The sequence below is a fragment of the Haliotis rubra genome, unplaced genomic scaffold (assembly GCF_003918875.1).
Source record: "Haliotis rubra isolate DU_JTF1 unplaced genomic scaffold, ASM391887v1 Scf596, whole genome shotgun sequence".
NCBI lineage: Eukaryota > Metazoa > Mollusca > Gastropoda > Lepetellida > Haliotidae > Haliotis > Haliotis rubra.
This window is the reverse complement of record NW_025767297.1, coordinates 1-127500: the sequence shown is the minus strand read 5'-3', so window position 1 is coordinate 127500 and position 127500 is coordinate 1. Positions and strand designations below refer to the sequence as shown.

At 41.2% G+C, this 127500-nt stretch overlaps 5 protein-coding genes across 6 annotated transcripts; 2 read left to right on the top strand and 3 right to left on the bottom strand.

The window, feature by feature from the left end:
* Positions 1–26373: 26373 nt before the first annotated feature.
* LOC124255166 lies at positions 26374–34982 on the bottom strand. Its single transcript, XM_046689000.1, has 2 exons — positions 34873–34982; positions 26374–26675 (listed from the first exon to the last, which is right to left on the bottom strand). Exons 1-2 carry the CDS (start codon positions 34972–34974, stop codon positions 26427–26429), a joined length of 351 nt encoding a protein of 116 aa, XP_046544956.1. The 5' UTR covers positions 34975–34982; the 3' UTR covers positions 26374–26426.
* LOC124255165 lies at positions 26813–90506 on the bottom strand. Of its 2 annotated transcripts, none has more exons than XM_046688999.1 (2): positions 90473–90506; positions 26813–28043 (listed from the first exon to the last, which is right to left on the bottom strand). In XM_046688999.1, the coding sequence occupies exon 2, from the start codon at positions 27693–27695 to the stop codon at positions 27267–27269; it is 429 nt and encodes a 142-aa protein (XP_046544955.1). In that variant the 5' UTR covers positions 27696–28043; positions 90473–90506; the 3' UTR covers positions 26813–27266. The 2 variants fall into 2 exon arrangements, with proteins under 2 accessions (XP_046544955.1, XP_046544954.1); XM_046688998.1 differs by lacking the exon at positions 90473–90506 and adding an exon at positions 29068–29196.
* Positions 54187–65680, top strand: LOC124255167. Its single transcript, XM_046689001.1, has 6 exons — positions 54187–54294; positions 56128–56189; positions 57115–57185; positions 59604–59837; positions 62514–62636; positions 64245–65680. The coding sequence occupies exons 2-6, from the start codon at positions 56130–56132 to the stop codon at positions 64375–64377; spliced, it is 621 nt and encodes a 206-aa protein (XP_046544957.1). The 5' UTR covers positions 54187–54294; positions 56128–56129; the 3' UTR covers positions 64378–65680.
* On the bottom strand, positions 71139–76108 carry LOC124255171 (proline-rich extensin-like protein EPR1). Its single transcript, XM_046689011.1, has 4 exons — positions 75243–76108; positions 72695–73863; positions 71988–72354; positions 71139–71652 (listed from the first exon to the last, which is right to left on the bottom strand). Exons 1-4 carry the CDS (start codon positions 76106–76108, stop codon positions 71139–71141), a joined length of 2916 nt encoding a protein of 971 aa, XP_046544967.1.
* A 19033-nt stretch (positions 90507–109539) lies between the features above and the next one.
* Positions 109540–121867, top strand: LOC124255164. The gene is made up of 6 exons (XM_046688997.1): positions 109540–109587; positions 110112–110255; positions 113635–113705; positions 116201–116434; positions 119146–119268; positions 120829–121867. Exons 1-6 carry the CDS (start codon positions 109540–109542, stop codon positions 120959–120961), a joined length of 753 nt encoding a protein of 250 aa, XP_046544953.1. The 3' UTR covers positions 120962–121867.
* Positions 121868–127500: the final 5633 nt, after the last annotated feature.

Sequence of the window (127500 nt, the reverse complement as noted above, 5' to 3'; positions counted from 1 at the left end):
GAAAGTAATACAGCGATAAAATGATCAGCAAGAAAGTGATACAGCAATAAAACGATGAAGCAAGAAAGTGACACATCAATAAAATGATGAAGCAAGAAAGTGACACATCAATAAAATGATGAAGCAAGAAAGTGACACATCAATAAAATGATGAAGCAAGAAAGTGATACAGTGATAAAATGATCAGCAAAAAAGTTGTTCAACGATAAAACGATTACCGAGAAGGTAATACAGTGATAAAACAATCAGCAAGGAAATGATACTGTGATAAAACGATCAGAACGTGGTACAGTGATAAAATAATGAAACAAGAAAGTGATACAATAAAACAATCAGTGAAATAGTAGTACAGCCATAAAACGGTGAAGCAAGAAAGTGATACTACGATAAGTCGATCAGCGAGAAAGTGTTACAGCAACAAAACGTTAAAGCGAGAAAGTGATACAGCGATAACACGAGATGAGAAAGCTATATCGTTGTGTCGTCCCGTGCCATCGCTTCCTCGCGAGAATATTATACGGTAGGTCCGTGCTGATAGACAGACAGACAGATAGTTTATTTGAGTCTCACCTCATATATACAGTAAAAGTACACGTCGAATTGGAAACATATAGCAGTATAAGGAATATATGAGCCACTCTATAAGAGTTACGAGAGACTTGCATATATGCTAAAAGTTTACACACACACATACAGAAGTATATACCATCAAAAAATATATAAATAAAAAAAAACAAAAAATAAAACAAATGCATAAACATATCATATGAAAATATATACATACAGAATACTTAAAAGGTAAAACATAGGCATACATAATTAAAACATAATGAATTTATACGATAAAAAGTATACACTCTGAAAGGAGTTTTAAGAATATAGGAGATTACGACGACGCTTAAATATATTTAAACAGGATTGGCACATTTAACCATTAACTGGTTATGACTTAAATCGCTGTGAACTTCATACTCTCTGGCCACAGATGGAAGTCGGTAAAGAAGGAGCTGGCTTGTTGTATCAGATCATATCTTAGATCGTCGTATACAGGACACTGTAGTAGGACGTGTCGCTCGTCTTCGATACAGGGGTTACTGCATAGGGGACATGATATCTACGGTCACCGTGAGGGGACATCACTTTCTTGCTTCATTGTTTCTCGTCTCGTGTAATAGCTTTCTCGCGGCCGTAATGGAATGCAAGAAAGCGATGCCCACTCACGGCTATCGTAGATACCGGCACGGGACCTACCGTATGATATTCTGGATGGAAGCTTATCGAGATGACAATCCAAATTTTCCCAGGAAATGTTAAAAAATAATAATTATTCAGGGCGTTGACAACACTTGTCTGCAGCAAAAAACACGATGATTGTTGCAAGGTGTTTGTAATTTTTAAGGTTCAGAGATCTTTAAAAACAACAACTGTTTTTGGTATTTTTTGCAGCTTAACCTGGTAATTAATATCAAGTCTCTATACGGACTCATAGTCATTAGACATCAATTATTCTCGTTGTCATAATATTTACCCGTAAGTAAAAACGATAAACCCTTTCCTTAAAGGGACACTGATCCAGAGAGATTAATGTTTCGCGCCAACAATCGCCAAGCTGCCAGGTGATCCCTGCCTGCTCCCTCAATTCTGACGGACACGGGGAGTGGGTAACTGCACACCTTTACAGAATTTCTTCAACCTAAACAACGAGGCAGTAACGACGATGGATGCTCATCAGATGCCGTTATTTGAAAATATCCCAGTTGTTCTTGTCTGATTGAAACGAAGTATCCCTGCAGTGTAGGCTTTTTTTCTTTTTTTTCTGCTGCGTGGATGGTATGATGACTGATCCAATTTGACGCCAGCATTTGGAAGCTGGTATGATAAACAGATGCGCCGCATCGATTACATTAAAAAAGTTGTCTATACATAAGAAAACGTTCCTGTTCATCACGACAGTCCGTTTGAGTCGGAAACGGACCGATGAATTGCAAATTTTATCATTGTACAAAATTGCCACATAAATATAAATAGTACACATGTTTATCATTTACCCAACAGCTTTCTTATATTTGAAATTTTCCGGGACTCCACCAAAAAGATCTTTAAGAAACTATCTTTAAAATTTTGACACAGTTCACTATTTGTTACGAGAGAGGAGTGCAGAGAAAGGGACAGCCAGGTGTGCGAGAAGCACGTGCACAATTGCCCACCAAGTTATTGATTCATTAACCTCTGCTGTGCCGTCTCCATCCTTTCTCGCACACCTGGCTGTCAAATATAAGAAAGCGGTTGGGTATTAGTAAATGATAAACATGTGTACTATTTATATTTATGTGGCAATTTTGTACAATGATAAAATTTGCAATTCATCGGTCCGTTTCTGACTCAAACGGACTGTAGTTATAACGACGTATATATTTTTGGCTTATTAGACTGTAAAAAGACACGTGACATCAAACTTTGTCATCTGCAGATGAATGGCATATCGTTTCTGTATGTGGATATTGATGCATGCATTCCTCGAACAAGGCAATGGCCTGACATTATTGCACTAACTTTAGTCGGTTTTAATTTTAATATTTGTATTTTGTTTTTATTCATATGTTGCAGCATCCAACAAAACCATTCCACATTTTCTTCGCCGTGAGGTTCCATGAGACACTCAACATACACAAGGTGGCACTTAAGGCGTGTGTGTGAAATATGATTTACGTGGACAATCTATTAAATGTCAAAATAATGTTCATTAATTCACAACAAACAGATAGATAAAGGTACTTTTTATGAAGTTCCGATATGCATAAAAATATAGTATCCAAAAAAAGGAAACGCATAGACGTTATATATTTTTAAACATCTATTAATTACCTATTGTGTTCAAACAAACGTCAAAATATGTACCAAAAGTGTTGATAACATGATTTTACACAATTGCACTAGTAAAAAATCGACTTTACCTGAAAAAAAGGTTGATTTTGATAAGATTTCTCACAAGTATTAAAAGGCATCGCCACCACACACCAGAAATCACCTTCCAGATGATATTGTGCAGCAAAGAGCATGCGCTGTCTGGCTATAAAAATCAAGATTACTTTCAGAAATCGGCATTCGTTTTGAAGGAGTTTCAAGGTCAAATAACTACGCCACGTCTTGACTCTGCGACACGGAACATCACCATTAAAATAAAGCCAATCTTCTGATTACCAATCGTCTGTTGCCAGGCGTCTCAATGTTCGTCTGAGCTGGATATCACAGCTTACAGCTCGTTACAACCAAACAGGCATAACAAATGACCCTCCCCGTACAGGCAGACATCAGTCACCACTGTAGCCCAAGATCGGTACATCCGGGTACTACATTTGCGTGCTCGTATTGCCACAGGTGAGAGAACAGCAGCCAGAGTGCTTGGATTTCGGAGGATGTCCGGTCTAACTGTACGGAACAGGTTGAAATAGATTCGACTGAGAGTCAGGAGATCCGACGTCGGCCCCGTGCTACGTCGTCACCATCACTCTGGATCAATTCCCATTTAATCATGAAAAAAGCCTTTTCTATTCTCACTTTGTCATAAGTGTATGTTTATGGTCCAATGCGGGGCGGTGGGGTAGCCTAGTGGTAAAAGCGTTCGCTCGTCACGCCGTAGAACCGGGTTTGATTCCCCACATGGGTACAATGTGTGAAACCCCTTGCTGGCGTCCCCCCGCAGCGATATTACTGGAATATTGCTAATAGCGGCGTAAAACCATACTCATGCACTCAATATGATTCGGGATACAATTGGGAGAGAGATAAAGAATGTATGTATATTGCACTGTTATAAACTTGTCAAAAAATGTTTTTTTCTTTCCCAGCATCATTCTCCAACGCGTGGTAACAAAAGAACTACATGCACTTGAACTTAGTCATGTGCAGGCAAATTTCATTAATTCCACCTATCAAACAAACAGATGTTTTATGCAATCAGAGAGCGTAACAATATATGACGGAACACTGTCGCATGAATAAGTGACACTTGCTTCTAAAACACAGTCAATCATATCACAATGTGGAGGGTATTTGATATACTGAACCGCAAAAGAAACGCCACGCCGATACAGGTTTCTTAAAGCACACATTTTAACTTCTCTTATAACAATCAAAACGGAGGATTGAGTTTAAACACATTTTCGGGAATCACATTTAGAGTTCACACAAATAAAACCACCTAAAATGGTACCATTATGATATCTCAAAATCAGTATCATGTGTGGCCTCCATGGGCATCGATGACGCCGTTGCATCATCTGTACATAGAATGAATTAGCCAGTTAATGAAAGTCATAGGCACTTGGGTCCATACTGTGCGAAATGCCTGATCGAGTCCAGTCCCAGTTGTCGGCCTTGGAGGTTATTGGAGGTTATTCAGTCTTCTTTGAATCTCGACCCAAATGTCTTCTATTGGACTTAAATCCGGCCATTTTAGGGTTTGGATGTTATGTTGTCATAAGAAGTCCAGTGTTGCTGTGTACAAAATGTACAATGTGGGCACGAGCGTTGTCTTGCTGGAAGATGTGATTTCTATGACGTCCACAATGTGGTACAAGGTGGTGCCTTATGACTTGGTCAGCGAGCAGCTGTCACGCCATTTCCTCATCCTGGACAAAGATTCTGGAACACCACGGTGTCAACTAACTGGTTCAGACCGATTGCACCCCACACCATGATGCTTGGACCACACGAATCTCTTTCAACAATACACCCATTAGAAAACCGTTCCCCACGCCTTCGCCATACTCTCACTCTGCCATCGGCTGTTGAAACACAATATCAGCTTTTATCAGAAAAAAAGTACAGTCCTCTATTGTTGATAACGCCAATTTCGATGCTGAATTGCAGTTTTGGCGGTGATAAGCGGTGATGAGCGGTGAGGACAGGACCACGATACGGTCTGTGGCAGCAGATGTTTCTTCCACGCAAACGTTGACGCATTGTATCGGCACCAATGGGTCTGTTGAGTCTCAATTGTCTGACGTGCTGTTTTCGTAGCTCTGGTGAGGCGATCCTGCAGATGGTCGGTCTTGACGTGGTGATGTTACTGAAGGTCGTCCACTGCGTGGATAGACTTGGATGCTGTTAGTGGCCTGATACCGCTCCTGCAGTCAGTAGATTGTCCTAACATGAACATGATTGGCTACCCACCCTCCAACTTGCAATAGTCCCTCGGCTTGGTTCTTCTGTTCTCTCAAGTCGTGGAATGCTGATTGTGTCAAAACAAGAATGATTTCAGGCGTGTTTGGGACTCGCTTTCATTGGTAGTGTTGTCACGATATGTACGTACATTTCATTTTCACGAATATCAGACAGAACCTTTTACCACGTCTGCCTGTTTAGGTGTGCCTATGGTCGATATGCTTTGTCATCAGAAAACACATTGATGTTGGTAACAACTGTCTGTCAATTTAATGAAAAACATGTTAACAAAACGGTACAATCATAATAAAAATACATTCGCATGGAAACGTCATCATCAACAAAGGATTCAATTTACAACGATGAAACTTTATAGTTCCCACACAATCTATTCTGGCATCAGGACCTTAGTTCCCACGTGTATGCTTTCGTTTCACGCTGTTTGGCTAGTTTATAGCTTTGATTGTTTGCTAATTAAGAGACTTGCTTGAGTGGCATTTCAGAAGCTGGGAAGTACAATACTGACAAACTTTATGGAAAACTTCTTTTATTTTGTGCGAGCGGAAATTTGCCGTTCGCATCGACACCTTGTCTTTAAATACCTTTTACCTGATGATGGTAATAATGTTGTTTTCTTTGTTACACTCAGTATATATAAATGCCTTCCACTGCATGTTACATTCCTCCTTGACAACAGTACAATAATCTGTACATTACACTCACGGAATATAAGAAGTTGTTATCCATGCAGTTGGTCAATATGTTGTAGATAGCTTGGTCCAAATACAACACGGCCTTGTCGCTGGTGATTGGTCGATGAATTGTGGAAGGCGCAGCTCGAAGAGGAAACTTCTTCGACCAATCGCCAGCGACCAGACCGTGGTGTCTTTAGACCAAGCTCGAGTGATTGGATGAAGTAAGTGCTTTGTACCACGCCCACATTCTGCATTATTTTTTTAAAATCTGCTTGAGGCTGCCGCCATGTCTAGTCGCGAGTCGATTAATACTATAGACGACATTACACTGTCACAAATAGTTGACGAAAGAGAAGGTGCTAAACTCTGGGATGATACAATCGATGACATCACTCTCGAATGGAAACTGAATCTACCGTTCTAGAGATGTTGATCTCTATTATTAATTTCATTAAAAGAGTAAAACAAATGTTGGTTGTCCTTTTAGAAGGTTACATCCATTTGGGACAGACAGTTATGTTTGTTGAACGTAGGAGTTGTTAAATTGCAAAGATACAATCAAAGAGTTGTTGTCGAAGGCAGCTCAAAACCGTTGTGTGACTTCAGTCAGGGTATGGTCCAATCAAAGTCATCTTTTAACACACTGTTGCTTAAAATCATCCTCAGTTTCTTCATGACGTCACAGATGGTTCTCTGTGACCTCATTCCAGCAACAGAATACGGAGGTCTCAACTTTTTTACCAGAAAGCAACTCACTCGTTTTTCTCAGGGCTGAAGACAATTACTCACATTAAAGTAGCAGATTTTTGTTTGGAGTTACTGAGATCATGAAATATTTTTTCCAATACTTACTTCATGGATTATTCTATTATACATGTCTATCCTACCCTGAATGCACGATTGTGGAGCAATTTCCCCACACTAAAAAACGAAATAATTATAAATGTACATGTACAGTGATGTCTTTTTTTGTAACGCCACATTCTGCAGTATTCATGCAATGATAGTGTACTGTAATCTGTTTGTTATTGAACATGAATAATTATGTATTTTGTCTTATTAATGTCATATAATAATTCATTGACAAAACCCTTAAAGAATAAGAAATGTCGTGTTCGACCACCCTCAGCGTTGACACAAGCGATACATTGAAAACCATGGTGATGATGTTCCAGATGTCAACCAAATAATGGCCCAACTAAGACAGCGTTGTTCTGATTCTGGTCCGTCCTCATGCGTCCAGGGCGGTGAGGTAGCCTTGTGGTTAAAGCGTTTGCTCGTCGCGCCGAAGAACCGGGTTCGATTCCCCACAAGGGCACAGTGTGTGAAGCCAATTTCCGGTGTTCCCCGCAGTGATATTGCTGGGATATTGCTGAAAGCGGCATAAAACTATATTCACTCACTCAGATTCTTGTCGTTCCTCATGCGTCCAAACATATTTTGGAAGGAAAGCAGATACAGCCGACCAAACCAGTACAGCAATGGGTTTAGCCTCGAGGGGGCGGGCAAACTGAAAAGGTGTGAGTATGATGCTCCCAGAAAACACACAAACATCCAAACGACATTGACAATTGATGTGCAATTTCTGAATCACGGCCTTTACTACCGGAGATCTCATGAATATTTACTGAAAAATGTATTAATTTAATTTAATTTTACTCAACTTCAGATGAAGCACAGCCGTTTGAATATATCGAAGCAACATCAACAGCTGGTAAAGACGAAGAATGTTATTGAGGAGACAAGACAGACCGCCTCAACTGTTTCATATTTACATCTATGCTTAAAGATTCAGAGTGACAAAAACTCTCCACAAGGCCGTGTGACAATGGGATGATTTCAACTTTCCAATAGCCAACTTCCCTTCTATGTCGAGCACAATTCCAAAAGCTCCAGCCTTTTGTGTTTACATTTCGGAACTTTTGAGGTACGATCGAGCGTGCTCTTTTTATCAGGATTTCAAAGAGCGTCAAGCCACTTTTGCTCAGAAGTTGTTTGATCAAGGTTACAACATGCAAGGCCTCAGTATAACTTTGAAGTTTTATGGTAGACATGTGGAGAACATTTCCAAATTTGATGCATTAGTGACAAAAATGATGTCCGATGCAATTCCCTATTTTGACTTACCATACGTTCCCGTATTACTTCAGGTGAACAGCTGACTAGACTTAGTATATGTTTATGACGGGTGCCACCGGTGGGGCGGGATACGCTCACCTTTTCGCGAACACCTGGTATCATCACTATTTCATAGTGATTCATAAACACATGCTCTGTCATCGTATCGCATTTGACAGTCACTGGATTGTCTGGTCCAGACTAGATTTATTTACAAACAACATCTTATAGCTGTACATATACTGCTGACACAAATATATTCTCAGATATTGTGACAGCTGTACAATCAACTCTGCTTTTAGCAGAGACTTCCTGTGGATGTGGAAAGGGTTTTCTCGCTTCTATTTCACTTGTAGTAAACACCTTGATGCATTTTATCCCGATTATTATAACGAACTTGTCATGTTTGTGCTCATTGGCTATAACCGAAATAAAATACTATACCTTGCTTTCTTACTTATATATTCTTTGGCTTCCCATTGTCTGTTCACAAAGTAATGGTAAACCTGGCTTCAGGTTGATAAACAGCTCATGCCTGAGCTATAATTACTTTCACCGACTGTGACGGTTCTGGTTTTGCACTTGCTTCTACCAAAGTCGCCTGATTTGAGACGCGTCATAAATCCAATGAAAATCCATATTTGCACGAACAGCTGTACACATGAACGTGACTCGCCCTTAGTTACATCAGTACAAGATCATAGCTCATATTCCACTTGGGATAGAGAAGTTTGGTCGTTCATTCAACACAGCATCAGTGAGTATTGCTTACCATTTTGGCGGACACCAGGTGTCGTCACTGATTTTCAAAGGTGTTTGCTTTCTCTTTACACCAAGCACAAGTTGTCATCACTGATTTTCAAAGGTGTTTGCTTTCTCTTTACACCAAGCACAACTTGTCATTACTGATTTTCAAAGGTGTTTGCTTTCTCTTTACACCAAGCACAACTTGTCATCACTGATTTTCAAAGGTGTTTGCTTTCTCTTTACACCAAGCACAACTTGTCATCACTGATTTTCAAAGGTGATTGCTTTCTCTTTACACCAAGCACAACTTGTCATCACTGATTTTCAAAGGTGTTTGCTTTCTCTTTACACCAAACACAACTTGTCATCACTGATTTTCAAAGGTGTTTGCTTTCTCTTTACACCAAACATAATTTGTCATCACTGATTTTCAAGAATTCATTCATATAATTTTCAAAGGTGTTTTTCCCTTTACACTAAACAGAATTCGTTTCTCAGGATACTAAAGACACTGGTCATCCTTTTGCACTGACGCTCTCTATATATTAGACATCGTGTGTCTGGACTCTGAGTTACACATATTCTCTTTGTAGAAACGAAAACTAACGCTATATCATCATCAATGAGCCAGGGGTAGTTCATAACATAAAATGAGGTATGTGTCTCCCGCCGTGATATTGCTACAACATTGCTAAAAGCAGTGTAAGACCACAATCACTAGACCGTTTAACTGATGGCGATTGGAAACATTCCATACATCCTGTTCTTAATCTAAGACAGGGGTGCAGTGAGTGAGTGAGTGGGTTAAGAGTTAACGTCACATTAGCAATTTTTCAGCCATATCGTGACGAGAATAAATTGGACATTTATAAACAACATGTATATATTATAAAATCTGTCGTCAAAGTACAGTAAAACAACTAGACTATCACAGACCCAAAAAATAAAACTAGTATCTATCTCTAAAACTGGATTTCTAAGTAGGACACTACAATTAAAAACGGGCTATAGATCGCCAACAACTGAAGGTAGGTCACCATACTAGGGACCATGGGGACTTGCATTACTTTGGCTACCTGCATGGACCCTAGTTGGATTGACACCATCCCTTCCGCCTCTGGTGATTGTATTCAAATTTATCCGAAATTAAAAATAACAAAAAAACTACGTTATAAAAAATTGGTAAGTTTATATTTTACTTTGAAAGTTTTCGGACTTACGTACCCTCTCAGGAGGACAATAAATTTACGATACTTTAACCCCCTTTGAGGATACACCCATTACAATCGCAGATGCTAATTTATACTACCATTGATAAGATGACATTTGTCTATGTACAAAACATATTTTTCAAAATGTATCCAATAATTCTATTTCTTTTAGAAACATAAGTATTAAAAGATAATTTACAGTATAAAAAAGATCCTTCAGTGTTTTCACAAGGGATACAGAATGGAGGATCTTCACTTTTCAATAAATATTTATGTGTATATTTTGCATGGCCAATGCGATCGTCGCATGATGACCTCTTCAAACCTGGACTGACAACCCAAGTAGGTGTATCCGATAGTTGGTTTACTTTCGTGTAATTTATTGATACCTACTTGAGTGTCCCACTTCTTTTGGATTAGATCTCGGATGTATGATCTAATCACGGCTTTTTAATCAGAATATGGAATAAGAAGTGGTGTCACAGATTTAAGAATAATTGAATAATAATAATATTTGATTCGCATTCCTGCCTGAAAACGCAGACTGCCCGAATGGACTTTACTGCCACCTTTAGCTGACACAAAATCTTCACTTACAAATGACAACCGACTTAAATAACTGGGAGAACAATCTCCTTCGTGATCAGACTTTAATTATTTCCCACACATATCATGAACGTATTCATATGCCTCGAAAACTACAACCTTAACAAGCGATAGGACAAGGCAATTCCTGATCTTTTCCCCTAAACTTTGCCACAAACTTCATTGTTCTTTAGTTTCCTTCTCGGCTTCAAAGTTTAGTTTTTCTTTTTCTTTCTTCGCGTCAATTTTTTTTTATCTCTTTCTCAGATATAGTCAATTTTAAATGTAATTCCAGTCTGTCCTTATCTCCCTTTCCATACGCATGCTTTCTCTTTTAAATTCTAATTTCTGAAAGCTAAACTATCATTTATTCAATTCACGCGAAAGAATCATATCATCCGATATGTCTTCCTAAATCAAGTGATTGGTCAAAACCTACTAGTACCGGGCTTAAGCATACTTGGTTTGGTGTCACGTTTGTAATAATTGCCAGATGTCAATGAGGATGGACTCTTGCTCTGTGAAAGGTTGGCAAACAGTTTGAACATTGAACACAATCATGAGTAGTTTATGCACTCCCTGTAAGAGAATACAATGCAAATCCAAAAGGATTACAGTTAATTTTGTGATATATAAACATGACCTAGAAATCCATACAAAAAAGAATTCAGTATGAAGCAAACAAGACGCATACACACCATATATATTAACGATTGTATAATAAAATTTGCCAAGTAATTGCAATGTCAGCTCTCAAATAAGTGGCACATTTCAAAGGCAGTAAAGAAAACGCTGAGGTGTTACAAAAAAGTCAGTGATGATAACAATGACCAAGCAGCAAGTGTGGAAATGAACTGGTGAACAAGTGAACCGGATATCCAGAGTGAAAATACCAATCTTTGAATAACTGCTCTTTTCGATGTAATGCAGATGAAAGAGGCGTGCGCTTGACCAACGACATATACTCGCCACAAAAAGAAACAGCATTGTTAAAATTCTGTCTCAATTTCAGAATAGAAACTGTCCATAAAATCCTTAATTGGTGGTTACAGAGATAAGACAGCGGAACAGCACGTTTAATGACGATGACATTGCCCTTACGAATCCTAGTGTATCGCCGGGGTCAGGCAACAACGTCACAAAATTGGGTATGACCACCGTCAGCAGTAAAAACGGCACCGCATCACTCTAGTCTATCAAATGGGCTTGCTATGCTTTTGGAAAAGCTTGAATCGTTCATATATGGCTGAAATATAACAGATGCGTCGTTAAATTGTGTTTAGGTTGCTTGTTCACGATGCTCTTGATGTCAATCACAGGATTTTCTGGTCTAGCTTAGATTATTTATAGACCGCCGCTTCGATCTGGAGTATTTGCGATTCCGCCTTTACAAAAAAATACCATACTGTAGATGCGCAGAATAGTTTACCTTTGCTTGCTTATCATATGAAGAAACCATGGGTGCATGGAACTGAAATTCATAACCCATCCTTAGTCATATAACGAGCAAGAAAAGATTAACTATTTCGCATCTGCGAGTTCGCACTTTAATGCATCCATGCTTCGTTATACCATGTGCCAAATTTTTTGCATATCTAAAATATATTTTGTCATTTGAACAGGCAATTACCCTTCAATCCTGAAAACTACGGCAGACATGATATCAGTTGCAACGACGAAAACGGTCAAAGTTTCTTTGTGGGTGTATGTTCTCTTTCTTGTTGTAAGTAACCGTAAAAAGAATTGGAACAGTTATTGGTTCAAATGGCAGCTGTATAATGGCTCTCCCTGACTAATCGTATCTAGACTAATTACACAAGTGACTATACCCATTAGCAACTACTTGCGTCATCCTGGATGAAATTGGAAAATCAGTGTTTAGCCAAGACCAGAGTCGATTGTACGATTTCGACTTTATCATGAGCCTGTGTTTATGAATCACTTTCACTGACTGACTGACTGAGTTTAGTTTTACGCCGCTTTTAGCAATATTCCAGCAATATCACGGCGGGGAACACCAGAAATGGGCTTAACACATTGTGCCCATGTGGGGAATCCTGAATCACTTTCAAATTGTGATGATAACACGTGTAATAGTCGAAATGCTGTTTAACATTTGAGTTATAATGTCTCAGTTGGTTAAGTATAAGATCTAGTATAATACAAGTATTTCCACCGCTTGTCATTTTCATATTACAACAGTATTATACAATATTGAGTAGTTGTAATGGTTATGAGGTTTATTACTATTTTATAGTTTTGAATGCTATATTTCATTTTTGATGAGTTGCCAATTTTATGTCAACCTTAATAAGAAACGAGATAACTACTAACTGGTGTGTTCAAATCACATGTTGGTGCCAGAGAAAACTAAAGTAATGGTTAGGCAAATTTATTCACTTACTTGACATATCATTAAAATGAATACTTCGTGTTTGTAAATGCATTTTCTTAATTTGTATCATACATAATAACATACGTTTTTCATAATTTACGTTTTATGCATGTTTATAAAGATTTGGCTTATGGAATTTGACTAAGAATTAAAATTTTGTATACAAGTCTTCTTTTGTCCTAATGGTGGTATAAAAGATATCTGAAATATTAAGTTTAATGTTCATTTAGTGCAATGAAGGTATTCGTTTTGCATATTTTATGCTGCAATTTACATTGTCAAATGTACATGCCATGATGTAGTAAATGTGTAAATTTAAAGAAAGTGAAAACCATATTCTTTCCAAGTGATAGCCAAGTTCTTTCTATATATTACAGTCATTATAAAGTGTGAACCTTAAAACACAAGAATGCGAAAATGAATCAGGATGTTTTAAAATATATTTTTGTTTTCACCAGGGTATCTTTGGTAGTGCCTTGGGACCAACTTTGCTCGATCTCAAGGATTCCTACCACGCCAGTCTTTTAGGAACGTCAGACATATTCCTTGTATTTGGTATCACTGAAGGAGCTGGATGTCTGGGTTCGATGCTTGTGTTGAAGTTTCTGGATTCAAACCTTGTGCTCATGGTCTGCATGCTACTCCTGGGGACAAGTGTTTCTCTGTTTGCAATGACGCCATATATCAGTGCAGCTTTTGTGGCTGTCGGGGTCATAGGGCTAGTGACAGCATGCTCCCTGAATTGTAAGTATACCCTTTGATTGTCACATGTGCGTTGCACAGAAGGTAAAAATGAGACGTGACAGTGATACAAAGCAATAAGTACTCCGATAGCTAGTTCTCAAGAGGATTCTCAGAATGAATAAAACATTCTCAATGCTCTGTTATCAACTGAGAAATTCTCGAGTGGCTGATTTTAACACCTTTTGACCATGTTGTGAGGAAACACAACAAAGTAACAAGCAACGACATATTGAAGGAAAGCATGTTATGCAGATATTTCTCTAACTTTGTACAGTTTACAAACAGGAACTTCTATTAAACATGAGGAGAAACTCATATGCTCATGAGTCAGGTTGTTCAAAGCACTCAACTTATCACAGGGCCTCCAAACAATTTCACCATACACGTGCAGTCCTATATCACTTTGGGCAAACACGTGACTATTCTTCCAGAAGCATTACCATGAGTTATAACAATTTTCAGACCAGCCTCATAGGTGGAATGTTGCTGAGTATGTCGTGATGATTTCCACTGCAACTCGAAATGAACTGTAGAAGCAGCTCGTGCTGTGAGTCATTCTTCGCTTTCGTACTGCTACATTTGCCAATACCTGATAGATTAGACTTAAGAAATGTCTTAATTTTACTGTTCGTTTATTCATACTATTGCTTTGTTTCAGGTGTTGTCCACCAGTGTAACATAACATTCCCAGGAAACTCAGCCATTATGCATTTCGTGTTCGTATCCTCGTCTGTTGGAGGCATCGTTGGTCCTCTTATTGCAGAGCCTTTCCTTGAAGGTCGAAGAAGCACAAATCTGGATTTGCCTGAGAACGAAACATTTCAGGACGGTGCATTCTCAAATCAAAGCATACATGACTCTATTGCTGGCACAACTAACCTCTCTACTCTGTCGCCATGGGACAATGAACTGTATCGGGAGTTCTCACTTACTACATCGAAATATGTTTTAACAAATTCAAGCATGAATGCTGAAGAATCGCATGTCTACATTGTCTACATAATAATAGGCTCGTTTCATCTGTTAGCGTTTCTTGGATACATCATATTATTCATTTCTGAGAGATACAGTGATTTATATCAAACTAATGAAGCAGCTAGGAGACAGAATTATAGTAACATAGAAGTGGGACAAGAATCGAATGGTCGACTGAAAACTATCATGTTTTACGTATGTTTAGTTTCTGCATATATTCCTTTCAGTGGCTTACCGTTTGCTTATAGTGGGTATCTATCTGTATATGGTGTTGAAGGTAGCCTTCATCTCAGCATCCAGAGGATGGCTATCATGATATCTGTATTCTGGATGCTGTTCGCACTTGGCAGGATTCTAGGAAGTGTCCTCAGCCTGTATATAAAACAATCAATATTGATTTACATCTGTCTAATTGGGGTGCTGGTGACGTCGGTGTTAGTGCTGTTTCTGAACGAGCTTGATGAAGTTTGGCTATGGATTGGATCAATGGCAATAGGTCTCTTTAGCGGTCCTCTTTTTGGCTGCGTCTCTGGCTTGGTGCAAGACCTGCGTCGCCTTGACGCCAGGTGTGATTGGGATATGCACTTTAGGAGACGTATCCGGAATATACCTTCTGCAGTACTTTACAGGCCAAGTCATAGGTCACTGTGGGTTATATTGGTACTTGTATTTCATTACGTTTCTGTCTCTCTTTGAACTGGTGATGTTTGTAATTCTCACAGTACTGGGGTATTACATAACATAAGTCACAATGTGTTTAAATAGAGAATATAAGCCGAGTGATCTGAAACAGTTTATATTAGACAAACGTTGCATAAGCGAATCTGTAGCTCGCTTGTCATTTGACCGTTTTATAATTATAGATATTTTAAAAAAAATAGAATGTTGCTGACATCAGCCTTATTATCGTATCGTAACAAAATGATTGCAACCATGTGTGTGCGCAGAGACATCTCCACCCCTGAAACACCGTAAGGGATATGCCCTATGATATATAAGGTTGTAAAGCAATAATCGACATTTTGATGACCTCATTTGTGTATGTGGGATATAATTTGATTTGAAACAATAAAATGAAAACAAAGTTGTTTCTAAAATTGGAAATGTAAGTTCGCTCAGGTCTAATTCTTTGTGAAGCAAACACACAAATATTCATTTCTGAACGTGTGCGTGTAGATCGAACATTCTGAGTAACCTTTTCTGTAATTGTATTTTTCTTAAATTCAGATTTGAATCAACAGTATAATTTCAAGGTCTATTTGTAATAGTGATCTGGAACGTCAGTATGACAGACTACAAGACACGTGTACGTGTTGTTGTTTTGCTAACATTTGTGTGAACCATGTCACATTTTGGTCTACTTTATTATATAATTCCCCGCAACATGTCTGTTGCTCAGTTTTAGTTGTTTTTAAAACTGAAACCTGCCTCTTGCTTGGAAGTTCACGGCTATCACGGGGGGTGCCGAGGTGCCAGTTCGTTAAATGAGTTACCGCGCCGGCGACCATGTGGTCTGAATAGGCCACAGAGTGTAACTGATTGAGCTCTTGATGTGTTGCCGTCTGCATGACATTTTGATTAAATGCACGAACGGTGTACAGCAACAACACAAAGCAGATAAATGCCTGAATTCCACCACTTGTTCAGGAAAAACGAGAACCAATATTACAGGCCCAAATCTTTCCCGGTAGAGCCTCACAGTGAAATAAACATAACGTTTGCGGTGATGATTCCTCGCTCACGGATGCTCGTTGTTCTATTATGGGGGTAGCATTACTCAAGCATTTTCAGAAGGTATAACCAGTAAATTACACCCCTGACACACATTTACATACACTCACTCCAGTATTTTTCACTCACAAAAAAGGATTATTAGCAAATAATTTATGATTGACTACGCCAATGCCTAGCGTCCGAGCAGTAGGGTACCGTCATAGTTCGACTGATTCAAATTTAAGTGTTTTGAGAAGTGCTAATTTTGACATTTTACAAAAAAACGTCAGTTTGCCTCTACCTGTAATGTCAATAGCATCAACTTAGTTTTCCACACTCCATATAAGGAAGAGTATGAAATCCATCACGGTGGCATGGCTGTCTCTCCAGCACAAAGGCCGCTGAATCATTGCATTGATGTTCTATTATATCATCTAACATGAATCACAATACCTAAACGTTCTATTCACGACGTTGTATACAATAACGGGATTGGTGCATCATTTGATGGACAACATTACCTCTCTACTTGTATATAGTGTTGCATGTACAGTGGTCGAGGTAGGTATCTTTGGTATGGGTTGATGCCAAAATTAAACGGAGAAGAATAATCCAGAAACCAGTATCTCCAGAAACAACAATCACAAATGAGCCATGAAAAATCAATTCCATTAAAACTTACACGATTTGGTCTACAGCAAACACGTGAACGTGGGTCAAATTATGACGCAGCAGCAAGATATATATCAGGGCGAATTACACAAGTCAGTGCACTCACGAAATGCACTAAACCGTAGGGCCATGTAGCGTTCTTGTATACAGGAATCAGTGATTTCCCATAGGTACCCTGTCCTCACTAGACAAGTACAGAAGAGGAGAGTCAAGTCGTACAAATTACGTAGCGAATAGTAATTGAGTGAGTTTAGCTTTACGCTGTTTTTAGCAATATTCCAGCAATAACACGGCGGGGTACACCATAAATGGGCTTCACACATTGTACCCATGTGGGGAATCGAACCCGGCTCTTCGGCGTGACGAGCGAACGCTTTAACCACTACGCCTACCCTCGTCATATGTGTGGGTACATCCATCAAGAAGCAGTAACCACGCAAAGTTTCCAGACTGATGTTCATTCCTCACTATCTCGTGTTTATACTTGGAAAGGCCGAAGAGCGACTCGTGATTTCATATGTTCTCCTATGAACATCAGGGCCCACTTGTATTCAATTCAATTTGTTATTTTCAGGGTGCTGAAGAGGCCACAGGCCTATAGTACAATTTAGTGTGTACAGTCACATGGTATTTAAAAACAAATCTTCTACTGTTGAACCCATGAAAGATGTACATTGATAGATTTTTAACAATTTGTAGATTTGATGCTTTCAACAATAACCTTAATTTATATTGACAGTGATTGATGCGGTAAAACGGGGGTACATATAACATTCTTAAATTGTGAAAATACGAACAGACTAATATAAAATGATACTCATCTTCTATCACCCCTAAATTGCATAACACACACAGTCTATTTTCTCATGGAACATTATGATATCTGCCCTTTTCTATATTTAATGCATGGGATGTACACCTTAGTCGTGCAATAGCTGTCCTAAACTTTTTAATGTTAACATCAAGGAGGTAATGCTCTGCTATAAGATCTGATTTAAAAGTGCTATATAATGAGGTTTGGGGTGATAGAGTTAGCGAGGCAGTCCAGAGTGTCAAGTACATATCTTTTAACGTTTGTGTTACAGATTTAATAAAAACATTTTGGAAGCTAATCCAATCAAGTTTAAAAGCATATGCGAATCCACATGTTTCAAGCATATTTTTCACATTTGTTACCCAATTTATCTTACCATTTCTATCATACATACACATCATATTGTAACATTTTTTGGGATAACGTGACTGCGCCACATTTACTAACCTTATCCAATATCTTAAAATGTGCTGATATGCTTCAATATATAAGGGGTAACGTCCACATTCTCCATAAACCATGCAATAAGAAGTACTGACCTTAGCACCTAAAAATATTTTGCATAAAATGAACCCTTTCTAAAACATTACAATGTGTAAAACCCCAAACCTTGAGCCATATAACAGAATAGGTTTAATTTTGAAGTCGAATACTTTAAAGAATGTATTATAATTTACTTCACCAGCCTTCGTCAAATTATGAAATATTCCCATAAGTATTTTCTTACCCTGTAGGGACGCATTGTTTACATGTATGTTCCATGATAAAGTTTTTGAAAAATATACACCTAAATATTTATAACCCTTGGCTACTTCTAAATAATTGTCATTTAATGTCCATTTCTCAAACTGGGATAATTTTCCACCATTCTTAAAAACCACTATCTTAGTCTTATCTCTATTTATTTTTAACTTAAACTTGTCACAATAATCTTCTAAAACAGTAATTTGACGTTGTAAGCCTTTAACAGTGCTAGAAAACATGATAATATCATCGGCAAACAATAGGAGGAATAACTTAACAATGTCAGGATGTAGTTGTATACCATCATTACAATTCTGATGAACAGCGGTCGCTTGTTCATTTATAAAGAATGAAAACAAGAATGGGCTCAGAATACACCCTTGGCGAACACCAATATTACAATCAAAAGTTGCTGACAAAACCCCTTTACTTCTAATACACCCTTTAACATTGTTACATATGATTAGTAACATGTTCCTCATTTTATTACTCAAACCATGTGCTGTTAATAGCATCCATAATTTATTTCTATTAACAGAATCAAAGGCTTTAGAAAAATCAACAAAAAGGACATAAAACTTCGAACCTTTACAAGAAAGATATCGCTGTATGAGGCTGTTTAGGATAAATACATTGTCAATGGTTAAATAGCCTTCTCTAAAACCTTCCCGATCTTCATTAATCTTATTTGTAGCATTGGCCTACTTGTACAAAGCGATCTTAGCGCTACAACTATCTTAGCCTATGTTGGAGAATCATTGTAGCGCTAAGATCGCTTTTTGCAAGTCAGTCCAGAAACATTCGTCACGACTCGTCCCTTTCTGTATACTCGTCCCCCGATCAATGAATGTTATGCGCAAAAATACGACGAACCAATCAGAAAGCGTGGAAGGATAGAGATACTTTAATGAAATAATACCGAGAACATAAATCGGATATGGCATCATGTAATTGTATAGAAAATCGTGAAAAATAAACATAGTGATTCTGATATTACAAGAAAAAAATAGCTAACAGAATTGCGTTACCTAATTCGAAGTTTTTAAGGAGGATAGGGCTGTGAACTGTTGCCAGTTCAGTGTTTTCTCTGTCGATCTTGTGGGCAGGCTTTGGGGATTATATGTGCGTTGTCCGACAGTTTTAAGCTATTTTCGAGTGATTCGGTAATGCTATCAAACCACAAAATGTGTTTTCGTTCTATTTCTTGTGTTCACATTCCAATATGAAATCCTTCCGGAGGGGCACGAGCGGGTCACGAATTGATGAGTGAGTGTTTATAATCGCACCAGGATCTCAGCAATTTTGTCACTGAAACGGGTTATACGTTCATTCATGTGACAAAACATAGAGTTTAGTTTTACGCCACACTCAGCAATTTTCCAGCTATAGGGAGGCGGTCTGAAAAAAAATCGAGTTTGGCCCAGACAAGCCTGTGATCAACAGGGATGCGATGACATGTGTCAAGCAAGTCAGCGAGCCTGATCACCCCCATCCCGTTAATCGCCCCTTACGACAAGCATGGGTTACTGAAGATCAATTCTAACCCGGATCTTCACGTGTCTGTGACAATATAAGATATAAATTGATACATATTTGGACACTATAAAACCAAAAGAACAACCATGTCAACAAAAGACATATACTCACTACAAACTCGTATGTAAGTAGTAAAATATGAACACAACATAAAATTGGCCACAGTTGGCCTCCACACAACGCACTATGGGTACTTGCCTCCCGTGTGCGCTCGCATCGGCCCTGAACGGACGCGAGCGCTTGGTTACATTAAACCATTCGTGACCAAATCGTGTTATTCCGGGACAAGCCGAATAGCTTCTTGTCTTGTTGGAGGTTACGGAAAGGGGCGAGTGGTGACGAATGGCATTAAACATGGTCGACATCTTGGTTCGCTTGGCGAGGCAGCTCTGAGGATGGTTCGCGTGCGCGCGCGGGCGCTCGAACGGGCACAGGCGTTCAGGGTCGAGCGCTCGCTAGCGTTCGCCGGCACTCGCGGTTCTGAACACGCCTCAGGCTGGGAGTTCTCTCGGTCCTTCCTTTTCTGGCGTCTCCGTTCTTTGTCCCTGATTCGTCTCTATTGAAAAACATACACAACGGAACTCACAAAGGAGCGCCAGACGGCACGGTCTCTACCCAGGTGGAATGGGGAATGTCACAATGCTTGAGAGACTACTCCAGCGTGTCTTTATAGCATTTTTTTGGTCTTAGGGTTGTCCCTTGAAGCAAGCTGCTCAGTTGCCTGAAGATGTGTAAGTGAAAATCTCCTTTAGGTCATCTTTCGAACAGTAGCTTCAGTTGGTAGTTGGTCAATGGATGTTTTGCCACACAATTCTGCCACTTCTTTTATGACCTTTGGCACTTTCTCTGAAGCTACATTGTGACTGAGTGGTCCATAAACAAACAACCCTGCTTCACTGTTGTAGCTCTTATTCTGCTGGTCATATAAGTACACATTTGAGCTCTGATTATCTTTCAGCATAGGTTCCACATACTCTTTATGTCATTCAAGCATCTCTTGCTTCTTTTGGTACTCTTTTTACAGTATCAACTTTCTCCTTCACTTGTTTAGTGAGGTCAGTAACAGTTGGTCAAGGACCTTTAAGAGCCTGGTCATGAATAAGCTTTTCCTTTAATTTTTGCTCCAATTCATATATTTTCAGTAGCTCCTTAGTTTCCTCTTCCTTCTTTCGTTTAATAGGATTCTTCACTATTGTATATAGAAAATAAGTAAATGAAAGGAACATTTTCAATTACCACCAAACAATAGCAAATTGTTTTCTTTAAGACCAAATGTCGTCAGCTCATGCTTGTCGTAAGAGGCGACTATCGGGATCAGGCTCGCTGACTTGGTTGACTCATGTCACCGTATCCCAATTGCGTAGATCGGTGCTCTTGCTGTTGATCACTGGATTGTCTGGTCCAGACTCGATTATTTACAGACCGCCGCCGTATAGCCGGAATATTGGTGAGTGCAGCGTTAAACAACAAACAAACAAATCAAATATGCGATGTCGAGAGATAAAAAGCATCGAGTGATCAAATGTATATTCGTGTATTCAAGCACTCGACGGTGCAGTAGCAGAAACGGCATTACATGGATTACATAATTCCTCTACCTTACGATTAATTCTCATATTCGGTCACTCACTCAGTCACTCACTCACATACCCATCATTCCATCCACTGACTCAGTCACTAACCTGACCCCCATCCTTGTATACACGCACACACGCACACACACAAAAACACATTCACGTGGGTATATGTATTCAGATAACGCATATGTTTTCAGGATGAGAAAACCCCTTAAATCTGTTCTGATTCACAAATCATTATGTCTGTTGGTGTTAAATATTGTTGCTTTGAAACAAATGTCGCTATTTCTCAGTTGTCCTTACATAACAATTTTAAACATGTCGTACACGCATTCACACCAGATGTATGAATATAGAGCTGTTTGCAGGTTTGATATTTTATATTTCATCATGAAAAGAATGGTTGCGCTCCGATCACACACAAAGGTAAATGTGTTCACACTCTCGTTGATAATATTCCTGTAAATATCCCGATGGCATCTTCAGTTACCCATGCTTTTCGTAAGAGGCGACTGACATGTTTGGGTGGTTATACTCGCTGACGTGGATGATGCATGTCATCTAATGCCATTTACGTAGATCGATGCTCATGACGTTAGTCACTGGATTGTTTGGTCCAATTTCTCGACTTTTGACTGCGAAGTAGGTGACTGCCCCTTCAAATCGACAGGAGTTGCTTCCCTTATACTATTTCGCGTAGTAACGGTAGGAAATAGTTGCCTCCATTCGTGACCAACTCGTGTTATTCCGGGACAAGCCGAATAGTGAGGTTACGGAAATGGGCGAGTGGTGACGAATGTCTTGGAGGTTACGGAATGGGGCGAGTGGTGACGAATGAGTTGCCTCGTGACCCTGGTATGCCATTCGTCACCACTCGCCCCTTTCCGTAACCTCCAAGAAACCTCGTCCCCCCTCTCGATGCTTGTTATGTGCGAATATACGACAAACCAATCAGAACGCGCGTAATGGTTGCCGTGCTTTGATAAAAATAATCCCGACTACTCAAATCGTTTATGGAATTATGTTATTGTTTAAAAAATCATGAAACATATCTGTCGTCATATTGAAAGTACTAAGAACGTAGCTAACAGATATTGTGCTGTCTAATGTGACGTTTTTGATAAGAATCATGCGATTGACGGTGAGAGATTCAAATACACGCACGTGCCTTTGTTGACATAACGGCTCTCACTGGTCCAACTGAGTGTATTTCTGACGATCTTGCGGGCTTGACTCGGTGATTGTACGTGCGCTTCCAACAGTGTTAGGAAATGTAATTATCAATCGCTACGAGTTTCAAAACAATGATATTATATCTCTATGTAACTAATCAATATAATCTTTAATATTGGGCATATATTTCACATCTCTGGAAATATTTTCGTCTGGCTTTTTTTTTGGTCATTCATATATTTTTCAGCGAATTCACTCAAAATTCCACCTGGGGTATGAAAGCAAGGTAACACGTGTGTAGTTATTTTTTAGTTTCTGCACTGGGATATAATGCAGCTGTGTATTTTTACAAAATCTATTTGCATATTCAATAAAACAAATCCCATTTGTGATTATTAAACACTTTTCAGAAATATAATTGGAAATATAAGGTGAACATCTGGTAATAATTACGTCAGAATATGTCTTTAAGAAATATGTTTTTCTCCTTCTTTTACATGTATCAAGGCGGTTTAATTCTTTAAAATAATTAAGCAAAAACAAAAACAGCAATACAATGTATGAGTACTTCGGTGATATTAAGTACCATTTGAATCAAACAGGAATAGAGTTATCGTTCCTATTTGAAGTAGTTCTGATGTTCATACGCCAATATGAAATCCTTCCACAAGGGCACGAGTCGCTATTCGGCTTGTCCTGGAATAACACGATTTGGTCACGAATGCCTGGTATGCATTCGTTACCACTCGCCTCTTTCCGTAACCTCCAAGAAGCCTCGTCCCCCTATCGATGAATGTTGAAATAATGTGCGAAAATACGACAAACCAAACAGAAGGCGCGTTAGACTCGGGGTACTTTGATAAAAATAACCCCCAATGCTTAAATCGGTCACACCATTGTGTGCTTGTTTAAAAAAATCATGATAATTATATATATCGGCACTTTGACATTATAAAGAACATACCTAACAGAATTGCGTTACCTAAATTGAATTTCTTAATAAGGATAGGGTTATGAACAGCGACAGATATAAATACACGCATGCGCGTTCTAACATAAGGGCTCTCATGTGTCCAATTGAGTATATTCTTGGACAATCTAGCGGACTTGCTTTAAAGATTTTACGTGCGGTTGGCAAGGGTTTGCGGTAATGTTGTGTAAAGCTACGAATTTCAAAACAGTATATTTATATGTAACTAATCAACTTGGAACTTAAACTCTGTGCTTACATTTCACTTCACTGGGGATAATTTGGTCTGACGTTTCTGAGGTCCTTCATATTTCCTCAGCGTATTCAGTTTAAAATCATTTGTGAGTATCTTGGGACTGATTACAGATGAAATAAAACAACATTTGGGATTCTTTAAAAACACGTTTTTAGAAATACACATTTGTGATTTGGGTAAAGGTGAGAATTCTCCTTACTGGTGCATGCGTCTGACAGGTGAAACATATCCAAATTGTTCACACAATCATGAAAAAATATAGCGTTTTCTTTATTCTATATACCTGAAATATTCCATATGGAGACAGAAACATATTTTCTAGTGATCATAGAGATCGGGGGTGCGTTTAGTCGAGCTCCTCCGCGTTCCTATCGTCTTTGGCCGTTCCTTTTAAAACGGACGGTTTCAATGTAGCATGCTCGGACCAAGACGATGGAAGGGATTCGGTAATTTGGTGGTTATTGAACGCTATCAGATGAATGATACACCTGAAGGGTAGGTTATACACCTTGGCCAAATGTCCATGTCTACACTTTTCCAATCCTTGCACAAATTCCGATTCATATGAACAAAGAGGCAGCTGAGCAAAAAGGGGCACAACCTACTGGGTGTCAACTTACCCCCAAATTGTACACAGATGTTGTCGATCATGTCATCTCGTTTTCTACGTAAACTCCAGATGTCATTTACTTTCATTTCAAACTTTCCCCGATCCCCTGAAGGTATATATGTTAACTGTATCTATTTTCACCAGGTGTTGTAAAACAAAAAACATGTGCCAAGGAATGAATAATTCCTAATGTCCTTCGTGTGGGATAGTAGTCGAAAATGTTCAAATATAAGATGGTTTGACTCAAGTGATGTTGGTTTATTTCTTAGATTAAGCTCAAACAGATCCTTTACATTCTCAGCTACTGTAAATATTGAAAAGGTGTGTCAGTATTCAAAAGTAGGGTTGATCTTCCAGGGATTTGCGGCATTAATGGGTACAACAAGGACTGGTCGGCACGGAGTCAGTATAATGCGTCGGAGTGGGGTATTCATGCTTCACTGCGGCATGGTATCTCAGTGGGCTAGCACTATAAAACCAGCTTAAGTCTGGGCTAGTACAAGCAGCCGCACATACACATACACACGCATGCACGTCGTCATATGAGCGAAATATTCTCAAGCACGACGTTAAACCCAATTTAACCTCACCTCACCTCACCTCGTGGGACATTTGTCGGACCCAGCAATATATATCCTTCTACAAAATATTGAACATACGATGACTCGTCTTCAAGTGTAAGAGTCAAGCTGAAAATAATATTATGATGGACATACACAATGGTTATGTTTAGGCTGTCAGTGGGAACAACTACACCGTTTCCACGGAGGGCACCCAGACATTGGACGGCAGCTGGCTCGGACAGAATACGTTTTTCACAGTATTGTTTCCTCTTATTCAGTGAGTGTTTTATACCAGTGACAACTGACTAGCTTAATCCACTGTATGACAGACAGACAACAGTTTCAAGACTTTTTTGATAAATGATTTCACAGTATCTACAGTCGACCACCGTTGTGTCGAACTCTGATAACTCGATATCTCGGTTGTCTCAATAAAACATCTCGGTCCCGGCAAAATCCTTCATAATTTATCATTATTCAAGCTCTTTTAACTCGATACGGATGTCTCGCTATTTCGGATATCTCGATATAATTTCATGGTCCCAACAAGCAAAATTACCCTTTAACTCGATATTTGCAAAGAATCTCGATATTCACCAACCTTTCATGGGCAAGTATCCCTCTGAACTGAGATTGTTTCACATGTTTACACATGGTGCAGCATGAATCAAAGGGATGCGGTAGTGTTAACTAATCAGGGCTAATTGAGTTGAAGGTGTCACATGTTTGTTATTTAATTAGGATTAATTAAGAAGGAACTAATTAGGAAGTACTCACTGTTACGACTAAACACTACTGATAACGGATTATAGTTTTGAATCAAAACATACTGAGAAGCGTTTTGTTTTCTTTCATAGTGATATGTGATGATATGCCCTGCTCAGATGTCTGGAAGTTAAGATAGCTCGATATGTTTTCTTGGTCCCATGAATATCGAGACAACGGTGTTCGACTGTATACAATCAGATACAGCACTATTTTGTAAACAGGCAGCCTCCACTGAACATCTGTCATTTATTGAGAAGTATTTAAAAGAGCAGATTTCATTCAATCGCCAAAACGTCTCTAACATCCGAATGGCCCTACACAAAGAACACATCAATATGATATAAACCCAATAGTTGTTTATTGGGACAGTACTTATACAGTCAGTATGAAACATTCAGAGTCTTGTGAGGTACATGTAGTCAGTGAGGAACTTGACTATTGCTCTGCCCGACCCATCAAGCACATGCTTCTCCGCATCCACAGTTGCCAGATCTCGGACGGCTTGGGGAAGAGTTTCCGCTAGTTGTGCTGCTCTTTCCACATAGCCAGTCCTGGAATGGAAGGTTACCAGTCCTGCTGACACGTAAGCTGCATGCAGAGACTTATCGTAGGGACGAGGAACCAGACGAATGGCCGATTTCACCTCAGCATTTCCCATTTTCCCATGTTTCTCCGAGAGTCGTGCACCAGTGTCAGCCAATCAATCAGATTATCGAGGTCAAGGTTATGACGTAGCATATTGTCGTGTTCAACATGATACTGAAACCATGCTACCAAGATACAACTTATAGAGTTTGGCGTCATCAATTATTTCTTTGTTTACTGGATCAATGCCCGCTTTGGCTCCTGTGAGACTGTCTTCTACATCCCTGGAAACTACCCTCATTAGATTCTGAGGATTGGAGACAAGCAGGCCGTCGTTACTGTCAACCTTAGCCGACAAACTTCTGATCTTATGTTCCAGGCTGTCATCTACATCTCTGGAAACTGCCTTCATGAGATTCTGAGGATTGGAGACAAGCAGGCCGTCGTTACTGTTAATCTTAGCCGACAAACTTCTGATCTTATGTTCCAGGCTGTCCTCTACATCTCTGGAAACTGCCTTCATGAGATTCTGAGGATTTCAGACAAGCAGGCCGTCGTTACTATCAACCTTAGCCGACAAACTTCTGATCTTATGTTCCAGACTGTCCTCTACATCTCCGGAAACTGCCTTCATGAGATTCTGAGGATTTCAGACACGTAGGCCGTCGTTACTGTCAACCTTAGCCGACAAACTTCTGATCTTATGTTCCAGACTGTCCTCTACATCTCTGGAAACTGCCTTCATGAGATTCTGAGGATTGGAGACAAGCAGGCCATCGTTACTGTCAACCTTAGCCGACAAACTTCTGATCTTATGTTCCAGACTGTCCTCTACATCTCTGGAAACTGCCTTCATGAGATTCTGAGGATTGGAGACAAGCAGGCCGTCGTTACTGTCAACCTTAGCCGACAAACTTCTGATCTTATGTTCCAGACTGTCCTCTACATCTCTGGAAACTGCCTTCATGAGATTCTGAGGATTGGAGACAAGCAGGCCGTCGTTACTGTCAACCTTAGACGACAAACTTCTGATCTTATGTTCCAGACTGTCCTCTACATCTCTGGAAACTGCCTTCATGAGATTCTGAGGATTGGAGACAAGCAGCCCGTCGTTACTGTCAACCGTAGCCGACAAACCTCTTATTTTGTGTCCAAGTTGATCTTCAATGTCTCTGGAAACTTCAACCCCTCAGCCCCCTCCTTGTCATCCGTACTAGTAATAAGCTGCAGACTGTCCTCGAGGTGTTTCAACAGCTTCAGTTTAGCTTCATCGGGTTGTGTGTTAACATAAGGCACATAGTATTGGATGACATAGCCCTTGGCATAGGATTTCATGTTTTCCTTTATCTCCTCGACAGTACTCTGTGTAATGCAACAGGTCGTGAGCATCAGCAGGAGGTACATCGGAGTCAGCATGGTGATGCTTCTGTTGACAAAATATGTAAAGTTCTGTTATTTTGAAATCAATTCAGTTAAGGGTATTTTTGCAACTACATCAACATAATCCACATCTTAAGACACTGAACGCAACATAAAATCGTTCACATTTCAAATAGCTGTCTTCAACGGTTCAAGTTATTTATATTCAGATAACAGACATACTTTTTAGTTAAAGAGTGTGCTCTTAAAAGACGGCGGTAGGGCTTCGTCTGTCTTAAACCTGTCTTATACAATTGTGTGTGAAAGATGATGTGGTAGCAAAGTGATTGAAGCGTTTGTGTGACAACGACGGCCAGGTTCGATATCCCAGTGTGAGTTTCTGGTCTCCCCCGCGGTGATTATGTTAGAATACTCCAAAATTCCCTGTATAAGACAGTACGAAACTTCAGCAAATATAATATATTAGATAAGGGGAGAAATATTGTATTATAGCAATTATCCCGATAGCCATCAAAATCAAAATCTAAAAAGGACCAGTGAAAGACTGGCGGAATGCACCGGCGATGACATTGTTATTCAGCTCAAGCATCATAACTTGCCGATCCTATATTTTCTACAAGCAGGTCTTTCCATAAGCAGGCATAATCCAACTGTAGACTATCCCAACGATACATGCATAAGTGAGGTTGCTTTTAATGTTCGGAACGGTTCTTCAGAATTTTGTCAGTTTGGTGCGGAGTAAGTGAGTATGGTTTTACTCCGCTTTTAGCAATATTCCAGCAATATCACGACGTGGAACATCAGAAATGGGCTTCACACATCGTACCTATGTAGAAAATCGAACCGGGGTCTGACGAACGAACTCTTTAAGCACTAGGATAGGCTACCGCCCCAGTTTGGTGTGGAAGGAATGCCCGACATAATTTTGGTTTTCACTTAAGTGAACCCAATCCCAAAGGCTGCACACAGTGTACCCATGTTGGGAATCGAACCCAGGTCCACGGCGTGTCAAGCCTACAGGATAGAACATGGTTTCATAGCGAGTTGAGAATAGTATTGTCACAACTTACCTGGTCTTGTTATGTGTTGAGCTGAATAGGTGTTGGAGTGTGGTATGAAGGGCTCCTTGCACAAGTCATATTTATACTGTGTTGACGACGGTAAACGACAGAGTAGATCCTGTTTATCCTCATCATATGCATGATTCCCACCACGAGGAGTAAACAGAAACTGCGCCATTCAAGTGTTTTCTGGAAATAATCTAACAGCAGATAACATAATTTAGGTCACATGAAACGACAGTGTATCTTTTACACATACCTGATTGTGCGTAGACTGAACAAATGCCGGGTTCATTGTGCCAGCTAACCATGATATGACCATACAGTTAAACATGAATACCCTTCCGAACCACATGCTCCTGACTTTGGGCGGACCAGGTCTTGTTTTATCCAACTCATGTCTTCCCACAGGCATCAAGAACTCTCTTTTACCGCTTGCTGGTAAAATGCCAGGGATCGACCTCTCTCTGGGCATATGCTTACAATATGGTTACAATGTTAGCTAATCAGTGAAAGATATATGACCCAGGTCAAAATTGGATCAGTAAAACCCACCAGCAATGGTATGGTATACATCTGTAGCAGTTCTTTTTTCCAAAAGATAATGACGTACCAAATCCGTTTTTATGACATTTTTTTCCTATAATATTAAAATAAAAATAGCTCCAGTTAATGAGGTTGGGGACAAATTAATGATCATCTCAGAAGAAAGACGGGATTTGAACTTACGATATGCTGATCTGGGCACGGCTGTGACACAACTCAGTGAACAGTGATAATAGTTCCTGGGTCCGAAGAGCGGCTCTTATAAATTATGTCCTCGGTTGTGCTGAATGCTGAATTTTCTACAGTGTACGTGGTCTGTTGGGATGCATCCGAATGCATCAACAGATGCAGTCTGTTGTGTATCGTTATACACCGACACTTTATCGTTGCTCATAATATTAATCACTAGTTTGCCTCGACCATCCAGGACTTCGTACATTTTGGTTGACCATTGCTGGAGGCGTAATCCAATATATTCTTACCCACTTCGTCATTGTACTTTTGTAACACTGTTTTCAAGGAGACGATATACAAATATCCAGCAGTATGTTCCTGGTGATGTCAAAAAGTGTTTTTGTCGTAATCGAACACAATATATTTATTTAACCAATTTTTTTCATCATTGCAGTTTGTATTTCATCCATGGGTTGTAAGTCCATTTCCATTTACCTCGTGTTACGTTAACGGTTTTTTGTTTCCGAAGAAAAAGATGAATTTTACTGTGATCAGATTACACAATGTTTTGGAGGACATGATCATAACAAATATTTGAAAGACCGTCATTGCGAGGTACATTATGTCATGCGCATTTTTAGATGCCGTGTTACTATATCGTTATCAATCAAAACACAGGTGCGTGAAATCTCATGACATCTGTAAACACAATGTTGTTATTGTTGCCTAAACACTTTTGCAGATTATGGCTGTGTTGTGCCTCCACTCATCGAGTGTTCACTGACAGTGACACTGACAATACAAACCAAGAAATGTCCACAGACGTAGTGAGTGATCACAAGTACTGTTGCTGTTTTCAGGTTAATGTAAGGGTTGAGTTTATGGTTAATGTAGTGGGGATATAACGTTACCTGGAGTAGTGGGGGCGTGACTTTATCCAGTAACCTGCTGTATTAGGACTGACTGACTGACTGAGTTTAGTTTTACGCCGCTTTTAGCAATATTCCAGCAATATCACGGCGGGGGACACCAGAAATGGGCTTAACACATTGTGCCCATGTGGGTGCTGTATTAGGAACTCAACGCAACGTAGAATAGTAAGGGCTCGAGATTATCCAGTAGCCTGCTGTATTTGGAACATAACGCAACCTAGAGTAGTGGGGTGCGTGTCATTATCCAGTAGCCTGCTGTATTTGGAACATAACGCTACCTAGATTAGTGTGGGCGTGACATTACCCAGTAGCCTGCAGTAATAGGAACATAACGTTACCTAGAGTAGTGGGGGCGTGACAATTTCCAGTAACCTGCTATATTATGAACTTATCGCAACCTAGAATAGAGGGGGGCGTGACGTTATCCAGTAACCTGGTGTATTAGGAACATAACGCTACCTAGAGCAGTGGGGGCGTGACATTATCCAGTAGTCTGCTGTAATAGGAACATAACGTTACCTAGAGTAGTGGGGGCGTGACCTTATCCAGTAACCTGCTGTAATAGGAACATAACGCTACCTAGAGTAGTGGGGACGTGATATTATCCAGTAGCCTGCAGTAATAGGAACATAACGTTACCTAGAGTAATGGGGGCGTGTCATTGTCCAGTAACCTACTGTATTGGGGATAAAACGCTACCTAGGGTAGCAGAGACGTGCCATTATCCAGTAACCTACTGTATTGGGGATAAAAGGCTACCTAGAGTAAAAGAGACGTGCCATAATCCAGTCACCTACTGTATTGGGGATTAAACGCTACCTAGGGTAGCAGAGACGTGCCATTATCCAGTAACCTACTGTATTGGGGATTAAACGCTACCTAGGGTAGCAGAGACGTGACATTATCCAGTAACCTACTGTATTGGGGATAAAAGGCTACCTAGAGTAAAAGAGACGTGCCATAATCCAGTAACCTACTGTGTTGGGGATAAAACGCTACCAAGAGTAACAGAGACGTGCCATTATCCAGTAACCTACTGTATTGGGGATTAAACGCTACCTAGGGTAGCAGAGACGTGCCATTATCCAGTAACCTACTGTATTGGGGATAAAAGGCTACCTAGAGTAAAAGAGACGTGCCATAATCCAGTCACCTACTGTGTTGGGGATAAAACGCTACCTAGAGTAGCAGAGACGTGACATTATCCAGTCACCTACTGTATTGGGGATAAAAGGCTACCTAGAATAACAGAGACGTGCCATTATCCAGTAACCTACTGTATTGGGGATAAAACGCTACAAAGAGTAGCAGAGACGTGACATTATCCAGTAACCTACTGTATTGGGGATATAACGCTACCTAGAGTAACATTACCTAGTCGTTACATTATCCAATAAACTTCTGTATTATGGCTCTCACGTTATGATGTGATGCCATCCAGTAACCTGCAATAATAAGCGAGAACATTCGATCCCCCACCTTAACTTAGTGTAAGTTTAATTATATCGGGAATATGGGAGGTGTCACAATACCGACCACAAGGTATATGTCAGGCGTTAAATTACCGAGTATGTCAGAGGCGTTTATGTTACCCATTATATTGGGTGTTGAACGTAACCCAGTTCAGATGGTCTGGAATTACCCGGTACAACGAAAGTGAAACATTACAAGTATATTGAAGGTTTGACGTCGGCCAATATGTAGACAGTCATTTGCGAGTGACGAGGAACGACGTATTTTCTGTGAAGAATGAATTCAGTTTGGAAGTCACGAGTCTTGGCGACTGACATATTAATTTACTTCACGAGGGACAGATAATAAGTTCCTTCCTCACGAGTAGTTTATGTTCATATTTTCCATCGTCAATTTTGAACGTGACAACCTGAGAAGATCCTTATATTAATTCTTGTTATGTGAGAGGCGAATTATCATTCACTACACCTGTGGAACGACACCAATAATGATCCCAGAATAGTTAAAGAGTTCGATTGAAACGCATCTGTTTCTAGGAAGATGATACAAAATATACCAAAAGTAACCATCAAGAATATTTTTTGTTAGATTCATTCTGAAAATTATTTCAAAGTAAATGATACAGTACATCTGTCAGGTATTCAGAGACGTGCGGTTTAATTCAAACCGTTCGCCATCCAGTATAGCGGTCGTTGAACGTATACTGAACCATAAACACCCACTCATTCTTTTGTCATGTTGAAGGTGTAGCATTAACTAATCTTTTGAGTCCTCCTGACAAGGTACGTAAGTCCCAAAACTTCCAATTTTTTAAACCTAGTATTTTTGTTATTTTCAATTTCGGCTAAATTTTCCTGCAGTTACCAGCGGCTGAAGTGATGGTGTAAATCCAGCTAGGGTCCATGCAGGGAGCAGCAGCAAGTCCCCATGGTCCCACAGTATGGTGATCTACCATCGGTTGTTGGCGACCTTTAGCCTGTTTTCATCTTGTATTGCCTTCGTAATTAAAATAGTTTTAGATTTACGTGCTAGTTTTAGACACCATCTGTGATACTCTAGTTATTTTACAGTCCTTCGATGACTGATTATTTAACAATTTAAAATTATTGTGTATGCCAAACATTTCTAGTCACTATATGGCTGAAACATTGCCGCGGTGACGTTTAATTTTAACTCACTCATTCTAATCTTTCGAAGGTGTAACATTAGCTGGTTCATTCGAGCCCCACCTTAACACTTGTTGTTTGTGTACATGTGCAGGACACTTTCAACAATTGGGGAAAGATTGACCATTATTATTATTTGGACTATTACATGAAGTAATAGTTTCAGCTACTTACCTTTACATTTCCTCTTTTAAAACACATGGCATTGTCTCCCAGTGGATGTTAATATTTTGTGTTCAAAGAACTTCAGCTGGAAAACAGAACGATGAGGAACTGACTTGGAATGGTGACTGATTATTGTAGGAACAGTTCATGAAAGTTTAGGATGTAAGATAAAAACAGATTTCTTGTGTTATAATGCTGTTCTAGACAGTCTTTACCACAACTCAAGCAGTGCATCAGATTTTACATTAAACAGCAGGTGCAACCTGTTTTTGTTTGGTGCAACAAGGTGATTGCCTTAGGTTGCAATGGGTGCAAGTAGGTATCATTTCATTAAATAGACCCCTGGTTATACTTGTTCAATACGAATGATGCGAACTGGGTGCAGGTAAAGTCAAACGTACACACTTTCCAGGTTTCTTCCTGGCCACTAATAGGCAGATGCCTCTCACGGTTAGTCCATTGTCCACAACCCCGTACACCTGATGTACTCGTTGGCAATTATGATTTTTACAAAACCCGAATGACATTACTTGTTCAAGAATCATTTTCAAATCATCTATCAACTCGTAATTTCTTAAAAGGTTTAACTGACCACGGTAGCTCCTTGTTTGACGTGATGTGAGTCGCTCCGAACTTCAATGCTCCTGTACTTCTCTAATACTTCCAAATACATATAGCTCTCTTAATCAGTGTGTGGTCATCCTTTGTATGCACATTGTCTATCTTGTATATCACGTCCTCGTTCACTGTCACCCACTCCCCGTGAATACAGGTTCCATGGTGATTGTAAAATCACTGGCCAGTTCATAACTAGGGAATAGGCCACCCGGCTACTGTTTCCTTGGAGGGACTGAATATCAACGTGCAGTGGAACACTATTCCATTTGTGGGTATTTGATAAGAATGAAAGGCTGCTGAGATGTCACTGACTAGTGTGCTTGTGGGTATTTACTATCATCTAGTACAGAGAGAGAAGTGAATATATGGCATGCACTGACAAATATCAACAACACACCATTCTTAAACTCATTTTGGTAAAGCTTTACAATAAATCAGTATAAAACCCATGATTGTTTATTGGACAGTACTTATACAGTCAGTATGAAACATTCAGAGTCTTGTGAGGTACATGTAGTCAGTGAGGAACTTGACTATTGCTCTGCCCGACCCATCAAGCACATGCTTCTCCGCATCCACAGTTGCCAGATCTCGGACGGCTTGGGAAGAGTTTCCGCTAGTTGTGCTGCTCTTTCCACATAGCCAGTCCTGGAATGAAAGGTTACCAGTCCTGCTGACACGTAAGCTGCATGCAGAGACTTATCGTAGGGACGAGGAACCAGACGAATGGCCGACTTCACCTCAGCTTTTCCCAGGGCGGATTTATCGTTGTACGTTCCATGGACAAATTCTGCATAGTTGAGTGCGTTGTGGGTGAACTCGTGGACTATCTGCTCAGCCATGAAGGAACACTCCATTCCCTTCCAACACTTGGGTCCATCCAAACATACCAAGGGCTGAACGAACTCCTCCAGCTAAGTTAATTTTGTGTTCCTGTTTATAAAAGCAATGCAGGATATCATCTGAGTCATTGAGTCATAGAGTTCTGGGTGAGTGTTATTGATCATTCTGAAAGCTGCATGTGCAGTGGTCGATATCTTCCTTTGTTCTTCCCCTGTGAATATGTATTTCTTTGAAGTCATGTAGGACGGTGAAAGGGACATAACTCCTGTGACGTTCAACCAATTTGCAATGTCCTCATCATTAAAGACGAGTACAATCTCATCCTCCTTCACAGGGAGATGAATGGGTTGAATTTGTTGGATGTCCTGAAAGAACGCTTTCTTGGCTTCGCTCTCAGAAACCTCTGTGCCCCTGAAACCTTTGACTGCTAATATCTGGTTCATTAGGTTGATATCTCGACGGAAAGGCCAGTACAGGTTCATGAAGCTATCAGTCAAACCCATCAGGGAAAGGGATACATTTGTTGAAAATGGTTTCAACGGATCAAGGGACAAGAAAAGATCACTCAAGATGGGCAGCGATGTGTTCCAGTCTTGGTAAAAGGAATCGGCTCCTTTGCTGATGTTTCTCCGAGAGTCATGCACCAGTGTCAACCAATTAATCAGATTATTGAGGTCAAGGTTATGAAGCGGCATATTGTCGTGTTTAACATTATATTGTATCCAGGCTAACAATTCTTTTTTCAACACTTTATAGAGTTTGGCATCATCAGTTACTTCTTTATGTTCATGATCAATGATCGCTTTGATGTCTGTGAGACTGTCCTCTACATCCCTGGAAACTGCCCTCATTAGATTCTGAGGATTGAAGACAAGCAATCCATCGTTACTGTCAACCTTATTCGACAAACGTCTGACCTTGTGCTTCAGACTGTCCACTACATCCCTGGAAACTGCCTTCATTAGATTCTGAGCATCGATGACAAGCAGGCCGTCGTTACTGTCAACCTTATTCGACAAACGTCTGACCTTTTGATCCAGACTGTCCTCTACATCTCTGGAAACTGCCTTCATTAGATTCTGAGCATCGATGACAAGCAGGCCGTCGTTACTCTCAACCTAATTCGACAAACTTCTAACCTTTTGATCCAGACTGCCCTCTACATCTCTGGAAACAGCCTTCATTAGATTCTGAGCATCGATGACAAGCAGGCCGTCGTTACTTTCAACCTTATTGGACAAACCTCTGATCTTGTGTCCAAGTTGATCTTCAATGTCTTTGGAAACTTTACTTAGACTTTTTTGGCAGCGTGGCCATCCCTCAGCCCCTCCTTGTCATTCGTACTAGTAATAAGCTGCAGACTGTCCTCGAGGTGTTTCAACAGCTTCAGCTTAGCTTCATCGGGTTGTGTGCTAACATAAGGCACATAGTATTGGATAACATAGTCCTTGGCATAGCATTTCATATTTTCCTTTATCTGCTCAACATTACTCTGAGTGAGGCAACAGGTCGTGAACATCAAGAGGAGGTACATCAGAGTCCACATGTTGATGTTTCTGTTGACAAAATGTTTGATGTTCTATTATTTTGACATGAATTCAGTGAAGCGTATTTTCTACCACACTAGATAGCAGAACCCACTTCTTAAGAAACAGAACGCAACATAAAATCGTTCACATTTCAAATACCTGTCTTAGAAACAGTTCAAGTTATTAATATTCAGATAACAGACAGTCATTAACATGAAATATAATTCTATGTGTAAGGTGATGCTGTAGCCAAGTGATTATACGTTTGTTTGACAACGACGGGTGGGTCCGATATCCTATATGGGTACAGAGTGTGCATTTCTTGTGTCCCCCGCGATGATTATGTTAGAATACTGCAAAAGCAGCATAAAACATATCCACTCACTCATTCCAAACAAACTGCATACAACATAGCGACACTTCAGCAAATATAATGTACTAGTTATTGGGGTAAATACAGTACATGTATTATGATACTTATCCCGACAGCCGTTAAAATCAAAATCTAATCAGGACCAGTCAAAGACTGGCGGAATGCACCGGCAACGTGTTCCACGATGACAGTGTTATCCAGCTCACGCATCACAACTTCCCGATCCTATAATTTCTACAAGCAGGTCTTTCCACAAGCAGGCATGATCCAACTGGAGACTATCCCAACGATACATGCAAAATTGAGGTTTTTTTCAGAATTGTGTCAGTTTGTTGTGGAAGGAATGCCCGACATAACATTGGTTTCTGACGTTTACCACTTGGGTCTAATCTGGGATACAAACCTACGAGTGAGTGAGTGAATGAGTCTAAATTCACGCTGCGTTTAGCAAAACCACGACAGAGGGCACCAGATATGGGCTTCACACAGTGTACCCATGTTTGGAATCGAACCCGGGTCCCGGTATGCTTTGATAGCCGGTTGAGAGGAGTACGAGGGCCGGCCAGAAGGTAGTCAGCCTAACTATATTCTCGGTGCTCAATGTTTCCATTGTATTTTGAAGAAATCATTAGCAAAGCCAAATCCAAAATTTCACATATGTGGGTAATGTGGTTAACGAGATATTCATCACATTCCCGTCATAGTCAACAGTCAAATATTTGGATTGCTTGATTTATATTTAGACGGGGTTGTTTTAAGGACACCCTATTTTATTCTTTTAAAAACATTGTGTCCAGACATTCAAGCTGGCACTGTTCACAATATACGGAGTGCTCACACAAAATTTAAAAAATAAAATAAAACAAACAAAAACAAAACTTAACAAAGACAAAAGTTTCTTAATAGTGCTCTTGATTCTCACTTGTTGTACTTGTTATTACAATTTCTCGCGTTCTCTGGACTTTAAACTTGTGGCAGCGACTGAGAGGAAGGTAAACACATTCTTTTAATGATAAACTCACCCTAAATATCTTAGATAACACCTGTTAATCTATTAATAAAATATTAAATAATGAAATCTTTGTAGATCAATCGATATCAAGAGGGAGAGAGAAAGAGAGAGAGAAAGAGAGAGGGAGAGAGAGGGGGGGGTGAGAGAGGGAGAGAGATTGTTACACTAAGGTTGCCACCGGTTCATTATACAAGTAGTACAACATGTATGCACCATGTATAGAGGGTGCCATTCATATTCGTCTTTACAATTGCAACTGATTATTTCTTATTCATGGCAAGAAATACATACTTTGCTAAACGATTAATAACATCTGGGTTTTGGGATGATAATAGCTGATAAAATGTACGATATGTTGGATATACAATGTTATATTCAGGTAACAATTTTATCAAATCTGTCAAAAAGGAAATAATTATTAACCATAAGTGGTACTTTGTTTCAATACAGGAAATAATGCATAAATGACAAAATCGTTGATCTTTAGCAATATGAAGTTTTCTATCTTCCTCTATCATCAATCTGTGATTTGAACACCTCAAGTTGGTAAGGGCTATTCTATATGAAGTAAAATTCACAACTGACAAATATTCTTCACAACATTATTCCTTTTTTAGACATTTGACATACAATACTACGTTTGGGAAACGAACATATTAATTCAAACAATGTCTGTTGATCTATTGACATATACCTTTGTTTAAAATAATAAGAACTTCTTTAAACAACTTACATCCTGATTGTGCCACGTATAACTAAAACCATATTTATTTAACAATTGTTTTACATTATGGGCTCAACATTGTCTACCAGCTTCTGCTAATTTATATTGATAACAGTATGTGTGGTATAATATTTAATTATCCTTTTGGTGTAATAACCGTGTCCAATATTTTACAATTGTTATATATTGTCTAGTTTTGAAAGATAAACATCCTTTAAGCTCGGTGCATTTCTACCAAGAAAAAGAATTTGCTGTAAGAAAGTATTGTAAACTCTGACTGCATTTAGTGCGGGATGAAATCCCCATATTTCTGAAACAAAAACTGAAGTTGGTAATACCTGTGGGTAAAAACTGTTGAAAAGAACAGATAAAATTAATTTTCTGAAATTTGATAGTTGGAACGTAAAATATTTAACACTTTCTGGATATGACACGTTTTTTTGCGTTATATGCCATGACCCACTACATAAGAAAAGAACACTCAAATACGTGTAAGAAGACACAATTTCCAGTTGGGTATCAATAAAATAATGGTTCTCGTATTTCGTTAATCTACCACCTTGCCTGAAAACCATAGATTTAGTTTTACTAATATTGACGGTTAAAGTCCACTTTTAACAATATATTGCAGGGTTATTCAATGATTTTGTAAACCTCCTACAGTGCTGGCAAAAGTAACATATCATCGGGGAAGAGTAACATGAAAAGTTGACAGACACCAATGTCAATGCATCTATCTTCTTAAACACCAAGAGATTCAGTAATAGCATTAACATATAATGAAAATAGCAGTGGTGATAGTTGGCAACCCTGTTTTATTCCGCTCACACAGTCAAACAGTTGTGTGTAGCCACCTTGCAGTGATTTACATGATTGAACATTGGTGTACATATTTCTAATTAATCTAAAAAGAAATACCTTTGACATTGCCAGTCCAAGGTTAATACATCAAATTTGTTATATTGCTGAAATCAAATGTAGCTTTAAGATCAACGAAACAGCAGTATAGTCTGCCCTTACATAAAGACAAATATTAGAGACCAGTGTATCTAACACAAATATATTGTACTTGAATGAGTTTATGGAGTTCATAAATTTTAAAAGGTTATAAAATCAAGATGACACTACGAAGGTGATACTTACAAATTAGACCAGATGTTTGTTTTCGTTTGCTATGCAAGTAGAAGACATCATGGTCGATCAGTTGTCAAGGGTCATAAATTTGTTTGTGTGGTAACATTTTATATGACGAGTTGGTACGTTCTAGGTTCGAGTCGGCGGTATTGGAATGAAAAAAAAGTTGTTTTTTATTTTTGGTTGGCAATAAAATTAGGGTCGGTTGGGCGATAAAAGACACAAAAAATAACAATTCTGCCCTAAGTGAGAATTCCCGATCTAAGCATCCCCAAATTAGCCAACTATCACGACTGTCAACAGCTGTGGCAGATGGTTGTACACTTGGTCCGCTCTAGTAAAGTCATATTTGACGGTCGTAATTTGGAACCAGAACTGGTTCTAGAATATACGCTTGTCAACGGAAATCTGGTGTCGGACTTAAGCTGGGCCCCGTCTTGCACATCGCAAGTTTGTGCGCGCAAAGGGAGCCGGGAACCAGCTTAATACCGGAAGTAGCGCTTCGCAAGACTTACAGGACCTATAAGGCGTACATACTTATTCACCCCTTCCCAGTTTTATCCCTTCTTTAAAAAGTCAATGACCAACTTGTTCATGATGTACGCAACAATAACACTCTCACGTTTCGTGTGTCATCTCTAGCGCATATATACTCATATACATATTCAAAATTCAGGATTATGTTATGTTATTACATGAGTATTTTCATCAAAACAGTAAAGGACCTTTTTAGTAAAGTTAATGTTCATTTAATCATTGATTTTTTAAAAGACTTTTAGACTTGTTAAATGAATTTTGATATATGTTTTGTAAATAGATAAGGTTTTATAATTGGTAGTTCAGATTTTCAACTTAGATTGTTAGTGGCTGTATCCTCAAAGGGTGTTGAAGTAGCGTCAAATTATTGTTCTCCTGAGAGGGTACGTAAGTCCCCAAAACTTTCAAAGTAATATTTTCACGTACCAAGTTTTTAAACGTAGTATTTTTGTTCTTTTAAATTTCGGCTAAACTGTCCTACAATCGCCAGCGGCTGAAGGGATGGTGTAAATCCAGCTAGGCTCCATGCAGGTACCAAAAGTAATGTAAGTCCCCAATATTAGTCATATTAACCCGAAGCAATCTGTAGTGGCCCATGGCTAAATTGTTAATATTTACTTTTGGAAACTGAAAGCCATGTTCAGCTGACTGAACCCACATGAAACTGAAGCCAATCAATATCGATGCTAATTACCCATATGGGAAGGAGGACACAAGGTAGTATTTTTCCTGTAAGTCCCAAGGGAGGTTACACCTTTTGGTGAACGTTGATTGGCTGTTTCAAAAAATGGACGATTTTATTGGTTAATAACAATGTGCCGGAACTACTTCATTCAGATGCTCAGTTCATTCACTGTTTTACACTCAAACTCTCTTGTACACGAGAATAAGAAACACAGTTACTCAATAACCTTCCATTTTGTTATTTATAATACATCACTATTCAACGTAAACATTTGGAAATGAAAGTTGCAGAAAAACAAAAAATACAATGTTGCAAAAGGTAATACGTCTGCTGCTGCGTTGTCATTGTAAACAAACATGGCGTCATCCCAATCTCCGATAAAAGTGAATTACAAAATGAAGGTTGATAACAACATATTGGGAAGAGTTGTAAATATTGTTAAACCACTGAACACGTTCAATGTATGTGTTGTGAGTATTGAACAAGGCGAGATGCACGTTCTCAGGCTTCGCATCCGTGTTGTGCCTGAGACTGTCACAAGTGCGCCACCAACCGACCTCCTAGATCTTCATCTTGGTATACCCGAATCTGTCAATGATGTGATGGAAGATGACGTTTGGACGGCCCTTCAATTGCATCTGTAAATTAAAGATATCCTTATGTTCATGACGATGACATTGACTCTTTTCTGTCCCAAAATGAAAACGAAAACACTTTGAAAAAAACTTTTCTAAATCTCAAAGTTGTCACATCATTCCTCACAAATAAACTGAATGAGCATCGTGCAGTCGAATATAGCCCCTCTTCAGAACTTAACCAAATATTGTGTAAATGTTTCATTGGTGTGAGGAAGGTAAATTTCTGTGAACACGAGCCAAGTTCATTAGTCGGATTCAGGGGGAGCCTTGAGCGACATCTGTGACGAAAGTTTACTGGTAGTCACTCACGTCATCAATCGAATTTAGAAAGCTTAGGGATGTAATCAAATCAAAAACGAAATCCTTTAAGAAACAAGGAAAGGGAAACCTACCATTTCGTGTAGAGCCATTAACCAACGACGAAGTAAGGATGCTCCAAGAATCTGGTCAAGTAGGTATCCATTCGCCTGAGGTAAGTTTGATTCCTCTCTGTTGGAACACCACCATTTATTTTGGTCTTCGTTCGATCACCCCACACCGACGAATGACATGGGGAGATATCACACGAAAGCGTGATTCCACCGACACTAAGTATCTTGAGTACAGTGAACGTCAGTCCAAGACTCACACAGGTGTCGATCCCACAGGTGTCGATCCCACAGGTGTCCGTGTTGTCACACCCAGAACTTGGGCTCAGCCGAATGATCCGTCATGCTGTCCCGTTGTCGTTTAAAAAAAATACGCACCCCTTCGACCAAGCAACTTCTGCAATCTAATGATCCATTATATCTGGCCACAAACACCAGGGGAATCCCCACTCAAGGTGAGACATAGTTCGAAAGGCAACCAGTAGGTATAAAGAAGATAGGTTCCCTCACGAAAAACATGGCTATGCATGAAAGCAAATTTGTCGTCTGACAAAAGAATCAAAATCACAGTGCCTGAAAGCATATGGTCCAAAGCTTGACAAGCAATGTCCCAGCCAACCATATTATGCAAGTTTCTGGTCATAAAAACTTTCAATCCATAAACACGTACTCGAGAATCACAGAGGAGCAACACTGTGACAAGTCAAACACTCTGTCGTCTAACACCACTTCAAACGCACTCACTCCAGTAATCCCATCTGTTGTTCCTGAATACACTAAACGCCAAAAGAAACGTTACCCTCCTTCCTTAATGCATTTCTTAAAATCTACTCAGGTGAGGATGAAACTTTCTGCTGCATGGATGCATGGACGTCCACTTATTGGGCTGCTACGGTGACCCCAGTTTGTCTGTAGCGCTGATTAAGTCTCATAACCGTGATACTGAGGCATTTCTAGTACTTTTGTATCATATCATGCATTCTAGGCTCTCTTTATACCTTATGGAATCATTCTACAAGTGAAATTGATGCAAATACTGTTTGAGTATTGCTACGTTTTGGTGATTGATATTGCTATGTGTAAACAGAAAATGGGAAAATGTTACTTGGCAAGCAAAATTGTTAACAAAGACAATTTTAGGTGTTCCTAAACTCTTTTTTCGGAATATCAAAGACATGTTTTACTTGTTTTTACGAATGCACATCAGCAGAAAATGTTTTAAAAGCCTGAAATCATAGGAATGATTCTTTTACAATATTACACACTCTACAACAGTTATTTCTTGTTGTAATGGTTGAATAATGGCGACTTTAAATGGCTTATCTTTCTCTCACAGCAGAATTGTATTTCAAAGTTGCTTTTGGACATCTAAATCACTGTTATTGGTTTATTTCGGCATGGTCGAAAATAGGACAATTTAACTCTTTAGAAAGATATGCATTTCACCTAAATATGTATGTATTTGAGAATTGTTTTTCGCGAACTGCATAAAGCTGTGGCGTTAATTTTTCTTGTAAACTAATACCTTCTAACATATCTTTGATAGTTTTTAAGTAATTCATAAAGGTAGGAGGGTAACGTATCTTTTGGCGTTAGTGTATATTTATTATGTTTCTCCGTCCTTCAAATGAAAGTATGCGTCCTTAACTGGCATCAAACACCCTGTCTTCCCAAAAGCACGACATTGACACAAGTGTGATTCAGACAATTTTCGCTGGGCTAATATATGGCGGTGTCTTCAATATCACAAACTAGTTTGACATTGTCAACTTCTCTTCATATTTACATTTATGCTATTTCCTGTCGATTTGACTTAACTTGAAATTCAAATGCTCGCGGTTTCTTCAAACTTGTCATTTCTTTTACTGACGATAACAAATTTGACAATCCAATAAAACCAATTTCTGAGTTGACTTGGAAACTTTGAAGGAGATTATGCCTACATGATCACGTTGTCCAGCCCTACGTTTCTGTCCGGATGAGTTCGCCAGGCCCTGCGAATGACACATAACGTCTTGGCTTCAAACACACAAATTATGATGAAATACGTTTTTGTTTGCAATGATTAGTACAAAATTCAAGCATTCAAGAACAGAAAACACATATGTATTACTATTTAACAAACTCTACAGTTACGGTAGTTGAGAAAACCACGTTTGTCTATGAGACTATTTAGTCTCGCGTAATACACCTGTTTAAGATAGAGGTAATGAGATGCTTAAAAATGAATCCGCATCACACGCGTAGGGATATGGAGATTCCCCGTCCTTAGAGAGAAACTGTGTTTTCATTTTAGCATTTTCTTAGATCGAAAACTGATATGGGTAATAGAAACAATAACCAACTCCTGACTGACAGATTATCTTTCCCCGTCACTCGTTAGTTGACTGTAGCTTGAAATATTTAACCTGCCTAGTGAGCTCTATGTCACATCGTCGGAACCGTAGCCTTCTTTCAAGAGCATTCAGACATTTTGGTGAATCTGGGATTCGAGCGACCATGAGATCATGGCTACTCTGCCATCCGGGCATGTTAAAGACTATGAAGAGTCTATATACAGGTCGACTGAAACTGAGACATGTGTTGTATCCCTGGCACATGGAGGCAGTGAATGGAAGATGGATGTAACTGATGGGCCTATCACTGCGTACTGTGAAGGTGTGGATGTCATGGTGGGACTGTGGCCATACAGTTAACGCGTCTGATGGGATTGGGTGGTCAGGCTCGCTGACTTGCACATGTCATCGGTTCCCAATTACGTAGATCGATTATTTACAGACAAACCCCTACTTTTGAGAATGCGAGAACACTTCCGAAAAAGCTACAAAACACTGTCCATAATTATTGAATAATTATCTGCCAAAAACATTGTCCATTGTAAATACTGTTTATGACACCGAGTGTTCGTGAAAATGTGAGCATATCTTGATACTGATTGTCAATATCCACGGGGTGAACATAGCTTTCGGCAGTGAGGTACACAAAGTCCGCAGCCTATAGCTAGACTACCACTTGTCCGACTTTCATTTTTGTGTCAGTCGCGGTGGCAGACCGGGTAAGGCGGTTGACTTTGTGTGCTATCTTGCGATTAGGTGCCTGACTCTGAGAGTGTGGGTTCGAATCACGGATGGGACTCAACCCCAAAAAGTACTAGAATCTGGCCTTTACTGAGAAAGTGTAATCCCAAATATAACACGTGTTACAGGTTGTAAGATTACAAAACTTATACCACATACGCGCAACGTTGACCCACTTTGACTGGATAATCATGGTCACGTCACTAGAACATGTCCATCCAGAATTACTTTTTTATTCATAGTAATTCATTTATATTCTCATTGTGTGAACGTATACTACTCTGATATTGTTTGTAACACGTCTCACTGAGTGAGTGAGTGAGTTTAGTTTTATGCCTGTTTTAGCAATATTCCAGCAATATCACGGCGGGGGACATCAGAAATTGGCTTCACACATTGTACCCATGTGAGGAATCGAACCCGGGTCTTCGGCGTGACAAGCTAACGCTTTAACCACTAGGCTACCCCACCGCCCCCAACAATGAACAATGGCCAGGGCGAGGGTGTAAACTCCCATGCCGTCCTACAGGCCTCAAGTCTGTCTCTCTGTCTAGATTTTAGCCGTTAGAATAACCGTCATCACCTGTATTAACCAATTAGACATATATTGTCTACATCTGTACACTGAACATTCCGACAGTCAATGCTATTTTACAAGAGGCAAATGCATATTAAACACAATAATAACAACATTTGAACAAGCTAAGAATAATATCCTGTCACGTGACATAAATGATCATTTTTGATAGCGGGAAAAACGGAAACAAACAAGAATGGTTACAATGTTGTAGTTGATACCTGTTTTCTGGGCGATTTGAGCCAGTATATTGTTTTGAAGGTGTGAACCAGTGTACCGGAGTTATGACGTGACCCAGTGCAACTGAGTTGTGACGTGACCCAGTACATCTGAGTTGTGACGTGACCTTGTACACCTGAGTTGTGACGTGACCCAGTACATCTGAGCTGTGACGTGACCTTGTACACCTGAGTTGTGACGTAGCGGAGTAACCTGAGTTGTGACGTGACCTAGTACACATGAGTTGTGACGTGACCTTGTACACCTGAGTTGTGACGTGACACAGGACACTTGAGTTGTGACGTGACCTAGTACACCTGTGCTGTGACGTGACCCAGTACACCTGGGTTGTGACGTAGACGAGTGCACCTGAGTTGTGACGTGACCTAGTACACATGAGTTGTGACGTGACCTTGTACACATGAGTTGTGACGTGACACAGGACGCCTGAGTTGTGACGTGACCTAGTACACCTGTGCTGTGACGTGACCCAGTACACCTGGGGTGTGACGTGAACTTGTACACCTGAGTTATGACGTAGCCGAGTGCACCTGAGTTGTGACGTGACCTAGTACACATGAGTTGTGACGTGACCCAGGACACCTGAGTTGTGACGTGACCTAGTACACCTGTGCTGTGACGTGACACAGTACACCTGAGTTGTGACATAGCCGAGTACACCTGAGTTGTGACGTGACTTAGTACGCCTGTGTTGTGACGTGACCCAGTACACCTGGGTTGTGCGTGACGTAACAAAGTAGACCTGAGTTGTGACGTTACCAAGTACACCTGAGTTGTGACGTGACCTAGTACACCTGTGTTGTGACTTGACCTTGTACACCTAAGTTGTGACGTTACCAAGTAGACCTGAGTCATGACGTTACCAAGTACACCTGAGTTGTGACGTGACCCAGTACATCTGAGCTGTGACGTGACCTTGTACACCTGAGTTGTGACGTAGCGGAGTAACCTGAGTTGTGACGTGACCTAGTACACCTGAGTTGTGACGTGACCATGTACACATGAGTTGTGACGTGACACAGGACACTTGAGTTGTGACGTGACCTAGTACACCTGTGCTGTGACGTGACCCAGTACACCTGGGGTGTGACGTGAACTTGTACACCTGAGTTATGACGTGACCTAGTACACATGAGTTGTGACGTGACCTAGTACACCTGTGCTATGACGTGACACAGTACACCTGGGTTGTGACATAGCCGAGTACACCTGAGTTGTGACGTGACCCAGTGCACCTGAGTTGTGACGTGACTTAGTACGCCTGTGTTGTGACGTGACCCAGTACACCTGGGTTGTGCGTGACGTAACAAAGTAGACCTGAGTTGTGACGTTACCAAGTACACCTGAGTTGTGACGTGACCTAGTACACCTGAGTTGTGACGTGACCCAGTGCAACTGAGTTGTGACGTGACCTTGTACACCTAAGTTGTGACGTTACCAAGTACACCTGAGTTGTGACGTTACCAAGTACACCTGAATTGTGACGTTACCCAGTACACCTGGGTTTGACACGTAGCCGAGTACACCTGAGTTGTGACGTGACCCAGTGCACCTGTGTTGTGACGTGACTTAGTACGCCTGTGTTGTGACGTGACCCAGTACACCTGGGTTGTGTGTGACGTAACAAAGTAGACCTGAGTTGTGACGTGACCTTGTACACCTGGATTGTGACGTGACCTTGTACACCTGAGTTGTGACGTTACCCAGTACACATCGGCTGTGACCTAGCCGAGTACATCTGAATTGTGACGTGACCTTGTTCACCTAAGTTGTGACGTTACCAAGTAGACCAGAGTCATGACATTACCAAGTACACATGAGTTGTGACGTGACACAGTACACCTGAGTTGTGACGTGACCCAGTACACCTGAGTTGTGACGTGACTTAGTACGCCTGTGTTGTGACGTGACCCAGTACACCTGGGTTGTGTGTGACGTAACAAAGTAGACCTGAGTTGTGACGTTACCAAGTACGCCTGAGTTGTGACGTGACCAAGTGCACCTGGGTTGTGACGTGACTTAGTACGCCTGTGTTGTGACGTGACCCAGTACACCTGGGTTGTGCGTGACGTAACAAAGTAGACCTGAGTTGTGACGTTACCAAGTACACCTGAGTTGTGACGTGACCTAGTACACCTGTGTTGTGACTTGACCTTGTACACCTAAGTTGTGACGTTACCAAGTAGACCTGAGTCATGACGTTACCAAGTACACCTGAGTTGTGACGTGACCCAGTACATCTGAGCTGTGACGTGACCTTGTACACCTGAGTTGTGACGTAGCGGAGTAACCTGAGTTGTGACGTGACCTAGTACACCTGAGTTGTGACGTGACCTTGTACACATGAGTTGTGACGTGACACAGGACACTTGAGTTGTGACGTGACCTAGGACACTTGAGTTGTGACGTGACCTGTGCTGTGTGACCCAGTACACCTGGGTTGTGACGTAGACGAGTGCACCTGAGTTGTGACGTGACCTAGTACACATGAGTTGTGACGTGACCTTGTACACATGAGTTGTGACGTGACACAGGACACCTGAGTTGTGACGTGACCTAGTACACCTGTGCTGTGTCGTGACCCAGTACACCTGGGGTGTGACGTGAACTTGTACACCTGAGTTATGACGTAGCCGAGTGCACCTGAGTTGTGACGTGACCTAGTACACATGAGTTGTGACGTGACCCAGGACACCTGAGTTGTGACGTGACCTAGTACACCTGTGCTGTGACGTGACACAGTACACCTGGGTTGTGACATAGCCGAGTACACCTGAGTTGTGACGTGACCCAGTGCACCTGAGTTGTGACGTGACCCAGTACACCTGGGTTGTGACGCGACTTAGTACGCCTGTATTGTGACGTGACCCAGTACACCTGGGTTGTGCGTGACGTAACAAAGTAGACCTGACTTGTGACGCTACCAAGTACACCTGAGTTGTGACGTGACCTAGTACACCTGAGTTGTGACGTGACCCAGTGCAACTGAGTTGTGACGTGACCCAGTACACATCGGTTGTGACGTAGCCGGGTACATCTGAGTTGTGACGTGACCTTGTACGCCTAAGTTGCGACGTTACCAAGTAGACCTGAGTTGTGACGTTACCAAGTACACCTGAATTGTGACGTGTCCAAGTACACCTGAGTTGTGACGTGGCACAGTACACCTGACTTGTAACGTGACCCAGTACACCTGGGTTTGAGACGTAGCCGAGTACACCTGAGTTGTGACGTGACCCAGTGCACCTGTGTTGTGACGTGACTTAGTACGCCTGTGTTGTGACGTGACCCAGTACACCTGGGTTGTGCGTGACGTAACAAAGTAGACCTGAGTTGTAACGTTACCAAGTCCACCTGAGTTGTGACGTGACCTTGTACACCTGGATTGTGACGTGACCTTGTACACCTGAGTTGTGACGTGACCTAGTACACCTGTGTTGTGACGTGACCCAGTACACATCGGTTGTGACGTAGCCGAGTACATCTGAGTTGTGACGTGACCTTGTACACCTAAGTTGTGACGTTACCAAGTAGACCTGAGTTGTGACGTGTCCAAGTACACATGAGTTGTGACATTACCAAGTACACCTGAGTTGTGACGTGACCCAGTACACATGAGTTGTGACATTACCAAGTACACCTGAGTTGTGACGTGTCCAAGTACACATGAGTTGTGACATTACCAAGTACACCTGAGTTGTGACGTGACCCAGTACACATGAGTTGTGACATTACCAAGTACACCTGAGTTGTGACGTGTCCAAGTACATCAGTAGACCTCGTATTAACATTAGTTTAATCATTTACAAAGGCTCACCTTTTGACAGGAAAGCCGCATGTTACTGTATTACCTACTATTGTTCCGACCGCCTCCGTTGTGTAGTGGTTAGAGCGTCCGCCCGGAGAGCAGAAGGTCGCGGGTTCGATCCCCGACCGCGTCATACCAAAAGACGTTAAAATATGCTACTTGTTGGTCCCTGTCTGGCGCTCGGCATTAATGGGTACAACAAGGACTGGTCGGCTCGGAGTCAGTATAATGTGTCTGAGTGGGGTATTCATGCTTCACTGCCACATGGTATCTCAGTGGGCTAGCACTATAAAACCAGTTTAAGTCTGGGCTAGTACAAGCAGCCACCCATACACATACACACGCATGCACGTCGTCATATGAGCGAAATATTCTCAAACACGACGTTAAACCCCATATCACCTCACCTCACCACTAATGTTCCAACGTTTTCCAACTGTCGCGCTTTGTATGTCACGTTATTTCTATCCTGTGTTATATATCTGCACATTTTGTGCTGTCTGTATAAAAGGCGTTTAATATTTGTCCGCTTTATTCCAGTCAAGAAAATATGTTTCCCTCACGCTCCAGATAGGAAGAAAATGTTGAACCCGGATGTCGAATAACTCGGTGAGTGAGCAGAAAACAGCTCCAGCAACATTCCTAAAGTATCACGTGGTACACGTTGGTTGTCAAATTAGCACACCTCCTCACTTTAACAGAATGACAGTTCATGATACATTGCTGTAGCTCTTTCAACACAGCGTGACTGCCATGTATAGTGCATGAACGACAGTCTATCCTGGGGAAATGACCCGAGACTCGTACTTGACATGAGGTCGGGGGTCCTGGGGAGGTGTAGTTAGTCATGGCCCTGGGGCTAATTCCACGAACGAGAGTTGTTCTCATAACTTTGTTGTGTTTAAATACATTACAGGATTTATTCGATATTGGTTTAGATATTACGTGAACATGTACAGGCAGATAGTTTGCATACATTTCGTTTGACTGTTGCCAAAGAAGTTAAAGAATATCTCAGCTATACAATGGAGACCTGTAAATAATCGAGTATGCAAGCTAGTGGTCGATAGCATGACTACACAAAATCTTATCCTCATTTTAGTGGAATGGTAATAGGACAACTTGCGGGGGTAGTTGTGTAGCTGGCTGGGTAGCGGAGCACCTTGCAGGGTGGCGGAGTAGCTGGATTGGTAGTGGAATAATTGGTTAGGTAGTGGAGTAGCAGGCGGGATAGTGGAGTAGATAACAGAGTGGTGGAGTAGGTGGCAGAGTGGTGGAGTAGCTGGCTACATGTAGGTAGTGGAGTCGCTGGCGGGGAAGTGTATTTCCTGGCTGGGTAGTGGAATAACTGGTTAGGTAGTGGAGTAGCAGGCGGGATAGTGGAGTAGATAACAGAGTGGTGGAGTAAGTGGCAGAGAGGGGGAGTAGCTGGCTACATGTAGGTAGTGGAGTAGCTGGCGGGGAAGTGAAGTACCTGGCTGGGTAGTGGAGTAGCTGGATGGGTAGTGGAGTAGCTGGCAGAGTGGTTGAGTAGGTGGCAGAGTGGGGGAGTAGCTGGGTACATGTATGTAGTGGAGCAGCTGGCGGGGCAGTGGAGCAGCGGGCAGGGTAGTGGAGCAGTTAACAGAGTGGTGGGTAGGTGGCAGTGGTGGAGCAGCTGGCTACATGTAGGTAGTGGAGTAGCTGGCGGGGAAGTGTAGTACCTGGCTGGGTAGTGGAATAACTGGTTAGGTAGTGGAGTACCTTGCGGGGTAGTGGGGTAGCGGACTGGGTAGTGGAGTAGCTGGCAGAGTGGTTGAGTAGCTGGCAGAGTTGGGGAGTAGCTGGCTACATGTAGGTAGTGGAGTAGCTGGCGGGGTAGTGGAGTAGCGGGCAGGGTAGTGGAGTAGTTAACAGAGGGGTGGAGTAGGTGGTAGAGTGGTGAAGTAGCTGGCTACATGTAGGTAGTGGAGTAGCTGGAGGGGTAGTGGAGTAGCTGGAGGGCTAGTGGAGTAGCAGGCAGGGTAGTGGAGTAGTTAACAGAGTGGTGGAGTAGATGGCGGGGTAGTGTAGTAGCTGGCTGGGTAGTGGAATAACTGGTTAGGTAGTGGAGTACCTTGCGGGGTAGTGGGGTAGCGGACTGGGTAGTGGAGTAGATGGCAGAGTGGTTGAGTAGGTGGCAGAGTGGGGGAGTAGCTGGCTACATGTATATAGTGGTGCCGCTGGTGGGGTAATGGAATAACTGGTGAGGTAGTGGAGTAGTGGGCTGGGTAGTTGAGTAGCTGGCTAGGTAGTTGAGTAGCTGGCTGGGCAGTGGAATAACTGGTTAGGTAGTGGAGTAGCTGGCAGAGTGATGGAGTAGCTGGCCAGGTAGTCAAAGTCAAGTCAAAGATGTTTATTGTACAAAAGGCCTCCGGCCCATATACATTGGAGTTATACATAAACATTATACATATGGTGCAATAAGTAGTACTTAGTGATCCAAACAGCAAATCATGATACAGGCAGTAAATCACGTACAAGTAGTGAAATACGATGGACCTACATAACTTTTTATCAGATTGTTACGTTTAATAAGAGCATAATTGATATAGTACGACAGCTTGATTATTACATGCTGGTCAGTTGATGAAAGAAGTAGTTTAAATGCTAATGTAGGTGGCTTACATAGATAATATTCAGCTATATATTTCGTACGCAAATCTTTATGCAAAGGACATACAAGTAAAAATGGATTTCATTTTCCACATCTATATTACACAGTGGGCACATTCTCTTGCATCGTTCAATATAAAAAACGTCTTCCTTCGTTTACCATTATGTTGATCAAACCTAACCTAAAACGTATAAATGGATATCTTAATTCCTTTGATGTTAGAAACGACAGATATTTCTCCGGCTGGAGTAGTGATTTGTATATTCTATAAGAGTCGTACCGTGAACTATTATGTATTACTGAATACCATTCTTGATTAAACATATTAAGACTTCTTTCTCGAAACTGAGTTAAAAACAAACTTGGATCACCAACTGACTGACTTAACCATACAAAACCATAACCATGTGAAAACAGAAGTTTTCTTACATAAGTCACTTTACCAATGTTGTCCAAATGAACAAGCATGTTATAAGCCTTTTTGGGTAATCTATTTTCTTGCATACACAATATCTTAAACCAGAATTTTATACATCGAATATGAGCATTTATATACAGGGATACCTCCCACATTCACCGTACACCATACAATTCGGTGTAGGGGTCCTACATTTAAAATTTCTTACAGGCCATCAGATGTATTTTTCTATGCATTCATATCTCTGGAATCCCCAAATCTCGGATCCATACAAAAGAAAAAAGAATAGGCTGAATTTGACAATCAAATAGTTTAAAGTAACTACTGGAGTGGCTGGCTGTGTAGTGAGGTAGCTGGCTAGCTAGTGGAGTAGCTGGACCAGACAATCCAGTGATCAATAGTATGAAAATCAATCTACTCATATGGGACACGATGGCTTGTGTCAACCAAGTCAGCGAGCCTGACCAGCTGGTCCCGTTAGTTGCCCCTTACAACAAGCATGTGTCACTGAAGACCAACCCTAATCCGGATCTTCACGGGTAGGGTTAAAGAAGTAATTGGCTTGAACCTAATGTTGTAGTGAGTACACAAACAACCATTGAAGTGAGAACTTCTTTCTCATTTTTATGTCCTTTTCCTAAAGGTCAATGGGTGTCCTTATTCTACCTAAATCCGGTTTCAGAATAATGTAGACATGCATTCTTAGTAACCAAAAAACAATTCGTGAAAAATATTGAATCGTATAAACAGCAGAATGACGTCATAGATGTGATTCAATATATCACAATGAGTATACAACACGCGATTCTGTTATAGTTGATTGTCTAGCTGAACAATGTGTGGGTGTGTGTTGTTGTTGGTGAGTGAGTGAGTGAGTTTAGTTTTACGCCGCACTCAGCAATAGTCCAGCTATATGGCGGCGGTCTGTAAATAATCGAGTCTGGTCCAATCAAGTGATCAACAGCATGAGCATCGAGCTGCGCAATTTGGAACCGATGCCATGTGTCAACCAAGTCAGCGAGCCTGCCCACCCGATCCCGTTAGACGCCTCTTCCGACAAGCATGGGTTACTGAAGATCAATATTCTATCCCGGACCTTCACGGGTTTCGTGTTGGTGGGTATGTAGGTGTTGGTGGTGTTGATGGGTCTGGGTGTCACCTTTAAAATATCCGGCATTTCTTTGAGGGATTGAAGCATTGATATTACAACACGGTCGGGGAGTCTTTGAAAAAACATACGCCTTCCATTTAGAATCGCAGACAAAAGGAAAGGAATTCTTATGACTATCCGGGTCGTTCTGGGCATCGGGTTAATGTTTTTCGTTCGTACATGTGTGTGGGTGTTTCCCAGGTAGAGGGCGAATATAGGGTTTATATCCTGGCTGTATCCGGGTTTAGTGAGTATAATAAGCGTCACATTCTCACTCAAACGTGTCTTTAGTCTGACTCACACACGGCCACCGCACAGAGCGGGTTTGTGTTGCATACATTGTTGTGTGGATTGATGGTTCTACATTGTACAACCTATCGCTGTGGATAGCCTGGTCTCACCAGTGGATACAAGGTATTGTCCCTATGTCTACCCATACAACTTGTACATTGTGATTTTCCATCAAACACAAGAGTAGATATTCAAAGACTTCCGTCAATAGCTGTGTACTTACATTGATATAAATGCACAAATGTTCATCGCCTGATATTTATTCAAGTATCGGTTGTTGGGTAGCCTGGTGGTTAAAGCGTTCGCTCGTCACACCGAAGACCCGGGTTCGATGCCCCAAATGGATACAATGTGTGAAGTACATTTCTGGTGTCCCCTGTGGTGATATCGCTGGAATATTGCTAAAAGCGGTATAAAACAATACTATGTCATTATTCAAGTATCAAAAATATATTTTGCATTGAAAAATATTTAACTTTATTGAAATCTGCAAGAAGATGCAAGGCGTGGAGTAACAGTGTTACGAATCGGTGCACTTCCAATATATATAAATACCGGTAGATTTGATGGCACCAACGACTTTGTAATATATGTAATGATAACTCTGTAGAAAATGACTTTCCTTTTCTATTTGAATGTAAAGTTTGTCATGATTTGCGCTCAAGTATTTTAAAGCATTGCTATATTACTTTGATCGGCAATATTTTTTAACACATTATCATGTACCAATTTTTCAACAACAACAAATTGTTCTAATTTCTTCTAGGTAGCATTGTCATTGTGTTCTTTATACATATCAATGTGTTATTTTGTATTGTACGTGGGCCTAAGGCTTTGTCACAAAACATACAAGATTGATTGATACTTACATTTCTAATTGACGGATTTCTGGCATTGTGAACCCCATGTCTATTGCAAAGCCTACGGACGCAAAATAATCTGTCATACAAAGCATTGAATTTTAAAAAATTACATCGTATGACTTTAGGGATGTTAGGAGAACTAACAGTTGATAACATCACTAGACATGAGAGAGAGAGAGAGGGAGGAGAGAGAGAGAGAGGGAAGAGAGAGTCTTTATTTACCATGGAGTGTTAGCAACATCTCGTCTTCAAACAGATCAAAATTTACAACATCTAGTAGATAAATAAGAGAGGGATAAAAAGGTAGTATGGTAGTAATGTCGTAACGGGAGATTGATCGGATGGTGATTGACGCAAACGCATACATACATACATACATACATACATACACATACATACACACATACATACACACACACATACATACATACATACATACATACATACATACATACATACATACATACATACATACACACACATACATACATACATACATACATACATACATACATACATACATACACACATATACATACATACATACACACACACATACATACATACATACACATACATACATACATACATACATACACACATACATACATACATACATACACACATACATACATACATACATACATACATACATACATACATACATACATACATACATACATACATACATACATACATACATACATACATACATACATACACACATTCATACATACATACATACATACATACATACATACATACATACATACACATACATACATACATACATACATACATACATACACATACACACACACATACATACATACACACACATTCATACATACATACACACACACACACATACATACATACATACATACATACATACATACATACATATTAACACTCTATACACACATACACATTTGGACGCACACACTCACAACACACACTCACAACACGCACACTCGTAGACACACACGCAGACACACATATATACAGACATGCACACACACATGCACTCTGACACACACACAGACATGTGATGCAGTAGATGACCTTCAATACAGGAAACAATTCTTTTCAGGAATGGAACAAATGCAAGTGGAGGAAAAGAAAATGAGCCCAGCAAACAGACAATGGATTTTAGTAAGTCCTCTCATTGACATATACAAGGACATATGGCTGATTTTAGCAAGTCCTCTCATTGACTATATACAAGGACATATGGCTGATTTTAGGAAAAAAAACCTTCCCTCTAATACATCGATAACCCACCCTTGTCCCGTCACCCGTGAGGATCTGGATTATAATTGATCTACAGTAACCAATGCCTGTCGTAAGAGTCCACTAACGGGATCGGGTGGTCAGGCTCGCTGACTTGGTTGACACATGTCATTGTGTCCTAATTGTGTAGATCATTCTGTTGATCACTTGATTGTCTTATCCAGACTCGATTATATACAAACTGCCTCCATATAGCTGGAATATTGCTGAGTGCGGCGTAAAACTAAACTCACTCACTCATGTTGTCCTGCCCTCATCCCAAAATAATTCCCGTTCAAATTCCCTTATATACCTTACAACCCATGTCATATCCCTCACTCACCCCAACTAAATAGGCCCAAAGCCGTAAATTACGTCCGGCTTCCATTTTCGATCCGTGCGTCCAGTCCTTAAAGTTTCAAAACAATTGCAGGGTAAATTCCCTACTTTTTTCAGTGAGTGAGTTAATATTAAGTGTCACATCGGCAATATTGCAGTCATATCCTGACGAGAACAGTTTAGGTATCAAAATTCAAATCAATAAATTTAGAACGTAAAAACCTGTCATCGAAGGAGAGTAAACATACTAGATTATCATAGCTCTTAATTTAAAACTAGTACGCTATCATAAAAATAAATCACTAGAGACAACAGTACAATATAAACACGGGCTATAGATCACTGAAGGTAGATCAACATACTTGGGACCATTTGGACTTACAGTAGAATTGCTACCTACATGGACTCTGGCTGGATTGACTTCATCCCAGTTTTTTCAATGTCTAACCAAGCGTGTCCTATGTTCCAGGTACTCCTCTCTGTTGTTTTACTCCTCATCGTCATAGCACTGACGTCCGTGGTCGTACACCGCTCCGCCACGTAAGTACCTAACGTATTAAATACATGACTGATGTGTTCATTGATGTGTAGCTTTCATAGTCAACGATACTATAATGAAATCTCGGAGAAGTACACTCTTAAAAAATTAAACGTTTAGGCCAACTTTGAAACAATTGTTACTGTCTTCAAGTAAATTGATAGATTTAGTTTAAGTTGATTGATATATGCAAGGATGAAAATTAGCATGGTGATATTTAGGAGATAAACATCATGTCTTGGCAGATTTCCGGGTGTTATTGAGTATTTGAAGCATGGGAATTCATTTGGAACCGACGGCGTTAGCCACTGCTGACGACGCAACAATACAATTGTGCGCGATATTTGTACGTATCAATACGCATCGAATAGTCTTGCAACACAGTGACGTTTGGTTTACAATTTTGATGGCATAACGACAATAATGATTGTCCCGTCACGAGACACGTACGTCCGCCTTGGGGTCGTGTGGCTCATTAGTTTGGTGAATCTACTTCATGGAAACATGAAACGAGATATATGGTTCAGGTGTAGTTAGAATGACGTAAAATTGGGGGCAGGGATCTCCATCTACAAGACGTCCTGGTGCGGTGGGGTAGCCTATTGGGTACAGCGTTCGCTCGTCATGCTGAAGGCCCTGTGTTCGATTCCCCGCATGGGAACAATGTGTGAAGCTCATTTCTTGTGTCCCCTGCTGTGATATTGCTGCATTATTGCTAAGACAGGTGTAAAACCATAACCACTCACTCACTCAAGACGTCCTGTTGCGATGTTGCGATTTACCCACTAAGAATGAGTGACAAATGTATGACAAATAATCAGTGACGGTTTGACCTGTTGTAGTCATTGTCACCGTATGCTTCTAATTTCCTTTTAATGACATTTTCGTTCAGTCTTGTACAAACTTCTACAGAAAGCTATGCACGAGTAAAACGTTTGCGTTGTGAGTGAGTGAGTTTTTTGTTTTACGCCGTTTTTAGCAATATTCCAGCAATATCACGGCGGGGACGCCAGAAATTTGCTTCACACACTGTTCCCATGTGGGGAATCGAACCCGGGTCTTCGGCGTGACGAGCGAACGCTTTAACCCCACCGCCCCCCGTTTGCGTTGTGAACTACACCAGTTAATCCGCATGTGTCATACTGCATCTGTATCTGAGTGTTTCATCCCTACCGAAAATAACTCGTGTTTCTGCTATGAGCAGTTGTGGAGCAAAGTACATGTTCTTAATACCTCATTTTGTGAGGCATTTGTCTGAGAAAACTAACATTGTGGGTGAAAAGGAGTTCAGATGGGTGACCTCATTTGATTTGAGTGTCTGTTGTAGGGCCTGGAGTCATGCCTCAGTTTACATCCTTCGAAATCATATACCCACTCCACATCGACACACAACCATAAGTGTTATATCCTCATAAGTGCTGTTTGTAGTCTGTCAGCGGTTAATGTCAAAATGGAGGCGGTGGGGTAGCCTAGTGGTTCAAGCATTAGCTCGTCACGACTAAAACCCGGGCTCGATTCCCCACAAGAGGTATAATGTGTGAAGCCCATTCCTGGTGATTTCGCCGTATTATTGCTGGAATATTGCTAAAAGCGGCGTAAAACCAAACTCACTCACTAATGTCAAAATTGTGATGAACCACAAGAGACGTCTTCCATATCGTAAATTGATTTTTGCTATTGTACTGGTACAATTTTCGCCCCTGTCTCAATACGGGTGAGTGAGTTGAGTTTACGCCGCACTCAGCAATATTCCAGCTATATGGCGGCGGTGTCTTAATACGGACTCATCCACAGTACCCTGTGCTGGGAGACCACCTCCGTGGTGTAGTGGTTAGAGCGTCCGCCCGGAGAGCGGAAGGTCACGGGTTCGATCCCCGACCGCGTCATACCAAAAGACGTTAAAATATGCTACTTGTTGGTCCCTGCCTGGCGCTCGGCATTAATGGGTACAACAAGGACTGGTCGGCTCGGAGTCAGTATAATGTGTCTGAGTGGGGTATTCATGCTTCACTGCGGCATGGTATCTCAGTGGGCTAGCACTATAAAACCAGCTTAAGTCTGGGCTAGTACAAGTAGCCGCACATACCCATACAGACGCATGCACGTCGTCATATGAGCCAAATATTCTCAAGCACGACGTAAAACCCAATTTCACCTCACCTCACCTGGGCGTATGAGATGTGTCGTCATACCTTAATGGTTTGGATAGTAGCTCACAATACGAGTTCCACGACTGTCTAGTCAAGACTCTTTTTATATAGCTGTGACATAGCTGTACATTAAATATCAAAATAAACTGACGTTTTGATAACTTTGTATTTTTTGTCAAATCCGATTATTTGTTGTATAGGTTTTTTGTATATTCACAAGCCAGTCCGCTAAGATCCCATGTGATGAATCACTATATTATTTCCTCCTAGAACACAATTACGAGCCATCAAGGAACCAACTTTAAGAGAACGTTTCCCTGGCTACTTCCGGTATCCGGAGGAACAGACAGCTTTCGAGAAGCTTGATCGTCCTTCAACCCCAGTGACGTCATTTCCTAATGTGACCCTGAGCAGCGTGTCCCAGCAGTGTTCAGCTCTTCTCCCCTCACCTTCTGTGCCGATTAACCCAGCGAGGGAAATAGAACATAACGCCTGTTGCACAACGTGAGCATATGAGACTTAATACTTGAATCCCAGTAAACTGAATTTTATGATATGATTGAGTATATAAATCAGAAACAATATTTTAATAATAATAATAATTCATTTATATAGCGCCTCGTATTCATCTGACCAGTTGCTGTAATCAGAATCTGATTATTATTTCCCCGAATAACCCAAACTCCCTGTGGGGACACTAGAAGGTTAATAGTCACATGACTTATCTCATCGGGTACCCATTTTCTGCTGGGTGAACAGAGGCAATTTTGAACAAACTTAACTTGCCTAACGTGGGACCATATTTATCCTGTGTCGATCGTTGTTGGGCAGGACTGAAATCCTACAAACTCTCAGGAGTCAAGCTGCCAAACACGGTCAACCATCCAAAGACTCTCCGCGATCAACGGTGCTTATAGTCCGTTTGGCTCAAAAGCGGACTGATGAATTGCGATCTAACTCGAAAACTGATAAACATGTAATACTCAATGAAACGCTTATCATAATAAAACATTAGACCAACTCTGTGAGTTTTAAGCAGAATTTATGTCCTAAAAATCAAAAAGTTGTTTAACAAACAATCATTAAAGTATTTACACAGTTCACTATTTGGTACGATGGAGGAATGCAGAGAGAGGCACAGCCAGGTGTGCGAGAAAGGATGGATACGGTACAGCTCAGGTAAATGAATCAATAGCTTTCTCGGCACTTGTGCAGGTGCTTCGCGTACACCTGGCTGTTCCAGTCTTTGCACTCCTCCCTCGTAACAAATAGTGAACTGTGTCAAAATGTTAATGATAGTTTGTTAAACGACTTTTTATTTTCAGGACATAAATTCTGCGTTTTACTGAGTATAACATGTTTATCAGTTTTCGAGTTAGATTGCAATTCATAGGTCCGCTTTTGAGCCAAACGGACTATAACTTCAACTGATTTGTGACCTGATCTCTATGCATAGGACCACACACCACCATATTTCGCTCAACTGACTCAAAAAGTCAAACACATGATATTTCATGGAAAATTGTTAAGAGATAGACGATTGAATAGAACACACATACACACTAAATGTGTAACGCTCAGTCGAAACATCGACGTACCCCATTCATGTGTAAGAATGACTGGATTTCTCAACAAGACAAATCCTTAAGATACAAACTGTACATTGTACCTTGGGTTGTATAAGTGTAGGTATAAGTGGTAAAGTAGGAAAATCTATTACCTAACACGTTTATGTTTAGGATACTGAGTCCACGTTGGCCATCGAGAATCTCTACAAATTGTTGGAAGAATAATTCACCGTTCAATAGAGAAGTCGTGCTTGTTTCAGATTGATGGGAATGAAGATAGGGTGAATGTGGTTTGATAAATTGATATTGCTTTCAGCGTTATTCTATTAAGGAAATCGAACCCGGTCCTGCATTCTGGCTAACGAACATTTTAAACACGAGGTTAAACTCCTCTGACTATGAAGGACAAATTGACTGACATCTCAGGATGCAACCTCAAATCTTGCGAATTCCATATGCCACCAATTGTCAAAATTATCATAATACCATCCTTAGTTACTGACAATCATCGTCTGAAAACAAGTTTCAATTTGAACTATTTTGACTCTAGTTTCTGTCCGACTGCCAGATCATTAACCAAATACATTAATGTACATGTTCCAGGAAAACTTTCAACCTTTTCAATGGATTGTCTGGTCCAGACTCGGTGTGCTTACAAACAACATCGTACAGCTCTTATACTGCTGAAAACATATATATACTCATGATATAGTCACAATTGTACAATCGATTCTGATTTTAGCAGAGATTTCGTATGGGTGTGGAAAGGGTTTTGTCGCTTTTATTTAGTACAATGGTTACTCCTATTTAGCGTGTTATTTCTAATAATTACATATATTGGGTTATACTTCGTAATACGTTGTTAACCATCATACAACCCACACAATTGTTGAACTCACTTAAAACCATACAAGCAGACATTACTTACTTATTTACTTAATCCTCTTCGTGCTCTTGGCACATAAGGCCGTTACTAGAGTTTTCCAACGCTGTCTATCCTGGGCCCATTGCTGCACCTGTCAGGTCCAACCTGCGTCCTTCATCTCTGCCTCCACAGATCTTCAAATTCTCAATGTCTCCTTTGGACGTCCTCTGTTTCTTTTCCTGTTGCTGTCCGTCGCATAGCAACCCTGGTATGGAATCTGGGTGCATCTTGCAGATATTGCTTTCGTGGTTTGCGATCATGTCGACTGATGCAAGGGGGTTTAGGCTGGAGACAGTATCATATCAGTAGGTGTTTTGTCAAGAAGCGTTGCCCGTCGTCAGTAGTCCAGTCTCCGTTGAGCTGAAACTCTCCGTCAAATGACGCCATCTATCATCTCCCACAGTGATAATATGAAAGCCGAGGTCCATACTGAAAATATTTTTGGATGCCTCACATTTCGGTTTGTGAAAGAGTATATTTCTTGAATGAGCACTGAAACATACTATTTTGTGCCTTGAGAGCTTTTTGTTTTGTTTGGGGTTGTTGTTTTGAAATAGCCCAATGCTGCCTCTTACGCACATTATTATTTATCTCTAAACTCAAATATATTTTAATTCTATCTTGAAATTTGTTCCTACGATTTTCGTATATTCTCTCCTTATCTTAACACCTATATGTATCTTGCAGGGAGGCCTCCTACATCTCGCCCCAGTACTGGGTGGATATAGGCAATATTAACAGGACAATGGCTGTCTTTGAGGATGAAGTAGGCGTAGAAGCGAAGCAGTTCTTCCGTACAGAATCATGCAAGTATGTACAATACAGTAAGAGAAGGGCCAAATTGTTCCTCTTGTCTGAATATCAGCACGCTTGAGTAAGTTAGCCCAGTGAACACGCTCTGATGGATTCAGGTTAATGCTTCGTGAAGACAATATCCTCCAATATTTAACATCTATAAAGGGAAGTACAGACGATGTATTCAACACCCGTAACGTACTGACGATGTATTTAACACCCGTGACGTACGGACTATGTATTCAACACCCGTGACGTAGTGACGATGTATTCAACACCCGTAAAGTACTGACGATGTATTCAACACCTGTGATGTACAGACTATGTATTCAACACCCGTGACGTAGTGACGATGTATTCAACACCCGTTAAGTACAGACGATGTATTTAACACGCGTAAAGAAATGGACGATGTATTCAACACCCGTAAAGTACAGACGATGTGTTCAACACCCGTGACGTACTGACGATGTGTTCAACTACCGTGATGTACGTATGGGATATTTAACACCCAAAAAGTACAGACGATGTATTCAAAACCGTAGTGACGTGACGTAGTGACGATGTATTCAACACCAATGACGTAGTGACGTGTTTTAACACCCGTACAGACGATGTATTCAACACCCGTGGTGTACGGATAACGTATTCAACACCCATACAGTACAGACGCAAAAACACCCGTGACGTAGTGACGATTTATTTATCACCCGTAAAGTAGGGACAATGTATTTAACACCCGTGATGTAGTGACGATGTATTCAACACCCATTAAGAAACAGACGATGTATTCAACACTCGTAAAGTACAGACGACGTGTTCAACACCTGTGACGTACAGAGGATGTATTCAACACCCGTGAAATACTGAAGATTTAATTAAAACCCGTAAATAACGGACGATGTATTCAACACCCGTGAAGTACGGACGATATATTCCATGATGAATTCTGGGGTATTTGGAATCGTAGCGTGTACACAAGAGAAGTACTGGCGAAATATTTTACACCCTTGAAATATTGAGAATGTCTTTACAGGTGATTATTGTGGGATATTAGGAATCGTAGGGTTACACACCACTGTATGTCAGTGAGTGAGTATGGTTTTAACCCGCTTTTAGCAATATTCCAGCAATATCACGGCAGGGGACACCAGAAATGGGCTTCACACATTGTACCCATGTGGGGTCGATCCCGGGCCTTCGGTGTGACGAGCAAACGGTTTAACCACTAGGCTACACCACCGCCTCTCCACTGCAGGTCACACAATGGTAGCACGTGTAATGGAGGAAGGTATTAAACACCCTTTAAAAGCTCATGATCCCACTTACAATTCATTAGTTCTGATGTCAACGCATGGACATAAGAAGTTCCAATAACATCTGATGTCCTCTAACTGTCATGTGATGCCTTCAACAAAACTAGGGGCGGTGGGGTAGCCTAGTGGTTGAAGCATTCGCTCGTCACACCGAAGACCCGGGTTCGATTGCCCACATGGGTACAATGTGTGAAGCCCATTTTTGGTATCCCCGCCGTGATATTGCTGGAATATTGCTAAAAGCAGCGTAAAACAAAAACTCACTCACTCATTCTACAAAACTAAATCATGACCCATCCTGTTACAGACAAACCGATGGATGCGACTTCTGCACGTGCTCAGTAAAAACAACTTACGTGACTGGAGTGTGGATGACCGGAACGGAATACGGGGTGTCCTGGTTCGCAATTGACGGGTGCTGCAAGTGTTTAAACACTTGACGTGGTGATGAACAGAACGATTGCCATGCTACTCATCATTACTCAGAATGTACCTGAAACATTTACCAGAAACCATTTACCATTTCATTTCATTACAATCTACGATTTGTTTTTATTTGTTTGATATCGTACACAGGAAAACTTGAAGGTAAAAGCAGCAAGATTTTCTAATGGTTTCACAATGTATCCACCGTGAAAGGGGCATTATTTTCCCTCCATGATCAACTCTGCCTTAGTAATATTATGGTAAATATCCTCATAAGAAAAGTATAATACTTTATAGATAACAACTTATGGATATAACAATAGCTTTCGATATAGCTTTCGTTATAGCTTTGAAGCTATACCGAAATGTCGCATCATAATAACATAAAGACGTTATTATCCATAAAGTAATATACTTTTCTTATTATTCATGAACTTCTAAAATGCCAATTAAACAGGTAAATATCCTCGACTAATTACCGTCATACCTTAGACATTTAGAAAGTGACTTCACCAACGAAATCTGTCTCTTAGCACAGTATATCGATTGCTTCAGGGAATAGTGTTATATGGGCGTTGGTCTGGTGTCGATGCTTTTGAATCAGGCTCAAACCGGAACGATTTTGGCTAAAGGGGCAAGGGTATTTATACACACAAAGAACTTAATTAAGCACCCCCTATAATTTTGCAATGACAGGTTTTCAACACTTATATAAAACTTCTCGTGGTGACCACGATGGAAATACAATGCAGTTTTTCCGACTCGTATGATCCTTTGACTCATAAAAAACGACAAAATAATTGGATTTTATGATGATAATTGCTCATTTTAAAAATAAACAATGATTTTCATGCAAAAACATGTCTGTAGAGGTAAGGTCCTGGGATGTTTAATGTTGAATTTATTGGTCTAGGGTATTAATAGTTATATCTGAAAAATATAAATAATGTAAGGGGTTGCAATCTAACTCGAAAACTACTAAGCATATAATACTCAATGAAACACAGATCATAATCAAAACGACAGACCAACTCTGTGATATTTTTACAGAATTTATGTCCTAAAAATAGAAAAGCTGTTTAACAAGCTGTCATTAAAATAAGTACACAGTTTACATAGAATAAAGAAGTTGTATATCCATAAAAATATTTCTGATTGTCCATAGAAATATCAATATTTTTACGATTTGGGTGTCATAGGTAACTTACAACTATGCCGAAGAGCATTGTCTTGATGAATTTATTAGAGAGATTCAATTTGGGTGAGATTCGATCAAGAAACTGTGAACAGTTGAACAAATAAATGACGTTACCTTAATATTTGTTTGTTCTTTGTGACGATCGTCTGACCACCAGATTCCGTTAGTTGCCTCTAATATGCATGGCATGCTGAAGACCAAACTCGTTAATCAAGATTCACTCACTCACTCACTCACTCACTCACTCACTCACTCACTCACTCACTCACTCACTCACTCACTCACTCACTCACTCACTCACTCACTCACTCACTCACTCACTCACTCACTCACTCCTCACTCACTCATTGAAACAAGGAAGGCATCTTGCAAACTGTGTAATGTGGCCGTGGAACAATGTTGAGATTGGTTTACATTGTTTCCGTTCAGATCGAGTATAAGTTATTATGTGTCGATCTTCAACATCTTCAAAAGAGTTCAGTGTGAAACCAAAGTTTTTCTTTGTAGGCAACACACCAGCAATGCAGTTGTAACCCAGATTTGAATGTATCCTCACTGACGTTGCCAGAGCAATATGTTACAAGTTATCTGCTTCAGTTGCGTGTTGATTCTCAACCTGACACTAAATAGTTTACATAGGGCTGGTACTCTGTTAATAATGATGCAAACATAGTCAAAATGCATCTACACGAACAGGAGAATATGGGAATCTAAGAATTAATTTACATATCGGATAAGGCCATCCAAATCGCTATTACGTGTTTTCTCGTGTAGTACGTTGTCATCTTTTCTTATAAATTGTGAAACTACCAAAACGTATCCGCTCACACTGGGAAATTTTGTATTGGAATATTTTGGTTCATGGTGAACAAAACATAACGAAAATGTGGCGTTCGTATTCACAACAAATTCTCTCCAAGTGATCTGAGTAACATTGACCTAGTGTTAAGCATAGCGGAGTTATACCCCCTTATCTTTATACGTGTATGACCGCTCTGTCGTCGGTTGATGTCATTTTTAAGATTGAGCGTATAACGTTATGCATAAGCACACAATCCCGTGTCATATATACTTATGTCGTTCAGATATCATACTGTATTTTCTTTGCTCACACTTTTCGTAAAGACGCCAAATTAAAAAAATCGTAGCACAGTGCTTTTTCGGTGCAAGATAAATAAGCGGAGAAATTAACGCATAATAAAATTTTGGAGAACATTTAGCAGTGTCCATTTCTCAAACCGCGGATGTATTTACACTTATATTTATACCAACGGATAGGAAATTTAATATTCTACATTTCTGAGTAATTTTAGAGCCGCACGCAGATCCAGGACCACGCGAGGGCAATTCTCGCACAACGTACACTTTTCAAAGCTTATGAAAATGTGCGCCTGAAAAAAACCCTCGGCATCCAGGGAATTATGCGTGAAACCAACAACAAAGAAATGTGCAAGAATTAACAATTGTATTCCACAATAAACTAAGTTTACAAATCAATACACATTAATACAAGGGTAGCACTGTGGCAGAAGAAAATAGAGTATCATTCAAGTTCAGAGGCTGCATGACACAAGACCAGTGATCAAGGCTACATGGGCAATGATGCTAATATGCACCTCTAAGTAACAGTAATCTAGTCTGCAACTATGGTTTGTTGTTCAGAAATACTCCTGCTATATGGCAGAGGTCTGTAAATAATCGAGTCTGGACCAGACAATCCAGTGATCAACAGTAAGAGCATCGATCTACGCAGTTGGGATACGATGACAGGTGTCAACCAAGTCAGCGAGCCTGACCACCCGATCCCGTTACTCGCCTCTTACGACATGTATGGGTTACTGAAGATCAATTCTAATCCGGATCTTCACGGGGACAACTTGCAACTCAGGTAAGCCAGGGTACATGATGATCACACACAATGTTGGGCTTCTGGGCTTCTGGTAACGCTGGAGGCAATAGCTTGCTCCCCTCCTATAAACAAAAATATGTTGCTAGATACTCCATATCCGTCTGAACACAGCACACCACTGCCCGTCACTTACTCTACAGGTACACTGTACAATAGGTGCAACATTGTTGCACAACGTAAAGCACTGCCTCATTACTACTGGCCGTCATTGTCTCTACAGGTACACTGGACAATAGGTGCAACATTGTTGCACAACGTATAACTGCCTTATATTGACCATATCTTCAAGGTCACCACGCCACTTTGACCACTTTTCAAACTCTCGTTAACGCGATATCTCATGAACTGTTGTACCCTGTCCCTAATGTCTTCAAATTTGACGACAGCCGACATTGGGGAATTACGCAGACACAATCGATCTACGCAATTGGGATATGATGAATAGTCGCCTCTTACGACAGGCATGGGTTACTGAAGACCAGTTCTAACCCGGATCTTCACGGGGATGAGGACGAGCCTCCTATGTGATGAATGGCTCACTGTCAAGCAAACCTGAAGTAAACCTGAAAGATCTGTTAGTCCATCTGACCTGTCATCTGATAATTAACTTGTCTGTATCGTAAACTATATATATATATATATGTGTGTGTGTGTGTGTGTGTGTGTGTGTGAGAGAGAGAGAGAGAGAGAGTGTGTGTGTGTGTGTGTCTCTGTGTGTCTAAATATGGGCTTTTGGCCCGTGATCTCGATTGTGAATAGTAATGATGTAGCCCTTTCTTTCAAATTGTAAACAGTGTTGTTAGTGTGTATAAACAAACTTGCTTTTGAGTGTGACTTTAATTATGGACGTATCTATGTGTAAATTTGGTCTCCCTGCTATAGGGCTGAAATAATACCAATGCGACGTAAAGACGTAACTCACTCACACTCCCTCACTGCCTATTATCATTCTCAACATACCTGTGAGTGATATCGATATTCACTATCTAGCAGGGCAAGACTTGGGTGATGAGCATTGTCACTGTCTGTGGTAACTATGTAATGGTGACCTTGTGACGTAAACCACTGATGCGCACAATCCAGCGAAGCTGCACGTTCAGATAATGTTTGTCAGATATCAGCTCGCAAAATCCACGAAGGACACAATAAGAGAAGGTATCTTTTATAGTCAGCTTGCCAAGACTAGCTGCATAGAATGCTCAATCTTAATGAGGGAAATCCCCAAACGCACGACTGTACCCGTTGTGTATGATGTGTTCCTTTACCAAGAATATTATTGTTATTACGTTGTAAAGACATGTCATACGTTAACTGACAATGCAGCTCTTTTAAGAGGCATGTGCAAGAAACCGTGAATAATGTTCCGACGTCAGTTTATCTCGGGAAGTCACGAACAGTATTCACTATCGGGGTATCTGGGTGGAAGTCCCAGGGAGTATGCGAGTAGCTGAGTATTTTGTTAGGGTAGGAGCAGCACGGTGGGGGGTAGGGAGGTAGTGGTATCTGTTTAATGGAGTACCACGGTAGTGTGATAGCGCAATAGTGGAGTAGCGGTACAGCAGTGTAGCCTTGTATCTTGGTAGCAATGTACCAGGGTGGCAGAGTACCCGACCAACAGGCCGAGAATCTTGAGTGAGTGAATGAGTGAAGCTTTATAGTCACATCGGCAATATTTCAGCCATATCGTGACTTTAACAAATTACACATTCATAATAAATGCAATCAAATCATAAAAGAACCTGTCGACGATGGACAGTAAAAAAATAGATTATCACAGACAAAGAATTAAAACTAGCATGTAAATGTAAAATTAAACAAATTTTATGAACAATGCAACATATTAAAACGGGCTAGAGATCACCAGCAACTGAAGGTAGATCACCATGCTAGGGACCATGGGGACTTACAGTACATTTGCTACCTGCATCAACCCTAGTTGGATTTACACCATCCCTTCAGCCACTGGCGATTGTAGGAAATTTAGCCTAATTTTCAAATAACAGAAATTCTACATTTAAAATGTGGTAAGTGCCGAGAATCTTGGTATTGGGTAGGAGAAGCACATGGAGCATGAGCACTGTACTGTAGAAGCAAGTGGGCTAGGGCGTATCCGGATAGTTAAGTGAGTGAGTGAGTGAGTTTAGTTTTACGCCGCACTCAGCAATAGTCCAGCTATATGGCGGCGGTCTGTAAATAATCGAGTCTGGACCAGACAATCCAGTGATCAACAGCATGCGTATCGATCTACGCAATTGGGAACCGATGATATGTGTCAACCAAGCCAGCGAGCCTGACCAGCCGATCCCGTTAGTCGCCTCTTACGACAAGCATGGGTTACTGAAGGTTCATGGTAAGTACCATGCTGGGTAGTGTAGTGGTAAAAGAGCAGAGTAACTTGGTAACAGAGAGGTGGGGTGTCAGAGTAGTTTAATAAAAAACCATTCAATTAATTCTATTTCTTTTTAAAATGTCATACGTAAGTTGGTGTTGTAATGGGTCCCAAACATGATATTGTTCAATTGAATACAGTCTTTCTCTCATTCACATCTGAAATTGGATTTGACTACAAACGTCATGGTAACATTACTGTGCTAGAAACATCCAACAAAACACAAATGTTTTACCAGTATCAGATATATCTTCTACGAATAACAATTTTGCTTCATTTCAGCCACCTTGAAACAAAGGCGTATCATTTATTTTGCCCTGCATTTTGAATATATTCTCTTGACCAGAAAGACCACCTTCATACCTTAGTTTGGTTTGGTTGTTGCTAACGCCGCACTCAGCAATATTCCAGCTACATGGCGGCGGTTACCTGGATTTAAAATAATGATTACATGAATTATTCTTGACAACCAAATGTTGTTCCGAGATGATTGTTCGGATTGTTTACTGAGAGGGGTAGCGTTAAAAATGTTTGTTGTTTTTTCATCCATTAAGATATCAGATGTTTCTATAAGCAGTTTGGGTCATATTATGGCGACACATCCGGATTCCTTGGAAACAGATACTTGTCTGTTTTATGTAAGGGTTAACATGGACAATACGTTTGGGTTAGATCGTGAGTATTGGACAATGATGATTCTGTGATTGTTTTGCTTGGGAAAGAAAGAAAGAACAAAGTATGGTTGTTCAAAGCTGGTTTGAATCCGGTTTCAATATAACGTCCTCGTTCCAAATATAGTTAGTCTAACACGATGGCCAATCTTGTCTGTTTTATGTAAGGGTTAACATGGACAATACGTTTGGGTTAGATCGTGAGTATTGGACAATGATGATTCTGTGATTGTTTTGCTTGGGAAAGAAAGAAAGAACAAAGTATGGTTGTTCAAAGCTGGTTTGAATCCGGTTTCAATATAACTTCCTCGTTCCAAATATAGTTAGTCTAACACGATGGCCAATCAAAAGAAAGGCTCAATGTCACATCTTCCTTGTTTGATCCAATAAATACGGATGGTTCCACAAGCAGTCCTTGAGCAGCGCGGTAACACCATTCAGGTAATGTTTCTTCTTTCAATCTACATCTGTCTTGTGCGTGTCTACCCAGCACTTGAGTTGTTTTGAGGCAGTATTATACCCTGTGCTACAATGATTTAACTGTAACACACTGTTCCTGTACATTCAGTCGGGGGTACTTGTACGCTATATTTAGAAGTGTTCTAGATTTAGGCAGAGCGATTGGGTAGCAGGTGAGGTGGAGGGGCAGCTGGGATGGTGGAGTAGCTGGTAGGGTGGTGGGGTTGCTGGTGGGGTGGTGGAGTAGCTGGTAGGGTGGTGAAGTAGATGCTGGGATGGTTGAGTAGATGGTGGGGTGGTGGAGTACCTGGTGGGGTGGTGGAGTAACTGGTAGGGTGGTGGAGTAGATGGTGGGGTACAGGAGTAGCTGGTGGGGTGGAGTAGCTGTGGGGTGGTGGAGTAGATGCTGGGGTGGTTGAGTAGCTTGTGGGGTAGTGGAGTAACTGGTAGGGTGGTGGAGTAGCTGGTGGGGTGGTGGAGTAGCTGATGCGGTGGTGGAGTAGCTGGGTGGGTGGTGGAGTAGATGGTGGGGTGATGGAGTAGCTGGCAGAGTGGTGGAGTAGATGGTGGGGTGGTGGAGTAGTTGGTGGGGTTGCGGAGTAGCTGGTGTAGTGGTGGAGTAGCTGGTGGGGTGGTGAAGCAGCTGGTAGGGTGGTGAAGTAGCTGGTAGGGTGGTGGAGTTGCTGGTAGGTTGGTTGAATAGCTGGTGGGGTGGTGGAGTACTTGGTGGGGTGGTGGTGTAGCTGGTGGGGTGGTGGGGTTGTGGAATAGCTGATGGGGTGGTGGAATAGCTGGTGGGGTTGTGGAGTAGCTGGTGGGGTAGTGGAGTAGATGGTAGGGTGGTGGAGTAGATGGTAGGGTGGTGGAGTAGATGGTAGGGTGGTGGAGTAGCTGTTGGGGTTGTGGAGCAGCTGGTGGGGTAGTGGAGTAGCTAAAGGGGTGGTGCAGTAGCTGGATGGGTGTCGGAGTAGATGGTTGGGTGATAGACTAGCTGGCACATTAGTGGTGTAGCTAGTGGGCTGGTTGAGTAGCTGGTGGGGTAGTATTGTAGCTGGAGGGGTGATGGAGTAGATGGAGGGGTGGTGGTGTGGTGGTGGAGTAGCTTGTGGGGTTGTGGAGTAGCTGGTGGGGTGGTGGAGTAGCTGGCGGTGTCGTGGAGTAGCTCCTGTAGTGGTGGAGTAGCTGGTAGGGTGGTGGAGTAGTTGTAGGGGTCGTGGAGTAGCTGCTGTAGTGGTGGAGTAGGTGGTAGGGTGGTGGTGGAGTAGCTGTTGGGGTTGTGGAGCAGCTGGTGGGGTAGTGGAGTAGCTAACGGGGTGGTGCAGTAGCTGGATGGATGGTGGAGTAGATGGTTGGGTGATAGAGTAGCTGGCACAGGAATGGAGTAGCTATTGGGCTGGTTGAGAAGCTGGTCGGGTAGTGGTGTAGCTGGTGGGGTGGTGGAGTAGATGGAGGGGTGGTGGGGTGGTGGTGGAGTAGCTTGTGGGGTTGTGGAGTAGCTGTTTGGGTGGTGGAGTAGCTGGTGGGGTGGTGGAGTAGCTGCTGTAGTGGTGGAGTAGCTGGTGGGGTGGTGGAGTAGCTGGTAGGGTGGTGGAGTAGATGGTAGGTTGGTTGAATAGCTGGTTGGGTGGTGGAGTAGCTGGTGGGGTGGTGGAGTACTTGATGGGGTGGTGGTGTAGCTGGTGGGGTGGTGGGGTTATGGAATAGCTGGTGTGGTTCTTGAGTAGCTGGTGGGTTGGTGGAGAAGCTGGTGGGTGGTAGTGGTGCTGGAAGTAGCTGGCTGGTAGGGGTGTAGTAGAGTAGATAGATGAGGGTGGTGGTGTGGTGGTGGAGTAGCTTGTCGGGTTGTGGAGTAGCTGGTGGGGTAGTGGGGTAGATGTTTGCGTTGTTGAGTAGCTGGTGGAGTGGTGGAGTAGCTGGTGGGGTAGTGGAGTAGCTGGTTGGGTGGTGGAGCAGCTGGTAGGATGGTTGAATAGCTGGTGGGGTGGTGGAGTAGCTGGTGGGGTGGTGGAGTAGCTGGTAGGGTGGTGGGGTTGTTGTGGGCTTGTGGAATAGCTGATGGGGTTGTGGAGTAGCTGATGGGGTTGTGGAGTAGCTGGTGGGGTAGTGGAGTAGCTGGTAGGGTGATGGAGTAGCTGGTGGGGTGATGGAGTAGCTGGTGGGGTGGTGGAGTAGTTGGTAGGGTGGTGGTGTAGCTGGTGGGGTGGTGGGGTAGCTGGTGGGGTTGTGGTGGGCTTGTGGAATAGCTGATGGGGTTGTGGAATAGCTGATGGGGTTGTGGAGTAGCTGGTGGGGTAGTGGAGTAGCTGGTTGGGTGTTGGAGTAGCTGGCAGAGTGTTGGAGTAGCTGGCGGGTTGGTGGAGTAGCTGGATGGGTGGTGGCGTAGATGGTGGGTTTATGGAGTAGCTGGCGGGGTGGTGAAGTAGCTGGTGGGGTGGTGGAGTAGCTGGTGGGGTAGTGGGGTAGCTGGTGGGTTGGTGGAGTGGCTGGTGGGGTGGTGAAGTAGCTGGTGGGGTGGTGGAGTAGCTGGTTGGGTGATAGAGTAGCTGGCACAGTAATGGAGTAGCTAGTGGTCTGGTTGAGTAGCTGGTAGGGTAGTGGTGTAGCTGGTGGGGTGGTGGAGTAGATGGAGGGTGGTGGGGTGGTGGTGGAAGTAGCTTGTGGGGTGGTGGAGTAGCTGGTGGGAGTGGTGGAGTAGCTGGCTGAGGGTGAGTGGAGTAGCTGCTGTAGTGGTGGAAGTAGCTGGTTGGGTGGTGGAGTTGCTGGTAGAGCTGGTTGAATAGCTGGTTGGGGTGGTGGAAGTAGCTGGTGGGGTGGTGGAAGTACTTGATAGGGTGGTGGTGTAGCTGGTGGGAGTGGTGGAAGTTATGGAAGAAACTGATAGGAATTGCTTGGAATAGCTATTGTGGTTCTGAAAGTAGCTAAGTGGGTTGGTGGAAGTAGCTGGTTGGGTAGTAAAAGTAGATGGTAGAGAGTGCTGGAGTAGCTGGTGGGGTAGTTGTGTAGTTGGTGGGGTGGTACAGTAGATGGAGAGGTGGTGAGTAGTGAGTGGAAGTAGCTTGTCAGGTTGTGGAGTAGCTGATAGGAGTAGTAGGAGTGAATGTTTAGGTTGTTAGTAGCTAGTAGCTGGTAGTAGTGGAGTAGCTAGTAGAGGTAGATGTTTGGGGTTGTTAGAAGTAGCTGGTAGAAAGTGGAGTAGATGGTATAGTGCTGGAGTAGCTTGTGGAAGTAAAGTAGGGTGTAGCTGAGTGGGGTGGTAGAAGTAGTAGAAGGAGTGGTGGGTTAGCTTGTGGAAGTAGCTAGTCGGGTTGTGGAAGTAACTAGTGGGAGTAGTAGTAGAATTGGATGTTTGGGTTAGTTGAGTAGCTGGTGGTAGAGGTGAATAAGTAGCTTGTAGGAGTAGTAGAGTAGCTGGTTAGGTGGTGGAGTAGCTAGTAGCATATAGTTGAATAGCTAGTAGGCTGAGTGGAGTAGCTTGAGTAGGAGTGGTGGAGTAGCTGGTAGGGTGATGGAGTAGCTGGTGGGGTGGTGGAGTAGCTGGTGGGGTGGTGGAATAGTTGGTAGGGTGGTGGTGTAGCTGGTGGGGTGGTGGGGTAGCTGGTGGGGTTGTGGTGGGCTTGTGGAATAGCTGATGGGGTTGTGGAATAGCTGATGGGGTACTGGAGTAGCTGGTGGGGTGGTTGAGTAGCTGGTGGGGTGGTGGAGTAGCTGGCGGGGTCGTGGAGTAGCTGCTGTAGTGGTGGAGTAGCTGGTTGGGTGGTGGAGTAGCTGGTAGGTTGGTTGAATAGCTGGTTGGGTGGTGGAGTAGCTGGTGGGGTGGTGGAGTACTTGATGGGGTGGTGGTGTAGCTGGTGGGGTGGTGGGGTTATCAGAAAGAGCTGATGGGGTGTTGCGGAATAATAGCTGTTGTGGTTCTTGAGTAGCTGGTGGGTTGGTGGAGTAGCTAGTTGGATAGTGGAGTAGATAGTAGTAGGGTGCTGGAGTAGCTGGTGGGAAGTAGTGGTGTAGCTGGTGGGGTGGTAGAGTAGATGGAGGGTGGTGGGGTGGGGGTGGAGTAGCTTGTCAGGTTGTGGAAGTAGCTGGTGGGAGTAGATGTTTGGGTTGTGGAAGTAGCTGGTGGGGGGAATTAGAGTAGATGGTATATAGTGCTGGAGTAGCTGGTGGGAAGTAGTGGTGTAGCTGGTGGGGTGGTAGTAAGTAGATGGAGAGAGGTGGTAGGGTGGGAATGGAAGTAGCTGTCAGGTTGTGGAAGTAACTGGTGGGAGTAGTAGGGTGGATGTTTGGGTTGTTGAGTAGCTGGTGGGGTGGTGGAAGTAGCTTGTAGGAGTAGTAGAGTAGCTGGTTGGGTGGTGTAGTAGCTAGTAGCATATGGTTGAATAGCTGGTGGAAGTGTGGTGGAAGTAGCTGGTGGGGTGGTGGAATAGTTGGTAGGGTGGAGTAGGAGTAGCTGGTGGTGTAGGGTGTGGTGGGAGTAGCTGGTGGGGTTGTGGTGGAGCTTGTGGAATAGCTGATAGGGTTTTGGAATAGCTGATAGGGGTACTGGAGTAGCTGGTAGGAGGTGGTGGAGTAGCTGGTGGGGTGGTGGAGTAGCTGGTGGGGGTGGAGTACTTGGTGGGGTGGTGGTGTAGCTGGTGGGGTGGTGGGGTTGTGGAATAGCTGATGGGGTGGTGGAATAGCTGGTGGGGTTGTGGAGTAGCTGGTGGGGTAGTGGAGTAGATGGTAGGGTGGTGGAGTACATGGTAGGGTGGTGGACTAGATGGTTGGGTGATAGACTAGCTGGCACAGTAGTGGAGTAGCTAGTGAGCTGGTTGAGTAGCTGGTGGGGTAGTGGTGTAGCTGGTGGGTTAGTGGAGTAGATGGAGGGGTGGTGGATGGAGGGGTGGTGGTGTGGTGGTGGAGTAGCTTGTGGGGTTGTGGAGTAGCTGGAGGGGTGGTGGAGTAGCTGCCGGGGTGGTGGAGTAGCTGGCGGTGTCGTGGAGTAGCTCCTGTAGTGGTGGAGTAGCTGGTGGGGTGGTGGAGTAGCTGGTAGGGTGGTGGAGTAGTTGGTGGGGTCGTGGAGTAGCTGCTGTAGTGGTGGAGTAGATGGTATGGTGGTGGAGTAGCTGTTGGGGTTGTGGTGCATCTGGTGGGGTAGTGAAGTAGCTAACGGGGTGGTGCAGTAGCTGGATGGGTGGTGGAGTAGATGGTTGGGTGATAGAGTAGCTGGCACAGTAATGGAGTAGCTAGTGGTCTGGTTGAGTAGCTGGTCGGGTAGTGGTGTAGCTGGTGGGGTGGTGGAGTAGATGGAGGGGTGGTGGGGTGGTGGTGGAGTAGCTTGTGGGGTGGTGGAGTAGCTGGTGGGGTGGTGGAGTAGCTGGCGGGGTCGTGGAGTAGCTGCTGTAGTGGTGGAGTAGCTGGTTGGGTGGTGGAGTAGCTAGTAGGTTGGTTGAACAGCTGGTTGGGTGGTGGAGTAGCTGGTGGGGTGGTGGAGTACTTGATGGGGTGGTGGTGTAGCTGGTGGGGTGGTGGGGTTATGGAAGAGCTGATGGGGTGGCGGAATAGCTGTTGTGGTTGCGAGGTAGCTGGTGGGTTGGTGGAGTAGCTGGTTGGGTAGTGGAGTAGATGGTAGGGTGCTGGAGTAGCTGGTGGGGTAGTTGTGTAGCTGGTGGGGTGGTACAGTAGATGGAGGGGTGGTGAGGTGGTGGTGGAGTAGCTTGTCGGGTTGTGGAGTAGCTGGTGGGGTAGATGTTTGGGTTGTTGAGTAGCTGGTGGGGGAGTGGAGTAGATGGTATGGTGCTGGAGTAGCTGGTGGGGTAGTGGTGTAGCTGGTGGGGTGGTAGAGTAGATGGAGGGTGGTGGGGTGGGGGGGTGGAGTAGCTTGTCGGGTTGTGGAGTAACTGGTGGGGTAGTGGGGTGGATGTTTGGGTTGTTGAGTAGCTGGTGGGGTGGTGGAGTAGCTTGTGGGGTAGTAGAGTAGCTGGTTGGGTGGTGTAGTAGCTGGTAGCATGGTTGAATAGCTGGTGGGCTGGTGGAGTAGCTGGTGGGGTGGTGGAGTAGCTGATCTGGGGGGTGGTGGAATAGTGTTTTTTTTTGTTTTTTTTTGTTGTTTTTTTCAAGTCAAAGTCTTTTTATTGTCTATAGGCCACAGGCCGTATACAACATATATACAATTTTCACTTACATTTACACATGTATACAATAACAAAGGTTGAGTTTACAACAAATATATATGATGTCATAGTACATGGGGAAATCCTACAAAATATATCTTACTGAATTGGGGGTATTATGATGCATGGTATAAATATGTGCATAATTTTCTAGAAGTGTTTAAGTTATTAGTAGTTTTTGTTTTGGGGTTTTTTGGGGTGTTTTTTCCATCATAAGTTGTATATAATGTCATATCTGATATATCATAAGTATATAGTATTACATCCCATATGTCAAATTGTAAATAGCATCATATATGAACATATCATATTGTTTATAGCACCACATCTGACATATCAAGCTGTATATTGTGTCACATTCAACATATTTTGTTGTATCTGGCGCCATATCTGACATACCATCTGACATATCATACTGTATATAGTGCAACACCGACATAGCATATTGTAGTGTCACACGACCACTCTATCGTGTTGTACATCTATCGTGTTGTACATAATGTATTATCTGATATACATTGTAAATATGTCTTATCTAACATGTGTTGTATATAGTGCCACAATTATTCTGACATGTCATGCTGTGTCTTGTGTCACATCAATGTGTTGTGTTATATATTAGCAAACATCCGGCTTATTGTGTTGTATATTGTGTCTTATATCCAACCTATAATATGTGTTCCCAAAAGTTACACCAGTGCCATTAACTAACTAGTCAATACATAACTAAAACAATGATAATTTTTTCAAAGGGAAACAGATCAAGATTTTACAAAAAGAAGGTTGCTGCATACACAGGTCAGGTTTGAAATACTGGGAATAATGGATGCCATTTATTAGCAAATTTCTTCATTTTGTTCTTCCTTTTGGCAATGAAGCTTTCAACAGAAAAAATATCTTTTAAAGTCTTTATAAAGTTATCGCATTTTGGAATATTGTTTTTCAAAGAAGAGACATAGATCTGTCTTTTTGCTGAAATGATTATATGATTAAGTAATGGGTTTTTACTTAAGGAGCCAAAATACACCAGATATTTTGTCAAATTGACTTTTTGTATCAAATAAGTGTTAATCCAAATTTGAAGATCCTTCCAAAACTTCTTAGTTTCACTACATTCCCAGTAAACATGGCACAAGTTTTCATCTTCATCTTTACAAAAGCTGCATAAGGCTCTGGATAAGGTTCATTTTAAAAGTTCCTTTTGGTATAGATAATACCATGTAAAATTTATATTGGAACTCTAAGAGTTTTACATCATTAATGTCTTGTCTGTAAGACTTGAAAATCATTGGCCAATCAAAGTCAGTATCTTCAAACACATTCTCCCATTTATGACACATATGAGGGTTATTATTGTTAAATAACAATATATCATAAAATAATCTTGATCCTTGTAATGATTTCATAAAATTCTTTTTGATAGGAGTTAAGATTCATGTCATAGTTATTTATACACCTGTGATTTGTTATTGTATTTTTCCATGATTCAGGTATATTATTTAGAACATATCTATGATCTAATTCTGTCCCTTTATTGCATATTTACTTTTTAAAGATTCAAAAGACATCAAACCTTCTTCATCACACATGTCTTTGATGGTTAATAGTCCTTTATTTGCCCAATGACTGATATAATGATTTTGGTATTTAAAATTATGATTAACCCATAATGGCTGTGCTAAAATTTCATCATTGTTGTTTTCCTCTATGGTAATGTTAGTACAATAGATGTTCCATGCTTTTAAAACATCTTTCCAATATGGATTATGAATATCAGCAATATAATAGAAGTTAGCACCAAATTTCATGATATCATGTAATTGAAAATTGCATGGATTACATATTGATGATTTTCTTAAATAAAGTCTCAAAGTGGATAGTTTCAAGGCATTAATAAAGGTTTTTATGTCGATCATTCTTAAACCCCCATGTATATAATCTTTTTCAAGGTACTTCTCTTAATTTTGTCAGTTTTGTCAGTCCAGATGAATTTGAAAAATATTTTATTAAGGGAGGTAACAAAATCTTGGGGTGGGTTTGGTAAAGTACTGAAAATATGAACTAATTTTGACATAGCTAGTGTCTTGATAACAGTGATTTTGCCGATTAATGTTAAATGTCTTTTCTCCACACTGCCAATAATCTGTTAATTTCCTCTAGTTTTTCTTTGTATTGATGATCCATAGATCCTTCAGTTCAGCATTAAGTATAATTCCCAGAACAACAAATTCATTTTTTTAGCCATTCAATATTCAAATCCTGACATAGTTTATCACCACAACCTGCTTTAGATCCAATCCAGATAGCTTTAGTCTTATCAATATTTATTTTTAGTCCTGACATCCTATAGAAAGTATTAATTGCATCAACAGCAGAATATAGACATTTTTCTGTACCATCTAAAACAACTCAGTATCATATGCATATTGTCCTAATTTATACTCTGTATCATCAATTACTATACCTTTGATATTTTCATTTTGTCTTATCATGCATCCAAGGATTTCAGCTACAAAAGGAAAAGATATGGTGATAACGGATCCCCTTGTCTACAGCCCGTTCATTTGAAAAGAATTCTGAGAGATGTCCATTTTGAATAACACAAGAAGTTGTATTATAGGTTAGGATATTTATCCACCTAGTAATTTGGGGACCAAACCCAAACTTTTTTTAATACCAAATTTATAAAATCTTTAGAGACAGTATCAAAAGCCTTTTCAAAATCGATCAAAATTAATAAACCTGGGATGTCTCTTCTTTTTGTCTCAAACATAATGTCATAGAGTAATCTTGTGTTTTCACTTATATTTCTACCAGGTATAAAACCAGTCTGATTTTCATGTATAAGAGAGTACAGGGTTGTTTTTAACGATTAGAAATACAAGTACTTACTATTTTATACAGTGAATTCAATAAAGTTATTGGTCTCCAGTTTTTTAAAAGGGTTCTGTTTTTATCTGGCTTGGGTATACATGTAATAACACCTCTTTTCATTGTGAAAGACATTTGATTCTTATTAAAAATTTCTTTAATAAATCTATAGATCCAATATTTAAGGTCTTTCCAAAAATATTTAAAGAAATCTATTGGAAATCCATCTACACCAGGGCTTTTGTTATTTTTCATATGTTTAACAGCCAATGTTATTTCTTCCATGTCAATATCTTTTTCTAATTTGTTTCTAAGATGGCCAGTTAAAGTGGGAGTTACAACATCTTGTAAACAAGTTTCATCCTCATATTTCCTGCCAGAAGAATAAAGTTGTTTGTAAAATGTTTTTACTTCATTTAAGATAGAAAAGCTGTCAGTAATTTCATCATTGTTATCCGTGTGACAATCTTATTAATTGATTTGCTGACATAATTTCTATTTTCTAGTTTGCAAAAATACTTGGTTGGCTTTTCCCCCTCTTCATACCATAAAATTCTGTTTCTGAGCTGTATACCCCTTATTTCATCTTCTTTAATTTGTTGTAGTTCAAATTTATATTTTGCAAGTTCAGATAATAAATTTTCATCTATAGTTTGAAAGTCCTTTCTTATTGATTCTTCATAGTCTTTAATTTTAGTTTCTAATTCTGTGGTTTTATCAATGGTTTTCCTTTTTAGAAAGGTTGAAAAAGAAATTGATTTTCCCCTAACATTCATAAGGAAGGTTTCTAAAAATAAACTATCATCAATCTTAAGTTTTATATTAAGGTCATTAGCATTTTCATCATATACATCAATATCTGAATATTCTTCAACTGTGTCCTTTAATATGGATCTAACAAGTTAAGCTATACTCAGGTTGTAACAATAAAGGCGTATTAAATTTCCAATATCCCGCCCTCTTTCTTGGTTAATAGTATTTGAAAAGAGTAGGTAATAGCTGAGTGGTCCGTTTTATAGCCTGGTAGAATATCGGAATCAAGCGTGGGTTCAGCAAATCTTGTGAGATTAAAACAAAATCCAGTCTGGCTTGTTGTCTTGGATGTTTTTTCCACCATGTAAATTTTTTCAGATTATCATTCGAATCACGCCAAATATCCCAAGATCATAAGCTGCAATTGTGTCTAAAACTACTTTTCTGGCCTTGGGATTGTTGATATTTTTGTAATTTTCTAAATCAATGGAAGGATCAAGAACCAGATTCCAATCTCCTACCATAACCAGAGATTCATTCTCAAAATTGGATAAACTTTCGAAAAGCTTTACATAAAATAGTGGGTCATCAATATTTGGTCCATAAAGGTTTGTGAGGGTAAATCTTTTATCTTCTACAGTTATGTCTGCAATAATAAAATTTCCACCTTCATCTTCCAGAGTTTTATGTATAGTGAGATCAATATTATTATTGAAAAGTATTGCAACACCTCTTGAATTGGACTTGAAAGGTGCAATTATACTCTGCAATCCCCATTCATTTCTCATTTTATTAACATCTTCTTTGGCTATATGGATATCTTGTAAGCAAATTATTGAGTATGATTTCTTTCTATAGAGATTCATAACTTCTTTCCTTTTATTTTTATTTGCCAGACCCTACAGTTAGCAGAAATCATCCTTATTTTTTTATATTATCCATCTGATAACCATGTTAGAATCAAAGTATTTTTAAGTATTGAGATATTATTGAAATCTCTAGGATTACGCTTGAGGTTTGTAACATGATATATGCATATATGCTGTATTTCAAGACATGTTAGATCATTTGATATAAATGGTTGAGAACAATATCTTAATATTTGGAAGACTACTAAAAATATGATGTAGTAAACATAAGCACTGAGAGCTGTTGAAAAGGAAGATCTGAAAGAAGCTGTACTTGATTCTAGAAAAAAAGATGATATAAAAGAAACTATGTACAAACATAAAAACAAAGAAAGAGGCATTTGTGCTATATCCTCTCAACCCGTGAACGTGAATATAGTCTGAACTGCATCGAATGTGTCTACCAAACACGACATAAACATAACCTTGACCTTAAAGGTCGAGGTCGGAATTAATATATCACTTAAATCAGTTCGGTTTACCTGAAGTCTACTGGAACTTACGAAATTTTGATTTAATAACAAATTCAAAAGTTATAAATCCTCTAATAAAGGATCAATGGTTATTCGTGACATAGTCATGTATAAACTGTATAACCTATCATCTTAAAACAGAAAAATGTAACATAACTCACGTGTGAAACTGTAAACAAGATTCAACTTCCGGTCTAGTAGTTCCGAAGTGAATAACATTACTAAAAATAGAAAAGCACGTGGCAATGTTTATAAACAAAGAGTTACGAGAGTTCAGTTGTTCATAAATGGTAGTTTTACTACTGATCTGAGTACTTACTTACTCATAGACACATTTGAGCAGAGTCTTAGAAATGTCCATTAAAGTGTGTGATCCGTCCAAACAGTGTTGCACAAATTTGAAGAGAGAAAAAGTAAACAAAAACGTCGTAGTTAGCTCCATGCATTTTGATGTTGTGGTGTTCGTATTACGGTGTTTGATCAACGTCGATTGTTCTCCATTCGTCTCGTGAACTTTTTCTGGTTTGAAGGCTGATGTCTATTCCTCTCTCCAGAATTCGAGTTTGCACATTGTATTTTTTTCTGAGCTCAAACGCTCGGTTAGCCAGGCGACCTCTTTGTTTCTTCAGGGGCACTGGGAGGTCAGTGCGGACTGTAACTTTCTTCTCCTTTAGAGACGCCCATCCTTTGATTGACGCATTGAATATTCTTTGTTTGTCCTCTGCCTTGACGAATTTCACTATGATGGGTTTTGGCATTGATGCTCGATAATTGGCTGGATCGGTACTTTTTCGGGGAAGTCTATGCACATTTACAAACTGTATCTCACTCGCATCCTTGAGGCCTAATAATGTAATTACCTCCCTCACTGCAGGCGCTGGCTCATTATCTTCTGGTACTCCATAGATAAGAAGATTGTTTTTCCTTGAATACAACTCTTGGATTAGAAAACGTTTTTCAAAATCATTCTTCATCTCGTTCATCTCTGTTTTGAGTCGGTCTATTTCACTTGAGTTGATCTGGATTTGTTCGGCGTTATACTGAACAGATTCGAGGATACTGGATGTCTCATTATGGAGTTCCTTTATTTCTGTATTCATGTTGTCCATTTTACTCACAAGTTGAGCTGTTTGGTCCTGAAGAGCCGAAGCTATGAACTGCTTGAGGTCGGACTTGTCCACGTAGTCAGTAATGGCGGTCTGCCTCGCTGACGTGTTCGTAGTAGTGGGTGATACCTGTGGCACTGTACGAGCTTCGGTGTGTAATATTTCGTCTGATTTATCTCCGGTAGTGTTCGTGGGTTGTTCACTGATAGTCTTACCCCGATTACTTCTTCTGGAGTTGGACATATTTGTTAAATTTCGGGTTGAGAGCGAGAGAGAAAATTCAACGTGCTACCATTAGCACAGCGCCACCTACCTCCGGGTGGTGGAATAGTTGGTAGGGTGGTGGTGTAGCTGGTGGGGTGGTGGGGTAGCTGGTGGGGTTGTGGTGGGCTTGTGGAATAGCTGATGGGGTTGTGGAATAGCTGATGGGGTACTGGAGTAGCTGGTGGGGTGGTAGAGTTGCTGGTCGGGTGGTGGAGTACTTGATGGGAAGGTTGTGTAGCTGGTGGGGTGGTGGAGTATCTGGTGGGTTTGTGGAATAACTGAAGGGGTTGTGGAATAGCTGATGGGGTTGTGGAGTAGCTGGTGGGGTGGTGGAGTAGTTTTTGGGGTTGTGATTATTGCCCTGCCCGACCCATCAAGCACATGCTTCTCCGCATCCACAGTTGCCAGATCTCGGACGGCTTGGGGAAGAGTTTCCGCTAGTTGTGCTGCTCTTTCCACATAGCCAGTCCTGGAATGGAAGGTTACCAGTCCTGCTGACACGTAAGCTGCATGCAGAGACTTATCGTAGGGACGAGGAACCAGACGAATGGCCGATTTCACCTCAGCTTTTCCCAGGGCGGATTTATCGTTGTACGTTCCATGGACAAATTCTGCATAGTTGAGTGCGTTGTGGGCTGAACTCATGGACTATCTGCTCAGCCATCTGCTCAGCTCCATTCCCTTCCAACACTTGGGTCCATCCAGAACATGCCAAGGGCTGAACGAACTCCTCCAGCTAAGTTAATTTTGTCTTCCTGTTTATAAAAAGCAATGCAGGATATCATCTGAGTCATTGAGTCATAGAGTTCTGGGTGAGTGTTATTGATCATTCTGAATGCTGTATGTACAGTGGTCGATATCTTCCTTTGTTCTTCCCCTGTGAATATGTATTTCTTTGAAGTCATGTAGGATGGTGACAGGGACAGAACTCCTGTGACGTTAAACCAATCTGCAATGTCCTCATCATTAAAGACGAGTACAATCTCATCCTCCTTCACAGGGAGATGAATGGGTTGAATTTGTTGGATGTCCTGAAAGAACGCTTTCTTGGCTTCGCTCTCAGACACCTCTGTGCCCCTGAAACCTTTGACTGCTAATCTCTGGTTCATTAGGTTGATATCTCGACGGAAAGGCCAGTACAGGTTCATGAAACTATTAGTCAAACCCATCAGGGAAAGGGATACATTTGTTGACAATGGTTTCAATAGATCAAGGGACAAGAAAAGATCACTCAAGATGGGCAGGGATGTGTTCCAGTCTTGGTAAAAGGAATCGGCTCCTTTGCTGATGTTTCTCCGAGAGTCATGCACCAGTGTCAACCAATTAATCAGATTATCGAGGTCAAGGTTATGAAGCGGCATATTATCGTGTTTAATATGATATTGTATCCATGCTAACAATTCTTTTTTCAACACTTTATAGTGTTTGGCATCATCAGTTACTTCTTTATGTACATGATCAATGATCGCTTTGATGTCTGTGAGACTGTCCTCTACATCCCTGGAAACTGCCCTAATTAGATTCTGAGGATTGAAGACAAGCAATCCATCGTTACTGTCAACCTTATTCGACAAACGTCTGACCTTTTGATCCACACTGTCCTCTACATCTCTGGAAACTGCCTTCATTAGATTCTGAGGATTGGAGACAAGCAGGCCGTCGTTACTCTCAACCTTATTCGACAAACTTCTGACCTTTTGATCCAGATTGTCCTCTACATCTCTGGAAACAGCCCTCATTAGATTCTGAGCATCGATGACAAGCAGGCCGTCGTTACTTTCAACCTTATTGGACAAACCTCTGATCTTGTGTCCAAGTTTATCTTCGTCTGCAGTCACTTTACCTAGGCCTTTTGGCAGCGTGTCCATCCCCTCAGCCCCCTCCCTGTCATCCATACCAGTTATTAGGAGCAGGTTGTCCTCGAGGTGTTTCAACAGCTTCAGTTTAGCTTCATCGGCTTGTGTGTTAACATAAGGCACATAGTATGGATAACATAGCCCTTGGCATAGCATTTCATGTTTTCCTTTATCGCTCAACAGTACTCTGAGTGAGGCAACAGGTCGTGAACATCAAGAGGAGGTACATCAGAGTCCACATGGTCATGTTTCTGTTGACGAAATATTTGAAGTTCTATTATTTTGACATGAATTCAGTGAAGCGTATTTTCTACCACAATAGATCACCAGAACCCACTTCTTAAGAAACAGAACGCAACATAAATCGTTCACATTTCAAATACCTGCCTTAGAAACAGTTCAAGTTATTAATATTCAGATAACGGACAGTCATTAACGTATGATATAATTCTATGTGTAAGATGATGCTGTAGCCAAGTGATTATACGTTTGTTTGACAACGACGGCTGGGTTCGATATCCTATATGGGTACAAAGTGTGCATGTGTTGTGTCCCCCGCGATGGTTATGTTAGAATACTGCAAAAGCAGCATAAAACATATCCACTCACTCATTCCAAACAAACTGCATACAACATAGCGACACTTCAGCAAATATAAGGTATTAGTTATTGGGGTAAATACAGTACATGTATTATAATACTTATCCCGACAGTCGTTAAAATCAAAATCTAATCAGGACCAGTGAAAGACTGGCGAAATACATCAGCAACGTGTTTCACGATGACGTTGTTATCCAGCTCAAGCATCACAACTTCCCGATCCTATAATTTCCACAAGCAGGTCTTTCAATAAGCAGGCATGATCCAACTGGAGACTATCCCAACGTTATACCACTAGGGTATGTTATGTCCATTGTTCTGGCAGGTTGATTTTCTGTGTATCAACCTTCTATCTGCACGTGCAGAGGTTGATATGTGGATAACAACCTTGGCGGTGCAGGAAACGCACGTGCAACAAGCAATGTACGAGTCCATTCGGCGCCCACGTGGTATAAGTAGGTTAGAGCGTTGAAATCCATATCACCCTTGAGGAGGGTGCTAACGTATACATACATGCAAAAGTGAGGGTTTTTTTCAGAATTGTGTCAGTTTGTTGAGGAAGGAATGCCCGACATAATATTGGTTTCAGGCGTTTACCACTTTAGTGAATCCCAATAGCAAACAATAAAACATCTTGGGTCTTGGAAGGTGATCACATTATTTTAATGATAAACCCACCCTAAATATCTTAGATAACACCTGTTAATCTATTAATAAAATATTAAATAATGAAATCTTTGTAGATCAATCGATATCAAAAGAGAGAGAGAGAGGGAGAGAGATTGTTACACTAAGGTGGCCACCGGTTCATTATACAAGTAGTACAACATGTATGCACCATGTTTAAGAGGGTGCCATTCATATTCGTCTTACAATTGCAACTGATTATTTCTTATTCATGGCAAGAAATACATACTTTGCTAAACAATTAATAACGTCTGGATTTTGGGATGATAATAGCTGATAAAATGTACGATATGTTGGATTTACAATGTAATATTTAGGTAACAATTTTATCAAATCTGTCAAAAAAAGAACATAATTATTAACCAGAAATGGTACTCTGTTTCAATACAGGGAGCAATCGTTGATCTTTAGCAATATGAAGTTTTCTATCGTCCTCTATCATCAATCTGTGATTTGAACACCTCAATTTGGTAAGGGCTATTCTATATGAAGTAAAATTCACAACTGACAAATATTCTTCACAACATTATTCCTTCTTTAGACATTGACATACAATACTACGTTTGGGAACGAACATATTAATTCAAACAATGTCTGTTTATATATTTAGGAGATAAACGTACTGTGTTTGAAAATTAGATTAATGTTAGACCGAATTGATAGTCTCCAAATTTCATTTGAAACCGAACGCGTAGCGTGATTTATTTTATTTAGAGACTATCATTTCGGTCTAACATTCATCTAATTTCCAAACACAGTATGTTTATCTCCATTCTACCATAACCGATTTAACATCGAACTTCCTCGTGCTGCGGAAGACACTGCGTAATCTGGCATGGGACGAGAGGAGAATGGAACTCGTCTGTGAAGGGAGTGGTAGGTGCCATTCGTGTTTTTTTTAACATTGCAACATATAAAATATTCTGTCCAAACAAAACAAACTACTGTTTATTCAATGCAATAATGTAACACCTAATAGCTTGGTTTGTATAAGCATAACTCCACACGACCAAAACCAGCTTATTGTTTTGTGTTCCGTGTTACTGTACCCCCTGGCCACACTATAATGGAATCGTCTGACCTACTTATTTTCTTGGAAGTAGACAGTTACGCAACAGTTTGAAATGGCGGACGAGCCAGTGTTTACATTTTGCGAAAGGTTGAAATTCGAAGTGACAGTGGAAAATATTTGACTGATTGTCGAACCTGAGCCCTGTAGAATCGAAGAATACATCCTTTTCTGACCGACCTATGACCTGTAACTCATCAAAGACTGTTGATTTTTATGACCGGCGAGTGTCAATCATGATTTCACGTACGTGCCTCCAACCCGGCATGCGACGAAGGAGTGACAGGGCTGCTTTGTGTACATGCGACCAACTTGGGATTCCTTGGAACATTGTTCTCATCATTTGGGACTGGATTGTGGCCAAGCTTTTCAAAGTGTACGAACATAGCAGTGACAGCCTTGCGGGGAAGGTGGCAGAGAACGGAATTCTCGTGGTTCAATTTTTGACATTTTGAACGATGCACGGGACATGATGGAGTATGAGTGGCATAAATTTTGTGTTTCGCCTGACCGTTATCTTGCGAAGTTCCCATTCTAAACGGAAACAAATATACCATTTACCAGGTGGGTAAATGTTTACGAACGTTTTGCCGCACAAATAGGGATAGATAGGAATGTCTTTTTACAAGGTTTTCTGATTTATATGTTAGATATTGTTTGTTTATGTTTGGGGCTGTGTATTGTAACTGAGTTTGAATATTTTTTTAATAGAAGGTAATAATTATAATAGTGAGGTTCCCTTATTATTGTGGAGGAGAAATCGTATAATTGTATTTTTCGAGTTTTAATAAATGTTTCATCAGCATTTCCATCACGTCTGTTGTGTTGATATCATGTTGGTGGCCAAGCTGAAGTAGTGCGGCAGTGTTGTATACGTGCGCAGTGAAGCGCCGTGAAATCAGACGCAATCAATCCAAATTGATACCGTCTGATTTTATTGATTAACCAATCAAATTCGAGCATTTCACGGAGCCATGGTAGAATGACATATACCTTTGTTTAAAATCAAATAAGAACTTATTTAAACAACGTACATCCTGATTGTGCCACATATAACTAAAACCATATTTATTTAACAATTGTTTTACATTATGGGCTCAACATTGTCTACCAGCTTCTGCTAATTTATATTGATAACAGTATGTGTGGTATAATATTTAATTATCCTTTTGGTATGATAACCATGTCCAATATTTTACAATTGTTGTATATTGTCTAGTTTTGAAAGATAAACATCCATAACGATCGGTGCATTTCTACCAAGAAAAAGAATTTGCTTTAAGAAATTATTGTATACTCTGTCTGCATCCAGTGAGGGATGAAATCCACATATTTCTGAAACAAAAACTAAAGTGGTAAAAACTGTTGAGGAGAATAGATAAAATTAATTTTCTGAAATTTGATAGTTGGAACATAAAATATTTAACACTTTCTGGATATGACAATTTTTTTTGCGTTATATGCCATGACCCGCTACAAAAGAAAAGAACACTCAAATACGTGTAAGAAGACACAATTTCCAGTTGGGTATCAATAAAATAATGGTTCTCGTATTTCGTTAATCTACCACCTTGCCTGAAAACCATAAATTTAGTTTTACTAATATTGACGGTTAAGGACCACTTTTCACAATATATTGCAGGATTGTTCAATGTTTTTTGTAAACCTCGGATAGTGCTATCAGACAGTAACATATCATCGGGGAAGAGTAACATGAAAAGTTGACAGACACCAATGTCAATGCATCTATCTTCTTAAACACCAAGAGATTCAGTAATAGCATTAACATATAATGAAAATAGCAGTGGTGATAGTTGGCAACCCTGTTTTATTCCGCTCACACAGTCAAACAGTTGTGTGTAGCCACCTTGCAGTGATATACATGATTGAACATTGTACATATTTCTAATTAATCTAAAAAGAAATACCTTTGACATTGCCAGTCCAAAGTTAATACATCACATTTGTTATATTGATGAAATCAAATGTAGCTTTAAGATCAACGAAACAACAGTATAGTCTGCCCTTATATGAAGACAAATATTAGAGACCAGTGTATCTAACACAAATATATTGTGCTTGAATGAGTTTATGGAGTTCATAAATTTTAAAAGGTTATGAAATCAAGATGACACTACGAAGGTGATACTTCAAATTAGACTAGATGTTTGTTTTCGTTTGGTATGCGAGTAGCAGACATCATGGTCGATCGGTTGTCAAGGGTAATAAATTTGTTTGTATTGGAATGAAAGAAAAGTTGTTTGTAATTTTTGGGTGGCAATAAAATTAGGGTCGGTCGGGCGATGAGAGACACAAAAAATAAAAATTCTGCCCTTAGTGAATACGTTGTCCTTATGATAACATGTACGTCATCTAAAAAGGGGCGGCTAATGTCTCCAAAACAAACTCATTCAGTAAACATGAATGGGGAGTCATTTTAACAAGCGAATGTAGTTTCAAATTGCTTTTTTTATACACTTTAATATCTAAGCTTGATTCTAGCAGACTTCTGCCCATCCCAAGCACATAAAATGTTTCTTGCATGTTTTATTTCCTGAAGTTTGTGATGCATTTATTGCGCAGATTTTGCGTTTAAGGGGAGCACCAGGATAAAAAGTCAAACAAACTGGAGATCGAGAGGCTGGAACATAGCAAAACCAAGGTTGACAGATAATATGCAGAAACATAAAATATAACAACAGCTGCATATATATCATTTTTTAGGTGAGGCCAACTACTATTTTACTTACCTGGTCTTGTTATGTGTTTAGCTGAATAGATGTTAGAGTGTGGCATGAGGGCTCCTTGCGCAAGTTATATTTATACTGTGTTGAAGACGGTAAACAACAGATAGATCCTTTCCTGAAGGAATGTTTGAACAGATAAGATAGTTTAGGTCAAATGAACCGACGTTGTATGTTTCATGTGTCACCGGTTCAAGGGGTTCGTTATGGTTATTTTGGAACAGATAAGACATTACAGCAGCTGGGCGTCTTTCGCGTGACCTCGAATTAATCATGAAGACGCCAAATGTTGGAGTAAATGAACGATTTCACTTAAACACAGCACTTTATTGTTGATCTGTTTGTCACGACGTAATGCTAAAGGACGATTGTTCTTTCATTGGGTTGGGCAGAGGTAAGGTGAGAAAATATTCCTGTTGGTGTTGGGGGATTGGGAGTAATGATAATAATAATTATGGATACTTTTATTATTATTTAACTCCACACCAAAGAGTGCTCAAAGCACTAACAGAGCTCCATAGTTCATTATTGCCCCGGATGACCCAAGCTGCCTGTGAAACGCTAGAAAGTTATAGTTACATGACTTATCCCACCGGCTACCGGTTGCTGGGTTAACAGAGGCATTTTGAACAAACTCACTTGCCTAAGGTGAGTCCACATGTTTCATATGGGCTTCGTTGTGAAGCAGGACTTAAGTCCTAGACACTGTCAGGAGTCAAGCTGCCAAACACGGTCACCCATCCCAGATCCCTCTGCGTCCAACTTGCTTAACTTCAACTGATTTGTGGCGTGAGCTATATGCTCAGGAGCACACACCACCAGGTAGTGAGGTAAGGTGGGATGAGATTAGGTGGGTTGCGGCTGGGTGGATTTGTCGGGAGGTGAGATTAGGTTAGGTGAGATTTGGATTTGTTGGGGTGAGGTGAGGAGACATTACGTGGGATGGGGTTCGATTTGAGATTTGAGACTCAGTGAGGTGAGGTGAAATTAGGTGGGATGGGGTGAGGTGAGATGAGGTTATGTAGGGTGAGCGTTGTCTTCGGGAGGAAAATTAGTTTAATTGGTTGTATGCACCAATGCAAATAGCTGAAACACAAGACTGTTTCAAGCTCTGTAACCCGGTTCTCGTAAATATTGATGCTTGGACAGTGTAGACGTAGACGTGACTAAAGCCTACATGTTGGTACACTGGTACACTGGTACTTACATGGCTTAGATTGCCTACAACGTAAAACAGAGTGCACTTAAATATCCGTCATATTATTAGCAAGTCACATATATTCCGTAAAACTATATTTATAACACACCTGATCACGAGTATCATATTTCTTCAGTCGTGATATGTTATGTTCTAAATCCTAAACTCATCAAAACACATTCAGATACCTACAGTTGAATAATTGAGTCAAAGGTGTACGTCCCTTCGGCCATATTGTTGGCATTCGTAGAAACGTGGACGTCCAGAATCTACTAACCTCTTTTCTGTCAACGGTACCTGTTTCTTACGCAAGAGGGCCCGTAAGTAGGTCACGGCACTACGCGAGACCTTGGAAACTTTTCATATCTTTACGAATGGTCTCATGGTTGTCACTGGACAGTAAGGAATCGATAATCCTTGCAGGAATAACAAATTCCCGATCTAAGCATCCCTCTGATTAGCCAACTTTTTAAGGGTCAATATTAGTCATATTAACCCGATGCAATCTGTAGTGGCCCATGGCTAAATTGTAAATATTTACTTATGGACACTGAAAGCCATGTTCAGCTGACTGAACCCACATGAAACTGAAGCCAATCAATATCGATGCTAATTACCCATGTGGGAAGGAGGACACAAGGTAGTATTTTTCCTGTAAGTGCGCCACCAACTGACCTCCTAGATCTTCATCTTGGCATACCGAATCTGTCAATGATGTGATGGAAGATGACTTTTGGACGGCCCTTCAATTGCATCTGTAAATTAAAGATTTCCTTATGTTCATGACGATGACATTGACTCTTTTCTGGTCCAAAATGAAAACGAAAACACTTTGAAAAAAACTTTTCTAAATCTCAAAGTTGTCACTTCATTCCTCACAGATTAACTGAATGAGCATCGTGCAGTCGAATATAGCCCCCCTTCAGAACTCAACCAAATATTGTATACATTTTTCATTGGTGTGAGGAAGGTAAATTGTTGTGAACACGAGCCAGGTTCATTAGTCAGATTCAGGGGGAGCCTCGAGCGACATCTGTGACGAAAGAATTACCGGTATTCACTCACGTCATCAATCGAATTTACAAAGCTTAGGGATGTAATCAAATCAAACACGAAATCCTTTAAGAAACAAGGGAAGGGAAACCTACCATTTCGTGTAGAGCCATTAACCAACGACGAAGTAAGGATGCTCCAAGAATCTGGTCAAGTAGGTATCCATTTGCCTGAGGTAAGATTGATTCCTCTTTGTTGGAACACCACCATTTATTTTGATCTTCGTTCGATCACCCCACACCGACGAATGACATGGGGAGATATCACACGAAAGCGTGATTCCACCGACACTGAGTATCTTGAGTACAGAGAACGTCAGTCCAAGACTCACACAGGTGTCCGTGTTGTCACACCCAGAGCTTGGGCTCAGCCGAATGATCCGTCATGCTGTCCCGTTGTCGTTTTAAAGAAATACGCATCCCTTCGACCAAGCAACTTCTGCAAACCGAATGATCCATTATATCTGGCCACAAACACCAGGGGAATCCCCACTCAAGGTGAGACATAGTTCGAAAGGCAACCAGTAGGTATAAATAAGATAGGTTCCCTCATGAAAAACATGGCTATGAATGAAGGCAAATTTGTCGTCTGACAAAAGAATCAAAATCACAGTGCCTGAAAGCATATGATCCAAACCTTGACAAGCAATGTCCCAGCCAACCATATTATGCAAGTTTCTGGTCATAAAAACTTTCAATCCATAAACACGTACTCGAGAATCACAGAGGAGCAACACTGTGACAAGTGAAATACTCTGTCGTCTAACACCACTTCAAACGCACTCACTCCAGTAATCCCATCTGTTGTTCCTGTATACACTAAACGCCAAAAGAAACGTTACCCTCCTTCCTTAATGCATTTCTTAAAATCTACTCAGGTGAGGATGAAACTTTCTGCTGCATTGTGATGCGTGGACGTCCACTTATTGGGCTGCTACGGTGACCCCAGTTTGTCTGTAGCGCTGAATAAGTCTCATAACCGTGATACTGAGGCATCCGAGGGCGTTGCCAACAGCACTGTATGTTGACCCGATCTGCTCTTTCTCTCTCTTCAGCTGTTAATCGTGGCATATTTCTCGTACTTTTGTATCAATTCATGCATTCTAGGCTCTCTTTATACCTTATGGAATCATTCTACAAGTGAAATTGATGCAAATACTATTTGAATATTGCTACGTTTTGGTGATTGATATTGCTATGTGTAAACAGAAAATGGGAAAATGTTACTTGGCAAGCAAAATTGTTAACAAAGATAATTTTAAGTGTTCCTAAACACTTTCTTCGCAATATCAAAGACATGTTTTACTTGTTTTTACGAAAAAATGTTTTAAAAGCCTGAAATCATAGGAATGATTCTTTTACGATTTTACACACTCTACAACAGTTGTTTCTTGTTGTAATGGTTGAAAAATGGCGACTTTAAATGGTTTATCTTTGTCTCACAGCAGAATTGTATTTCAAAGTTGCTTTTGGACATCTAAATCACTGTTATTGGTTTATTTCGGCATGGTCGAAAATAGGACAATTTAACTCTTTAGAAAGAGATGCATTTCACCTAAATATGAATGTATTTGAGAATTGTTTTTCGTGAACTGCATAAAGCTGTGTTGTTAAGTTTTCTTGTAAACTTATACCTTCTAACATATCTTTGATAGTTTTTAAGTAATTCATAAAGGTAGGAGGGCAACGTATCTTTTGGCGTTAGTGTATAGGTTTCTCCGCCCTTCAAATGAAAGTATGCGTCCTTAAAACATACCCCCTTCACACTTGAGGCGGAATGAGCCGGAATGCCGTCGGAATGAAAATTCCTGGAGATTCCTGGAAATTCGAACTGCATTCTAAAACTTCTTACTCCTTTCCGAATGCACTCCAACTATTCGTGTCAATTCTTGTAACATGCCCGAATGTATTGAACATGTTCAAAACTCTCGAGGTACATTCGAAGTGGAAAAATATCGAACAGCATTTGAAGTGCGTTCTAACTGCATTCTAAGTATTCTTACTGCATTCTAACTGCATTCTAAGTATTCTTACTGCTTTCTAACTGCATTCTAAGTATTCTGAACGTATTTGAGGGAGAATAAAAAAAGCAAGCCACTTCAAATCCTTCAAGAATGTCCCGAATGCGCCTCGAATGTACTTTGATTGCTGGTGGAATACTCCTCAAACGTATCGGAATATTTCGATTGCACTTGGAATACAGATCGAATGTACATCGAATGCACCTCGAATACAGTCCGAACGTCTCGAATGCTCTTCAGATGATCCCGGGAGTCATCAGAACACCGCCGAATCCCTTAAAAACGTCACTGAAACTTCAGACATCATTCACACCTTCAAGCTGCGTGAGTTGTCTCCAGCCTCCTGGCACCACGTTGTGCTGCTCATCTTCCTCATCCACCATACCATTGTGGAGATTAGGATAACGAGTCCTCATCAAGTTGTGCAGGCAGACACAGCATTCAATGATGTCCTTCACAACGGAAGGCCTTGGCAGCATGGTGGTGAGGAGGATTTGCCAAATGTGGGCCTTGATTCCAAATGCATTTCCACTACCCGTCGGACCCGACTGATCCTGTAGTTGTTGATTCTCTCGTCTTTCTGGAGACTCATATGACCATACGGTTTCATCAAGAAGTCTCTTAATCCAAAGGCATCATCTCCCAGAATAAAGCATGGCATACGCTAGTCATCTGGTGGTAAGGCGAACGGATCAGGAAATCCTGTGCTCCCGTCTTCAAGACAATCCTTGAGCTCGCACTTGTTGGAGATCTGAGCATCAGACATACTTCCGTAAGCACCGACGTCCGCCCACAAGGGCCATTTGGACCACAGAAAAGAAGCCCTTATAGTTGTGGTACAATGAGCTGCCCTTGGCAGGTTTCCTAATGGCCACATGTTTGCCATCTAAAGCTCCTACGACATGAGGTATATTCCACCTGTTTCTGAATACCTCTTCAATGGGTGTCCATTCTTCTGGAGTGGTAGGGCAGATGATAACCTCATCCTTGTATTCCCCCAAATGACCTTACATAATTCTGAGATGATCAGGTTGATTGTGTTCCTTGCCGCGCAGAAGCTGTACATGAGGCTGTGGTATCACCTGAAGCCAGGAACCTCAATGTGATGGCTAGCTTCAAGCCTGGAGGTAGCACCTTTCTCATATATGTATCCTGCTTCTGTATTCTTGGTCCCACTTTCTACACCAACTCATCAAACATGGCAGGCTCCATCCTAAGGTAGTTGAAGAATGACTGCGTGTCCCCAACTCTGAGCTCTTCCATCAGTCTTGTGTAATGTCAAACAGCCTCCTCCTTTCCTATGTCAGCCATGGTCTGGTCTGGAATCTCCTGGGTCTTTTGTTTTTTCCACATCTCTTTCAATCTGGGATTGCTGGAGGACAGCAATCGGAAGCACCGCAACATGGTCCAGGTGGTCGAAACTCTATGGGAGTTGGGCAGTGACTGATGAATAGTCCAGATTCAACCGGTTTTTATACCCCATCGTGGAAAATTCCGGCAGCATTCTTGATGCATACCGGACATTCGTGTTACATTCTAAGTGCATTTGAAGGACATTTGAAATATTCGAGCTGCATTCTGTTTTAATTCTTTAATATTCGACCCATATTCGGGGTCCATTCCAAGAAGGTTCTGAATGCATTCTATGTAAATTCCTGCAGCATTCGAGGTACGTTCCAACTGAAATTCGAGTGCTATTCACGCAGCAATCGAACCGGACTCGTACTGCAGTCGAAATTAATTTTAAGTATTCTTAGTGTATTCTAACGGCGTTCTCGTTATTCCTACTGTATTCCGATTCATTCGAACTGCATTCGTGATCTAGTACATTTGGAATGATTAAAAATAATTCGAGGCAGGTTCGAAGTATTCCAACTGCATTCTTACAAAGCTTGAAAAAAAGTGTTTATTTAGACATTCTCTCCCGAATGCGGTTCGAATTTTTGAAAAAAAATAATTCTGGCTGATTCTCCTTGATTCCTGTCAATTCGAAATAAGTGTGATGTAAACACCCTGTCTTCCCAAAAGCACGGCTTTGACACAAGTGTGATTCAGACAATTTTCGCTGGGCTAATATATGGCGGTGTCTTCAATATCACAAACTAGTTTGACATTGTCAACTTCTATTCATATTTACATTATGCTATTTCCTGTCGATTTGACTTAACTTAAAATTCAAATGCTCGCGGTTTCTTCAAACTTGTCATTTCTTTTACTGACGATAAAAAATTTGACAATCCAATAAAACCAATTTCTGAGTTGACTTGGAAACTTTGAAGTAGATTATGCCTGCATGATTACGTTGTCCAGCCCTACGTTTCTGTCCGGATGAGTTCGCCATGCCATGCGAATGACACATAACGTCTCGGCTTCAAACACACAAATTATGATGAAATACGTTTTTGTTTGCAATAATAAGTACAAAATTCAAGCATTCAAGAACAGAAAACACATATGTATTACTATTTAACAAACTCTACAGTTACGTTATTTGAGAAAACCACATTTGTCTATGAGACTATTTAGTCTCGCGTAATACACCCGTTTAAGATAGAGGTAATGCGATGCTTGGAAATGAATCGGCATCACACGCGTAGGGATATGGAGACTCCCCATCCTTAGAGAGAAACTGTGTTTTCATTTTAGCGTTTTCTTAGATCGAAAACTGATATGGGTAATAAAAAAAAATAACCAACTCCTGACGGGGAATGACAGATTATCTTTCCCCGTCACTCGTTAGTTCACTGTAGCTTGAAATATTTAATCTGCCTAGTGAGCTCTATGTTACATCGTTGGAACCGTAGCCTTCTTTCAAGAGCATTCAGACATTTTGGTGAATCTAGGATTCGAGCGACCATTAGATCATGGCTACTCTGCCATCCGGGCATGTTGAAGACTATGAAGAGTCTATACACAGGTCGACTGAAACTGAGACATGTGTTGTATCCCTGGCACATGGAGGCAGTGAATGGAAGATGGATGTAACTGATGGGCCTACTGCGAAGGTGTGGATGTCATGGTGGGACTGTGGCCATACAGTTAACGCGTCTGATGGGATCGGGTGGTCAGGCTCGCTGACTTGCACATGTCATCGGTTCCCAATTACGTGACCGAGTACACATGAGTTGTGACGTGACCCAGTACACCTCGGTTGTGACGTAGCCGAGTACACATGAGTTGTGACATGACCTTGTACACCTGAGTTGTGACGTAGCCGAGTACACCTGAGTTGTGACATGACCTAGTACACATGAGTTGTGACGTGACCCAGTACACCTGAGTTGTGACGTGACCCAGTGTACCTGGGTTATGACGTGACCTAGTACACCTGTGTTGTGACGTGACCCAGTACACCTGGGTTGTGACGTAGCCGATTACACGAGTTGTGAAGTGACCCAGTACACCTGAGTTGTGACGTAGCCGAGTACACCTGAGTTGTGACGTAGCCGAGTACACCTGAGTTGTGACGTAGCCGAGTACACCTGAGTTGTGACGTGACCTTGTACACCTAAGTTGTGACGTTACCAAATATACCTGAATTGTGACGTGTCTAAGTACACATGAGTTGTGACGTGATACAGTACACCTGACTTGTGACGTGACGCAGTACACCTTGGTTGTGACGTAGCCGAGTACACCTGAGTTGTGACGTGACCCAGTACACCTGGGTTGTGACATGACCTAGTACACATGAGTTGTGACGTGACCCAGTACACCTGAGTTGTGACGTGACCCAGTGTACCTGGGTTGTGACGTGAATTAGTACACCTGTGTTGTGTTGTGACGTGACCCAGTACACCTGGATTGTGCGTGACGTAACAAAGTAGACCTGAGTTGTGACGTTACCAAGTACACCTGAGTTGTGACGTTACCAAGTACACCTGAGTTGTGACGTGACCTTGTACACCTGAGTTGTGACGTGACCGAGTACACATGAGTTGTGACGTGACCGAGTACACCTCGGTTGTGACGTAGCCGAGTACACATGGGTTGTGACATGACCTTGTACACCTGAGGTGTGACGTAGCCGAGTACACCTGAGTTGTGACATGACCTAGTACACATGAGTTGTGACGTGACCCAGTACACCTGAGTTGTGACGTGACCCAGTGTACCTGGGTTGTGACGTGACCTAGTACACCTGTGTTGTGACGTGACCCAGTACACCTGGATTGTGCGTGACGTAACAAAGTAGACCTGAGTTGTGACGTTACCAAGTACACCTGACTTGTGACGTAGCCCAGTACACCTGAGTTGTGACGTGACCTTGTACACTAAGTAGTGACGTTACCAAATAGACCTCAATTGTGACGTGTCCAAGTACACATGAGTTGTTACGTGATACAGTACACCTGACTTGTGACGTGACGCAGTACACCTGGGTTGTGACGTAGCCGAGTACACCTGTGTTGTGACGTGACCCAGTACACCTGGGTTGTGCGTGACGTAACAAAGTAAACCTGAGTTGTGACGTTACCAAGTACACCTGAATTGTGACGTTACCAAGTACACCTGAGTTGTGACGTGACCCAGTACACCTGAGTTGTGACGTGACCCAGTACACATGAGTTGTGACGTTACCAAGTACACCTGAGTTGTGACGTTTCCAAGTACATCAGTAGACCTCGTATTAACATTAGTTTAATCATTTACAAAGGCTCACCTTTTGACAGCAAAGCCGTATGTTACTGTATTACCTACTAATGTTCCAACCGCCTCCGTGGTGTAGTGGTTATAGCGTCCGCCCGGAGAGCGGAAGGTCGCGGGTTCGATCCCCGACCACGTCATACCAAAAGACGTTAAAATATGGTACTTGTTGGTCCCTGCCTGGCGCTCGGCATTTATGGGTACAACAAGGACTGGTTGGCTCGGAGTCAGTATAATGTGTCTGAGTGGGGTATTCATGCTTCACTGCAGCATGGTATCTCAGTGGGCTAGCACTATAAAACCAGCTTCAATCTGGGCTAGTACAAGCAGCCACCCATACACATACACACGCATGCACGTCGTCATATGAGCGAAATATTCTCAAGCACGACGTTAAACCCCATATCACCTCACCTCACCACTAATGTTCCAACGTTTTCCAACTTTCGCGCTTTGTATGTCACGTTATTTCTTTCCTGTGTTATATATCTGCACATTTTGTGCTGTCTGTATAAAGGGCGTTTAATATTAGTCATCTTTACCCAGTCATTAAATTACATTTGTGACGTCATTCCATTGTTTGCCTCGCTCCATTACTTTTCGGGAATGGAGCGATGTGTACCAGTTTCAAATTAAAGCCTTCATTTTGTCATTTTGATATTTAATTTTGATAACAGAAATTTCCCCAGTTCTTTGAATGTAATTTAAGCAGGGTAATATCCTCGTTACTCGGACATTACCGTCTACATAAAATATGTTTCCCTCACGCTCCAGATAGGAAGTAAATGTTGAACCCGGATGTCGAATAACTCGGAGAGATAGCAGAAAACACCTCCAGCAACATTCCTAAAGTATCACGTGGTACAAGTTGGTTGTCAAATTAACAAACCTCCTCACTTCCACAGAATGACAGTTCATGATACATTGCTGTAGCTCTTTCAACAAAACGTGACTGCCACGTATAGTGCATGAACGACAGTATCCTGGGGAAATGACCCGACACTCGTACTTGACATGAAGTCGGGGTCCTGGGGAGGAGTAGTTAGTCATGGCCCTCAGGCTAATTCCACGAACGAGAGTTGTTCTCATAACTTTGTTGTGTTTACATACATTACCGGATTTATTCGAGATTGGTTTAGATATTAAGTGAACATGTACAGGCAGATAGTTTGCATACATTTCGTTTGACTGTTGCCAAAGAAGTTAAAGAATATCTCAGCTATACAATGGAGACCTGTAAATAATCGAGTATGCAAGCTAGTGGTCGATAGCATGACTACACAAAATCCTATCCTCATTTTAGTGGAATGGTAATAGGACAACTTGCGGGGGTAGTTGTGTAGCTGGCTGGGTAGCGGAGCACCTTTCAGGGTGGCGGAATAGCTGGATGGGTAGTGGAATAACTGGTTAGGTAGTGGATTAGCTGGCGGGGTAGTGGAGTACCTGGCTGGGTAGTGGAATAACTGGTTAGGTAGTGGAGTAGCAGGCGGGATAGTGGAGTAACTGGATGGGTAGCGGAGTAGCTGGCAGAGTGGTTGAGTAGCTGGCAGAGTGGGGAAGTAGCTGGCTACATGTAGGTAGTGGAGTAGCTGGCGGGGTAGTGGAGTAGCTGGTAAGGTAGTGGAGTAGCTGGCGGGGTAGTGGAGTAGCGGGCAGGGTAGTGGAGTAGTTAACAGAGTGGTGGAGTAGCTGGCAGAGTGGGGGAGTACCTGGCTACATGTAGGTAGTGGAGTAGCTGGAGGGGCAGTGGAGTAGCAGGCAGGGTATTGGAGTAGTTAACAGAGCAGTGGAGTAGCTGGGGGGGGGGGGGTAGTGTAGTAGCTGGCTCAGTAGTGGAATAACTGGTTAGGTAGTGGAGTAGCTGGCGGGGTAGTGGAATAACTGGTTAGGTAGTGGAGTAGCTGGCGGGGTAGTGGGGTACCTGGCTGGGTAGTGGAATAACTGGTTAGGTAGTGGACTAGCAGGCGGGATAGTGGAGTAACTGGATGGGTAGTGGAATAACTGGTTAGGTAGTGGAGTAGCTGGCGGGGTAGTGGAGTACCTGGCTGGGTAGTGGAATAACTGGTTAGGTAGTGGAGTAGCAGGCGGGATAGTGGAGTAACTGGATGGGTAGCGGAGTAGCTGGCAGAGTGGTTGAGTAGCTGGCAGAGTGGGGAAATAGCTGGCTACATGTAGGTAGTGGAGTAGCTGGCGGGGTAGTTGAGTAGCTGGTGAGGTAGTGGAGTAGCTGGCGGGGTAGTGGAGTACCTGGCTGGGTAGTGGAATAACTGGTTAGGTAGTGGAGTAGCTGGCGGGGTAGTGGAGTACCTGGCTGGGTAGTGGAATAACTGGTTAGGTAGTGGAGTAGCAGGCGGGATAGTGGAGTAACTGGATGGGTAGCGGAGTAGCTGGCAGAGTGGTTGAGTAGCTGGCAGAGTGGGGAAATAGCTGGCTACATGTAGGTAGTGGAGTAGCTGGCGGGGTAGTTGAGTAGCTGGTGAGGTAGTGGAGTAGCTGGCGGGGTAGTGGAGTAGCGGGCAGGGTAGTGGAGTAGTTAACAGAGTGGTGGAGTAGCTGGCAGAGTGGGAGAGTACCTGGCTACATGTAGGTAGTGGAGTAGCTGGAGGGGTAGTGGAGTAGCAGGCAGGGTATTGGAGTAGTTAGCAGAGCGGTGGAGTAGCTGGGGGGGGGGGGGGTAGTGTAGTAGCTGGCTCGGTAGTGGAATAACTGGTTAGGTAGTGGAGTACCTTGCGGGGTAGTGGAGTAGCTGGCGGGGTAGTGGAATAACTGGTTAGGTAGTGGAGTAGCTGGCGGGTAGTGGAATAACTGGTTAGGTAGTGGAGTAGCTGGCGGGGTAGTGGAATAGCGGACTGGGTAGTGGAGTAGTTAGCAGAGCGGTGGAGTAGCTGGGGGGGGGTAGTGTAGTAGCTGGCTCGGTAGTGGAATAACTGGTTAGGTAGGGGAGTAGCTGGCGGGGTAGTGGAATAACTGGTTAGGTAGTGGAGTAGCTGGCGGGGTAGTGGAATAGCGGACTGGGTAGTGGAGTAGATGGCAGAGTGGTTGAGTAGGTGGCAGAGTGGTGGAGTAGCTGGCTACATGTATGTAGTGGTGCCGCTGGTGGGGTAATGGAATAACTGGTGCGGTAGTGGAGTAGCTGGCGGGGTAGTGGAGTAGTGGGCTGGGTAGTGGAGTAGCTGGCTAGGTAGTGGAGTAGCTGGCTGGGCAGTCGAATAACTGGTTAGGTAGTGGAGTAGCTGGCAGAGTGATGGAGTAGCTGGCCAGGTAGTCAAAGTCAAGTCGAAGATGTTTATTGTACAAAAGGCCTTCCGCCCATATACATTGGAGTTATACATATACATTATACATATGGTGCAATAAGTAGTAATTAGTGATCCAAACAGCAAATCATGTACAAGTAGTGAAATACGATGGACCTACATAACTTTTTATCAGATTGTTACGTATAATAAGAGCATAATTGATATAGTAAGACAGTTTTATTATTACATGCTGGTCAGTTGATGAAAGAAGTAGTTTAAATGTTAATGTAGGTGGCTTACATAGATAATATTCAGCTATATATTTCGTACGCAAATCTTTATACAAAGGACATAAGTAAAAATGGATTTCATTTCCACATCTATATTACACAGTGGGCACATTCTCTTGCATCGTTCAATATAAAAACGTCTTTCTCCGTTTACCATTATGTTGATCAAACGTAACCTAAAACGTATAAATGGATATCTTAATTTCTTTGATGTTAAAAACGACAGATATTTCTCCGGCTGGAGTAGTGATTTGTATATTCTATAAGAGGCGTACTGTGAACTATTATGTATTACTGAATACCATTCTTGATTAAACATATTAAGACTTCTTTCTCGAAACTGAGTTAAAAACAAACTTGGATCACCAACTGACTGACGTAACCATACAAAACCATAACCATGTGAAAACAGAAGATTTTTTACGTCACTTTACCAATATTGTCCAAATGAACAAGCATGCTATAAGCCTTTTTGGGTAATCTATTTTCTTGCATACACAATATCTTAAACCAGAATTTTATACATCGAATATGAGCATTTATATACAGGGGATACCTCCCACATTCACCGTACACCATACAATTCGGTGTTGAGGGTCCTACATTTAAAATTTCTTACAGGCCATCAGATGTATTTTTTCTATGCATTCATATCTCTGGAATCCCCAAATCTCGGATCCATACAAAAGAATAGGCTGAATTTGACAATTAAATAGTTTAAAGTAAATACTGGGCGTCAACACACCAATTTTACACAAGGCAGATAAAAGACTTATCAATGCTTTCTTAGCTGATGTTTTCCAGTTCAAAGCAGATGTAAACTTAATACCAAGATAAGTGTAATAATCAGAGACAATTACAGGTTGGTCATTAAAGGAGCACCTTTCTTTAGAAGATATCCGGCCACCTTTTCTAAATATAACAATATTAGTTTTATTGGAATAACTGGTTAGGTAGTGGAGTAGCTGGTTAGGTAGTGGAGTAGCTGGCAGAGTGATGGAGTAGCTGGGGATTGGGGGGGGGGGGATTAGTGAAGTACCTTGCGGAGTAGTGGAGTATGGAGTAGATGGCAGAGTGATGGAGTAGCTGGCAGAGTTGTGAAAAAACTGGCGAGGTAGTGGAGTCGCTGGCCAGTTAGTGGAGTAGCTGGCAGAGCGATTGAGTAGCTTAGGATTGGGTGGGGGTGGGGTGGGGGTGGTAGTGGAGTGGCTGGCTGTGTAGTGAGGTAGCCTGCTAGCTGGTGGAGTAGCTGGACCAGACAATCCAGTGATCAATAGTATGAAAATCAATCTACTCATATGGGACACGATGGCTTGTGTCAACCAAGTCAGCTAGCCTGACCAGCTGGTCCCGTTAGTTGCCCCTTACAACAAGCATGTGTCACTGAAGACCAGCCCTAATCCGGATCTTCACGGGTAGGGTTAAAGAAGTAATTGGCTTTGAACGTAGTGCTGTAGTGAGTACACAAACGACCATTGAAGTGAGAACTTCTTTCTCATTTTTATGTCCATTTCCTAAAGGTCAATGGGTGTCCTTATTCTACCTAAATCCGGTTTCAGAATAATGTAGACATGCATTCTTAGTAACCAAATATCAATTCGTGAAAAATATTGAATCGTATAAACAGCAGAGTGACGTCATAGATGCGATTCAATATATCACGATGAGTATACAACACGTGATTCTGTTATAGTTGATTGTCTAGCTGAACAATGTGTGGGTGTGTGTTGTTGTTGGTGAGTGAGTGAGTTTAGTTTTACACCGCACTCAGCAATAGTCCAGCTATATGGCGGCGGTCTGTAAATAATCGAGTCTGGTCCAATCAAGTGATCAACAGCATGAGCATCGATCTGCGCAATTTGGAACCGATGCCATGTGTCAACCAAGTCAGCGAGCCTGACCACCCGATCCCGTTAGACGCCTCTTCCGACAAGCATGGGTTACTGAAGATCAATATTCTATCCCGGACCTTCACAGGTTTCGTGTTGGTGTGTATGTAGATGTTGGTGGTGTTGATGGGTCTAGGTGTCACCTTTAAAATATCCGGCATTTCTTTGAGGGATTAAAGCATTGATATTACAGCACGGTCGGGAGTCTTTGAAAAAAAATACGCCTTCCATTTAGAATCGCAGACAAAGAGGAACGGAATTCTTATGACCATCCGGGTCGATTCTGGGCATCGGGTTAATGTTTTTCGTTCGTACATGTGTGTGCTTGTTTCCCAGGTAGAGGGCGAATATAGGGTTTATATCCTGGCTGTATCCGGGTTTAGTGAGTATAATAAGCGTCACATTCTCACTCAAACGTGACTCACACACGGCCACCGCACAGAGCGGGTTTGTGTTGCATGCATTGTTGTGTGGATTGATGGTTCTACATTGTACAACCTGTCGCTGTGGATAGCCTGGTCTCGCCAGCGGATAACAGGTATTGTCGCTATGTCTACCCATACAACCTGTACATTGTGATTTTCCATCAAACACAAGAGTAGATATTCAAAGACTTCCGTCAATAGCTGTGTACTTACATTGATATAAATGCACAAATGTTCATCGCCTGATATTTATTCAAGTATCGGTTGTTGGGTAGCCTGGTGGTTAAAGCGTTCGCTCGTCACACCAAAGACCCGGGTTCGATGCCCCAAATGGATACAATGTGTGAAGGACATTTCTGGTGTTCCCTGCGGGGATATTGCTGGAATATTGCTAAAAGCGGTATAAAACAATACTATGTCATTATTCAAGTATCAAAAATATATTTTGCATTGAACAATATTTACCTTTATTGAAATCTGCAAGAAGATGCAAGGCGTGGAGTAACAGTGTTACGAATCGGTGCACTTCCAATATATAAAAATACCGGTAGATTTGATGGCACCAAAGACTTTGTAATATATGTAATGATAACTCTGTAGAAAATGACTTTCTTTTTCTATTTGAATGTAAAGTTTGTCATGATTTGCGCTCAAGTATTTTAAAGCATTACTATATTACTTTGATCAGCAATATTTTTTAACACATTATCATGTACCAATTTCTCAACAACAACAAATTGTTCTAATTACTTCCAGGTAGCATTGTCATTGTGTTCTTTATACATATCAATGTGTTTATTTTGTATTGTACGTGGGCCTAAGGATTTGTCACAAAACATACAAGATTGATTGATACTTACATTTCTAATTGTCGGATTTCTGGCATTGTGAATCCCATGTCTATTGCAAAGCCTACGGAGGCAAAATAATCTGTCATACAAAGCATTGCATTTTTCAGGAATTAGGCACAGTCAAAAATTACATCGTATGACTTAAGGGATGTAAGGAGAACTCACAGCTGATAACATCACTAGACATGAGAGAGAGAGAGAGAGAGAGAGAGAGAGAGGGGGGTAGGGAAGAGAGAGTCTTTATTTAACATGGAGTGTTAGCAACATCTCGTCGTCTTCAAACAGATCAAAACATACATACATACATACATACATACATACATACATACATACATACATACATACATACATACATACATACATACATACATACATACATACATACATACATACATACATACATACATACATACATACATACATACATACATATATACATATACATACATACATACATACATACATACACGGACACACATGCATACATACATACACACACACCTACATACATACATACATACACACATACATATATACATACCTTTTTTATCTTTCTTTTTCTGTCCATTTTTTTTTTTTTGTATTTTTTTATTTTTATACATATTTTTATTTTTGTACATGCATGCATTTTTTTGTGCATGCATGTTCCTGTCTGTGTCTGTCTGTGCTGTGTGCAGTGTGTGTGTGTCTGTGTCTGTCTGTGTCTGTCTGTGTCTGTGTGTGTGTCTGTGTGTCTGTCTGTCTGTCTGTGTCTGTGTCTGTGTCTGTGTTGTGTGTGTGTGTGTGTGTGTGTCTGTCTGTCTGTGTGCATGCATGTGTGTGTGTGTGTCTGTCTGTGTGTCTGTCTGTGTGTCTGTCTGTCTGTCTGTCTGTCTGTCTGTCTGTCTGTCTATGTCTATGGATCATTTTGTGTGCTGTGTGTGTGTCTGTGTCTGTCTGTCTGTGTGTGTGTGTCTTCCTGTGTCATATTATGCCATGCATTATGCATGCTGTCTATTTTTATTACATGTGTCTGTGTCCATGTGTGTGTGTGTGGGGTTTGGGGGTTGAACAGAATATCCTCCATTTTCTTTTTATGACGTAACATAGGTATGACCTTTGTGTGACCTAATCGATTGTTGAACCCCACCCTCCCCTTTCCGGCCCAGGTGTGTGTGTCACCTTCAGGTTCACCTTAGTGGTCTGTGATTATTATTCAATTATCTTATGAGTGGTATGAGTTTGCCGACTCGAGTGTTCACACAGCTTAGACTAATGCTTAGTCTCTGAATATATATAATTTTGATAGTAACCAACAAGTCCGTTTAAAATGAAAAGGATCCCTTAGGACCCCAGAGATTCAGAACCTGAGGAAATCTAGACTTGTTATATTTAGGGTTTTAGCACTGCAGAGAGGGCATGTGGCAGTAGGGAAAATAATGTGGTTCAGGGACAGTGAGGGTGTCGAAGCATACGTGTTCAACGTAGAATTAATATCACACAATGAGGGGGGAATTTAGCTGCGATTTATAAGGTCAAAATATCACAGCGCATTTTGTTAAATCACTGGCCAGTTTAAAATACGCTGTCACACAAGGAACAAGTATTTTACATATCTGTCAACAATAAACGGTTGTAGCTTTTAAATTTCATGTGGGCCTGTATATGCGTGAATGGGGCCCTGTCTATAGGCATTAATACATAACACTATGCTATTCTGCATAGCAGCATCGCTTGCTCACTGAGCCGTCACTGAAGAGACATGTGACAGCTGTGATTGGATGAAATAGTGTAAGGTGTTATGTTTGTTAAAAGCACCAGCATCCAGTCATTAAAACTGACCACCATTTTTAAATATTTATTGCTGTCATTTGTATCAATTATGCTTATGCGTGTACAAATTATGTTCAAGTAGGTGACAGTTGGTGCGGACCTGGGAGGGTTGATGTGTTTAGCTTCCTGTGTGTGGCTTCCTGTGCTCGCAAAGTTATCCGGTTCAAGTTGACCAGAAATTGTTTTATTGTAAGTTAAAGGTCAGACTGTAATCATGTGTACATGGTTGGTGATAATTTTCAGCGTGGTCACAAACGGTCAGCTTCCGCTGTTTAAAGGTCAGACTGTAATCATGAGTACATGGCATGGATAATTTTCGATGTGATGTTGAATGTATGCTGACAAGTGGTCAGCTTCCGTTATGTAAGGAGACAAGTGTCTGACCGGAATTAAGGACAGGAAATAGTAAGCAGTTGAGGACCGATGGTCACTGAATATCTCAAGTAGTTTGGTTGTTCAGTGATGAAATGATTTAGCATTTGTCATATATATTACTGAATAAGAAATATGTGTTCTCCTGTAAAACTTTCACTTTTACTCAACATTTTAAAACTTTTACTCTCAAATTGCAAACATAAAAAACACCCATCTTATGTCCATGTTGATGACACTTATTTGACATCATGTGACACATAGGTTACTCACATGCCGTTAGTAGTTAGATATACAGATTTCATTGTTTATTAGCTCCGTTTCAAATGAGTAGGCTTTAGGATAGGAGCTCTCCCAAATGTCTACTTTACATGTTGTGCTAATTGTATTATTGCCCTTCCTCAACATCCGGCCCTTCACTCTCTACATCAGATGTCATGTCTTCATAATTATCATCAATTAAGTCTTCTACCCAAGATATATATTGGTACAGTTTGGAAAACACGTCATGATACATATTATTTGTGTCTTTTACTCGTTTCAGTATTCCTTGTGTCTTTGGTCCATACTGCATATGGTACAGATAAGTAATAAATCGGGCATACGTCTCTTTAAACGTGTTCCAGATGAATTTCTTCAGTTTGGCTTGAATCATGTCTTCATTTAAACCTCTTTTCATGTACAGCTGTCGTTTCTCATCCAAAAAGTCTTTATTCAGCTCACGCGTCCGTGAATACATTTGTCTTATACCTTGCTCCTCGAGATCAACTATGTTAGTTTTCCTGTTGCCATGTGTGACATCGTTTAACGATTCATCATCCTCATCAGTTTCCATTTCAGGACATTGTTTATCATGTAAATGTCTTTGTAAGTTGTGGTTATTGCTAAACACTTGACCACAATAGTCACAATCTGACAGAGGACGTGGTCTCTTCACAGGAGAGAAGTTGTCGTCTTCCTCCCACTTCCTTTTCACTTGGGGTATTCCAGGTGGACCCACTGAAGACTTTTCGGGACACCAGTTTCTTCTGTGTTTTTGCAAATCATGCACGTCTTGAAACACGAGTCCACAGTCATCACAAGATGGCATTGTTGGGAGGTTTTCTTCACACGTCTGCTCACTCTGAACGTCTAACTCGGACTGAATTGTCCTAGCTTGGAGGCCTCCTTTTAAACTGAATACGTTGGGACAAAGTCGCAAATGGGGAGGTGTTTGGGGTTTTAGATCAACCAACAAGTATCCATAAGGTTTCTGGGTGGCCCTTTGAAATGGCTCCATGAAGTGGTCTGTGTTCCCTGGAAACATTTGCCTCGCCAAAGTCATGGTGGGTTGTTGGTCAATAGGGTTGTTGAACAGAAGCAGATAATGACAGTTTCTTCATTGTGTGGGATCCTTACTGTAATACAAATTCTGGTTCAAGGATATCACTGAGAGATTACGATGATGACTTCCTTCGGTAAAAAGATCTGTAATGCGTGGATCTTTGCTGGCAGTAGACATTAAGTCATCGAGGATAACCACGTTCACAACACTTGGGTCCAGAAATGCATCCTTTTCGAGATCAGAAGGAATGCCTTGATGAAATTCCACATAGGGATAAACATGGGTTTGAATGGCATTATACAAGGGCTGCCATTGTTTGTAGAGCCATATAATACGTTCAGGATAAGGTTTAATGTTCATCCTTTCTAGAAGCTGTTCCACTAAGTAGGTTTTCCCATAGGAGGTGGGCCCTGAGGCGATCATGGTGAATGGATGTTGCAGCCTTAATTCTTCCAATGACTGGGTAGTACTTTCTGATGAATGTGGTTGCACTGGTTGCTGCTGCTGCTGCTGCTGCTGCTGTAGTTGCTGATGCTGATGATGATGTTGCCAAGTTTGCAAGAGGAGGTCCATGAGGTGGTGGTGATGCTTGTGGATGTGGTGATGGTGGTTGAGGAGGAGGAGAGAGTTATTGATGTGGTTGTGGAGGAGAAGGAGGGAGTTGTTGATGTTTCTGTCTTCTATGTCTCAACATATTGTCTGTCCTGGAAAAAGTCTGGTAGCACACGGGACACGTTGTTGACTGCATTGTGGTCCGAGTCTAAATGGCAGGGAACCGTGTCTACTGACTGCTTTTATCTAAAAAGTCGTCTTCCGTTTCTTCATGGGAATCTGGGAGGAACTTCCAACTTTAGATCCCCCTTTCTTCTGCATCTGAATAAGAGCCTTGGCTTGTTCAACCACTTGTTGAGTAGGGGTAACAAAATTAATCTTAGGTTGTTCTGAGTTTTCTTTTGGTTTATCTTTCTTCCACTCTTGGTCATACAGTTCCAAATATCGATCGCCAGACATCATGGCAGATTTGTCTCCTCCACGCATTATAGAATGATAAGGATCTCCTTTTCCTTCAGCCCTGAGCATGTAAAATCGTGTCCATTTTTCGGCATCGGGTACGAAGAGTTTGTATTGTGGATTATTCATGATGAAAACGGGAGTGGCTTGAGGTGATGCGTCACTGTCACTGGTCCACGGCTAAATGAAGTTAGATAGCCCTTGTGGCCTGTTATATAGATATCTTCATTGACCTTGGGCTTGGTGTAGTTTTCAACATCGCTGCCAGGATGGTCATACATGCTCTTTCCCCGGATTGACAAACCTAAGACGGGTGTACCAGATGTACTAAGCCAATGCTCTATCAAACAACCAGGCATTTTGAATGGCCTCATCTCTAAGTGCATTGACAAACTGTGGTTTCAAAACAAATGCTACGATTGGCATGTTACTGGCAAAAAGACTCTTCCACATACTGTCTGTCGTCCAAAGGGGGTGAACTAATCTTCGTAACAAAGCTAGGTAGTTATTTTTCTATCATTTTTCCTCAGGAAACGACGCCTTTTATATCGAGTCACTGGTAACCTTCCCTTTAATAACCTATTAATAATACCATTGACGGCAAGAATCTGTTTGCTGTTCATTTCTAAGATGTCTTGTCGAATCTCCTCAATGTCTTGAAACATTAACATGAACCTTAAAAATTCGTAATGTTTCAAAACGTACCTAGCCATAATAATTCTAGCAAACAAGCTCTTATCGTGGTTGGGATATCAATGAGATTAGTATTTGAGTAAACCTCTATTTATACATCGACAAAAGACTATACATAGACAACCAATGCATATATATACTCTTAACATTGATTTATTTCTAATATTCACACATTTTACATTACACTCTTGGTTGCAAATCCACATGACTACCCCAGCGGGCCATATTTTTCTGAGGTACTCCCACCAGGGCCAAATACGGACAGTCTGGAGACCAGTTTTCATGTTCGACCCAGGGATCGTCTTCTACTACCCAGTTCTTGAGAACGAGACCACATTGAAAACACTTGCAAGTGTCCCCTCTGATTTAGTACACAAATCCTGCCTGGGCCATGCGACTAGGACTCTGTTTCATCTGCACTGGCCAGTCCTTAAACGAATCAAGTCTTTTCTGGAATGAAGCCCATTCAGTACTGATTGCACAGCAATCGAGTGTCTTGTCGATTGGGTAATGTCCACACACATCCATGATATCCCAGAGCAGTGGTAACACGTCCGCACAGTACAGTGTCTAAACCAAGAATGGCTTTACACCCAACGACTGTAGTCACTAGGGTTACAGAAGGAACACATTCTTGTCGTAAGAGGCGACTAACGGCATGTGAGTAACCTATGTGTCACATGATGTCAAATAAGTGTCATAAACATGGACATAAGATGGGTGTTTTTTATGTTTGCAATTTGAGAGTAAAAGTTTTAAAATGTTGAGTAAAAGTGAAAGTTTTACAGGAGAACACATATTTCTTATTCAGTAATATATATGACAAATGCTAAATCATTTCATCGCTGTACAACCAAACTACTTGAGATATTCGGTGACCATCGGTCCTCAACTGCTTACTATTTCCTGTCCTTAATTCCGGTCAGACACTTGTCTCCTTACATAACAGAAAGCTGACCACTTGTCAGCATACATTCAACATCACATTGAAAATTATCCATGCCATGTACTCATGATTACAGTCTGACCTTTAAACAGCGGAAAGCTGACCGTTTGTGACCACGCTGAAAATTATCACCAACCATGTACACATGATTACAGTCTGACCTTTAACCTACAATAAAACAATTTCTGGTCAACTTGAACCGGATAACTTTGCGAGCACAGGAAGTCACACACAGGAAGCTAAACACATCAACCCTCCCAGGTCCGCACCAACTGTCACCTACTTGAACATAATTTGTACACGCATAAGCATAATTGATACAAATGACAGCATTAAATACTTAAAAATGGTGGTCAGTTTTAATGACTGGATGCTGGTGCTTTTAACAAACATAACACCTTACACTATTTCATCCAATCACAGCTGTCACATGTCTCTTCAGTGACGGCTCAGTGAGCAAGCGATGCTGCTATGCAGAATAGCATAGTGTTATGTATTAATGCCTATAGACAGGGCCCCATTCACGCATATACAGGCCCACATGAAATTTAAAAGCTACAACCGTTTATTGTTGACAGATATGTAAAATACTTGTTCCTTGTGTGACAGCGTATTTTAAACTGGCCAGTGATTTAACAAAATGCGCTGTGATATTTTGACCTTATAAATCGCAGCTAAATTCCCCCCTCATTGTGTGATATTAATTCTACGTTGAACACGTATGCTTAGTCTGTCTCACTGTCCCTGAACCACATTATTTTCCCTACTGCCACATGCCCTCTCTGCAGTGCTAAAACCCTAAATAAAACAAGTCTAGATTTCCTCAGGTTCTGAATCTCTGGGGTCCTAAGGGATCCTTTTCAATTTAAATGGGCTTGTTGGTTACTATCAAAATTATATATATTCAGAGACTAAGCATTAGTCTAAGCTGTGTGAACACTCGAGTCGGCAAACTCATACCACTCATAAGATAATTGAATAATAATCACAGACCACTAAGGTGAACCTGAAGGTGACACACACACCTGGGCCGGAAAGGGGAGGGTGGGGTTCAACAATCGATTAGGTCACACAAAGGTCATACCTATGTTACGTCATAAAAAGAAAATGGAGGATATTCTGTTCAACCCCCCAAACCCCCAAACCCCCAACCCCTATACAAGGACAGTAAACATACTAGATTATCATAGCTCTTAATTTCAAACTAGTACGCTATCATAAAAATAAATCACTAGAGACAACAGTACAATATAAAAGCGGGCTATAGATCACTGAAGGTTGATCACAATACTTGGGACCATTTGGACTTACAGTAGAATTGCTACCTACATGGACTCTGGCTGGATTGACATCATCCCAGTTTTTTCAATGTCTAACCAAGCGTGTCCTATGTTCCAGGTACTCCTCTCTGTTGTTTTACTCCTCATCGTCATAGCACTGACGTCCGTGGTCGTACACCGCTCCGCCACGTAAGTACCTAGCGTACTAAATACATGACTGATGTGTTCATTGATGTGTAGCTTTCAAAGTCAACGATACGGCTGAAATACATTCACTATAATGAAATCTCGGAGAAGTACACTCTTAAAAAATTAAACGTTAAGGCCAACTTTGAAACAATTGTTACTGTCTTCAAGTAAATTGACAGATTTAGTTTAAGTTGATTGATACAAGGATGAAAATTAGCATGGTGATATTTAGGAGATAAACATCATGTATTCGCAGATTTCCGGGTGTTATTAAGTATTTGAAGCATGGGAATTCATTTGGAACCGACGGCGTTAGCCACTGCTGACGACGCAACAATACACTTGTGCGCGATATTTGTACGTATCAATACGCATCGAATAGTCTTGCAACAAAGTAACGTTTGGTTTACAATTCTGTTGTCATAACAACAATAATGATTGTCCCGTCACGAGACACGTACGTCCGACTTGGGGTCGTGTGACTCATTAGTTAGGTGAATCTACTTCATGGAAACATCTATCTTGAGTTGAATTAATCCAATCCTGAAACGAGATATATCGTTCAGGTGTAGTTAGAATGACGTACAATTGGGGGCAGGGATCTCCATCTACAAGACGTCCTGGTGAGGTGGGGCAGCCTATTGGGTACAGCGTTCGCTCGTCACGCTGAAGGCCCTGTGTTCGATTCCCCGCATGGGAACAATGTGTGAAGCTCATTTCTGGTGTCCCCTGCTGTGATATTGCTGAATTATTGCTAAGACAGCTGTAAAACCATAATCACTCACTCACTCAAGACGTCCTGTCGCGCTGTTGCGATAGGCAGTATTGAGTGACAAATGTATGAGAAATGTTCAGTGACGGTTTGACCTGTTGTAGTCATTGTCACCGCATGTGACTGTCACAACATGCACGTGCGTTCTGCTTCTAATTTCCTTTAAATGACATTTTCGTGCAGTCTTGTACAAACTTCTATAGAAAGCTATGCACGAGTAAAACGTTTGCGTTGTGAGTGAGTGAGTTTTAGTTTTACGCCGTTTATTAGCAATATTCCAGCAATATCATGGCGGGGACACCAGAAATTGGCTTTACACACTGTTCCCATGTGGGGAATCGAACCCGGGTCTTCGGCATGACGAGCGAACGCTTTAACCGCTAGGCTACCCCACCGCCCCCGTTTGCGTTATGAACTACACCAGTTAATCCGCATGTGTAATACTGCATCTGTATCTTAGTGTTTCATCCATACCGAAAATAACTCGTGTTTCTGCTATGAGCATTTGTGGAGCAAAGTACATTTTCTTAATACCTCATTTTGTGAGGCATTTGTCTGAGAAAACTAACATTGTGGGTGAAAAGGAGTTCAGATGGTTGACCTCATTTGATTAGCCTTTTGTGTCTGTTGTAGGGCCTGGAGTCATGCCTCAGTTTACATCCTTCGAAATCAAATACCCACTCCACATCGACACACAACCATAAGTGTTATATCCTCATAAGTGCTGTTTGTAGTCTGTCAGCAGTTAATGTCAAAATGGAGGCGGTGGGGTAGCCTAGTGGTTAAAGCATTAGCTCGTCACGACTAAAACCCGGGTTCGATTCCCCACATGGGTACAATGCGTGAAGCCCATTCCTGGGGACCTCGCCGTGATATTGCTTGAATATTGCTAAAAGCGGCGTAAAACCAAACTCACTCACTAATCTCAAAATTGTGATGAACCACAAGAGACGTCTTCCATATCGTAAATTGATTTTTGCTATTTTACTGGTACAATTTTCGCCCCTGTCTCAATACGGGTGAGTGAGTTGAGTTTACGCTGCACTCAGCAATATTCCAGCTATACGGCGGCGGTGTCTTAATACGGACTGATCCACAGTACCCTGTGCTGGGAGACCGCCTCCGTGGTGTAGTTGTTAGAGTGTCCGCCCGGAGAGCGGAAGGTCGCGGGTTCGATCCCCGACCCCGTCATACCAAAAGACGTTAAAATATGCTACTTGTTGGTCCCTGCCTGGCGCTCGGCATTAATGGGTACAACAAGGACTGATCGGCTCGGAGGCAGTATAATGTGTCTGAGTGGGGTATTCATGCTTCACTGCGGCATGGTATCTCAGGGGGCTAGCACTATAAAACCAGATTAAGTCTGGGCTAGTACAAGTAGCCGCACATACCCATACAGACGCATGCACGTCGTCATATGAGCGAAATATTCTCAAGCACGACGTAAAACCCAATTTCACCTCACCTCACCTATGCTGGGCGTATGAGATGTGTCGTCATACCTTAATGGCTTGGATAGTAGCTCACAATACGAGTTCCACGACTGTCTAGTCAAGACTCTTTTTGTATAGCTGTTACATAGCTGTATATTAAATATCAAAATAACCTGACGTTTTGATAACTTTGTATTTTTGGTAAAATCCGATTGTATAGGTTTTTTGTATATTCACAAGCCAGTCCGCTAAGATCCCATGTGATGAATCACTATATTATTTCCTCCTAGAACACAATTACGAGCAATCAAGGAACCAACTTTAAGAGAACGTTTCCCTGGCTACTTCCGGTATCCGGAGGAACAGACCGCTTTCGAGAAGCTTGATCGTCCATCAACCCAAGTGACGTCATTTCCTAATGTGACCCTGAGCAGTGTGTCCCAGCAGTGTTCTGCTCTTCTCCCCTCCCCTCCTGTGCCGATTAGCCCAGCGGAGGAAATAGAACACAACGCCTGTTGCACAACGTGAGCATATGAGACTTAATACTTGAATCCCAGTAAACTAAATTTTATGATATGATTGAGTATATAAATCAGAAACAATATTTTAATAATAAAAATAATTCATTTATATAGCGCCTCGTATCCATCTGACCAGTTGCTGTAATCAGAATCTGATTATTATTTCCCCGAATAACCCAAGCTCCCTGTGGGGACACTAGAAGGTTAATAGTCACATGACTCATCTCATCGGGTACCCATTTTCTGCTGGGTGAACAGAGGCAATTTTGAACAAACTTACTTGCCTAACGTGGGACCATATTTATCCTGTGTCGATCGTTGTTGGGCAGGACTGAAATCCTACAAACTCTCAGGAGTCAAGCTGCCAAACACGGTCACCCATCCAAAGACTCTCCGCGATCAACGTTGCTTATAGTCCGTTTGGCTCAAAAGCGGACTGATGAATTGCGATCTACTCGAAAACTGATAAACATATAATACTCAATGAAACGCTTATCATAATAAAAACATTAGACCAACTCTGTGAGTTTTAAGCAGAATTTATGTCCTAAAAATCAAAACGTTATTTAACAAAATATCATTAAAGTATTTACACAGTTCACTATTTGGTACGACGGAGGAATGCAGAGAGAGGCACAGCCAGGTGTGCGAGAAAGGATGGATACGGTACAGCTCAGGTAAATGAATCGATAGCTTTCTCGGCACTTGTGCACGTGCTTCGCGTACACCTGGCTGTTCCTGTCTTTGCACTCCTCCCTCGTAACAAATAGTGAACTGTGTCAAAATGTTAAAGACTTTTTTATTTTCAGGACATAAATTCTGCGTTTTACTGAGTATAATATGTTTATCAGTTTTCGAGTTAGATTGCAATTCATAGGTCCGCTTTTGAGCCAAACGGACTATAACTTCAACTGATTTGTGACCTGAGCTCTATGCACAGGACCACACACCTCCATATTTCGCTCAACTAACTCTAAAGTCAAACACGTGATATTTCATGGAAAATTGTTAAGAGATAGACGATTGAATAGAACACACATACACACTAAATGTGTAACGCTCAGTCGAAACATCGACGTACCGCATTCATGTGTAAGAATGACTGGATTTCTCAACACGACAAAGCCTTAAGATACAAACTGTACATTGTACCTTGGGTTGTATACGTGTAGGTATAAGTGCTTAAGTAGGAAAATCTATTACCGAACACGTTTATGTTTAGGATACTGAGTCAACGTTGGCCATCGAGAATCTCTACAAATTGCTGGAAGAATAATTCACCGTTCAATAGAGAAGTCGTGCTTGTTTCAGATTGATGGGACTGAAGATAGGGTGAATGTGGTTTGATAAATTGATATTGAAATCAGCGTCATTTTATTAAGGGAATCGAACCCGGTCCTGCATTCTGGCTAACGAACATTTTAAACACGAGGTTAAACTCCTCTGGTTGAAGGACGAATTGACTGACATCTCAGGATGCAACCTCAAATCTTGCGAATTCCATATGCCAGTGTCCCAACAGCAAAAGACATTGATCACAGTAGACAATTGTTATATCGTTTACCACTGTCAAAATTGTCAGAATACCAACCTTAGTTACTGACAATCATTGTCTGAAATCAAGTTTCAATTGGAACTATTTTGACCGTAGTTTCTGTCCGACTGCCAGATCATTAACCAAATACATTAATGTACACGTTCCAGGAAAACTTTCAACCTTTTCAATGGATTGTCTGGTCCAGACTCGGTGTGTTTACAAACAACATCGTACAGCTCTTATACTGCTGAAAAACATATACATACTCATGATATAGTCACAATTATACAATCGATTCCTGATTTTAGCAGAGATTTCTTATGGGTGTGGAAAGGGTTTTGTCGCTTCTATTTAGTACAATGGTTACTCCTATTTAGCGTGTTATTTCAATAATTACTAATATAGGGTTATACTTCGTAATCCGTTGTCAACCATCATACAACCCACACAATTGTTCAACTCACTTAAAACCATACAAGCAGACATTACTTACTTATTTACTTAATCCTCTTCGTGTTCTTGGCACATAAGGCCGTTACTAGAGTTTTCCAACGCTGTCTATCCTGGGCCCATTGCTGCACCTGTCAGGTCCACCCTGCGTCCTTTATCTCTGCCTCCACAGATCTTCGAATTCTCCATGTCTCCTTTGGACGTCCTCTGTTTCTTTTCCTGTTGCTGTCCATCGCATAGCAACCCTTGGTATGGAATCTGGGTGCATCCTGCAGACATCACCGCTTCAACGCCATTTTCTCTTGCAGATATTGCTTTCGTGTAATGGTTTGCGAATAATGTCGACTGATGCAAGGGGTTGTCGGCTGGAGACAGTATCATATCAGCAGAGGTTTTGTCAAGAAGTGTTGCCCGTCGTCAGTAGTTCAGTCTCCGTTGAGCTGAAACTCTCAGTCAAATGATGCCAGCTATCATCTACCACAGTAAAGCCGAGGTCCATACTGAAAATATTTTTGAATGAATTTGTGAAAGAGTATCACATACTATTTTGTGCCTTGAGAGTTTTTTGTTTTGTTTGGGGTTGTTGTTTTTAAATAGCCCAATGCTGCCTCTTACGCACATTATTATTTATCTCTAAATTCAAATATATTTTAATTCTATCTTGAAATTTGTTCCTACGATTTCCGTATATTCTCTCCTTATCTTAACACCTATATGTATCTTGCAGGAAGGCCTCCTACATCTCGCCCCAGTACTGGGTGGATATAGCCAATATTAACAGGACAATGGCTGTCTTTCAGGATGAAGTACGCGTAGAAGCGAAGCAGTTCTTCCGTACAGAATCATGCAAGTATGTACAATACAGTAAGAGAAGGGCCGAAATGTTCCTCTTGTCTGAATATCAGCACGCTTGAGTAAGTTAGCCCAGTGAACACGCTCTGATGGATTCAAGTTAATGCTTTCTGACGACAATATCCTGCAATATTTAACATCTATAAAGAGAAGTACAGACGATGTATTCAACACCCGTAAAGTACTGACGATGTATTCAACACCCGTGACGTAGTGACGATGTATTCAACACCCGTAAAGTACAGACGATGTATTTAACACGCGTAAAGAAATGGACGATGTATTCAACACCCGTAAAGTACAGACGATGTGTTCAACACCCGTGACGTACTGACGATGTGTTCAACTACCGTGATGTACGTATGGGATATTTAACACCCAAAAAGTACAGACGATGTATTCAAAACCCATGACGTAGTGACGATGTATTTAACACCCGTGAAGTACAGACGATGTATTCAACACCCGTAAAGTACAGACGATGTACAGACGATGTATTCAACACCCATGACGTAGTGACGATGGTTTAACACCCGTAAAGTACAGACGATGTATTCAACACCCGTGATGTACGGATGACGTATTCAACACCCATACAGTACAGACACAAAAACACCCGTGACGTAGTTACGATTTATTTATCACCCGTAGAGTAGGGACAATGTATTTAACACCCGTGATGTAGTGACGATGTATTCAACACCCATTAAGAAACAGACGATGTATTCAACACCCGTAAAGTACAGACGACGTGTTCAACACCTGTGACGTACAGACGATGTGTTCAACACCCGTGATATACTGAAGATTTAATTAAAACCCGTAAATAACGGACGATGTATTCAACACCCGTGAAGTACGGACGATATATTCCATGATGAATTCTGGGGTATTTGGAATCGTAGCGTGTACACAAGAGAAGTACTGGCGAAATATTTTACACCCTTGAAATATTGAGAATGTCTTTACAGGTGATTATTGTGGGATATTAGGAATCGTAGGGTTACACACCACTGTATGTCAGTGAGTGAGTATGGTTTTACCCGCTTTTAGCAATATTCCAGCAATATCACGGCAGGGGACACCAGAAATGGGCTTCACACATTGTACCCATGTGGGAATCGATCCTGGGCCTTCGGCGTGACGAGCAAACGGTTTAACCACTAGGCTACCCCACCGCCTCTCCACTGCAGGTCACACAATGGTAGCACGTGTAATGGAGGAAGGTATTAAACACCCTTTAAAAGCTCATGATCCCACTTACAGTTCATTAGTTCTGATGTCAACGCATGGACATAAGTAGTGCCAATAACATCTGATGTCCTCTAACTGTCATGTGATGCCTTCAACAAAACTAGGGGCGGTGGGGTAGCCTAGTGGTTAAAGCGTTCGCTCGTCACACCGAAGACCCGGGTTCGATTGCCCACATGGGTACAATGTGTGAAGCCCATTTTTGGCATCCCCGCCGTGATATTGCTGGAATATTGCTAAAAGCGGCGTAAAACAAAAACTCACTCACTCATTCTACAAAACTAAATCATGACCCATCCTGTTACAGACAAAAAGATGGATGCGACATCTGCGCGTGCTCAGTTAAAACAACTTACGTGACTGGAGTGTGGATGACCGGATCGGAATACGGGGTGTCCTGGTTTGCAATTGACGGGTGCTGCAAGTGTTTAAACACTTGACGTGGTGATGAACAGAACGATTGCCATGCTACTCATCATTATTCAGAATGTACCTGAAACATTTACCAGAAACACGTTTCATTTCATTACAATTTACGATTTGTTTTTATTTGTTTGATATCGTACACAGGAAAACGTGAAGGCAAAATCTGCAAGATTTTCTAATGGTTTCACAATGTATCCACCGTGAAAGGGGCATTATTTTCCCTCCATGAACAACCCTGTCTTAGTAATATTATGGTAAATATCCTCATAAGAAAAGTATAATACTTTATAGATAACAACTTATGGATACAACAATAGCTTTCGGTATAGCTTTCGTTATAGCTTTGAAGCTATACCGAAATGTCGCATCATAATAACATAAAGAAGTTATTATCCATTAAGTAATATACTTTTCTTATTATTCATCAACTTCTAAAATGCCAAATAAACAGGTAAATATCCTCGACCAATTACCGTCATACCTTAGACATTTAGAAAGTGACGTCACCAACGGAATCTGTCTCTTAGCACAGTATATCGATTGCTTCAGGGAATAGTATTATATGGGCGATGCTTTTGAATCAGGCTCAAAACAGAACGATTTTGGCTAAAGGGGCAAGGGTATTTATACACACAAAGAACTTAATTAAGCACCCCCTATAATTTTGCAATGACAGGTTTTCAACACTTCTATAAAACTTCTCGTGGTGACCACGATGGAAATACAATGCAGTTTTTCCGACCCGTATGATCCTTTGACTCATAAAAAACGACAAAATAATTGGATTTTATGATGATAATTGCTCATTTTTAAAATAAACAATGATTTTCATGCAAAAACATGTCTGTACAAGTAAGGTCCTGGGATGTTTAATGTTGAATTTATTGGTCAAGGGTATTAATAGTTATATCTGAAAAATAAAAATAATGCAAGGGGTTGCAATCTAACTCGAAAACTACTAAGCATATAATACTCAATGAAACACAGATCATAATCAAAACATCAGACCAACTCTGTGATATTTTGCAGAATGTATGTCCTAAAAATAGAAAAGCTGTTTAACAAGCTGTCATTAAAATATCTACACAGTTTACATAGAATAAAGAAGTTGTATATCCATAAAAATATTTCTGATTGTCCATAGAAATATCAATATTTTTACGATTTGGGTGTCATAGGTAACTTACAACTATGCCGAAGAGCATTGTCTTGATGAATTTATTAGAGAGATTCAATTTGGGTGAGATTCGATCAAGGAACTGTGAACAGTTGAACAAATAAATGACGTTACCTTAATATTTGTTTGTTCTTTGTGACGATCGTCTGACCACCAGATTCCGTTAGTTGCCTCTAATATGCATGGCATGCTGAAGACCAAACTCGTTAATCAAGATTCACTCACTCACTCACTCACTCACTCACTCACTCACTCACTCACTCACTCACTCACTCACTCACTCACTCACTCACTCACTCCACTCACTCACTCACTCACTCACTCACTCACTCCTCACTCACTCACTCACTCACTCACTCACTGAAACAAGGAAGGCATCTTGCAAACTGTGTAATGGGCCGTGGAACAATGTTGAGATTGGTTTACATTGTTTCCGTTCAGATCGAGTATAAGTTATTATGTGTCGATCTTCATCTTCAAAAGAGTTCAGTGTGAAACCAAAGTTTTTCTTTGTAGGCAACACACCAGCAATGCAGTTGTAACCCAGATTTTAATGTATCTTCACTGACGTTGCCAGAGCAATATGTTACAAGTTATCTGCTTCAGTTGCGTGTTGATTCTCAACCTGACACTAAATAGTTTACATAGGGCTGGTACTCTGTTAATAATGATGCAAACATAGTCAAAATGCATCTACACGAACAGCGGAATATGGGAATCTAAGAATTAATTTACATATCGGATAAGGCCATCCAAATCGCTATTACGTGTTTTCTCGTGTAGTATGTTGTCATCTTTTCTTATAAATTGTGAAACTACCAAAACGTATCCGCTCACACTGGGAAATTTTGTATTGGAATATTTTGGTTCATGGTGAACAAAACATAACGAAAATGTGGCGTTCGTATTCACAACAAATTCTCTCCAAGTGATCTGAGTAACATTGACCTAGTGTTAAGCATAGCGGAGTTATACCCCCTTATCTTTATACGTGTATGACCGCTCTGTCGTCGGTTGATGTCATTTTTAAGATTGAGCGTATAACGTTATGCATAAGCACACAATCCCATGTCATATATACTTATGTCGTTCAGATATCATACTGTATTTTCTTTGCTCACACTTTTCGTAAAGACGCCAAATTAAAACAATCGTAGCACAGTGCTTTTTCGGTGCAAGATAAATAAGCGGAGAAATTAACGCATAATACACTTTTGGAGAACATTTAGCAGTGTCTATTTCTCAAACCGCGGATGTATTTACACTTATATTTATACCAACGGATAGGAAATTTAATATTCTACATTTCTGAGTAATTTTAGAGCCGCACGCAGATCCAGGACCACGCGAGGGCAATTCTCGCACAACGTACACTTTTCAAACCTTATGAAAATGTGCGCCTGAAAAAACCCTCGGTATCCAGGGAATTTTGCGTGAAAGCAACAACAAAGAAATGTGCAAGAATTAACAATTGTATTCAACAATAAACTAAGTTTACAAATCAATACACATTAATACAAGGGTAGCACTGTGGCAGAAGAAAATAGAGTATCATTCAAGTTCAGAGGCTGCATGACACAAGACCAGTGATCAAGGCTACAAGGGCAATGGTGCTAATATGCACCTCTAAGTAACAGTAATCTAGTCTGCAACTATGGTTTGTTGTTCAGAAATACTCCTGCTATAAGGCAGAGGTCTGTAAATAATCGAGTCTGGACCAGACAATCCAGTGATGAACAGTAAGAGCATCGATCTACGTAGTTGGGACACGATGACAGGTGTCAACCAAGTCAGCGAAGCCTGACCACCTGATCCCGTTACTCGCCTCTTACGACATGTATGGGTTACTGAAGATCAATTCTAATCCGGATCTTCACGGGGACAACTTGCAACTCAGGTAAGCCAGGGTACATGATGATCACACACAATGTTGGGCTTCTGGGCTTCTGGTAACGCTGGAGGCAATAGCTTGCTCCCTCCTATATACAAAAATATGTTGCTAGATATTCCCATATCCGTCTGAACACAGCACACCACTGCCCATCACTGTCTCTACAGGTACACTGTACAATAGGTGCAACATTGTTGCACAAACGTAAAAACACTGCCTCATTACTACTGGCCGTCACTGTCTCTACAGGTACACTGTACAATAGGTGCAACATTGTTGCACAACGAAAAGCACTTTCCTATTTTCCAAGCCTCATAACTACTGGCTGTCACTGACTCTACAGGTACATTGTTGTACAATAGGTGCAACATTGTTGCACAACGTATAACTGCCTTCTATTGACCATATCTATCAAGGTCACCACGCCACTTTGACCACTTTTCAAACTCTCGTTAACGCGATATCTCATGAACTGTTGTACCCTGTCCCTAATGTCTTCAAATTTGACGACAGCCGACATTGGGGGATTACGCAGACACCAGCGATCTACGCAATTGGGATATGATGAATAGTCGCCTCTTACGACAGGCATGGGTTACTGAAGACCAGTTCTAACCCGGATCTTCACGGGGATGAGGACGAGCCTCCTATGTGATGAATGGCTCACTGTCAAGCAAACCTGAAGTAAACCTGAAAGATCTGTTAGTCCATGTGACCTGTCATCTGATAATTAACTTGTCTGTATCGTAAACTATAGATATATATATATATGTGTGTGTGTGTGTGTGTGTGTGAGAGAGTGTGTGTCTGTGTCTGTGTGTCTTGCTTGTTCTTTAAATATGGGCTTTTGGCCCGTGATCTCGATTGTGAATAGTAATGATGTAGCCCTTTCTTCAAATTGTAAACAGTGTTGTTAGTGTGTATAAACAAACTTGCTTTTGAGTGTGACTTTAATTATGGACGTATCTATGTATAAATTTGGTCTCCCTGCTATAGGGCTGAAATAATACCAATGCGACGTAAAGACGTAACTCACTCACACTCCCTCACTGCCTATTATCATTCTCAACATACCTGTGAGTGATATCGATATTCACTATCTAGCAGGGCAAGACTTGGGTGATGAGCATTGTCACTGTCTGTGGTAAACACGTAATGGTGACCTTGTGACGTAAACCACTGATGCGCACAATCCAGCGAAGCTGCACGTTTAGATAATGTTTGTCGGATATCAGCTTGCAAAATCCAAGAAGGACACAATAAGAGAAGGTATCTTTTATAGTCAGCTGGCCAAGACTAGCTGCATAGAATTCTCAATCTTAATGAGGGAAATCCCCAAACGCACGACTGTACCCGTTGTGTATGATGTGTTCCTTTACCAAGAATATTATTGTTATTACGTTGTAAAGACATGTCATACGTTAACTGACACTGCAGCTCTTTTAAGAGGCATGTGCAAGAAACCGTGAATAATGTTCCGACGTCAGTTTATCTCGGGAAGTCACGAACAATATTCACTATCGGGGTATCTGGGTGGAAGTCCCAGGGAGTATGCGAGTAGCTGAGTATTTTGTTAAGGTAGGAAAGGAATGTGGGGGGTAGGGAGGTAGTGGTATCTGTTTAGCGGAGTACCACGGTAGCATGATAGCGCAATAGTGGAGTAGCGGTACAGCAGTGTAGCCTTGTATCTTGGTAGCAATGTACCAGGGTGGCAGAGTACCCGACCAACAGGCCGAGAATCTTGAGTGAGTGAATGAGTGAAGATTTATAGTCACATCGGCAATATTTCAGCCATATCGTGACTTTAACAAATCACAAATTCATAATAAATGCAATCAAATCATAAAAGAACCTGTCGACGATGGACAGTAAAAAAATAGATTATCACAGACAAAGAATTAAAACTAGCATGTAAATGTAAAATTAAACAAATTTTATGAACAATGCCACATATAAAAACGGGCTAGAGATCACCAGCAACTGAAGGTTAGTCACCATGCTAGGGACCATTGGGACTTACAGTACATTTGATACCTGCATGGACCCTAGTTGGATTTACATCATCCCTTCAGCCACTGGCGATTGTAGGAAATTTAGCCTAATTTTCAAATAACAGAAATTCTACATTTAAAATGTGGTAAGAGCCGAGAATCTTGGTATTGGGTAGGAGAAGCACATGGAGCATGAGCACTGTACTGTAGAAGCAAGTGGGCTAGGGCGTATCTGGATAGTTAAGTGAGGAGGAGTGAGTGAGTTTAGTTTTACGCCGCACTCAGCAATAGCCCAGCTATATGGCGGCGGTCTGTAAATAATCGAGTCTGGACCAGACAATCCAGTGATCAACAGCATGCGTATCGATCTACGCAATTGGGAACCGATGATATGTGGCAACCAAGCCAGCGAGCCTGACCAGCCGATCCCGTTAGTCGCCTCTTAGGACAAGCATGGGTTACTGAAGGTTCATGGTAACCGGACCTTCACGGTAAGTACCATGCTGGGTAGTGTAGTGGTAAAAGAGCAGAGTAACTTGGTAACAGAGAGGCGGGGTGTCAGAGTAGTTTAATAAAAAAACCATTCAATTAATTCTATTTCTTTTTAAAATGTCATACCTAAGTTGGTGTTGTAATGGGTCCCAAACATGATATTGTTCAATTGAATACAGTCTTTCTCTCATTCACATCTGAAATTGGATTTGACTACAAACGTCATGGTAACATTACTGTGCTAGAAACATCCAACAAAACACAAATGTTTTTACCAGTAACAGATATATCTTCTACGAATAACAATTTTGCTTCATTTCAGCCACCTTGAAACAAAGGCGTATCATTTATTTTGCCCTGCATTTTGAATATATTCTCTTGACCAGAAAGACCACCTTCATACCTTAGTTTGGTTTGGTTGTTGCTAACGCCGCACTCAGCAATATTCCAGCTACATGGCGGCGGTTACCTGGATTTAAAATAATGATTACATGAATTATTCGTTAGTCTGAACACGATGGCCAATCAAGAAAGGCTCAATGTCACATCTTCCTTGTTTGATCCAATACATACGGATGGTTCCATCAAGCAGTCCTTGAGCAGCTAAAGTCCATCTGTAATGTTCAATCCACATCTGTCTTGTCCATCCACACCCCTGAGCTGAGCCTTTGAGCAGCATTATAACCCAGCAAACAATCGATTTAACCAACATCCTGCACATCCAGTCAGGCACTCCAGCCATGATTTAGAAGTGTCCCAGATCAGGCAGAGCCGATCAGCAGCGGGCAGCCACTGGGACGAGGAGCAGCTGGCCGCTGGTGGTGAAGCAGGTGTGGTGGAGGGCCAGGAGCAATCCGGAGCACGGAGCAGCCAGCCGGAGGAGTGGCCAGCACAGCACAGCCACACAAAAAATGGAGGACAGGAGGCACGAAAAAGGCCACAGCCAACAGGAAGGAAATGGTGGTGGAAGGAATGGTGGAGGTGGCATGGAATGGGCATACC

Coding starts and splice junctions, on each gene's coding strand:
- LOC124255167 (XM_046689001.1), top strand. CDS start 56,130: ATGGAACAAATGCAAGTGGAGGAAAAGAAAATGAGCCCAGCAAACAGA. Junction 56,190..57,114: donor CAAACAGACAATGGATTTTA/GTAAGTCCTCTC, acceptor CCTATGTTCCAG/GTACTCCTCTCTGTTGTTTT. Junction 62,637..64,244: donor TTCCGTACAGAATCATGCAA/GTATGTACAATA, acceptor ATCCTGTTACAG/ACAAACCGATGGATGCGACT.
- LOC124255171 (XM_046689011.1), bottom strand. CDS start 76,108: ATGCACCACAACCCCAACAGCTACTCCACCACCATACCATCTACTCCA. Junction 72,355..72,694: donor GCTACTCAAGAACCACACCA/GCTATTCCATAA, acceptor TTCCTGTGCCAG/CTACTCTATCACCCAACCAT. Junction 71,653..71,987: donor CCACTAGCTACACCACTAAT/GTGCCAGCTAGT, acceptor CCACCCTACCAG/CTACTTCACCACCCTACCAG.
- LOC124255164 (XM_046688997.1), top strand. CDS start 109,540: ATGAAGTGGTCTGTGTTCCCTGGAAACATTTGCCTCGCCAAAGTCATG. Junction 110,256..113,634: donor AGAAGGAGGGAGTTGTTGAT/GTTTCTGTCTTC, acceptor CCTATGTTCCAG/GTACTCCTCTCTGTTGTTTT. Junction 116,435..119,145: donor CACAACGCCTGTTGCACAAC/GTGAGCATATGA, acceptor TGTATCTTGCAG/GAAGGCCTCCTACATCTCGC.
- LOC124255166 (XM_046689000.1), bottom strand. CDS start 34,974: ATGGCTGAGCAGATAGTCCACGAGTTCACCCACAACGCACTCAACTAT. Junction 26,676..34,872: donor CCGCCCTGGGAAAAGCTGAG/GTGAAGTCGGCC, acceptor GGAAATGCTGAG/GTGAAATCGGCCATTCGTCT.
- LOC124255165 (XM_046688999.1), bottom strand. CDS start 27,695: ATGAAGGCAGTTTCCAGAGATGTAGAGGACAGTCTGGAACATAAGATC.